The sequence below is a fragment of the Lepus europaeus genome, chromosome 8, assembly GCF_033115175.1.
Source record: "Lepus europaeus isolate LE1 chromosome 8, mLepTim1.pri, whole genome shotgun sequence".
Lineage (NCBI taxonomy): Eukaryota > Metazoa > Chordata > Mammalia > Lagomorpha > Leporidae > Lepus > Lepus europaeus.
Window position 1 is genome coordinate 81,049,160 of NC_084834.1, and position 144,179 is coordinate 81,193,338.

Genomic DNA, 144,179 nt, shown 5'->3' on the forward strand with positions numbered 1-144,179 from the left:
TTAAGAAAGTAGAGTATATGGAAAATAAATCAGTCTGAATTCTAATAAGCGAAGATTGAAGAAGGCAAATGAATGTTCTGAACACAAATATTTCAGTTACTTTTCAAGATGCACTAATGAAATTTTGTTACATGAAGAGTAATACTAGCTTCCTGCTTATTCAACATGTAGAGTTGTCAATAGCTCATCATAGCAGCTCTTTCTTGACTGCTGAGGTATTTCACAGCTTTTTCCTTGTATAGGTAGATTATGAGGATCTATTCTTGACAATATATGTCAACTACTATTAAGGAAAGTAAAAAATTATTTTATAACCAAAAACAACGTTCATAGTGTGTTTACCTTGGACTCACTTTACAAAGCAAAATTCATATGAAATATCTTTTTACTGACATAAGAACATTAGATGGCTTAAAATTTAAACAAAAAGAATGGATTTGCAAACAAACCTACGTGAGGTAGAAGAGTGTGAAGTCATGTTATAACAATCTTTAACTGAATCATTTACAACCATTTTTTATTAATGTAAATTCAAACCAAGGGAAACTATTATTCAGGGTATTAATTTTGCCCTTGTGGGAAACTAATACCATTTCCATTAGAGTGAATGATTCTCATATGTTCACAATGTTAATTTTTGGACACAGCTGAGAAGAATAGCAAATATTTTCAAAACCTTTAAAATACTTTGTTTAGTGTTTTTTTTTTTTTAAAGATTTATTTTATTTATTTGAAAGACAGAGTTACAGAGAGAGGTAGAGAAAGAGAGAGAGGTCTTCCATCTGCCTGTTCACTCCCCAGATGGCTGCAAAGGCCAGAGCTGCACGGATCCAAAGCCAGGAGCCAGGAGCTTCCTCTGGGTCTCCCATGTGGGTGCAGGGGCCCAAGGACTTGGGCCATCTTCTACTGCTTACCCAGGCCACAGCAGAGAGCTATATTGGAAGAGGAACAGCCAGGACTAAAACTGGCACCCACATAGGATGCTGGCACCTCAGGCCAGGGCTTTCACCAGCTGCACCACAGAGCCGGCCACTTGTTTAGTGCTTTCTAATAAAGCTCCTATAACTACTAAAATTCTGCTTCTTCATGTTATCTAAACCACCAACTATTCCACGTTTTGAAATACTTGATAAATTATACTGAAATATTGAACTAAAGAACAGGAGTATAATGTGCTTATGGGGCCAGTGCTCTTCAGAAATTTGACTTCTGTAATATACAGGTGTAGGAAAGTAGGAGTTTTGTTAAAATAATTGGACTTCATTCGTTTTTAAAACTCAAATCCATGACTAGAAGCAACAGACCATTTATCTGAATATAGTCCAAGGAGGTAATCTATTTATAATTTATCGACATAACAACAGCTGTTCAAGATATTCAGGTTCTTTGTTTTCCTTGTCCCATCTTATCTTTACCATATCATATCAGCTCACCCCATGTTGTAGGGACTGTAAACAAATACTGCTCAATTTATGTTAGGATTACATCTTAATAAACCCATCTTAAGAATAGCAAAAGTCAAAAAAATATATTTAGTATATCTAACCTTTGAACAACTTAGCAACAGAGTGCACTGCAGCATTGGTGATTTACCTCCCTGATCCTGTGGTTCACTATAGGCAAAAAGATGTTGCTTCTGCCCAGTATCAATAGAGCATATCCTGCTATGAGAGTGTCCTACCACATAACACCAGCCCAGGAAAGATCAAAATTAAAACTAAGAGTCCTACTGAATATGTACTATTTTCTCTCCATCGTGAAATCAAACAATCCTAAGTCAGATCATTATAAATTGGGGACTGTGTGTATCATCCTTTTGCCCCTCTACCATTACCCATTGCCATGTGGAAGTGTTACTGCCAGCCCAGTATTTAATCTTTTTGTAACGTGACTGTGAATGCTAATAACCTTTGAAATATGTCAACAGTTTAACCTCAAATCAAAATCCAATAACTGTAATAGTTCACAGATGTTTGGGCTACCTGATACTGATGATTTAATATCATGAATACTTTCTGTGAATGACAAATACTTGTATAATAGAAAAATGCTTCTGAGTCTACATATTATCAGTGGGAAATGTACATATTTCTTCCTATCATAGTTCATTAGTAAAGAAAGATGCTAATTGCAGAAGTTAACCTGTTTTTGTTGGTTTGTAGTTCAATCCCAATCTCTGGAACAAATGCCACTCTGATGATTACTAAAGGCATGTTGTTAGAAAAATTAGTTCACCTGTATTGCTATCATTTTATAAAATAGGAGTAAAGTGACACCAGATATATAATTTATTTCTTAGTACATCTTAGATGAGTAAAAAAGTTGAATAGCTGAAATGCGATATAACTGAACACAAATGAAAAAACTCCTTAATGTAGATAAATAAATGTAGATAAAGGCATGTTGTAAGAAAAATTAGTTCACCTGTATTGCTTTCATTTTATAAAATAGGAGTAAAGTGACATCAGATAAATAATTTGTTTCTTAGTACATCTTAAATGAGTAAAAAAGTTGAATAACTGAAATGTGATGTAACTGAACACAAATAAAACTCCTTAATGTAGATAAATAAAATCTTGCTTGAGAATATTAATAATAAAAAATAGAAAATATTTGAAAAAGATTTGCACTGCTTTATCAGTAATGAAGCACTATTTAATAGGTTACTTTTCAAAGAATTATTTATTTATTTGAAAGACAAGGTATCACAGAGAAAAAGACAGAGACAGACAGAGACAGAGACAGAGACAGAGAGATCATTTATCCATTTGCTTACTCCCCAACTGCCTGCAACAGGCATGACTAGGAGCTAGGAGCCAGGAACTGCATCCAGGTCTCCCATGTGGGTGGCAGGAATCCAAGCACGCATGACATCACCCACTGCCTCTCAGGTGCATTAGCAGGAACCTGGATGGGAAGCACAGAGTAGCCGGGTCAGAATCCAGGCATCTTGAAAGGGAGATAGGTTCCCAAGTGGCTACTTAACCTGCTGCACCATAATGTCCATCCCTACTTCAAATTTTGCAACTCACTATCCATATTTGAAAAATGTAGAGTTCTGCTTGCAGTATTATTAATGAACAATCTTTCTCTGGACAGCAACTACATACTCTGTGGAATAAAAAATATGCAACTACTAACGGGCTCTGAAGAAATGAATAAAAGCAGGAAGATTATACAGGAATGTTGAAAGTTGGGAGAATTGACCAACATGGATTAGAGAATCATTTTAGGGATAGTATATAATAGCAGTTTAGTGTTGTCTATTGATAAAAGTGTACTGATGATTTGCTTGTGATCTTCACTGAGATCCCCCAGAAACTCTGTCATTGAAACCGGATTCCTGAAGGCGGGATGGTTTATATAACATAATAGACCCCAACTGAGACTATACATAGTACTCCTGTGTTCTGAAGTGTACTATGTACCTTGCTGGTTCTTTATCCAAGAAAGTGTGCCCTGCCACACCCCCTACAGATGCAGGAGAACTTAAGTCTATACTGGTTCTTCTGGTCCTCTTTGGTGTAAGACTGCATTTGGTTGTGATCTGTAGTCTTATTTTAATGCTATGTCTATATTGCATTATTTTTCTTTAATAGATGTACCATGATTTGGGGTGTTATTAGAAGATTTTAACAATTGAACCTGGTGTATCTGCCACTGTTGGTATGTATGCTATGTTTGCTGAAACATATATATGCAAACATAAGGCAATAAAGGTAATTATGATGCCAATTACTTTATCATAGAACTACACTCACTTGATGAGGATTGTCAATCATTTTCTAGAAGAAGCATTTCATGAATTCAAATGTAGATAGGATAATTGTATTTTTTTAGTTATTTTCTTCTCAGTTTAGCTGCTTTAGTGATCTTTGGCTTGTTCATTTTCATCCATAAGAAGATAGAATGAGTGATAAAGATCTCCTCTATGCATTATTTGCAAAATTGTACTAGGTACCTCAATGACACAATATTGAAATTGTATACAATGGTATCTATGAAACATATATGAACCTCTACTTTAGAATAGTAGATAGTGATTTCATTTATTAAAATAAAATATTATATTTTCATCAAGAATCAACATATTATATTAACTATAGAAAAACATTAATATATTGATCTTTAATATATATTTATAATAGATCATTCATTTTGATGATATGAGCAAACATTAAAACATGATCAACATATAGAATTTTGATCACTTTTATTTCCTATTTCATTGTTCTAGAATAAAGCTAAGCTTATTATACTGTATCAGATTAGATTACTTTTACTTTCTGATTGTCCTTGTAACAGGCGCCTTGCTTTTATACAATAATATGTGGAAGTGGCCAGAATGACATAGCGTTCATCTGAGAGTTCATTTTGAGCTCCCTGATTCGGAAGTGTTTTGTATCAGGTGCCAAACACATAATGGTGGTTCTTTATCTTATAGAGAATTTTGCCTAACAGAGTATGTGTAACTGGAACTCCCACCAAACCTCTTCCAAGTTTGTACCATTTCCTGTTGAGGCAGGCTTTAGCTATGATGCATATCCTTGATTTAATACAGTTGCTGTATTGCATATTTTTCCTGCAATGAACTGTGTTTTTGTCAGCAGTATATTGGGTTATATAAATACTATTTAGACATTGAATCTTGCTGAGCTGCAACCATTAGTAAAAAAAAATCCACATTTTTAAACTTAGATGACAGTATGAAGGATCCTTGTTCTCTGGAAATTGAGGGAAAAATACAATTGTGTATTGAGTTTGCCTGTATCCCAGTGTATCCTAAACTACAGCTATGGGGAGAAGAGGGCAAGGAGAACAGCATAAGAAAATAATTGAACTGAGCTTTAAACTGTGACCCAATATAAAGCTTACAGTTTTAACCCAACAAAGGTAAGCACTTGCTAAACAAATATGATCACAAAACTCAGTGCTATTCACAGGACAATAACAAGATCCAGAGTCATCACAGTATAAGATCATGATGATAATTAAAAAAAATATATAATATTGTTACTTCTAAAATGAAGAACTGTGAAATTATAGTCTATTTTTTTTTTAACAGGCAGAGTGGATAGTGAGAGAGAGACAGACAGAAAGGTCTTCCTTTGCCGTTGGTTCACCCTTCAATGGCCGCCGCGGCTGGTGCGCTGCGGCCGGCACACCGCGCTGATCCGATGGCAGGAGCCAGGTGCTTCTCCTGGTCTCCCATGGGGTGCAGGGCCCAAGTACTTGGGCCATCCTCCACTGCCCTCCCTGGCCACAGCAGAGAGCTGGCCTGGAAGAAGTGCAACCAGGACAGAATCCGGCGCCCCGACCGGGACTAGAACCCGGTGTGCCGGCGCCGCAAGGCGGAGGATTAGCCTAGTGAACCGAAGCACCGGCTTATAGTCTACTTTTTAAAGGAGGACATTCCATGTGGGCCTACCTTTAGATGACTCAGATGTTGGATTTAACAAAAAAGGGATTTTTAAGCAACTGCCTTAAGAATGCTCATGAAGTAAAGAAAAAGGTGCTTACAAACGGGTAAGTGGAAAGATAGGAAGTGTCAGAAGAAAATTAAACATTACACATAAGGGAGCAAACATTGTGATGCAGTGGGTTAATCCTCTGCTTGGAGCAGCCACATCCCATATCAGAGTTCTGGCTACTCTGCCTCCAATCTAGCCCTCTGCTAATGTTCCTAGGAAGCAACAAGATGTTGGATGCAGTTTTTATTTCCTGCAACCCACATGGAAGACCAGTATAAAATTTCTGGCTTATGGCTTTGCCTGGTCCAAACTTGGCTGTTACAGCCGTTTGTTGAGTAGGGTGTATATTAATGAAAGAAAGATGTCTCTCTCTCTCTCTCTCTCTCTCTCTCTCTCTCTCCCTCTTTCTCACATATTAATAAATATATATGTGCATATGTACAAATATATCTCCCATTTCAAATAAATGAATAAATCTTAAAAAAATTACACAGAAGAAAAAAACTCAGTGAAAATGACAAAAAAAAAAAAACACAAAAATTTGAAATCATTTGAACATGTTTGTTTAAAAAAAAGTCTTATTTATTTGAAAGATAGAATTACAGAGTGAGAGAAGGAAAGATATGTTTTCCATCTGCTGGTTCATACCCCTAATTGCCACAACAGCTATGCCAAAGCCAAGTTCCAAGATTTTATTTCAGGTCTCCCACGTAAGTGCAGGGGCCATAGCACTTGGGCCATCCTCTGCTGCTTTCTCAGGCATATTAGCAAGAAAGTTCAAGCAGCATCCAGGACTCAAAGTAGCACACAAATGTGATGTCAGGTGGCTTAACCTGTCACACTCTGGCCTCTTGAACATGGTTTTTACCCTTTAAACTGTTTTCTGTAAAGTGAACAACATTATAGAATTCCTACTTACTATCTTATTGTACATCATAAACTTTGTATTATTATATAAGAGGTAGGGAGGGTAGTAGTTGTAGTGTGGAGAAATAGTTGGCACTCACTGCTTCACTCCCCATAGGCTGCAATATCCAAGGTGAGAATGCAATTCATTCTCTCCAACACTACTGGTAGTGACCTAATTATGTAAGCCGTCATTTCTGCCTCCCACAATGATGTGACTTAAGGGTTTTTTTTTTTTTTTCCCCAAGCTCTTGTAATGCACAAAAACAAACATGCTAATTGCTGACATTTCTGAAGTACTCAGAGTGATCAGGATCATGGTCCCTGCCCATCCAAGGTTTGGAAAGCTCTTCCTATGTTTTCTAATGGCTCCTTTTCATAAGCTGGAAGAGTCTCACTAGTCACAGTCAATGATTATGGCCTCTGCATGGTCCCCATTACTTTGAGGAGCTGTAGAATTATGAAACAGATAAGTTTGGCAATCAGGATGAGCATAATTGGGATCTCTCTTAGGAAGGAAAATTATATCCTATTGTTTCCCAAATAGTTGGACTGATATAATATCTCTGCCCAGATTATAAAACCATCTGTCCTGGGTATAACGTCTTTTTCAGTGAACACAATGCTGTTAGGGTAAATATGACAGATTCCATTAATCACTGCACATACTTCTCCTTGTTCTGTCAGTACATATTCTAAGGCTAGTCAGTTGTCCATGACTACCTTAGACAGAGCATCCACAGATCTGAGTACTAGCTGTAAAAGCTGGCCTGAAGTGTAGGTTGCCCTAGGCAATAGAGAGATTTTTAAAAATGGCTTCATGAGGCATAGCAGGATCTCCTAATAATGTGATGGAAGATCTCTAAAGGGAATTTTTCCTGCCAGTAGCAGATTCCTGAGACAATCAGGAAAAGAAGTAGGCCAAACAAGTCTGCCATAAAGTACAATAGCTTTAATACAACAAAAACAAAACTGATTTTTTTTTCTTCCATTTAAGAGGTACTTGAGGTCTTCAATAGTTTCACAAGAGTAGGCAGACTTATCCTCTGTTTGCACTTGTGAAAATTCAAAATATAAAATTCTAAATCTTGACAAATGTACTCACATGGAATGCCCTGTTATTTGACGACAGTAAGAATGCTCAGGAATACTTGGCAAGGTACCCTCCATTGCAGTTAGTCAGAGGAAAAGCTTTGTCTCCAAGTCTAATAAAACCAGGTCTTCTGGGGAGGCAGGCTGTTTGTGACTGGCCCGTAGAAGAATTTTAGTACCATACTCCATCAGAGTCATTTGCACTTGACCTATGTCAATAATATGCTTTATCTGATCTTGGGTTTCTGAATCAAAATAGATTTCAGAGTTGAGGGAAGGCCTTTCATATAGCATTTCAAATAAGCTAACTTTTGAATCAGCCTTCAGTCCCATTCTCATCTTGTAGAGGATAATAGGCAATAATTAAAGTTGTTTCTGAGGCCTCTTGACAAGACTTAGCCAGAGTTTTCTTTTTTTATAACTTTTATTTAATGAATATAAATTTCCAATGTACAGCTTATGGATTACAATGGCTTCCCCCCCCATAACTGACCTCCCACCCGCAACCCTCCCCTTTCCCGCTCCCTCTCCCCTTCCATTCACATCAAGATTCATTTTCAACTCTCTTTATATACAGAAGATCAATTGAGTATATATTAAGTAAAGATTTCAACAGTTTGCACCCACACAGAAACACAAAGTGAAAAATACTGTTGGAGTACTAGTTATAGCGTTAAATCACAATGTATAGAGCATTAAGGACAGAGATCCCACATGAGGAGCAAGTGCACAGTGACTCCTGTTGTTGACCCAACAAATTGATACTCTAGTTTATGTCGCCAGTAACCACCCTAGGCTCTTGTCATGAGTTGCCAAGGCTATGGAAGCCTTCCGAGTTTGCCGACTCTGATCATATTTAGACAAGGTCATAGTCAAAGTGGAAGTTCTCTCCTCCCTTCAGAGAAAGGCACCTCCCTCTTTTTTTTTTTTTAAGGGAAAGTGTTTATTGGGGAACACCCAAGAGACTGGAAAGCTGATTCCAGCCAAGACTGGGAGAAAAGTCACTCATCTTTTGTAGGTAGAGGGTTTTGTCTGTAGAGAAGAATATGAAAAACGTTTTCAACTTCACCTGATGACTGAGGTCTCCAAATGGCATGAAGATGACAGGAGATCCCTAGAACGGTGGCTATCTACTGAGTTACATTAGACACAAAAGAGGATCCGTATCATTTTCGAGTGACTTTGGGAGGCCAAAGAGAGAAATTATTTCCTTTAGTAGGGCTTGAGACATTTCTAGTGCCTTTTCTTTTTGAGTTGGGAAAAATCTTCTATTCATCCTATGAATATCAATAAAGACCAGTAGATATTTGTAATCATTTAATGAGGGCATGTTAGTTAAGTCTACTTGCCAGTCTTCACCTGGATTTCTTCCTCTGCAATGTACAGGAATGAAAAAAATGGAGGTAATATGCTGTGACCATCAGTTATTTTGCAAATAGAGGGGACAGGAATAAGTTACTTCTCTTATCACAGTATGCAGTACTTTTCCTCCAAATACCAGAGAAGTCATTTGCATTTAAATTCCTCTTCCCAAATATTTCCACAATAATCTTCAACTGAGAAGTCATTGGGAGCATGGAGTTATGGTTTAAATTCTATCACCCCTTGACATCTTTAGAATAACATCAATGATGAGCTCATTCTATCTCAGGCACAGTATAGTGAGGATTTTTAGTTGCTTCTACAGGCTGAGGTATTAAAGTCATTCTGGTACCTCCTTGCAGCAGCCCTTTTTTCTGCCTAATCTGCTGGTGTTTTAACTTTGCTAACATGACTACCCTCTGGTGTACCCTGCAGTGAATCACAGCTACTTCCAGAGGATCCAGAGCTGCCTGAAGGAAAGCTACTATCTCTTTTCTATATTTAATGGAAGAGTCTTAATTTTTAAGTCAGTAGGCTTCATTTCAAATTGCTACATCTTCATGTAACACAAGGAAATCATATTTGGAGTTTGTGCAAATATTAATTCTTTGGCCTTTTCCTAATTATAAGGCTCTAGTCAAAACAGTAAGTTTAGCCTTTTGAGCTGAATGGCAATGTCTGACTTCTATCATCTGGTAAAATCCATTATGGCAAAACCTGCTTTATAAATCCTTCCTCCATAAAGCTACTGCAATCACTCAACAACTAGATTTCCCAGAGGTTCTTCTTGTAGGACAATTCTACAAGAATAACCTGCTTAATCATCTCTACACAATAGTGATTTAAAGCTTCAATATTTTCATTTGGTGAGGGAGTAGCCAGGTTGGGGACTTGGCAAACCTTGAGTGCTACCTCAGGTGAGTCTAACAAAGAACCTGATATTTTGTAAGGCATCCTCCTATTGGCCACTGATGTCTTATATTCTAGACCTCCTGGCACCTGGTGCAGAGCCTGAATTTCGTATAGCTGATCTAAAGTCAGCTTCATGCTTTCCCCCACAAAAAGTGCTATAGCAGCAATAGTTCTTAAGCACACAGATCATTCTGTAGCCACTGAATGTAGCTGTTTAGAAAAATAGGCCACTCGTCATGGAAGTAAACCCATTTTCTGAGTCAGTATTCCTACAGCTAACCCCTGTTTCTCTGCTACAAATTAAGTGAACAGTTTGTCCAAATAAGGGATTCCTAATATTAGGTCTTTGGTTAATTGCTATTTAATCCATTGGAATGCTTCCTACTCTATGCATGTCCAGTGAAATGGGTCTATTTCAGGACTCTTTAAAATTGCATAATAAAGATTTGGCTATCAATCTAAATCCTGGAATCTATATACCAAAAAAAAAAAATTCTGAAATTCCCAAGAATATCCTTACTTGTTTATTTATGGTGGTCCTATATGGAATATAACGTCCTTTCTCTGGAGTGAAATAGCACACTTTCTTAGAATCAAAATATTTCCCTTTTGTTGAAAAATATTATCTTTGGTTGAAGAAACTGTATCCTAGTTTCCTTAAAAAGTTTAGGAGCTGGATGATTTTTAACTGGAGTCCTCTTTGGAGGGACTGCAAATGAGAATATCATATCCATGTTGCAGAATTGTTCCATGTATGAATTAGAACACTTTAAATTCCTTTGCAAGAACAATTACCAAGCTAATTAGGGCACTCTGAAGCCTAGAGGGAGGACTGTCCAAATATGTTGTTGAGGTGTATTTAAGGATGGATCAGTCCTTTCAAAGGCAAACAAAAACTGAGATTCTGGATTTAATGGGATGCAGAAGAAAACATACTTTAGGTCTGGCACTACCTACCATGAAGTCCCCTTAGGTATCTCTGTTAAATAAGTGTAAAGTTTTGGCACAACATGATGAATTGGAATGACTATCCTATTAATAACTTTGAGGACCAGAACAATTCTATAATCCCCATTTGGCTTCAAAACATGCAAAATAGGAGTCTTACAGAAGACTGACATGGAACCAGGACTCCATGTTTGAGAAATGTATCAACAAAGTTGAAGTCCCCATGTAGCTTCTGGCTTTATGGGATACTGGTACCAATGAGGAAATATAATCATGTCCTTTAAAAAGACTCTGACAGGCACAACGTGGGTAGCTCACATAAGTATTCCCTGGTCCCCGACTTGAGCATCTAGTCTACCTGTTATTTCAGTAGGCAGTTAATCCAAACTGAGGTCAACCTCAATGCTTCCTAACATCATAACAAATTACTTAGAAGGAATTAATTTGAGGGAAGTACCTTGATGATACCTAATTTCTTACAAGCAACTGAGTAGGACATTCAGGAATCACCAAAAACTGGTGAGAGATAGAATATCCTCAATTTTACATATTAAAGGCAATGTAGATCTTTGAGAGTATTTTTTACCACCAAATTTCATACTACTTTTTTAGAATAGAGGTCCTGAAGTTAGAACAGAGTAGTGGCTCCTGTGTCCATTAGGAAATTAATACTCTTACCTGAAACCTACACAATCACTTGGAGCTCTTGACTTGACATATTTATCTCCTAATATTCCTCTTGAGTCCTCAGACCTCATCAGTCTTCAGAGAAGGCCACGAATGGAGTGGGAGTCCCTCACTCCCTTTGGAGAAGGGGACAATCCCTTTTCCTGTGACCAGTTTTCTCACACTGGAGACACATACTCGGGGAGTCTCTAACAGAGGAAATGACCTCATGTCCTGGCTTCCCACATTTGTAACATCTTCCTGTCATGGTAATATGTCCACACTGGAGTATCCTGTCCTATTCAACTCTGTCTCTATTGTTAAACACTTAAAATGCTATTAATTGTAGCATAGGTGTTTGGGGTCCCATAGCCAGTTTTTGAAGCTTTCTTCTAATGTCTGCCACTGACTGACTTTTTTTTATTTTTAAGGGAAAGAGTTTATTGGGGGAAACCCAGCAGACCGGAGGGAAGGGGCAAAGAGGGAAAAGGAGAGTAAAAGAAAGAGGAGAGGGGTGAGGAGAGAGGGGGGTGAGAGAGGAGAGAAGTTAGAGCAGAGAGAAGAGAGTTGAGAGGAGGAGAGGAGAGCAGATGAGAGGAGCCAAGAGAGGAGAGAAGAGCCAAGAGAGAGGAGCCAAGGGAGCCTTGTGTTCAGGAACAGGCCTCTTCAAAACTTTGCCTGAGGGTGGGCAGGGAAGCAGGAGCAGCGAATCCCATCAGGATGCGGATGGAGCTTGATAACAGCAGTTGGGCCATGTGGCCACCTGGCCTTCATCAATGGCGGCAGGGGCTAGAGCCTAGGATGTAAATCAGGGTGTAGGTCGCGCCATAGGTAAAACTGTGCCAGTTTCCTAACATTTCCCCCTTTTGTTTTTCATAAAGCAGGAGTTGTATGGGAGTACATTAGTCCCAAAAGTCCAGGAGGGGTAGAGGGATGATGATCTGTCTTTAAATCTTCCTGCTGACATGGGGCGACAATGCACTCTTCACTGGCATGGGGCGATGTCTCAAGCCACTGTCTCCTGGGTGGGCTGACTGACTTTTGAAATGAGTACCAAAGAAGACTTGTCCTTCAAGAGATTCAGGATCTATATTAGGATAGTTCCATAATCCTTCTAACAGCCTGATGATACAGGTTCTCCTTCTTATACCCCAAGGCGGCATTGCTTGTCCCAGGCCACTTTGAAAGCTCCCTGTAGCTTGATATAAATCTGGGTATTACCATTACACAGCATCCCATATTATTTCTAACAACCACAACTAGGGTATCTGGCCACTAAGGACACAACCATTGCTAAGGCCCCAGTACACCAGAGGAGAATACATCTGACTTGGAACCTTCCCTAGCACTCTAGATAAGCTTCTGTCAGCACTGATGAGGCACGAGCTTTCAACTCTAGGGGGCATTGATCCTCATGCTTGGAATCTATACTCCAGGGTGGTACCAGCATTGAGCTGAAAAACCACAGCCCGGTCAATGGTTATGTGGCACTGGAAATGGAGGAAACCATGATGTAGCACGGTCTGCCTTCCCATCATTTGGCAAAAGAGGAAGTCTTGTTGAAGACCACCAAATTTGGAGCTGGCGGTCTTAACTAGCTGTGCAACTTAATATGAAACTGGTCACGCCTGTGGAGTCTATTGGTGGGGGATCAATGCTAACAACCAAACTGTCTTGCAGTATAAACTAACTCCAAAATCCATTACAGCCAGTCTGCAAACACATATATTATCAATGGATGGCCTCAAACCAACTCTGTCCCTCCTTGCCTTTCCATCAGCATTGTCTTAAATCACCTGCCTATTGTTGCTCTCCTGGAACTATTGAAATTAAAAGAAAGACAAGCAAATTTATATTTTAACAGAAATATCCAAATTCCTAGTAGAGACAGTGAGAGCAAGGAGTGGGATTTAAAATCTCTTACAGCCTGATAGAATTCACAATCCAGCTTTCTCAAACACCTGGCTGATAATCATGATGTGAGTGATGGCATATTTTTTTTGTTACTTCAGGCTCTTGTTATGCACAAAGACAAACTTGCTAAGTGCTACCATGTTTAAGGTACACAAATAAAATTTTATTTAAAAGCTGAGAAAATGAGCACACACACACATACACATACACACACACACATGAGCATGGGTTGCACCACAAAGAGAAATTACTTACCTTGAGTGGGCAGGAGACCAGAAGATTTGCTGAAAAGGAAAAGGATTTCATAAGGGGAACAGAGAGGACACCTGGAAGTCCCCTCCAACTGTGGCCTATGGCAGAAAAGAAGGCTCCTCTCAGTTGTTGGTCTATTTTATGAATTAGGGAGTGATGCCTTTCCAGGATTAAGTCGCCTGGGGATGATTTAGCACCTCCACAAGTTCTACATGGACCTCAATATCCATAATTTTGTGACATTCTCCTTAAGTCCAGAAGCAACTGATGCATCCCTTGAAAAGGGATGTTTTGATTGACATGCAGGAGGATAGACTTGCACGGGGGCTTCTGACTTCCAGCTTAACAGACCTAGCTAGCTGTGCAGGTATCCCATATCAGCAGAAAACTGGAGTCAGGAGCTGGATCTGGGAATTCACGGCATTCACAATGAGGAAGGTGGCATCTTATATAGTAGACTAAGTGTAAACACCACTATATGTTGTCAACTCTTAAAGACTTACATAAATATGACAAAAGTGGCATGAAGAAAATACCACCTCTAGGAAACCCAAAAAATTATTAAAATTATGCTAAGGTTCTACCTTAAAGTGTGTAGACATTCATTTGCAAATCTACATCTTGTTAAAAAATTAGAAATTAAAAACTATGATATATATGCATATATATATATATATATATAGTACTGAATCATAACTTCACACACACATGTGTGCACACACAAAGAGTACTTTTAAAAGTTCATGGAAAGGTCAGCACCGCAGCTCACTTGGCTAATCCGCTGTGGTGCCGGCATACCGGGTTCTAGTCCCGGTTGGGGTGCCGGATTCTGTCCTAGTTGCTCCTCTTCCAGTCCAGCTCTCTGCTGAGGCCCAGGAAGGCAGTGGAGGATGGCCCAAGTGCTTGGGCCCAGCACCCACTGGTAAGAGGAGCGGGAGACCAGGAGGAAGCACCTGGCTCCTGGCTTCGGATCGGCACAGCGCACTGGCCACAATAGACTGGCTGTAGCGGCCACTTGAGGGGTGAACCAACAGAAAAAGGAAAACCTTTCTCTCTGTATCTCTCTCTCTCACTCTCTAACTCTGACTGTCAAAAAAAAAAAGGTTCATGGAAAATGAAGCTAAAGATTATCTTAGTGCAAAACTTTTGAAATTCATGCAAGCAACAGACCTTCAAAGAGTTCAAGAAAAATACTTAGTATGAAGAAAACTATGCAGGGATTTACATATTTTTCATATCAAAATAAACTTTATTAAATCCCTTTTTCTATGAAGTTTTTGAAGTGCCATCGTTACTAGAGAAATCTAAGTCTTAACTGATCGCTCGTTAGGTCATCAATACACCAGAGGTGAGAGCTGGTAAGAGGAGCGGGTTCATTTCAGCAAGCTGTCAAACTTGGGGAGAGATCTCTGGATCCAAAATGTGATCTTTCCACCAAATACACCAAAAAAAATTAACAAGAAATAGCTTCAGGGAAGCTTAGAAAAAATAATATGAGTGCAGTCAATTGATAATTAGACAGATCTTCAGGCTATGTTCTGATGATCACCCAGGATGTCAGTCCAGAGGCGGTTTTTGTGAAATGGAGCTTAGCGGTCTTCAGTTAATGCTGACTGATTCCCTTCTTAGCTGGATGTAAAGTTTGCCACTCCAGTTACCTGAAATCAGAAGTAGCCTCCTTGACTTCTTATGCAACACTATTATTCAGAAGACTAGAAATAGGTCATTCACAAGATTAGTAGTTGACTTTTTTAGTTAAAATATGAAAAAAGGAAGGGAATATGCCTGTATTAAGATTATAACTTCACGGGGCCGGCGCCATAGCTCACTTGGTTAATCCTCTGCCTGCGGCACCGGCATCCCATATGGACTCCAGGTTCAAGTCCCGGTTGCTCCTCTTTCAGTCCAGCTCTCTGCTGTGGCCCAGAAGGGCAGTGGAGGATGGCCCAAGTGCTTGGGTGCCTGCACCTGTGTCAGAGACCAGGAAGAAGTACCTTGCTCCTGCTTTTGGATCTGCATAGTTTGGGCCGTAGCGGCAATTTGTGGGGTGAACCAATGAAAGGAAGACCTTTCTCTCTGTCTCTCATTGTCTAACTCTGTCAAATAAAAAAAATTAATTAATTAAAAAGGATTATAACCTCACATGTACATGTGTGTGTTCATATGTGTAGATTTTGGTTAAGAAAATAGAAAATTACCAAGGTATAACATAATTTTATGCCCAATTGCATATTTCAAACACATTACTTATTGGTAATGAAATTCTTATCAGAATATTATACATGGAATCTAAAAATTTTACAAGAAAATCCTAGGGTCTTGCAATTTGATCACTTTTAATTTATGCAATGAGAAATTAGATAAATGCATTTGTAAGTACCATCTACCTGTGCAGTCTTTCTCATATTACTAATACGGATCCTGCCTTCCCTTGTGCATCAATCAACAGAGCCATTTGAAAAGAAGCTATTTGAAAATTGTGAGATTTCTACACTTTAGATGCTTGGGAGTTCTGATGGACCTTAATGAGATAGTGAAATGACAAGGGAGCACCCCAGGCACTACTTATCATTCAAAATAAACACTGAGAAAAATCATAGAATTGTTGCCTACTAAACAACCCAAGTGTCCAATATTTAGTATTACAATCTGATCATCTATTGTCATGGATATTATCTTCATTAAAAATAAATTAAAGCAAAGTTCACATACACACATTCTTATTTTACTGCCAACTGTTCTGAAAATCCTTTTGCAGAATTTATCTGTGTTGTAGTTATAATCCTGGGATGATCTTTTTCTCAAATTTAATTAAGAGTCAATTCAATCTTCATTTTTAGAAGTCAATTATTTCCAATTTTATAGCTTTAAAAATATGAAAATTAAATATAAGTTGTATAATTTACATAAACATCTTCAGGTAAATATTTGTTTTGCAAAAAAGGAAAAAATGTTTAAATGAATATTTGTGTATATCTATATACATTTAGCACAAATATTTAAAAATAATTAAAAATGTCAAGTTTTTACTTAACCGAGCAAATACATTTGGATAAGTGAACATGTGTTTTTAAAATTCTGGGTTAGAAACCATTTTAAATGAGGGGTCAGTTTGTGACAAGATAGAACACATGTTTAACACAGCGGTAGATGACCTCATGATGAGCTGGCTCCTTTGAAGCAATAAAACCTGGTGTATTTCTTTTGTACTTGCCTTCACTGGAGATCCCCATGTAGGCATAATTGGGACATTCAGAATGATGTAGCTTACTAGGACCTGTGGTGAAAATGGCTGTGCTTCCATTGAGGGTTTTCTGTTTGTTTGTTTTGTTGTTATTGCCAATCCATTTCTTATTTTCTTTTAAAGGATTTTCTGTTTCAACTGAACTATCAAGTCAGACTTCCTGCTTCAGCTAATCCAGCTCCCCATTTGTGTCTATACTTGTTTTATCTTTGCAGGACATCTTTTTCAGATGTGCCAAGGTTCATTCAACCTCATGCCCACAGACCTTTAATGGGTAGTATGCAGTTTCTTTTATCTTGCAAAAGAGTGAATAGTCACTTTCAGTCTCTCTGTAAAATGCATTGTCATTCAAGTCAATAAAGTGGTTTTGATTCTCTGTGCTTTTAAACTCTAGGGCACACATAGCCCGGGTTGAGGCCCAAAAGGATATTCCCAAGTATGGCACTTTGGCATACTGAGTACTTTGAACTACAGGAGATTGGACAGCCTTAGAAGTGGTTTCAGAAAAAAAGTCGCTCTCTTCGTCCCCTGCCCTCCTGCTTCCTGCCTTCTTTCTTCCTGGAAGCAAGTGACAGAAATCAGAATTCTTCTTCCCCAGGGTGGATCAGAGAAATTGGAGGTCCTGTATTCCAAAGGAAACCATAAACCCTACAAAGGCCATTCTTCCCTTGTTCTGGGAAGACCTGTATTCCAGAGGGACTCTACCCTATATCTGGCAGGAAGGAATATTATACAAAGAGGTCAGAAGAGTCTCCTGGCTTTCTCCTCCTGAGTCTATGGTCATTATCTCCTTCCCTATTTTACAATCACCACCACCAACACCAACACCCACTACCCCCCCACCAAAAAAAAAAACCCTCTTTTCCTTGAGGTTTTTGATCCTTTATGAAGTCTGCATGTCACTTAAAATTTCTAATAAAAAATGTGTGATGTTTTTGTCTTGCTAATAGCTTTTGCTCTAAGTGTAAGCTGTGACTCTTAGAATAGATAAAGACATGACCTCACTTCTCTACCCCTACCCCAGCTTTCACAGAACATGTAGAGCCCTATTGCTAAAACTGATCAGGGACAGTGGACTCAGAAGTTCTTGTCTTTCAGCAAGACAGAACTTCAGCTATGAGGCAGGAAGTAGTGGTAAGTGACTCAATTCCAACTGACTGCAAGAACCAGGTCTGGCACAGCCTGAAGCCAGGAGTCAGGAACTCTATTCTGATTTCTCATTTGGATGACAGGGGCCCAAGTTCTTTCACCATCATCTGCTGCCTTCTCAGGTGCATTAGCAGGAAGCTCGATTATAAGCAGAGTTGCTAGGATTTTAACTGACACTCTGATATGAGGAGCAGGAGGGACTTGAACCATCCTCTGATATGGGATGCTTGGCATTACAGGCTGTGACTAAATAACATGCTACCCTACCCCACCCCTGGCCTCCATGTCTGACCCTCAGCCTTTTATTTTTCTTTCTTTCCTCTTCTACCCTACCCTCCCTTTCCCTTCTCTTTCATTCTGCCTTCTCCTCTTTTTTTTCTTGATTTAGCCCAAAATCTTTTAATTAAGAAATAACTTGTTATTTTTACTTGTCGTTCATCCTCTAACCCTGGGACCAAAGTTATGATGTTTCATAATTCTTCCCTTCTCATTATTGAATTTCATCAATGTTGTTGTGCCTTGGATTAATCTGTCCTTTGGAGCACTCGCTTCCCATGTCAGAGTGTGTTGTTTACAACCCAGCTACACAACCTTAGATCCAAGTTTCGGCTAATGTGTCTGAGAGGCAGTATATGTTAACCTAAATTCTTGAGTCACTGCAAACCATATGGTAAACCATGGAGTTCCTGGCTTCTGTCTCTGAGCTGGCCTCTAATCTGTTGTTGGCATTTGAGGAGTGAACCAGTAGGTTGACTCAGTTGATCTCTATTTCTATTTCTCCCTCTCTCTCTGTTACTCTGCCTTTCAAATTCATAAATGAATCTTAAAAAAGAAGATGTGAAGAATATTTCTATTCTCATTTTGGGAATAGGTTTTGAATCTTGTAATTATGTAAAGGCTATAAATGTACTCTTTATTGTGTAAAGATAAGTTTAGAACAGTTAGAATAAAAATGTTTACCATGGAAAATTATGTATCCTATAGAATATACCTTTGCTGTTTATTTGATCCCATTAGAACTCTGCTTTTATTGTCATTGGAACTCTTTTGAAACTCTGTAAGTTGTAAATGACTGATAGCAATGCAAAAATATTATTGAGTATAGTTATGCCAACAAATTCTTTCAACTGGATGTTCACTTGGATTCCATCTTCAACTGAATAAGAAGTGAGTTTGCATGTTTGCAATTTTATTTTTGCATCCCAGATCAATAAATATGTCTAGTCTTTGAATTCTTTGAACTAGCTATAATTTGTTTCCATTTTACTGATTTAATTAATGTTTTAAATAAAATCTTTTCTGTATGTTTATTTTATGAACATAAGACTCATAATTCTTACTTGAAATTATTCTTTAACCTTAAGTAAGTTCCAAAATTATGTTTCCAAAAATTATCACAGATGTGATCTTTTCTTTGTTTGAAGATATCAGGTAAAAAATGTCTATAAATCTCAGTACAGAAGTGCCAATCACCAAAAATACTTTGAGTAAGAAAAGAAGCCAGAGGAGGAGTGCTTATGGATTTTCTCCTTCAGTTCATTCTGTTCTGTCTTGATGTTTCTTATCAGTAAACTAAAATGAGTGATTGCACTCAAGTAGAAACGTTTAGCCATCAGGACAACAACCACTTTACTGTTGACCACAGCAATAGAGAATTAGAAGTGGTAGGCAGTAGACAGGACAATAAATCAAAAACTGGAAGGAATGAAAGAATACAAATTTAAGAACATTGAATAAAAATAGCAAGAAGAGATGAGCCACAAAATGTCCCACTAAGCTTAAAGAGCAAGGGGGTATAAAATTTAGGAGAAGTGTTATTCATCATCTGAACTTTAATAGATGTGTTTCATATACTTTTACTTGTTTCCTTTCACTCTTCAGATGTAAATGAAAAATAAGCAGTACTACTGATAGTGATAGGGGATAAGGCAGGTAGCTGGATTTGGGCTATGTGCTAGAAGTCACCTTCCCCACCTCATGTAATCCTATCTTCTTGTCAGTGGAACAGCCCCCTTCCCAGAATGTATCTCCCCTCACCTGGGATGTGGGATGATAGATGCCTTGTAGCTATTCACCTTCTTCCTCATAACAGAGGCAAACAACTGGTAGGGATCCTCTTCTTGTTCATCAGAGACCAAGAGGAAAAGAGGGACTAATGGTGACCTGTCTTTATTCCCTCCCCCACTCTTTTTCCTGTCCTTGTCCACTGCACTTCTCAGTTGTGCCTAGGTGTGTATTTGTGTTTGCTTTCTCACCTTTAAAATAAACTGTCAGCTTATATACCTTATACTTGTCTATACTTAGAGTGCTTCTCTAAGTAGAAGGCAAGGACCTGCATTAAAATTGAACTCCACCTTGGCAGGCGCCATGGCTCAATAGGCTAATGCTCCACCTTGCAGCACTGGCAGACCGGGTTCTAGTCCTGGTCGGGGCAACGGATCCTGTCCTGGTTGCCCCTTTTCCAGTCCAGCTCTCTGCTATGGCCTGGGAGTGCAGTGGAGGATGGCCCAAGTGCTTGAGCCTTGAACCCACATGGGAGACCAGGAGAAGCACCTGGCTCCCGGCTTCAGATCAGTGCGGTGCGCTGGCCGCAGCGCGCCTACCGCGGCGGCCATTGGAGGGTGAACCAACGGCAAAGGAAGACCTTTCTCTCTGTCTCTCTCTCTCTCACTGTCCACTCTAGCTGTCAAAAAAAAAAAAAATTAACTCCACCTCTTCCACTTCAATATGAAGACATCAAACCATCCAAAGAAATATAAACACTATCCTGTTTAAAAGGAAAAATAAGTAATTTTTTTTCATTAGTAAGTTACCTATTTTTTTCAGGAAGTGACTACCAGGAAATGGACTAATGTTTATTTTCTATAACTGGCTCCCTAGCTGAAAGCAGCTTACTCACCTGGGAATAATTTCTCATGTGTACCATAAGATATAGTTTTAAAATAATTTATTTTATTTTTTTAACTTTTATTTAATAAATATAAATTTCCAAAACACAGCTTATGGATTACAGTGGCTTCCCCCCCCACCAATAACTTCCCTCCCACCTGCAACACTCCCATCTCCCGCTCCCTCTCTCATTCCATTCACACCAGGATTCATTTTAAATTATCTTTATATACAGAAGATCAATTTAGTATATATTAAATAAAGATTTCAACAGTTTGCACCCACACAGAAACACAAAGTGGAAAATACTGTTTGAGTACTAGTTATAGCATTAAATCACAATGTACAGCACATTAAGGACTCCAATCTTATTTAGACAAGGTCATAGTCAAAGTGGAAGTTCTCTCCTCCCTTCAAGGAAAGGTACCACCTTCTTTGATGTTCTTTGATGACCCGTTCTTTCCGCTGGGTTCTCTCACTCACAGAGATCTTTCATTTAGGGTTGGATTTTTTTTTTTTTTTTTTTTGCCAAAGTGTCTTGGAATTCCATGGCTAAAATCTGGGCTCTTCAGCCAGATCCAAATGCCTTAAGGGAAGATGCTAAGGCCAGAGTGTTATTTAGCACATCTGCCATTCTATGAGTCTGCTGTGTATTCCACTTTCCATGTTGGATCGTTCTCTCCCTTTTTTATTCTATCAGTTAGTATTAGCATACGCTAGTCTTGTTTGTGTGAACCCTTTGACTCTTAGACCTATCAGTGTGATCAATTGTGAACTGAAATTGATCACTTGGACTAGTGAGAGGGCATTGGGACAGGCCACCTTGATGGGATTGTATTGGAATCCCCTGGCACATTTCTATCTGCACCATTTGGGGAAAGTCAGGTTGAGCATGTCCCAAATTGTACATCTACTCACTCTCTTATTCCCACTCTTACATTTAACAGGGATCACTTTTCAGTTAAATTTCAACACCTAAGAATAAATTTGTGTTGATTACAGAGTTCAACCAATAGTATTAACCAGAACAAAAAAAATACCTAAAGGGATAAAGTATTAAATTGTACATCAACAGTCAGGTCAAGGGTTGATCAAGTCACTGTTTCTCACAGTGTCCATTTCACTTCAACAGGTTTTCCTTTTTGGTGCTCAGTTAGTTGTCACTGATAGGAAAAACATATGATATTTTTCCCTCTGGGACTGGCTTATTTCACTCTGCATGATGTATTCCAGATTCCTCCATTTTGTTGTGAATGACCAGATTTCATTGTTTTTGACTGCTGTATAGTATTCTATAGAGTACATGTTCCATAATTTCTTTATCCAGTCTACTGTTGATGGGCATTTAGGTTGATTCCAGGTCTTAGCTATTGTGAATTGAGCTGCAATAAACATTAATGTGCAGATGACTTTGTAGTTTGCCAATTTAATTTCCTTTGGGTAAATTCGAAGTAGTGGTATGGCTGGGTTGTATGGTAGGGTTATATTCAGGTTTCTGAGGAATCTCCAGACTGACTTCCATAGTGGCTTTACCAGTTTGCATTCCTACCAACAGTGGGTTAGTGTCCCTTTTTCCCCACATCCTCGCCAAGATCTGTTGTTGGTAGATTTCTGAATGTGAGCCATTCTCACCGGGGTGAGGTGAAACCTCATTGTGGTTTTGATTTGCATTTCCCTGATGGCTAGTAATCCTGAACATTTTTTCATGTGCCTGTTGGCCATTTGGATTTCTTCTTTTGAAAAATATCTATTGAGGTCCTTGGCCCATCTCTTAAGTGGGTTGTTTGTTTTGATGTTGTGGAGTTTCTTGATCTCTTTGTAGATTCTGGTTATTAAGCCTTTATCTGTTGCATAGTTTGCATGTATTTTTTCCCATTCTATTGGTTGCCTCTTCACCTTCCTGACTGTTTCTTTTGCAGTATAGAAACTTCTCAATTTGATGCAATCCCAATTGTTAATTTTGGCTTTGACTGCCTGTGCCTCTAGGATCTTTTCCAGGAAGTCTTTGCCGGTGCCTATATCTTGCAGGGTTTCTCCAATTCTCTCTAATAATTTGATGGTGTCAGGTCATAGATTTAAGTCTTTAATTCATGTTGAATGGGTTTATGTGTAAGATGTAATGTAGGGGTCATGCTTCACGCTTCTGCACGTGGAAATCCAGTTTTCCCAGCACCATTTATTGAATAGACTGTCCTTGCTCCAGGAATTGGTTTTAGATCCTTGATCAAATATAAGTTGACTGTAGATGTTTGGGTTGATTTCTGGTGTTTCTATTCTGTTCCATTGGTCTATCCATCTGTTTCTGTACCAGTACCATACTGTGTTGATTATAACTGCCCTGTAGTATGTTCTGAAATCTGGTATTGTGATGCCTCCAGCTTTGTTTTTGTTGTACAAGATTGCTTTAGCCATTTGAGGTCTCCTGTGCCACCTTATGAATTTCAGCATCATTTTTTCCAGATCTGAGAACAATGGATTTGGTATTTTGATTGGTATCACATTGAATCTATAAATTGCTTTTGGGAGAATGGACATTTTGATGATGTTGATTTTTCCAATTCATGAGCATGGAAGATTTTTTCCATTTTTTGGTATCCTCTTCTATTTCTTTCTATAAGATTTTGTAATTCCAAGGTATTTGATTGTTTTTGTGGCTATTGTGAATGGGATTGATCTTAGAAGTTCTTCCTCAGCCGTGGCATTGCCTGTGTATACAAAGGCTGTTGATTTTTGTGCATTGATTTTATATCCTGCTACTTTGCCAAACTCTTCTATGAGTTCCAATAGTCTCTTGGTAGAGTTCTTTGGGTCCCCTAAATAAAGAATCCTATCATCGGCAAGGAGGGATAGTTTGACTTCTTTCTTCCCAATTTGTATCCCTTTAGTTTCTTTTTCTTGCCTAATAGCTCTGGCTAAAACTTCCAGAATTATATTGAATAGCAGTGGTGAGAGTGGGCATCCCTATCTGGTGCCAGATTTGTCATTTGATCTATTGAATTCTTCATTTCATTCTGATTTCTCCTCAGTATCACAATTTCATGTTCTACTAGTTTCTTCATTTCATTTTGATTCCTCCTTAAGATGTCATTTTCATGAGAGAGATTTTCTATCCTGTCCAATAAGGTTTTCTGTAGTTCGAGAATTTCTTTTTGACAACTTCTAAATGTTCTTACCATAATTTTTTTGAAATCTGTATCTTGTATTTCTTCTGTCTCATCATCTTCATAATCTTGTATTGGGTGTCTTGTTCATTTGGGGGCGTCATAATGTCTTTCTTGTTCTTGTTTCCTCGGTTTCTGCTTTTGTTGTTTGGCACTGTGGAGATATTCTTTAGTTTCTTCTTCTGTTTTTCCTCACTGTGGTGGTTTTTCTCATTACACTATGACTCTAGATGAAGTGGACTGTATGCTTTTGATGGATTCTTAGAGGCTTTTGATGGGTGTGGCCAGAGAGCTCTGTTTGGTTCTTTAGGGTTAAGGGTGTGCCAAATGTGACACACACAGGTTCAGCATGGTAAATCTTCTCTTTCTCTCTCTCTCTCTTTTTTTTAAATTCAGAAGGGAAGTAATTCCTCACAGCTGAGCATAATTGAAGGCAGTCAGTGTCTGAGCTGTGGCCCCTGTGGGTATAATAATCATCTGCTCTGTCCCAATGACCACACAAAGGATCTGTCCAGTCCTCAGTGTAAGCTCAAATTCCCATGCAATCTCCCACCAGGTTTCCAAGGTTACTGAGTTTTTGGCATGTCAGGCACTCCATGAGTTCTCTCACACACCCTCGGTTTCCTTTTTTTTTTTCTCACAGTCTCATTTCATTAGCTTCACACATTCACTAGGTCCAAACCTCCTGTTATTGCTCCCAACCAGAGTCAGATTTTTCTGCTTTGCTGAGGGCAGGTGCAGCCCTGAGGTGGTGCAGCTTTTACATATGTCCAAAATGGTGCCTGCTCTTCGTCTTGCTCACCTTTGTAAGGTGACTGGAGAGAGAGAATCGTGACCATACTGGTCCCATTTATTTATTTATTTATTTATTTTCTCTCCTCTAGTTAGCCTATGAACTTTCCACCACTGGCTTCAAGCCTCATTCCCTCTAGGCTATTCCTGCCACTTCCCTGCCAGTGTCTCAGGCTACTAAGGGTTTGCCTCACCTCCCTTTCCAGTGCTGGTGCGTAGACTTGGCAGCTGGGGTCCCGAGCTGTGGGCGCCCATGCCCTCCACATATATCCACCATGTCCCACTAGTTCTGGAAGAGTTTCCTCTGCTGTTTTTCCCCTAAATCTTCCCTGAATCTACAGTATCTCTACTTTTATTAAAGCATCTTTTCCCAGACTATCAATGTGCTCCCTCCTTATTCTGCCATTTTAACCCCTATCTATAAAAAGTGAGTTGCCTGCATTTGCTCACATGTTCTGGCAAGTTTTCTAGATCCAAACCTATTTCTATTTAAAAAAATTTTTAATTAAACATACTTTTCATTCAAATTATATTTTAGTGTGATATATGAACCCAGAAAGAATCGCTTCGTACATAAAAGAAAGGAATGGTTTAAATTGCACAAATCATCATCACACATATATTTCTGTTAAGAACGAAGAGTGGGGGCAAAATTGTTTTATTTAATGATTGAAGACATAGTGGGATCAGTGTTGTAACAGGTTAAGCCTGTTACCTGTGATGCCTGCATCCTATGTGAGCACCAGTTCAATTTCTGGCTGCTCCTTTTCCAATTTGGTTCCCTGTTAATGTACCTGGAAAGGCAGCAGAGGATGAAAGACATTTCTCTCCATCTCTCCCTTTATGTAATTTTGCCTTAAGACATACTACAGGGCAGTTGTAATGAAAACAGCATGGTACTGGCAAAAAATAGACATGTAGAACGATGGAATAGGATGGAAACCCCAGAAATCAATCCACATATCTACAACCAATTAATAGCCTACCAAGGCAGAAACTGGGGAGGAGAGGCAGTGAATGATTCTTACAGTGGAATTCAGAGTAACTAGAGACAATATTACCCAGGAATAAAAGAAATAAAGTTAAGGGCCGGTGGAGAATGAGTTTACTATACATGATGTACCAAGAGGAATAATCATTTTGAACCCAACAATAGTGGCAATCATCGGTGGTCACTATTAAAAGCTGAATGGTAGAAAAATAGACAAAGAAAAGTAGCAGATAAGGTGAACAGCTAATTGTTACTGTGATTTTTGAAAATTTTCTTTAAAATGTGTTTGGTATATTAAATATTCTATGAGCAAAGTCACACATTCATTTGAGAACTGATTTTAGTTTCAGATACATATTTTACAAAGGATTGAATTATTTGATATACACGACATTGGTTTTATTATAATGTAATTATCAAACCAAAGTGCCCCAACATTTGAACACAGATGATCTGTTCACAATTTCCTAGAAATTTATCAGTTTTTGAGTAGAATTTAATTGAATTATAATTTTACAAAAATTGTGATTATTAAATATAGTAATTATTTCATTGAAAAGGCTTAATTATATCTTTAATGCTCTGCTCCTATAAAATTAATCAACTGTTTTGATTTATTTTTCTTTTCAAGTAATGACAATATGAGGTTTTCATTTCTCAAGCTAAAATATTGAGACTTTTACATTATTTCTATTATTGGCTGCCCTCATTTCAACATTTCAATAAATTACTCTGATCCTGCCTCCTAAACATTTTTCAAATTATTTTCAGTTGCAATGACTTATTTTCTTGGCCTATATAAAAAAATCTGTATCCTGGTGCCAGCTCTGTGGCATAGCAGGTTAAAAATGCCACCATTTGGGGTGTGAATCAGCAGATGGAAGAACTCTCTCTCTCTCTCTCTCTCTCTCTCTCTCTGCCTCTGCCTCTGCCTCTCTGTAATTCTGCCTTTCAAACAAGTAAATATTTTTAAAATAAATCTGTATCCTTATTAGTATCTCAGAGTTCATTATCTCCTCCTACTCTCTGGTTTGTTCTATCAGCTTTAACCTCACAGTGAACAAAATTAACTGTGCTGTCTCACTAGGAATATGTGCCTTTTTAAATTTTTAAAAAATTTATTTATTTACTTATTTATTAAAAAGAGCTACAGAGAGAGGGACAGAAATGCATACACACACACACACAGAGTGAGAGAGAGAAAAAGAGAGAGAAATGATCTTTCATCTACGGGTTCACTCCAAAATGGCCACAATGGCCAGGGTTGGGCTAGGCTGAAGCCAGGAGCGAGGAGCCAGGAGTTCCAATCAGGTCTCCCATGTGAGTACAGGGGCCTAAGAACCAGGGACATCTTCTGTGGCTTTCCCAGGCACATTAACAGGGAGCTGGATCCAACATGGAGCAGCCAGATGCCCATATGAGATGACAGTTTGAGGATGGCATCTTAACAGGCTGCACCACAAATTCCAGCCCCAAATTTCATGTCTTCTAATGAATGTGCATTTAAAAAAGCACAGGACCCAAGGCTGGCACTGTGGCATAGTGGGTAAAGCCTCTGCCTGCAGTGCTGGCAACTCATATGGGCGCCAGTTCAATACTGGCTATTCCACTTCCAAGCCAGTTCTCTGCTATGGCCTGGGAAATCAGTAGAACATGGCCCAAGTGCTTGGGCCCCTGCACCTACATGGGGGCCCTGGAAAAAGCTCCTGTCTCCTGGCTTCAGAAAGGTGCAGGTCCAGCCATTGTGCCTATATGGGGAATGAACCAGCAGATGGAAGACCTTTCTCTCTCTCTCTCTCTCTCTCTCTCTCTCTCTCTCTCTCAGCCTCTCTGCCTCTCTGCCTCTCTGCCTCTCTGTAACTCTGCCTTTCAAAAAATATTTAAAAATTAAAATTAAAATAAAAAAGCACAGTACCAATATCCATGCTTGTGATTTTCCCTGTGATATTTATTACTCATAGTTTCTGTGTCAAAATCGTAGACTACTTTTCACTTTTGTTTCTCTAGTCTTGGGGTATATTTCTCTTACCAACTTTCAAAGCTCTTCTTTGTTCCTTTTCTATGAGATCTCTAAAGTTTTTGGTTTTATTTAGCCTGGAGGAGCTGCAGAGAATGAGCTGACATTATCTGGACCAGATTTTCATATATTTATTTCAGCAAGATGTCTGTCCTTGTCCAGAATTGGATATATGCTTGATGGTTCAGAATAATTTAATAGAAAGGATGGGAGTTGTTGCACAATAACATAAGCAACTGAATGGGACGCCTGCCTCCCATATTGGAGTAGTAGTTTGAGGCCCCTGCACTCCCCCTCTGATACAGCTTTTGGCTGATGTGCCTGGAATACATCACACATGGCCCAAGTACTTAGGTTGTGCATCCATTTGGGAGACCCAGATGGAGTTCCTGACTATTGGCTTCAGCTTGCCTGACCTCTGCTACTGTGACCATTTAGGAAGCGAATTAGCAGATGGAAGAGCTAGCTTTATTTCTCCTTCTTTCTGTCATTCTGCCTTTCAAATAAATAAAGAAATCTTTAAAAATAAATTTATAGAAATTCTACACCAAAATATCAGTGCTTATTTTATAGACTTAATAATGTGCATGTCTTGTATATTTCAACATGGAAAGAGAAATACAAGGTTTAGGCTTTCATTATTTTATAATAACCTCTATTAGTGTTAGGAACTAAACCCTAAAGATGTGAGTAGGACCTTGCATTGGTGTCCAAACAGCAGTTAGTTCTGAAGTTCAGGAAATCAAAAACAGGTAGAATAGTACTTGAAGATCGGTTGTAAACAAAGAGCCCAATAGAAGGAGGTATAATTAGGAAGGCATACATAAAAGCAATAGGTAAGACTGAATCCATTTGTAAATGTTATAAACAGTGAAATGGTTGTTTTTTCTTTTACTGTTAGTTCCCAAAATATATTCATTTGACTGACTTAATTTTTCGTACTTTGTGGTAGCTAAACCTCATTTGTGCTCATTGTTTTAGGAGACAAGTTCTTCAGTAACAATTTAGAGAAAAAAGTATATGATCAGGATTTGAGAAATCATTTTATTCATAGAAATGGATATGGAAAGTACAGTTTGCAGAATTAAAAAATCTTTACCATCAGATATAAATTTCAAAATTGAGACCATCAACATAGCTCATGATCTACATTATCTATGTTATCGTGATACTATTCTTCTACTTGTTTTGTCCAAGTCAGTTTACTATTATTCCAAGGAGGATGACAGTTGAAAAAACTGTATTCCTAGGACTTCCCAAAATGTTATCTTCAATAGAAGTCAGCAAACAACATTTAATACCCTGAGACTTTGAAACCCTCAAATCAACATTCTCAACTTACCCGAGCCCCTAATACATAATATTATTGTGTCATAAATCTTACCCATACTCAATCTAGTCATTTTTAATAGAATAACTTATTTTGAAATATATTCAAATATATTAATTAATATATTAATATATATTAATTAATGTCCCAACTTTAACTCTCCTCTCTGTGATAGTACAGAGGATAGTTTTCTCTGTTTGCAGAGTAGGTGATAAACTCACTTTTGTCTTTATGTTGGTGATATTTGGTGAAGCAAGCATTTGACAATATTTAAGAGTGGCTATAAACATCCCTATAAAAAGATTGGTAATTGCATTTCCCTTGTAAAAATATTTCTTGAATGCAGACTGTGTCTTAGAACCTGCCCTGGGTATTCATAATAGAATTTATTCAGTGCTCACCATTCTCATCATCATGCTAAGTGCTTTCTAGGCACCATCTCAATTATCCAAGGAGATATGGATTATTATTTTGATCATCATCTTTTTTTTTCAATTATGAGACAAAAACACAGAGGGGTTAAACAAAGATCTGAAGTTCCTGATTTAAGTGGCTAAAGTAGGATGCGGTCTGTGGGTGTCAGGTCTAGAGCCTGGCTTGTTTCTAACTTCTTTCTTACAGATATTCTTCTCTGCCGTATGTTATACAGTCAGTGATTGCTTAACGATGTGTGTTGTTATGAGAAATGTACTTCTTGGTGAATTCGAGTTAGTAGTTATGCAAATGTCATAGAGTGCACTTGGAGAAACCTCAATGATGCAGGTCAATCTCTTTACATGGCCTCTTTTTTTTGTTTGTTTATTTGTTTGTTTAATTTTTTAATTTACTTCCTCTCCCAAAGAATCGTTTTATTTAAGGAATACAGATTTCATGCATTTCATAAGTACAACTTTAGGAATATAATCATTCTTCCCAACATACCCGCCCTCTTACCCACTCTCCCACACTTCCTCCTCCTCCCGCTCCCATTCCCAGTCTCATTCTGCACTGAGATCCATTTTCGATGAACATTATTCACAGAAGACCAACTCTATACAAATTGTTCAACAATTTGCACAGGAAAAAACATAAAATTAAAAACAAAGTAAAGCAACAAAAAATTGTTCCTCAACAGTCGAGACGAGGGCTGTTCAAAGTCATTCCATCTTCAAAGGAATTACATCTTGAAGTTAATTTCACTTCTTCTTTTTTTTTTTTTTTTAGAAACTTAATTAACTTTAAAGAAGCACCCAAGAATGAGTCATCTTTTGGGAACACTTAGACTTAATTATAATACAACTCTTTGAGGGCTGAGGTCCTGCATGGGAAGTTAGTGCACAGTATCTCTTGTTGTTAACAATTAACACTCTCATGGATGACTTCAGAGATCACCTGAGGCTCTTGACATGAGCTGTCTAGGCTATGGAAGCATTTTGAATCCAGACTCTGTCACTATTTTGACAAGGCCATAAGCAAAGTGGAAGTTTTCTTCTCCCTTCAGGGAAACATATCTCGTTCTTTGATGATCACTATTTTCCACTGGGGTTTCTCCCAAGGAGGTCTTTCACATGGGGGATTTTCATGCCTAAAATTTACATGTCCTCTTGGTACAGCAGATGATGCAGTAAATATGAAATGTGTGCTGCTGGCAAAATGTGGCATACTGTTTTACAGTAAACCTTCATTTTAGAATAATAATGTACTCTAAATGTAAACTTTCATTTTAGAATAAGAATGTACTCTAAAATAATGATAGAAAGTATAGATTAACAAATATATAAACCAAAAACATAGTAAATTATAATAAGGTATCATGTACTGTGCATAATGTTTATAGAGATACTTAAAAATAGTTCATGGAAAATATAATGAAAAATGTTTCTTTTGGTGCAAACATTTTTGATGTATTTATTCATGTGTGTGCTATATATTTTTATATGATTGACAAAGCAGTAGGTTTGTTTATACCAGCATCAGCACATATGTGACTAATGTGTTGCTCTGTGATGTTACAACTAGTCATCACAATGTAGTAGGACTTTTTCGCCTCTATTTTAATCTTACAGGAGCACCATTGTACCTGTGGTCAATCATTGAGCACGATGACACTGATTAGTCTATATCTGACACCTGGATCTACTTCTGAATGCTTGATTTCATGGAATCCTCATAACTATTTCCATTTTTAGATAAGATTAACTAAGTCTGGAAAGATTAATTATGTGCCAAAGTTACAGTTTGAAAAAAAAAGTTTCTGATTAGAAAAATTCACATAAAGGGCTAAGATTTGAAGCCAAGATTTTAAATTCTAAATCCAGGATTTTGACTTAAAAAGTTCTGAAATAACTAGCTATTAAAAAGGCATGTTCCTGCTTTAGGAAACCAAGTCAAAGCAATGCTTTTCTAGTTGAAAACAGGAAGCTGACACTTTTCACTCTGTCCCTTACAAAGGCACTATCATAAATATTCTGAAGTCTTCTTAATTCTTCTCTTGTTATTGCTTTGTGTTCATAAACAAATGCATACCAAACACTGTTCTACCTTTTCCTGAATTCTTAAACTTCAGAACAAAGAAACATTAAATGGTATTTAGTCACTCACAGAAGCAGTACCCCATTCATCAGCCTGTTAGGTGCAGCTAATAATGCCAATGGGGGTTGTTTTAGAATAACAAAAGCCCGGAGCTGGTATTTTTCTCTTGACACAGAAAGAGGGAGCTTAGTAATTCCTTGCATGCCTCATTTAGCAGACTGGCCAGAGGACAGGGAAAGGTTTATTCATGATATTTCTCATGGTGAGGGTGGAGGCACCTAAGCCAAGAACTTTCCTTCCAGTTCTTATATTTTATATGCTATATCAGTCCCACTTTTGCCATTCCAAATTATCACAATAATTCATATGTATTAAGATAGACAAGTTCTTTTCTACAGTTATTCTTCAAAACATAACCCCATGCTATCAAATTCCTCTCATAAGCTCTTTTCTTTGAACTTGTCTTGAGGCCGAGTAACATCTTTTAATCCACTGCTGCACATAGAGAACGCCAAAAAAAAAAAAAAGAAAAGAAAAAAGAAAAGAAAAAAAATTAGCACAATTTGAGAGGCAATCTTCAAAATTTAGATACATTCAAATGTGTCCAAGATGATGATCACTTCTTTTTGTTCAGGTTCATAGTAAAGTTGCACAGAGTGTGATCATTGACTTTGAGAATCTTAAACAGATACTCACACACTTGACATACAGAAATTTCATAGTAAGAAAAACTAGAATACATCACTATGATTCTTTTATTTTATGATTTATTTTTACTTATTTGAAAGGCAGAGTTAAAGAGAGAGAGGGAGAGACAGAGAGAGATCTTTCATCCGCAGGCTCACTCCCCAAATGGCCATAATGGCCAGGATTAGGTCAGACCAAATCCAGGAGCCAGGAGTTTCTTCCAGGTCTCCCACATAGGGGCAGGGGTTCAGGCACTTGGGCCATCCTCTGTTGCTTTCCCAGGCCATTAGTAGGGAGCAGGATTGGAAGTGGAGCAGCCTGATCTCAAACTGGTGCCCACAGGGGATGTCAGTGTCACAGGCAGTGGTTTTATCTGCTATGCCACAATGCCAGCTTCCACGGTTATTCTTAACTTCTTATTTGTTCTTACTAATTATGTTTATGACTAGGGATTATCAGATTTGAAATACAATATTGATTTTGACAAGAAAATAAAGAGAAAGCTTAAGTTTTTTTTTCTTTTTAGCAAAGTGGACTGTTACTTTCTTTTTTAACAAATTAAGTGACACACTCCACAGGCAGCATAGAAAATAATGAACCAACTGTAATTACTTCAAAAAGCAAGTTATACTAAAATAGGTACACAAGTGTCCTATGGTCACATGAAAATGTGTGACTTTGCCGGCGCCATGGCTCAACAGGCTAATCCTCCGCCTTGCGGCGCCGGCACACCGGGTTCTAGTCCCGGTTGGGGCACCGATCCTGTCCCGGTTGCCCCTCTTCCAGGCCAGCTCTCTGCTGTGGCCAGGGAGTGCAGTGGAGGATGGCCCAAGTGTTTGGGCTCTGCACCCCATGGGAGACCAGGAGAAGCACCTGGCTCCTGCCATCGGAACAGCGCGGTGCGCCGGCCGCAGCGCGCTACCGCGGCGGCCATTGGAGGGTGAACCAACGGCAAAAGGAAGACCTTTCTCTCTGTGTCTCTCTCACTGTCCACTCTGCCTGTCAAAAATTAAAAAAAAAAAAAAAAAGAAAGAAAAAAAAGAAAATGTGTGACTTTTAGAAGCTATGGGCAAAGTCCTGCAAGGGACTCTGAGCAACATTTGGCTTCACTCAGTGGAAATCCATGTACGTGATGTGATTTTTCTTTTTCTTGAAAAAAAAAAAAAAAGGACCTCTAAGGTGCATACTTTTCATTTTTTCCCATATATATCTAGATTCAAAGCAGAACAAAAATAGTGACTTCTGAATCAGAATAAATGTATTTATTTGGTGAACCTGTTTTATACTATCAGCAGCTATAGATAAAGGAATTGTATTTATTTATTTATTTATTTATTTATTTTGACAGGCTGAGTTAGACAGTGAGAGAGAGGCAGAGAGATTATATACTTGATATGTACTTGATTATACTTCAATATATACTTTATATTTGATTATAAGGAGATATAAGGAGATTATATTGATTATAAGGAGATATATAAGGAAATGAAGGACTTGTGTTACCAGAGCCTAACCTGCTGAAAAACAAGGAAGTTTCAAGAAAGGTCAGTTAGAAAGTTTCAAGAAAGGTCAGTTTCTGGGAAACTGCAACTTAGCAGATAACAGGGAATACCAGTTTGGAAACCCCCCTTGTGCAATGGTTAAGATAAGTAAAACTGATGTGTACTGAGAGAAGTATACTAAAATAAGTGAAATTACTGTAAACAAAAACCCCCTTCCTCTTTGTATTCACTTGCTTAAGATAATTTTGTGGTTTTTGCCTTTAAATACTGCCTGTAACCCTCGTCCAGTACCTCACTCTCTCAGGAGGGAGGGGTCCGTTTTGCGCAAAACGTAAATAAACCGCCTCTTGTGCTTGCATCGCCGAATTTCTGGGTCCCCAGGGTGCTACCAAGGACACACCAGCTTTGGGTCCTTCAGAAATATAAGGAGATATATATATATATAGATAGATAGATAGATATATGATTATAAGGAGATATATAAATATAAGATATATATAAGATATGGAAATATGTATTTTTTAACTTTTATTTATTAAATATAAATTACCAAAGTACAGTTTATGAATTACAATGGCTTCGCCACCAAAATTTCCCTCCCACTCGTACCCCTTCCATCTCCTGCTCCCTCTCCCATTCACATCAAGATTCATGCTCAATCAGACTTGCCCCAAATAGTGGAGTTAGAAACACTGATAGGTCTAAGAGTCAAAGGGATCACACAGACAAGACTAGTGTCTGCTAATACTAACTGATAAAATCAAAAAGGGAGAGAATGATCCAACACGGGAAGCAGGATACACAGCAGACTCATAGAATGGCAGATGTCCTAAATAGCACTCTGGCCTCAGAATCAGACCTTAAGGCATTCAGATCTGGCTGAAGAGCCCATGAGAGTATTTTAGGCATGGATAGCCAGGACACTCTGTCAAACAAACAAAAAAATGACCTAAATGAAGGATCTCCATGTGTGAGATCCCAGTGGAAAGAACGGGGCCATCAAAGAAGGAGCTACCTTTCTCTGAAGGGAGGAGAGAACTTCCACTTTGACTATGACCCTCTCGGAATAAGATCAAAGTCAGCAAACCCTAAAGGCTTCCATAGCCTTGGAAACTCATGACTAGAGCCTAAGAAGATTGCTGACACCATAAACAAGAGTGTCAACTTGTTAAGTCAACAACAGGAGTCACTGTGTACTTACTTCTCATGTGGGATCTGTCCTTAATGTGTTGTCCAATGTGAAGTAATGCTATAACTAGTGCTGAAACATTATTTTACACTTTGTGTTTCTGTGTGGGTGCAAACTGATGAAATCTTTACTTAGTATATACAGAATCGATCTTCTGTATATATATATGGATATATATATATGGATATATATACATATATATCCATACAGGTATGTGTATATATATACCTGTATAAAGGGATCTTTATGAAAGTGAAGATGACAGGCTCAGGGAAAAACTGTGTGGAACAGGTGGCAAAGTGCAAGGCAGATGAGATTAACTGGCCAACTGAAGAGGAGAAGTCTGGCAGCAGAACTGATAATTTGAAGTCCAGGGCATGGACTCATAGTGTTTAGACTCATAACTAAGGACTCAAAGGGGCACTGTAAATCCATTCAGATAGACAATGCAGCAGGACTGGATTTTGAAGAAACCAATGTAAGTTTTCTTTTCTATCCCGGTCACAAGCTCAGTAATGGGAAGAAATCCTTTAGTGAATATTTATTTATTTGAATTTGCTGCATAGAGGAGACATAAAGATTTAAGCCCCTTTGATGATTCTAGGTTCTAGAAATGAGAATGGGATACATGAGGCTCTTTCTCAAAGGTTCTAATTGCAACAAATAAATGTAAGAAAAGCATAGAAAAAAAGGATCATTGAGGAAATCTTGGATTCTTAGGAATATCGTACACATGGCAAATAGTCACAATATATTTATTGATCAAATAAGTAAGAGGTAGGACTACTTAACAGGGTAACTGCACCTGCTATTGCTGTTAGCCTCTTGCTAACTCTACTGCTACTTTATTTTAGTACTATCATGTCTAAGTCAAATTTTCAGTGTTTTTTCTCTATGGTTTTCCTATTCCTTCTTCTCTTTTCTTGCCCCTCCACCCCCATTTATAAGAGAAAGACCATTCCACCAATCCCTCACTCCCAATTCCTTGAGTCTGTGTCATTGTAGAAGAAAAAAATTAATCTCAGAGCAGTTCAAAGCAACATAAGATAATTCTCCTGGTATGCTGTATTCTTTTCCTGTCCCCAAAACTAGGTAAAATGAAGACTAGGATAAAGGATTAGGATCTATAACCCCAATTGAACTTTAGTCAGATGAATATGAGCAGAATATATTCAAAGTATTTACCTTTGCTATAAGATAAAATTATTATAGCCTCGCATAGGATGACTTGAAAAGGAATACGAACACATGAGAGAACCTCTGTTCATAATCAACATAGAATTGAGCTAATGCAAAAACAAGGTGGTATGACTTAGTGTGTCAGGCTATGGACTATGGAATTGTGTCCTTGCCTTTGAAAGCCAGTGTTATTGAATCAAAGATCTGTAGCCTTGGAAAATTTCTTTAGCCTTGCTATGTCTAAAGTTTCTCATCTTTAAAATGTGGATAATGCAATAAATAATAAATGAATGTAATAATAAAATGTATTAATTCATGGAGGTATGTTAAGAATAGATGAGTTAGGCTGGCACCGTGGCTCAATAGGCTAATCCTCCGCCTTGTGGCGCCGGCACACGGGCTTCTAGTCCCGGTCGGGGCACCGGATCCTGTCCCGGTTGTCCCTCTTCCAGTCCAGCTCTATGCTGTGGCCAGGGAGTGCAGTGGAGGATGGCCCAAGTGCTTGGGCCCTGCACCCCATGGGAGACCAGGAGAAGCACCTGGCTCCTGCCATCGGATCAGCGCGGTGTGCTGGCCTCCGCGCGCCAGTCGTGGCGGCCATTGGAGGGTGAACCAACGGCAAAGGAAGACCTTTCTCTCTGTCTCTCTCTCACTATCCACTCTGCCTGTCAAAAAAAAAAAAATGAATAGATGAGTTAATATACTTGGAAACTTGCTACGTGGCGTTCTGTGTACATTACATCATTTACCTTCAGAAAAACACTGTGAGTCTTCTGGTTGCTTATTAAGACATAGGCTTTGCAGGCACTGCAGCTCAATATGCTAATCCTCCACCTGACACGCTGGCACACGGGGTTCTAGTCCCAGTCCAGGTGCTGGATTCTGTCCTGGTTGCCCCTCTTCCAGGCCAGCTCTCTGCTGTGGCCCAGGCGTGCAGTGGAGGATGGTCCAAGTTCTTGGGCCCTGCACCCACATGGGAGACCAGGAGAAGCACCTAGCTCCTTGCTTCGGATCAGCTCAGTGTGCTGGCTGTGGCGGCCATTGGAGGTTGAACCAATGGTAAAGGAAGACCTTTCTCTCTGTCTCTCTCTCTCACTGTCCACTCTGCCTATCAAAAAAAAAAAAAAAAAAAAAGAACATAGGCTTAGAGATCTAGTATAAGTTGTTCAATCTCATTTAATAAAATATAAATAAATAATTAAATAACAAGCAAGGATTGTATTTGAAACAATTGGCACAGGTAAACAGCAAAAACAAATAAATAATACCAATTAGCATTGAATATATATCTCCCAAAAGACCATCAGAAAAAGCTTGTTGATCAAATAATGCTAAGCTTAGTATTTTGGGTAGAAAGATAAAAGTCTACATTGACAGAGCCTTACAGTTCAGGTACTTTGTTTAAAGGGTCTTGGAGCCCAGACTCTGGTATCTTAAGAATTAGAGAACTATTTGGGATTGGGCATTTTATGGCCCAACAACTTTGGGTTGGTGGTCACAGTGAGAAAGTATCTTCAAAGTATTGATGAGTAAGTTATTAATCATAATCTATGTGCTGTTAGGTGGCTCACCGTCTTATCTTCTATAGACAGGTGTTTCTTGAAACAAGCATTTAGGATATTTTGCTTGATCTCAGGATTCTTTGATGCAGAGACAAGGGATTATGTTAGCTTCAGTTCTCAGAAGGAAGAAGTAAAGTATCGGAGGTTGACCTACTGAAAGAGTGTCGTTAAAAGTCATCTGGAGACACCTGTGTTGATTTATAAATGTCCAGCAAGAAAATAATCAGGCAAGTTTGGACATAAAAATAAAAGCCTTGTAGCAGAGTTTCATTTTTTATTGTAAGGTCTTTTTTCTGGAGGCACAAGATATAAAAATGATGTGAGATTTGCTTTAATGCAAGAAACCAACTGAAATCGGAACATATAAAATGAATGAGTTACAGAAACTTTCAAAGCAGAATTCTGAAAGCTAGTTTAACACTAACTTCTAAACTACTAATATATGCATTTCTACCTTTTAATCCTATCTCTTTTAATCTTATTCTTTGACTTCTCATTATTGTCACTTCTTACTCTATTTCACATAAAATTCACTTAACATTGTTAGAGGTATTTAATCTTATATTTGAAATGCTTATGAAACACTGTTTGAAATCATTTCCCTTTTGAAGAACTTAGACAAATGAACACACTTAGGGACTGTGGGAGAAACATGCACTAATTTCTTATGTCAGTGAAGCACAATGATTTATCCTCTTCCATGCACAAATAGATTAGGTCTATACTCACGTGCACAACAGATAGGGAAGAAGAGAATGGAGTAGAAGTCAGGGCACATGCTGCACCCTCCTGTGTTCCTAACAATTCTTCAAAGACATTTGTAATCAATGAAACAGACTTGATAAGTACAAATTAATCCAGCGGTTTTAATTTATATATAGTGAGCTGTGTCTGTATATATCATGTTAAAATAATGTGCATTAAATTCTACGTTGAACATAGAGATGAAGATCTATAACAGGCAATCTCTGCTCTGTAGGGATTTACCATTTAGTGGACATCAAATTATTACTTTGGAATTTGCTATGAAGGGATGCACACAGTTCTGGGAAATATTGATCACTGATTTCATTTGAAAAGGAAAGACATCACAAAGCAAGGACTGAAGATGGTATTTGAAAAAAAAAAAGAAATTGATTTCTCATAGATGGGACAGGGTAGAGAAGAAAAGCTAATACCAAGAAGAGGAAGGGTTATGGTGACTCTTACAAACTTAAGAGATTCCACATGGCCAGGGGAAAGATAGCAAAAAAGAAGGTAGGACAACCAGAGAGGAAGTGACTATGTATGGGCAGAACCCCGGGCTTTTAGTGTTATTTTAAGAGTAAGTATTTTAAGTAGGGAATAGTGATTGGATTTAATGACATGTTACATGACTGGCTTTACTTTGGACATTCATAGTCCAGACAGAAGTAATCTGGATTAAGTATTGGAATGGGAATGGAGGAAAGTGAACTACTTTCAGAAATATTTAGAATAGATTTCTATTTGATATGCAGGGTCAAGTGGGGAAAAAAAAACACATTATGAACCTTATATTTCTGATTTGCTTAGTAAGATGTTGGTACTAACATTCATTGCAGTGGGTGACCAGCTTTTCAGGGAGCTCATAAATTTGACTAATATTGATTTTTTTTTGTACTTTTGAGACATTAGTTGGTTATTTAACACAGACACAGATTCCTTGCTTATCAAATTTGAAGAAGGAAAGGCTTAAAAGAGCTTGGAATAAAATCTTTAGAAATTAATATGGGTAACAGATATAAGGTTAGAGTACTAGTTTGCTCTTCATCACTATAATAAACATCTGGGAAGAGCTTCTTAGAAAAAAAAAACTTTGTTTTGGCTCACAGTTGTGGATGGCCACCATCCTTGATGGGTGACCTCACTGGTTTGGTGTCTGATAAACATGTTCCATCCATGGTGAAACTTGTGCAGAAGGAGCATTACATGGTAGGTTATGAAGGAAAGTGAGACTACCTGGAATAAATTCAGCTCATATAACCAATCTTGTTGCAGGAACCATCTTCCAAGGGCAAGACCTCAGTAACCTAAGGACCTCCCACCAACCAATTCCCAGATACCACAACTGGATCAAGCATCAATGATTAAAATAAATCCATTAACCATTAACACAAGATATTGGAGACCAATTCCCCAGTATATGGACCTTTGGGGGACACCCAAACTATTATCCAAACCATAATAATTATTTTTATGAGAGGGACATTAGTAACATTGTATTGAAAGCTTTTTTTTTTCCATTAAAGTAAGTTAATGACAACAAATAATAAGCTAACATAAAATACACAAAAATATGAGATTTGAGTGAGGAAATAAATATCTACTGCTTCAAAGTAAAACACTTGTAGCTATTCATTTATGTTAATTATTTTAAGTTGTGAATTTTGCTTGTGTGATTTTTGTGGTATATGCACATTTTACTAACAGCTAAATGATTACCTATGACACAATAATCTGTTTTAAAATAAAAAATTTGTTAAATATATAAGATGCTGAAAAACATTAAAAATCTACACAGGTAGTATTTGGTATATTTCCTTTATCTCTAAAATCAAACAGATGACTCTTTTGGAGTTATTTGAAGAGTATTGAATCATCATTACCCACACATAGTCCATCTCACAGTAGATTCCTCAGCTATGTCCAGATGATATAGTAGCACCCCCTTATCTGTGATTTCACTTTCCATAATTTCAGTGAATAGAGGTCAATGAGAGTTCAAAAATATTGAATGGAGGCCGGCGCTGCGGCTCAACAGGCTAATCCTCCGCCTTGCGGCGCCGGCACACCGGGTTCTAGTCCCGGTCGGGGCACCGATCTTGTCCCGGTTGCCCCTCTTCCAGGCCAGCTCTCTGCTGTGGCCTGGGAGTGCAGTGGAGGATGGCCCAAGTGCTTGGGCCCTGCACCCCATGGGAGACCAGGATAAGCACCTGGCTCCTGCCATCGGATCAGCGTGGTGCGCCAGCCGCAACGCGCCTACCGCGGCGGCCATTGGAGGGTGAACCAACGGCAAAGGAAGACCTTTCTCTCTGTCTCTCTCTCACTATCCACTCTGCCTGTCAAAAATTAAAAAAAAAAATATTGAATGGAAAATTAGCGAAACAAATAACACATACATACTTTTAGAAGTCATTAATTTGAGAGGCAAAAAGGCACAGGCAGACAGAGGGAGACAGAGACAGCCCCTATCCATTTATTCATTCCTCACATCCCCACAACATACCTGGGCCAGGTGGAAGGTATAAGCTAGGAATGGGGAACGCAGCACAAGTCTCCCATGTGGCAAGAAGGAACTCAATCTCTTGAACCATCACCACTGTCTTTGGGAGTTTACGCTGACTGGCAGTGGGCATCCAGAGGTGGAGACTGGGATCAAACCTAGATCTTTTGATATGGGACACAGGTGTCTTAAGCATTTTAACCACTAGACCAAATGCCTCTTCAGTTTTAAACTACTTACTACTTTGAGTAGTGTGATGTAACCTTCTGCCTTCCCACCCTGTTCTTCCCCAGATGTGAGTCACTCCTTTGTCCAATGCATCCATGTTGGATGCTCTACCCCAGGAGATCACTAAGTAGTCCTCTCAGTTACCAGATTCACTCCCATAGTATTGCAGTGCTTGTGTTCAAGTAGCATTTATTTTACTTAATAATGGACCCAAAACTCCAGAGCAGTGGTGCTGGCCATTTGGTTATGTCAAAGAAGGGCCATAAAGTGTTTTCTTTAAGTGAAAGGAAGCATACTATGACATTTTGACAGAAAAAGAGAAAGAGAACACCAAAGAAGAAGAGAATAAACTCATTCATATAACTTTTAAAACATACATTGTTATAATTGCTCTATTTTATTATTAATTATGATTAATCTCATAGTCTCTGCTTCATCAATTGAAGTTATTATATGTATTTATATATGGAAAAAAACACAGTATAGCTGGCTGTCCGTACCCATGGTTCCACAAGTCTACGAATTAAACAAACTGTGGGCAGAAAATATTTTTTTAAATAAATTGCATCTGTATTAGACAAACTGAGTTATTTTCTTGTCATAATTCTCTAAACAATGCCAACTATTGACATAGCATTTACATTGTATTAGGCATGGTAACTAATACAGAGATGATTTAAAGCACACGGGTGGATAAGCATGCAATATATGCAAATACTGTGTCACTGTGTTTGAGGGATTTCAGCATCCTTGGATGTGCATATTCTCTGGGAGTCTAGGACCAATTTGTTATGGATCTTGAGGGATTATTGTAAATATGGGATTGGCTACTATCTGTGGTTTCAGACCTCTCCTGGAAGTTAATATGTATTCCCTGAGGATAAGAGAGGAGTACTATGAAACTTTGCAATTCTGTTTAAAGACCAGCCTCCAGCATGCTACTAGCATTCATTATTCCCAGAGTAAAATGTGACATATAAACGGCTTTACTAGGAAAGACTGGTTGACCCTGCTTTCCACATTGGCTCAAATATTTATAGATGAGCTGTTCCTTTCAACTAATATTATGTGTAGATATAATATATTTTTTCATTTTCTAGCTCATAACTCATGCAATTATCTCTATGAAATTTAGATTCTACTTAAAAGCAGCAGCAGTTCAGAAGAAAGTATGGTTTGTTCCATATGCAGATAGAATGGGCATTTACCTGATTTTAGATGAAAAGTTTAGGAGATGCTCCAAGAGTAAGCCTCCCTAGGCAGGATAGGAAATCTGAGAATTCAGACAAGCAATACCACAGAAGAGAACTGAAAACAAAACAAACAAGACATGGAGCATTGACATTTCAGAAAGAGCAAAGACTGTGACAAGGCCTTTTGTGAACATCTGAGGTCAATTGCGGACAGAGACTTTGTGAGACACTATTGAATTGAAGCACGGGAACAATAAACTGAGCATAGGCGTTGGGAAGCTGAATTTGGCATAAAAATACGTGAATCACGTTTTTGTCTATTGATGGACAAACAAAAATCAGCCAGTTTTTGTTTGCTTTGTCAGAACAAAGCAGAGTGAGAGTAAGTTCATTTGAATCAACAATGATTCCAAATGTGCAGTCATAGATGATTTGCACATTCATACACTCTGAATATGAGAGACCCATTTAGTGTTTGTATTTGCTTTTATCAGTATGGGTATGTGTCACTAATATTTGATTGTGTTGTTGGAGATCAACAAATAGTCAACTTTCAAAACTAATTTTTGTTTTTATTATCTGTGATAAATATATTCAGGAGTCCCTGAGCCTTTCCTTCTAGTTTTGATGCCTGTATGTGTACTAGTACATCAAGTGATTATCCAAGTGCAATATTAAACTTAAATTTTGAGTGACCATGTCAGTTTGCCATAGGTTAATTCAGCCAAATTTCAAAATGACAGAAATTCTCCTACATTCCCTGGTAGCCTCAAATTATGTCATCAGTTATGAAGGCCAAAATTATATGGGCATGTGAAAGCTATCTTTATAAAAAAAGATTTTGATTTTTGAAATTCGTAGATAAGTTGAGGCTTTTATTTTACATTACAACAAAAATAGGCAGTGAAATACACTACTTTGTTTCGAGTACTGTCAAGAAAACTGAGGCACATGGAAATCTGGACATGCAAATATGCATGAAGGGAGGATTATATGTGGTCAGGATGCTCTGCATAAATGACAGTTTTACAGTAGTTGAACTTGATAATAGCCATGGGCCGCTTGAATTATAACATGACACACCATAGTCTGAGGCATTAAAGCAGTGATGGCTAAGAAAATACTGCTTCAAATTAGGTTTCTCTCCTTGATTGTTTGGACAAGTGACTTCTTTTTGTTTCAGTTGCCTCATTGATAAATTGGGGAATATAATAATAATACATTCTGCATAAAATTGTTATACATACTAAATGAGTTTTGAATGTGCTTAACTAATGTCTGGAAAATTGCACACATTCAACAAAAGCTAGATATTACTATTATTTTTACTAAAACAGGCACATTCAAAAGAATATGCACTAACAATTTTGCCGCAGAATCCATGTTGTATGTTTTAATTTAATTTCAGTGAATTGATATTATTTGCAACATGATGCTAAACTGCAGATATGAATGTAATGTAATTGGATTAGTAATTGGTTTTAAATATTTGCAAATAGTATTGAAATCTTAGAATGCTGATTGATTTAAGTAATAATGGCAACATTTACATTAATAAAATGTAAAATTCTATTTTTAAATTGATTAGTTTCTGAATCAGGCAGCAGATATGTAAGCACTTCAAAAAGCTCAGGAAAAATGAAATTAAAAGGTAAGGTCCAACATTTTTTGAAATCCATGGCGATTTTTAAAACTTTTATTAACATTTGTTTTTATTAGTATAAGGAAATATTCATAGGCACAGTTCTAGGAAGCTAACCATACTTTCCTTCCTTTCCCTCTTCCTGTCCCTTCCCAAATCCTCTTCCTTCCATCCCTTCTTTTTATTAATTTTTGCAAAGACATAATTTTAATTCATTCTATAATGATAGGCTTAATTCACCACTAACCATACTATTCAATAATTCCACAGGAATATAAACAAGGGCTAAAAATGACAATCGCATTATAGGATATCAATTTCACCCCTATGTATTATTTTGTATTCTATGTTGTACTATGCATTTTTCATGATTTTTGAAGGCCCTGTGGGACAAACTTAATTTGAAATTAATTTTAACTTTATAAATTTTTTAAACTGTCTTATTTGAGAATTTTTTTAGTATTCCCCATTTAAAACAGTCTGCACATTAGTAAAATTTTAGAAAAATTTCACACTGTTTATTTGGAGACTGATTTCAAAATAGCAGTGGCTAGGGTTAGGAAACGTTACTTTGAGGTGCAAGTGAGTAACTAACTAACTTTTTGGCTCACATCAAGCTCACTTAACCAATTTATTCCTCATTTGAAAATTAAAATTTGAACTGAGTACTCTTTGAGGCAGTGGATCAGATGTAGTTCCTTGACCATCTGCATCAGCATGAGTTATGCAGTAAACATTCAACATACTTTAAAACATTCTGAATTGAATGATAGGTAAAATGGTACTGGAAACTGTTCTTTTAACTAGTTGCCTTTTATGCTGACTGATGTTTATGAATTGCTGCTTTGAGAACTATTATAGCTACAAATGACGTTTCTCATTCAATTGTTTCTGTTGTACTCAAGTTCAAAGCTTTCAATGATGAGCATTTTACTACCTCAGGAGGACACTCATTGCATTTGGAGACATTTCTAACTGTTTGATTTATTGGTCAAAAAGTGTATTTCTATAATTTATCCCCACTCAGAGTATTTGAAAAGGAAAATTACAATAATTCTGGCAAATAGAACTCTGACATAAGGACAATGCTGACATTTTGTGCTCAAATGTTTATCTTAGACATTAATGCTAGACAATCGTTGTGGATGATAAACATATGAGGGCACTTTATAATGTTGATGGAAATTTAAATTAATAGAAGACATGTATATTCCACAAACTTTGTACAGTACCCTTGTAAATATTTTCATATATAATTCAAATTCCATGGTGTATTTATGTGAGTGTACATGTATACACCATGGAATTAGAATAAAAAGAACACAAATCCTTTGTAAAATTTAAATAGGAAGCACTCATTTGGCATAGGCCTGATGGTTAATATGCTGCTTATTATGCCCAAATCCCAAGTCAAAGTGCTTGGATTCCAGTCCTAACACCTTTCTCCATTACAGCATCCTGCCAATGCACACCCTGGGAGACATCAGGTGATGGCTTTGGTAGTTGGAAGACTTGGCTATCCACTCATTTAAGAGATCTGGATTGAGGCTGGCACTGTGGTATCACGGGTTAAGCTACCATCTGCAGTGCTGGCAGTCCATATGGGCACCAGTTTGAGTCTCTGCTGCTCCAATTCCGATCCAACTCCCTATTAATGCACCTGGGGAAGTAGCAGAAGATGGTCCCAGCCCTTGGGCCCCCACACCCACGCTGAAGACTCAGAAGAAGCTCCTGGCCTTGCTTCAGCCTGGTGCAGCTCCAGCTGTTGTGGCCATTTGGGGAATAAACAAGTGGATGGAAAATATCTCTTTCTGTCTCTATTCTTTGTTTCTGTAACTCTGCCTTTCAAATAAATAAATAAATCTGAGAGAGAAAAAGTGGGAGAGAGAATGAAAGAGAGAAAGAATCTGGATTGAGTTCCGAGAACTCAACTTCAGCCTGGTTCCACCTTGAACTTTGCACCATTTGGAGAGTTGATGAGAATCTCTCTGTCTTTCTGTGTCTCTCTGATTTTCAAATAGCTAAAAACAAATTAAGTGAATAAATACATACGTTTTAAAAATAAAAACAATATGTATTTGGTGGAAATTACTGTCATCCATGGAGTATGGGAGAAAAGGAATCTGCTACTAATACAATAAAAGCAGCTAATGTTTAGTGAGTGTTTTCACTTTAAATTCAATTAGCAAGATAAGTTGCTTTTTAATCTATACTAAATATTATGCTAAACGAATTATCCAAAATAAATGTGTAATTCATAATACTTATATAAATAAGAAATTTCATGTATCTTAGAAGAATGCTGATTTATCCATGGGAAAAGCTCTTTTAGCCTCTAGAATGTGAAATCAAGAGGGTTATTAACATAATATCAATAATATATTTCAAATATCTCAGAGAAAATTTTTGATTTATCAAATAGCATCATAGGTGGAATACATTTAAACCAAAAATCCAAAATCTGCAACTTTCCAAAATTTGAAACATTTTGAGCATTGACATGACACTACAATTAGAAAATCCCATGCCTATCTCACTTGATGAGTTGCAGTCAGACTGTGAGTGCACTGAAAACATTGTATAAAGTTACCTTCAGACTGTGTAAGGTGCATATGAAAGATAAATGAATTGTGTTTATTATTTGGGTGTCATCTCCAAGAAATATCATTATGCATATGCAACTATTCTGAAATCAGAAATGTGAAACACTTCTGTTTCCAAACATTTTGGAAAAAGGCTATTCAACCTATATATGACTCAGTATCACTGTTGGTGGCTTATTTTCAGAAATATTTAAATTCTTCTTTATGTTAAAAATGTAAAATTAAAAATTTATAGTATACTGAATGTTTTTGTTGTAAGGGAAAATGAATTCTTGGGAATACACTATGTTTAGTATTTATAATAATGACATATGTGTTATTTACTTATCTATATCAATTTAGTATTTTGTTCTGTCTCATCTTAATAAGTACTGTTTGTGTCTCTTAAAGGTTCTTAGTTAGTACTCCACTGATAATCTTACATTTGAATGAGCCTAAATGCAATATTATGTCTATGTTTTTGTATCATTCAAAGTATGTATTTATAAAATTGTATGTTAATTGAATCAGAAAAATGCTAATCAATGATATTTAGTTTAATGAGCAATTTATCTATACAGAACTTGCTATCATGTTCCCTTAATATGAGTAGTATATTTCATCCCAAGGGAGAATAACCTGAAAGAATAGCCTCTATTATCTGAAATATCAATCACTCCAATAGCCATGTGCTTCCCAACTTTTTTAACTGTGGAACACTTGACCCATGGCATCTGTTGGAGACCTGTTGACTATTTTGTAAAATCAGATTTTATGTTTTATAAACTAGATGCTAAACAAAAACATTCTATGACATCATAATCTTAGGAACTATGATAGAATGCAACATCAATCTTAAAAGAGGGCTTTCTGTTTATCCTTTCACCAAAAACTTATTTGAATTATATCATTGTTGTGTTAGTAAGGTTATTTATTTATTTATTCATTTTTCATGGACACTTATATTAGATGATTAAAATGTTAGCAAATCAAACTCATAAAAATAGCCCAACATTTTGTGACCTTAGTCCAAGAATACAATCATTGCTAAACACTTGAAAATACATGGTATAATTCAGTGCATCAAGATAATTCAGGGGAACGAAACAAACCTTAACAGTAGTAGAGAATTTCTTTAGCCAGATATAGAGTATACACAAACTTCCAGTAGAAAGTATAATACTTGATGGTGAATTATTGAAATTTTTGCCATAGATGATAAAATGATCTTTGCAATAATAATCTCTGTCAACATTGTAGTAACGTTTCCAGCAGATGCAATAAAATTTGTTTTTTACCATTAAAAATAGATAAAATGTTAGGAATTATAAATCAGTTTTGGGGGTTTAGTCTTCTTCATTGAAAAACAGATTATACAATTTGGTTCACAATTCAGGTTATGGATGATGACAAAATGTTCCATTTGCTCTAACAAAGGAAACTTGACTTGTGATACAACAATTGAAGGAGATGATTGTAAAAGATAATCAAAGTAAGGCATTATAATGCATTTCCAAAGGAGTATAGGCTTTTAAGACTTTGTTATGGTCATGAAACTGGTAAGGATTGAAACCAAGTCTAAAGTGTTGTAGAACTCTTTGCATTGCTTTTTCTCAAATATATGAAATATAATTCTTCTTGATACTTTTCCTCAATCATATATACTAACCTTCTTGCATGATATGAATATTACTACTATTTTTACTTTCTAAAATTATAACTATTTGAGAGCCAAATAAAGCAATATTGCATTATTGAATACATGCAATATTTATAATGTTGACAGATTTTCCTAGCAAAATATGAAGCAATATCCTGTAATCATGCACATTAGCATTTTTCAGAAAAAATGTATAACTTAGGCTATATGGGCTAGATAAAAGCTAAAAATAATACTCTTTCTCATTAGTATAAAGAGATGGATTTGTCACGGTCCTACATAAATGCTCCAGGGCTTTTAGAAATTTGGGGTAATTCTAAAGTTTCAAATAATACTGGAGTTATCATTTTGGATCTTGAGTTTCCTAAATAATGAATTTGCCTCAAGAAAAGGGCATTGATATTGGGAAAAGTTTGGGACACTTCTTAAAACTCTATAAATAGTTGCATTTATTGAGCTGCACCTAAGCACAAGAGAATTATCTTTACTCAATGTCTTCCATCTGTCTCACCACTGGGATTCTGGCTCCTTCTTTCAAAATAAAAAGTTATTTTTAACACAAGAGACATTTGATTCACTCCTGCGTCTCTAGTGACTCTGACACAAAGAAAGCAAAGTTCCTTATTACAGTTCAGAGTGAAATGAAGTCTAGAAAGTTCAAGTAAGTTAGACATGTTCCTATTGATTACAACACAGCAGAGAGTAGGACAAGAGAGATAAAAGCCAGAAAGTTAGAATTAATATGAAATTATCTCCCTAAGGACCAAGGCCTTTGGAGAAAACAGTGGGTAAATTATAAGTTGCATTTTAATAAACTTCAAGCACACAGCTTTGAATGACTACCAATATTCTCTCTCTCACTCTCTTTTTCTCTCGTGTTTGTGTGCTTGCGTGCATGTGGGTGTACACATTCTATACATAAAAAGGTAAACATTTCAAGATTTAATGTAATTATAGTTTTCTTTAAATACTTCTATTCTTTAGAAATATTTAGTAGATGTTCTAAGAGAGATGGGAAGAAACAGTTTACAGTTGCCATAGTAGCAGAGTCAATATGTTTTGCATTCAGTCACTTGAACCTTGTTTTGAAAAAGAAATAAAATGTGAATCCCTCATAAATTTATATGTAGTAGAATGTTCTGTGATAGTGCAGATATTGTAGCCACTATTTTTACTTTGGTATTGGGCTTTACAAATGTGGCTCCTGTAACTGAAGAACTGAGTTATTAATTTCAATTAATTTAAGGGTAAGTGTAAATAAATACATGTGGCTAGGGACTATTTATCTATATTTCTTTTTTTAATTTATTTTTATTTAGTAAATATAAATTTCCAAAGTACAGTTTATGGATTACAATGGCTTCCCCCCCATAATTTCCCTCCCACTCGCACCCCTCCCATCTCCCACTCTCTCTCCCATTCCATTCACATCAAGATTCATTTTCAATTCTCTTTATATACAGAAGATCGATTCTGTATATACTAAGTAAAGATTTCATTAGTTTGCACCCACACAGAAACACAAAGTGTAAAATACTGTTTCAGTACTAGTTATAGCATTACTTCACATTGGACAACACATTAAGGACAGATCCCACATGAGAAGTAAGTACAGAGTGACTCCTGTTGTTGAATTAACAAATTGACACTCTTGTTTATAGCATCAGTAATCACCCTAGGCTCTTGTCATAAGTTGCCAAGGCTATGGAAGCCTTTTGAGTTCACCAACTCTGATCATATTTAGACAAGGTCATAGTCAAAGTGGAAGTTATCTCCTCCCCTCAGAGAAAAGTACCTCCTTCTTTGATGGCCCCATTCTTTCCACTGGGATCTCACTCACAGAGATCTTTCATTTAGGGTTTGTTTTTTTTGTTGGTTTTTTTTTTTTTTTTTTTTTTTTTTTTTTTTTGCCAGAGTTTCTTGGCTTTCCATGCCTAAAATACTCTCATGGGCTCTTCAGCCAGATCCGAATGCCTTAAGGGCTGATTCTGAGGCCAGAGTGCTATTTAGGTATTTTTTCTCTGTTTTGTTCTAGTACTATTGGTTGAACTCTGTAATTAACACACAATTATTCTTAGGCGTTTAAATTTTAATTAAAAAATGATCCTTGTTAAATATAACAGTGGGAATAAGAGAGGGAGGAGAAGAACAGTTTGGGACATGCTCAATCGGACTTGCCCCAAATGGTGGAGTTAGAATCATGCCAGGGGATTCCAATACAATCCCATCAGGGTGGCATGTACCAATGCCATCTCACTAGTCCAAGTAATCAATTTCAGTTCACAATTGATCACACTGATAGGTCTAAGAGTCAAAGGGGTCACACAAACAAGACTAGTTTCTGCTAATGCTAACTGATAGAATCAAAAAGGGAGAGAATGATCCATCATGGGAAGCGGGATACACAGCAGACTCATAGAATGGCAGATGATCTATCTATATTTCTAGTTCAATTTTATGAAAGGAAAATTTATTCACAAAGTCATACAATGAATACTTGTGACTTAATAATAATAAAAACATACGCACTCTGTCATGATGTTATCTAGAATTTCAGAATTTAGAAACTTACTCTATTCTATTTCACTTATAAATCCATGCATTTTATCTTTCAATTTTATAAATTTAGTTCCTTTATTAAGTTGGAAAGAAGTCCTATGGTAAATGTTTTTGTATGTCATATGAAAATATCAACAATTGAATCATAATTATTTGACAAGTATTTCCATTACTTATTTTAAAATACACAATATTGTATATTTTTATTTGTACCAAGTAATATCAATACAATGGTTAAATTATCATTCAATTTTAATATTTACAGATAATATTCATGTGGATATAAAATGAAAGAACATAATAAATTTAGTTTTTGATAGTCTGTGTAAGAAAACCAAAGCTTATAAATAACTATAATTATGCACACACATTTTACCACACACACAGACTTTGCCACCACACATACACATACACACACACACACATATACATGTAGGACTTCAGAAAATTCATAGATAATGTCCAGAGGACACAAAAGTTCATGGAAAAAAACTTGCATGAACTTCAAAATTTTGGGGCTGGTGCTGTAGCACAGTGGGCTAAAGCCCTCCCCTGAAGCACCAGCATCCCTCATGGGTGCGGGTTCAAGTCCCATATGCTCCACTTCTGATGCAGCTCTCTGCTAATGTGCCTGGGAAAGCAGTGGAGGATGGCTCAAGTCCTTCGGCCCCTACACCGACGTGGGAGACTGGAAGAAGCTCCTGGCTCCTGGCTTCCTATGGACTCAGCTCCAGCCATTGTGGCCATTTGGAGAGTGAACCAGCAGATGGAAGACCTATCTCTGTCTCTGCTTCTCTCTGTAACTCTATCTTTCAGAATGAATAAAATAAATCTTTACAAAAAATCTTCAATTTTTTTTTGCTCCCTAATAAACACAAACTAACTTCTTATTACACTTTTGAACAAAATCTAATGTGAGGCACAAAGAAGGAACATAGCGTGAAAAGGGCCCTATCAGAGCAATACAAATTCTGCTATTATTGAAGGGAGAAAAAACATGGAATTTATGTTGAAGTTCATGTAGAAAGAATGCTGAAAACAAAGATGTTTTATGAAAAATTTATAGGGATAATGCCCAAAAGAAATGATCAGTTTATAAATGGGTAATTTTTTTTAAGCAGAGGTAAGATAATGTTGAAGATGAAACCTGCAGTGGCAGTCCACCCAAGTCCATTCGTGAGAAAAAAAATATTAATCTTGTTCATGCTAATTGGAATGAACCCATGAAAACCATAAAAGCAATAACTACCACCATGAACATCTCAATTTGTTCAGTTTTTTGAGTGAAAAGTTGAAGGGGAGTAAACAATCTGTTCATTGCAGACAAGGACAGAACTTTCAAGGAAAATTTTAAAATAGTGAGTTCAAGATCTGAAGCATTTCTTCATAGAATTATAGCCAAAGATGAAACTTGTCACCACTGTGGTCCTAAAGACAAAGCACAATCAAAGTGATGGGTACTAAGCTATGGACATGGTCCAGTTAATGCAAATGTGAACCTGTCAAGAGCACAAGTCAATTCAACAGTTTTTGGATATGTCAAAGGCATTTTGCTTGTTGACATTCTGGAGGACTGAAAATTGATAGCACATACTTAAAATGACAGTGAAAAGAGATTTCTCCAAAGCCTAAGCAGAAAATTGCCCTGGAAAGCAACACATAAAGTCCTTCTCTGTCAGGAAAACTCTCCTACTCATTCCTCTCATGAAACAAAGGTAATTTTGTTAGAATTTTTGGAGGAAAAGTAATTAGTAATCCACTTTCAAGTTCTGATTGGGCTTCTTGTGACTTTTTGTTTTCTAATCTAAAAAAAAAAATGTAAAGGGCACCCATTTTCTCTGCTGATAATGCAAAAAAGACTTAATAACTTAGTTAATTTTTATTAACCCTCAGTTCTTTGGGTACACACAAGATTGGTGCAATCATTGTTTACAAAAGTATCTGGAACTTGACCAAGTTTACGCTCAGAAGTAAAGTTTCTGCTTTTTTCAAATTTAGATTTTAATTATGTTTTTCCCCAACATATTGAAGTCCTCATATATACTAACATCAAAATCTATACCTCATCCTTTATACTTATACATGGACAGACTTCAGTACATTATTGGAAAATGAGAATTAAAGAATGTTTATTTTGGTGCAATTTTGAAACTCATGCATGCAAAGGATCTTCAAAAAGTTCAAGAAATTTTTATTAAAAAATCTAGCAGAGGGCCAGCGCTGCAGCTCAATAGGCTAATCCTCCGCCTGCCACGTTGGCACACAGGGTTCTAGTCCCAGTCGGGGCACCAGATTCTGTCCCGGTTGCCCCTCTTCCAGGCCAGCTCTCTGCTGTGGCCTGGGAGTGCAGTGGAGGATGGCCCAAGTCCTTGGGCCCTGCACCTGCATGGAAGACCAGGAGAAGCACCTGGCTCCTGGCTTCAGATCAGCGCGGTGCACCGGCCGCAGCTGCCATTGGAGGGTGAACTAACAGTAAAGGAAGACCTTTCTCTCTCTCTCTCTCTCTCTCTCTCACTGTCCACTCTGCCTGTAAAAAAATAAATCTAGCAGAGATGATTCAATGCACCAAAATAAATTTGTCCTTTATCTTTTTAAACCATTTTCCATGATTGTTTGAAGTACTCGTGTGTGTGTCTGTGTGTGTGTGTGTGTTTGTATGTTGTGGGTGTGTATATACAAAACGATCCCAGAAGTATTCACATGTCTGCAACATATAAAGCAGCTATTTCTGAAAAGCTCGAACACAGTACCATGGTATCATCAAGATGTAGGTTTACTTTAGAAAATAATATGTAGCTGTACTACCATCCATACAATTACTCTTATATAATCTTTGGTAAATTTTCTCCACTTCCTGTCTACATAATGAAAAAATGCACTTTAATTTAATTCCTAATATTAGGTATTTTTATCTTTGTAAAATGCCTTCAAAAAATTTTTGGCATTTTTAAGACAAGGCTGTTCATTTAAAAAATAATTACTATAAGAAAACCCATGTCAGGATATCAGTTACTCCTAAAAAAAAAAAGCACATTACTATTAAATTTCCTTTCTACCACATGTAGTCAGAATTCCCCAATGTCCTATCACTTAATCAATTAGAGTGGCCTGGTGTATTTATCCCAAAGCATCATGCGCTAAATGTGCACAAAGTCTTGTTAAAATTAGGAATAGAGAGATGAATGTATAAGATCCTCTATTTCTTTCAAAAATTTTGTTCTTTACATTTTAGATATAATGAAATAATAAAATATTGAACTACACCTGAGATTAATAATGTCATAGTAATATGGGGATTCTTTGCAATAATTGTTCGAATTAACTATTATGATCACTCATATGTGTCAGCTTGGCAAGTCTATTACCCTCAGTTTTTTCCGAGCAAATACAAATCTAATTATTGGCATGAAACTATTTTCTAGTTGTAGTTAATATCCAGAGTTAGTTAACTTTACATAAATGTTATCACTGGTAATCTGAATGAGACTGATCAAATCAGTAGAAATGCTTTGGAGCAGAACTGAGGTTTTTCTGTAAAGAAGAAATCACAACAGTGGGCTTTAGTGTTAGGTCCTGCCTGAGAATTTCCACGCAGTCTTTCCTAAATTTGTGCCAGTGGCTGTGGAATTGGATAATGGTAAGGAAATGAGGAAGCATGTATTCTTGGCAGAAGTGTGGTCATTAAAATAGCATGGGGATGTCAAAAAAAGTGAGCAAAATGATATAAAATGTTATATATATTTTTCAAGAATGCATATGTTGTTATGAACAGAATTTTGGTAGACATGAGACTTGAAAGTACTTCTGGTATGATCTCAAGGTAATAAACATCATTCTACGGGAAAACTGTGAAAAGGTGATCATTGTTATATAGTAGTGGCACAGTATAATATTAAATTGCATTCAAGGGTTGTATGGAGGGCCGGCGCTGCGGCTCAATAGGCTAATCCTCCGCCTGCTGTGCCAGCACATAGGGTTCTAGTCCTGGTTGGGGTGCCGGATTCTGTCCCGGTTGCCCCTCCTTCAGTCCAGCTCTATGCTGTGCCCGGGAGTGCAGTGGAGGATGGACCAAGTGCTTGGGCCCTGCACCCGCATGGGAGACCAGGAGAAGCACCTGGCTCCTGGCTTCGGATCAGCGCAGTGTGCTGGCCGCAGCATGCTGGCCGTGGCGGCCATTGGAGGGCCATTGGAGGAAGATCTTTCTCTCTGTCTCTCTCTTCCTGTCCACTCTGCCTGTCCAAAAAAAAAGGGGGGTTGTATGGAAAGCACAAATTGTAAATGATGCATTTGAATATACAGCTGGGGAGACTTCAGCAAAGGGTTTTAAGTGACCTATAGATCTGTTGTTGTTGTTTTTGTTTTGTTTTGTATTTTGCTATATACAGTGAAATGTGAGAGGAAAAAGAACAAACTGAGGGAAAAGAGCTTGTGCATAAAAATAAAGATATTTGGCATAGAGCTCTAAAAAGCCTTGCGATCTCCTGAATAATAAAGGTGAAACATGCATATTTCCTTCTAACAAGGTAAGTGTTGGTTGGTCCCTATGCAGCTTTAATACAGGGTTGGTTACTAGGGAGAAATTAGCCTCCTTTTCCTCCTTGGAAAGTTCAGCCCCTTGTCACCTCATAACTCTGGAGAGAGTAAAGGAGATGGAGAATGAGTTACTCACAGATGTTCACAATCATGTGTACAAAACAAAAACCTTGATTTAAAGAAATCTCTTATGAGCAGAGTTTGGGGTCCTTCTGAGTTATTGAACACATACATATACAGGGAGGGTAGTGTATCCCAGCTCCACAGGGACAGAAGATCTTGAGCTTGGGAACTTTCCAGAACTTACACTACGTATCTTTTCCTCTGGCTGATCATACTTGCAAAAATAACTGTCATGATTTCTAAAAAGTAAAAGTGCAATTCTTTCTCTTTGATTCATAGATTTTATTATATTCTTTATCAAAACATAGTATTTTCCTTACTTCTATGAGTCATTTTAGCAAATTGCTAGCCATGAGCAGGTTATGGGAATCTTCAACTTTGAAGTCAAGCTGGATAGAAGTATCGGTAACCTGGGAGGAACTGATACTTAACGACTGGTGTCAAAAGTTGTGAGACTGAACCTTTGCATGTATGGAGTCTGATTCTAATTCTGGGTAGTTTGTAACAGAATGGAATTGAGTTGGGTGGACACATTGGTGGTGTTGGACAATCAGAGAATTAAGTGTTGTAAAAAAACAAATAAAGATGCTCCAGAGCTTTTAAACAGAAATTAACCCTTGATGATTTAATAAATTGTCAGGTTATTTATATTATCAAAAAAAGTAGGAGATTCACTGTTAGAAAATTATACTCTGGAGACAACACCAATAGTGTGACCAAACTTTTTTTTTTTCCCCTAAAGAAATAAGACATATGACTCATGGATCTATTAATCATCTCAGCGCAAGCCAGGACTAAATATGAGAGGAGGAATTGGAGAGTCCTTTTTACTGATGGTATGAATCACTATGACATAAACAGGAGATCCATGTGGTTGTTGCAAATGTTGTAGCTTTAGAAACATGATCAGTTTGGACTGAAAGAGAAAGAACAAAATGAAGAAGTGCTACCAGACTTCATGAATACAGTATTCATGAAACAGGTGGATGAAAGTCACCTGCATGGGAAGTATGTCTAAATTTATCATGGAAGAGGTCAGATTCTAGTGTGCTTGATGGTGCACCCCTCAAAAAAGATCTGTTCACATTCTAAGTCTGGAACTTAAGATTATTAGCTTGTTTGGCAAATGACGTTTACAGTTATGGTTAAATTGAGCAACTTGAAATGTTAAGGTAAGTTTACCCTGGTTTATATAGTTGGATCCTAAATGAAATAAATGTGCATCGTTATGAGACAGAGGGTGATTAGAATGAGATACAGAGCATAATAGACAATAGACTCTGGATGCAGAGATTGGAGTGATGTGATCACAAGCCAAGGAATGACTACAACTAACAGAAACTGGAGAAGGCAAAAAATGGTTCATCTCCCAGGACTTTCACAGAGAATGTAGTAGTGCCTTATTTTTATTTCAAGCTCCTTATATCTGGACCTGTGAGGGAATAAATTTGTTTCAAGCAACTCAGTTTATGGTAATTTGTTACAGCAGCCACAAAAAACTAATACATTAACTAAATCTAATTTTACCTCCAGAGAATGTGGCACTTAGAGAAATAAAATCAAACAGAATATTTAAATAAATGCCCTTTCTTCTGTCTTTATTATTACTATTTATACTTTATTTGCAGCTCCTTAGGTGCCAATAGGGTAAGAGACGGCATGGAAGTGTCGAGAATCTATGTGCATTATAGTCCTCTAAGTGGAGAACAAAAGAGAAATACTGATGAGATAATAGATATGAGCTAATGTTTTCATGATGGCATTCTGGAAATCAAAACCTCTCATACTAGCAAAAATAACTTCATGATTTTTAAAAAGTAAAAGTGCAATCTTTTATCTTGGACTCAAAGATTTCATTATGTTTTTTACCATACTCATCAGACTAATCTTAATATTAGTATAATAACAAATAGATTCTAGAATTCAATTGGTGACTGATATTTAGACAACAAAGCTCATACAATGGCACATTTTTAAAAGCAGAACACATATAAAACATTAAATTTGTTATGCTAAGACTAATTCTCAGATGGATTTACAGTGATGGAGGAAATAACAGAATTACTAGGCTTTTTAAGATTGCTCATGCCCTCAGGAGATGAAGACAAACACATACATACACTAGCACACACGTGAACAACACATTCATGCAATACTTGCCATCTGTGCCTAGATTTTACAAAACCAGAACTTAAGACTGTTTATTTCCTATTGGGCAGTTTGCTTGCAGAAATAATGCAGGACCATGACTAATTGTTTTGACAATTAAAGGTGATATGTTTGAGAATTTTTTTTTTAAGCCAGTAGTTCACAACTTCACAGAATCCTTAGTTTCACAAGATGATAGTAAGTATTCTGGGAGAAATCCGGACCGACAGGAAATTTTTTTTTAAATTTGCATGACACATAATGATTGAATTCAGAGTCATAGGTGGCATTTAGTAGTTCCATTAGCATCCTTCAGGCCCATATGGCACTGCACTATAGAAGGCCATGCTCATTTCTTGGAACCTTATGAGTATGTTCTCCACTTTTTACATACTACACTTGATCTTAGCCAAAAGGCCGAGAAGCGATCAACTTTTTACATGAGACGGGGGTAGGAACGGGTTTGGGAGCATTGTAAGTTGGCGAGGTCTATCGAGAAAGCAGACAGCAGGGCGATAATGTCAGCCTGTCATACTGAATTGCTCCTCCGAACCTTCTCTTAAGCACCATTGATGAAAGCAGGAGCAAAAAGTCCTATTTACATTAAAGGAAATATTTCACTCTGAAGACAAAATTTTTCTATAAAACAGGGTGGTCTGGCAATCTTGCTATTACCGTGTGACAAAATGTGGATAGTGTGAATTGCAAGAATTCAAAATGTGAATTCAAAATGTTGTGTGATCTTGATTTTTTCAATTACTTATCATCTATTTTGTATAAGTAATACTTCTGATTATAAACACTTTTGAAGATCTGTTCTGGTGTTTTCTGGACACGAAGTATAAGATGAAAGAGAATGAATCTAGTTGTGAATCAATGAATAGTACAATAAGGTTGTTAACACATATTTGCAATGTCCTTTTAAAGTAATCATATCAGTGAAACTAAGGACAAAACAAAACTATACCACCACCACCACCAACAAAACATAACCTTTTAATGAAAGCTGATTATTATTTTTTACATCAAATAAGCAAACTGTCATACCCCAGTGTCTTATATCATAATTGGTTGCAAATAAAATGAAACATAGCCTTGAACAATTTTGAAAAGAACTTTAAATACAAACCATATGCACTCAACAAGTAAAAATACTAGAAATAGTTATTGGAATCTTCAAACAACCTCAGTAAAGCTTTGGTATAAAGAAAGAGTAACATTCTATAAAAAAGGTATTTAAAAGGTATTTTAAAAAGGTGTTATTTAATTGCAAGGATTATTCTCCACAAAAGTAAAAGTCACAATTCTGGTGAGAACATAATGGTAATACATACAAATTATAAGTAGTAAAATGATAGGTCAAGGTACAGCCAGAAAATTGAAGATTTTACTCTCTGACTGTCTGGTGAATTAAAGTACTGAAGATTCATTACCTAAAGTTGAGGAGATTTGAGTGTAGTCAATGGACAAACAATACTTCTTCCTTTAACTCTGATGAATAAATAGTTTTTACCATTAAACCTCAAACTCTAGCATTTGTAGAAGTTGTAAATGTGAAGCACATGAATAATGTTTTCCACTTCCAAATTACTGTCTAAAATTTAGAAAATGCCAAACAAATGTCATACTGAATTTTGTCTCTAAAGTTCTTTGCAGGTGGAAATGTTCTGGCTTCTTTATTGGTGTTATTCTATCAATAGTTGGCTCCATGAGAGTGTTTACCTATTGTTATAAAATAAAATGCTGACTTTGTGATAATATATTGGTTTCTTCACATACAAATGTTGATGTCAAAAACACAGGGAAAGGTAATGAAAACTAAAGTCTAGAGGATGCTACAAAGTGATTTGCTTTGTTAAATAACATCCAGTTTAGCTGCAAATGTTTTATACAAAACTATGAAAACCAGAACATAGAATACCAGCATGTTTTAATCTATACCAAAATGTGGATTCATGATAGTATGGGAGTTAACAGTAAATTGGTTTATGCTAAAACGCGAATCTACTTAATACATTTAAGGAATTAGTACAGAAATATTGTTGAACATTTTGGAAATAATCAGGGCATTCCAAGATGGTGGAATAGTGACAGGACAGTCTATCTTATGTGGGACAAAATTAACTTTAAAAAAAAAAGGAGAGTAAGTTCTCAGGATAAAATTGCAGGACAGCTGCAGTGGGAGCGCTACCCTCCTACCAGAGTAGTGGAGGTGGGCTGGACCCATGCTGACATAGCAAAAACAAAACAGAAAAGATGCTAATTTGGATCTGGGGAGGACATCCACCCCAGCAAGCCAGGTTAGAGGGGACTCCATTGGCACATAGTGCTGCTGATACATCAGGATGTAATGCTGAGTGAACTGCTACTGGAGTTCCACGTGGATCTCCTATGGGCAGGAAAAAAAGGGGGAGGGGTTGTGCATCTCTTTCCCTTTCCCCATCACCATTGACTGAGGAGACCTGTGGCCAGCAGGGTAAAAGCTGACACTGTTATTGGACACAGGCAAGGAGCAGCTGCTCCAGTTGTGGTATCAGTTGCACTGCAGCAGTTGTCCAGCGACAGGAAGGGAAGGAAAAACCCACGTAAAGGAACCTACTACCTGCCCAGCACAGTCAAGAAGTCAGCGGGGCTGAAGTGGGTAATTCGTGTGCCTAAAAAACACAGATATATCCAGAGAGAAAAGAAGTCTACAAATGCTGAGAAACAAAGGCAAAAGTCAAAAGTAAAGAAGACACTATGAACCCTCACAAGCACACTACAATGTTGCAGTATAAGAATATGAAGAGATTGATGAAATGTCAAAAACAGAATTCAAAAAGCTAATCCTACAGATTCCTTCATAATAGAATTAGTTTCCTACCTTGAGGAGAATAGAGAAATGAAAGAACAAGTTGGGCTTAGAATAGAGAAATGAGGGAGCAAGTCCTAGATCGCTTGCTGACAATAGCAAAATAACATGAATACTTAGCAGTTTCAACCATTAGATGACAACTTAAGAAAACATTTACCAGAAGGTCCAATGCCTTCTATAAATTTTAAGAATCATGTATTTGAATTCTCCTCAAGGTAGGAAACTAATTCTATTATGAAGGAATCTGTAGGACCCACAATTTAATCTTTAGACCTTATAAAAGAGATGGCTAACATTTTTCTGTAATAGCATAGCCAAAATAAGAGCTTAAATTATAATCTCATAGCTAGATTTACTTCACCATCAGCTAAGTAAGCAGTAAGTAGAAAAAACCTCCCTTTCAGACCAAAGGGAAAGAAAGTTTTTAAGTGAGAATATAATTTTCCTCATGGGCATTGTCTACCTTAGAAAAACTACTACAGAACATGCCTGTGACTATAGACTTGTAGTTCAGGCCACCGAAGATTAGAGATGGGACACGGGCACTCCCTTGACTTGCATCCTCTGGTCTGCTTTAACACAAACCAGGAGGAAAAGAAAGTTAGGCATCAGAAGCAATGGGTGGCAGGCCTATTAATGGCTGATCTGTACAGTGATCTGCCCTCAAGGAGACCCAACAGGCCAGTCTTGTTAGAGATGCCACCTACCTTTACCTGGCCAGCTCTCCTCCCAGGCCAGCTAAGTAATGAAAGTCAACAGGGTGCCTTCCCCTAGGAGGTTCACAGCTCCCTTAGGATGTACCCCATGTGAAGAGATAGATAGGTCTGGGCCTCTTAACTTACAAGGCCTAAAGCCCACCAGATTAGTATCAAACCCCTTCTGTCAGGTTCTATTTGCCTCTCAATCAGAAAACTTAATTGTAGCTTAGACAGCACCTTTCTTAGCTCCTCTAATAATGATTCTGTCCTTTGTTCTAGACCCTGTCTAGTGCACTTGGGCCTCATTCCTTTGTAATCATAACCTCTACTCTACCTCCAATGGCTCTACTCCGAACCTGTGTGTACTGATGGTCCTCTTCCCCACTTAATGCTGTATAATTGTTCAAACCTTGTAAATGCCACTCTTAGGATCATTGGTTACTATCCTCACTCTGTCTTTTATGACCTTGTCTAAATATGATCAGAGTCAACGAACTTGGAAGGCTTCCTTAGCCTTGGCAACTCATGATGACAGCATGGGTAGTTACTGGCGCCATAAACTAGAGTGTCAATTTGTTGGGTCAACAACAGGAGCCACTGTGCACTTGCTCCTCATGTAGGATCTCTGTCCTCAATGTGCTGTACATTTTGATTTAATGCTATAACTAGTACTCCAACAGTATGTTTCACTTTGTGTTTCCATGTGGGTGCAAACTGTTGAAATCTTTACTTAGTATATACTAAATTGATCTTCTGTATATAAAGAGAATTGAAAATGAATCTTGATGTGAATGGAAGGGGAGAGGGAGCAGGAGAGGGGAGGGTTGTGGGTGGGAGGGAAGTTATGAGGGGGAAGCCATTGTAATCCATAAGCTGTACTTTGGAAATTTATATTCATTAAATAAAAGTTAAAAAAAAAGCTAATCATCAGTTTACCCAGAAGGAACTTTGTGAACTAAAAACTATATATGCTATGAATGAAAATTTTTCAGATGAAATTGAGATTTTTAAAGAGAAATCAAAATGAAATACCAGTAATGAAGAATTCAGTAGATGGAATAAAATGCAGTGGAAAGCGTTAACAACAGAGTAGGTGAGGGAGAAAAAAGAATATCTGAGCTAAAAGACAAATGCCTAGAATTTTACAGTCAGACCTAAAACAAGAATAAGAAATCAGAAAACTAAAAAATATTGTTGGAGTTTGAATGACTTAATATACAGGTCTTAGGAATTACTGAAGTCATGGAGAAGGAGAAAGGAGTAGAAGGCATTTTTAGTGAAAAAATAATAGAAAAATTCCCTAATTTGGAGAAAGGTACATCCAAAATGCAGGAGTACAGAGAACTCCCAATAGACATGATCAGAAGAGATCTTCACCATGACATAATGTAGTCAAACTCTCCATGATAAAACACAAAGAAAAAATTTCAAAATGTGCACAAGACAAATGCCAGATTATCTTTTTTTTAAACTTTTATTTAATGAATATAAATTTCCAGTGTATAGCTTATGGATTACAATGGCTTCCCCCTCCCATAACTTCCCTCCCACCCGCAACCCTCCCCTCTCACGCTCCCTCTCCCCTTCCATTTGCATCAAGATTCATTTTCAATTCTCTTTATATACAGAAGATCAATTTAGTATAAAGATTTCAACAGTTTGCACCCACATAGAAACACAAAGTGAAACATACTGTTGGAGTACTAGTTATAGCATTAAATCAAAATGTACAGCACATTAAGGACAGAGATCCCACATGAGGAGCAAGTGCACAGTGGCTCCTGTTGTTGACCCAACAAATTGACACTCTAGTTTATGGCGCCAGTAACCATCCTAGGCTGTCGTCATGAGTTGCCAAGGCTATGGAAGCCTTCCAAGTAGGCCGACTCTGATCATATTTAGACAAGGTCATAAAAGACAGAGTGAGGATAGTAACCAATGATCCTAAGAGTGGCATTTACAAGGTTTGAACAATTATACAGCATTAAGTGGGGAAGAGGACCATCAGTACACACAGGTTCGGAGTAGAGCCATTGGTGGTAGAGTAGAGGTTATGATTACAAAGGAATGAGGCCCAAGTGCACTAGACAGGGTCTAGAACAAAGGACAGAGTCATTATTAGAGGAGCTAAGAAAGGTGCTGTCTAAGCTACAATTAAGTTTTCTGATTGAGAGGCAAATAGAACCTGATAGAAGGGGTTTGATACTAATCTGGTGGGCTTTAGGCCTTGTAAGTTAAGAGGCCCAGACCTATCTATCTCTTCACATGGGGTATATCCTAAGGGAGGTGTGAACCTCCTAGGGGAAGGCACTCTGTTGACTTTCATTACTTGGCTGGCCTGGGAGGAGAGCTGGCCAGGTAAAGGCAGGGGGCATCTCTCACAAGAAATTTACAGTTCTGCCTGCAATGTTGCTGACCCTACTCGACCATACCCTCAGCTGCAGTGGTCACTTTGGAAGTTGGGCTGAGTGAAGGGCTTTTCAGCTTAGAGGCAATAAGATCTGTGGCTCTGACCTGGGCTTCCTTTGACTCCAGGGCAGGTCCATGTCCAGTGATCCAACTCTTGGCAGAGCTGCCAGGGCTCTTCACAAGCTGACTTCTGCTGAAGCCCAGCCTTACCACATTGAAAGCCACTGCAGTGGACTGGCCTGTTGGGTCTCCTTGAGGGCAGATCACTGTACAGATCAGCCATTAATAGGCCTGCCACCCATTGCTTCTGATGCCTAACTTTCTTTTCCTCCTGGTTTGTGTTAAAGCAGACCAGAGGATGCAAGTCAAGGGAGTGCCCAAGTCCCATCTCTAATCTTCGGTGGCCTGAACTACAAGTCTATAGTCACAGGCATGTTCTGTAGTAGTTTTTCTAAGGTAGACAATGCCCATGAGGAAAATTATATTCTCACTTAAAAACTTTCTTTCCCTTTGGTCTGAAAGGGAGGTTTTTTCTACTTACTGCTTACTTCGCTGATGGCGAAGTGAATCTAGCTATGAGATTATTATTTAAGTTCTTATTTTGGCTATGCTATTACAGAAAAATGTTAGCCATCTCTTTTATAAGGTCTAAAGATTAAATTGTGCATCCTACAGATTCCTTTATAATAGAATTAGTTTCCTACCTTGAAGAGAATAGAGAAATGAAAGAACAAGTTGGGCTTAGAATAGAGAAATGAGGGAGCAAGTCCTAGATCGCTTGCTGACAATAGCAATATCACATGAATACTTAGCAAACCGTTTCAACCATTAGATAACAACTTAAGAAAACATTTACCAGAAGGTCCAATGCCTTCTATAAATTTTAAGAATCATGTATTTGAAAACACCTCTTAAATATCTAACATGGTGTAGTTTGTTTAACCAGTAAACTTAAGCACAACCATCTAAAATGTTTTTAGTTTCTTTCTACCAACAAGTTTAAAACATATGATACACAGATTCAGGTTACACAAATTAAAATGTATCTTTGACTGATTTTAGCAGCTTAAATTTATGGACAATCTTATCTATAAGCCATTTAACATAAAACTCTTAATAAAATTTCCCCATGTGGACATACAATATGTACACACATATAACATAGCATAATAGACCAATATAGCAATTTTAATAATAGCTTTTAAAATCTTTAACTCTTTTTGTCGATTGCCAATTGATTTTAATTGCTTTTTGTTTTTAGTAACCTCAGTTAACCATACTTTCTCTCAGTTGGTACTGTTAATACATTATTGGCTTCATCTGTTTACAGAGCCATCCCAAAGTACTGAATACAATAGAAGTGGCTGGAAAAAGTCCATAGGAACCTATAGGAGGACAGCTAAACACAGAACCAACAACGCTTTAGTTTTATGAGCAGCACATCATATATAACTATGGATGACAAAAGACTTTAAGTCACCCTGTTTAAAATTATAAACTCATCAACCAACAAGAGGCACTTGCTTACTTCACAGTATTTTTGAAAGCACCTGTAGGATTTTACAAGTATTTAACCCTTTAGGCCTCTGGGGCTTTCTCATTAAGATAACTATCATGTCTAGTAACATAAGATCATTAGACTTTTTAATTCTCAAACATTTGTATTAATAGCATTTTCCATTATAGAAACTTAAAGTCTGGTACCACATCACATCTTGACAGTCCTTCTAATATTATCCAAATAGACTCTTTTTTGGTGTCTCTATAAGATGAGAGACATAGGTCCAGATTATCTTCAGAGGATCTCTAATTAGACTAACAGAAGACTTTTCACTGTAAACCACACAGGCTAGGAGAGTGTGGCGAGATATATTCCAAGTCTTAAGGAAGAAAAAACTGTCAATCCAGAATACTGTACCATACAAAGCTCTCATTTATGAATGGAGGTGAAATAAAGACTCTCCATAACAGATTGAAAGAATTTTTCACCAACCGTCCAGCCCTTCAAAAGGTACTTAAGAGTCAGCTACACACAGAAACATAGTCATCACTATGAAGGCAAAGGCAGAAAATTCCTAAGTAAAAGTACAAAGAAAATCCAAAGTTAAAAAAAATAGGAATATTCATGGAAAAATGGCAGGGCAAAATTGTTATTTGTGAATAGCTACCTTGAATGTAAATGGTCACCTTGAATGCCTCAACTCTCCAGTAAAAAGACAAAAATTGGCTGAATGGATTATAAAACAAAACCTATCTATTTTCTGTCTATAAGAAACATATCTCACCAAGAAAGATATTTGCAGATGGAAAATAAAAGGATACAAAAAGATATTCCATGCTAACAAAAACAAAAAGAGCTGATGTAGCCATCCTGATATCAGAAAAAATAAACTTTAACACAAAACCTGTAAAAAGAGACAAAGAAAGGTACTATGTGTTGGTTAAGGGATCAATTCAACAGGAAAATGTGACTGTAATAAATATATAAGAACCTAAATACAGGACATCTGACTATTTAAAAGAAATGTTAATGGATCTAAAGGGAGACATATACTCCAATATGATAGTAATGGGGGACTTCAACACCCCAATTTCAACAATGGATAGATCATTGAGACATAAAACCAGCAAGGAAACAATAAAGTTAATTGACACTATAGATCAAATGAGTTTAACAGATATCTACAGAACATTCCACCCCACAGCCACAGAATACACATTCTTCTCACCAGTATATGGTACTTTCTCTATGATTGGCCACATACTAGGCCACAAAGCAACTCTCAGCAAATGTTTAAAAATTGAAATAATTCCTTGCACCTTCTCTGACCACAATGAAATGAAGTTGGAAATCAACAACTTAGGAATTTCATGAACATATACAAACACATGGAGATTGAACAAAATGCTCCTGGATGAACAGTGGGCCATAGGAGAAATCAAAAAATTTCTGTAAACAAATGAAAATTACAACAACATATCATAACCTATGGGATACAGAAAAAGCAGTGTTAAGAGGGAAGTCTATAGCAATTGGTGCCTATATAACAAATTTAGAAAGGCACCAAATAAATGAGCTATCAATGCAATTCAAGGATCTGAAAAAACTGCAGCAAACCAGACCCAAAACTAGTAGGAGAAAATCAATAATTAAAATTAGAGAAGAAATCTATAAAATTAAAACCAAAAGAACAATAAAAAACATCAGCAAAACAAAGAGTTTGTTTTTTAAAAAAAATAAACAAAATAGACTCACCATTGTCCCAACTAACAAAATAAAGGAGAGTGAAAACACAAATAAATAAAATTAGAGAGGAAAGAGGAAATAGTAATAACAGATCCCACAGAAATAAGAATAATCATCTGAAATTACTACAAAGAGCTATATGCCAACACACCAAGAAGCCTAGAAGGAATGGTTAGATTCTTGGACACATGCAACCTACCCAAATTGAGCCATGATGACACAGAAAACCTAAACAGACCAATAACCAAGACAAAAATTGAATCAGTAATAAAGACACTCCCAACAAAGAAAAACTCAGGACCAGATGGCTTCACTGCTGAATTTGACCAGATATTTAAAGAACTAACTCCAATTTCTCTCAAACTATTCAAAACAATTGAAAGGGAGTGAATCCTCCCAAATTCTTTCTATGAAGCCGGCATCACCTTGGTTTTTAAACTTAAAAAAAAAGATACACCAGAGAAAGAAAACTATGGTCCAATTTCCCTAATGAATATAGAGGCAGAAATCCTCAACAAAATAATAGCCAATTGAATCAACAACACATCAGAATGATCTTTCACCCAGACCAAGTGGAATTTATCCCTGGTATGCAGGGATGTTTCAACATTCTCAAATCAATCAATGTGATACATCACATTAATAAATTGAAGAACAAAAACCATATAGTTATCTCAATAGCTGCAGAGAAAGCATTGATAAAATACAACACCTTTTCATGATAAAAACTCTAAGCAAATTGGGTATAGAAGGAACATTCCTCAACACAAACAAGGCAAGTTATGGCAAACCTATGGCTAGCATCCTACTAATGGGGAAATGTGGAAAGCATTCCCTCTGATACCCAGAATCAGACAAGGATGCCTACTCTCACCATTGCTACTCAATTTAGTACTGTAAGTTTTAGCCATAGCCATTAGACAAGAAAAAAATTAAAGGTATACAAATTGGGAAGGAGTAAATCAAACTATCACTATTCGCAGATGACTAACATTATTCACAGGTGATTCTATATATAAGGGATCCAAAAGACTCCACATGGAGACTACGTTAACTCATAGAAGAGTTTGGTCAAGTAGCAGGTTATAAAATCAATACAAAAAATTCAACAGCCTTTGTATGCTCAGACAATGCCACAGCTGAGAAAGAACTCCTAAGATCAATCCCATTCACAATATCTACCAAAAAATTCAAATACTTTGCAAAAAATTTAACCAAGGTGTCAAATATCTCTATGATGAGAGCTACAAAACATTAAAGAATAAAATAGAAGATACAAAAAATGGGAAAATCTTACATGTTCATGGATTATTAGAATCAATATCACCAAAATATCCATACTACTGAGCAATTTACAGACTAAATGAGATACCAATCAATATACTCAAAATATTTCTCAGATATAGAAAAAATGATACTGAAATTCATGTGGAAACACAGAAGACCCAAATAGGTAAGACATTCTTATTCATCATAAACAAAGCCAAAGGCATTACAATACCAGATTTCAAGACATACTGTAGGGCAGTCATAATCAAAACAGCCTGGTAATGGTACAAAAACAGATGGACTTTTTTTGTTCATTCTACTTAATACTATTGGTTGAATTCTGTAATTAATACACAGTTATTCTTAAGTGTTGAAACTTAACTGAAAAGTGATCCCTGTTAAATATAAGAGTGGGAATAAGAGAGGGAAGAGATGTACAATTTGGGACATGCTCAAGCTGACTTGACCCAAATGGTAGAGTTAGAAACATACCAGGGTCAACAACAGGAGCCACTGTGCACTTGCTCCTTATCATGTAGGATCTCTGTCCTTAAAGTGCTGTACATTTTGATTTAATGCTATAACTAGTACTCCAACAGTATGTTTCACTTTGTGTTTCTATGTGGGTGCAAACTGTTGAAATCTTTATACTAAATTGATCTTCTGTATATAAAGAGAATTGAAAATGAATCTTGATGCAAATGGAAGGGGAGAGGGAGCGTGAGAGGGGAGGGTTGCGGGTGGGAGGGAAGTTATGGGAGGGAGAAGCCATTGTAATCCATAAGGTGTACACTGGAAATTTATATTCATTAAATAAAAGTTTAAAAAAAAAAACATACCAGGGGATTCTAATTCAATCCCATCAAGGTGGCATGTACCAATGCCATCTCACTAGTCCAAGTGATCAATTTCAGTTCACAATTGATCATAATGATAGGACTAAGAGTCAAAGGGATCACATAAACAAGACTAGTGTCTGCTAATACTAACTGATAGAATCAAAAAGGGAGAGAACGATCCAACATGGAAAGCGGGATGCACAGCAGACTCATAGAATGGCGGATGTCCTAAACAGCACTCTGGTCTCAGAATCACCCCTTAAGGCATTCAGATCCAGCTGAAAAGCCCATGAGAGTATTTTAGGCATGGATAGCCAGGACACTCTGTCAAACAAACAAAAAAATGACCTAAATGAAGGATCTCCGCGTGTGAGATCCCAGTGGAAGGAACGGGTCATCAAAGAAGGAGGTACCTTTCTCTGAAGGGAGGAGAGAACATCCACTTTGACTATGACCTTGTCTAAATATGATCGGAGTTGGTGAACTCAAAAGGCTTCCATAGCCTTGGTATCTCGTGACAAGAGCCTAGGGTGATTACTGATGCCATAAACAAGAGTGTCAATTTGTTAATTCAACAACAGGAGTCACTGTGCACTTACTCCTCATGTAGGATCTCTATCCTTAATGTGCTGTACATTGTGATTTAATGCTATAACTAGTACTCAAACAGTATTTCACTTTGTGTTTCCATGTGGGTGCAAACTCTTGAAATCTTTACTCAATATATTCTAAACTGATCTTCTGTATATAAAGAGAATTGAAAATGAATCTTGATGTGAATGGAAGGGGAGAGGGAGCGGGAAAGGGGAGGGTTGCAGGTGGGAGGAAATGGTGGTATCAGCTGTGTGTTTCTCTGCAAAAACAAAAACAAAAAATAAAAATAAAAAAACTATATACACACATAAACACAAACAAAAAGGAAGCCTCAGTTGCAGCTTTTTGTTAAAATTAATATACATTTTTAAGATTTATTTTATTTATTTGAAAGACAGAGTTAGAGAGGGAGTAGAGACAGACAGACAGGTTTCCATCCTCTGCTTCACTCCTCAAATGGCCACAATGGCCAGAGCTGGGCCAATCCAAAGCCAAGCACCAGGAGCTTCTTCCAGGTCTTCTATATGGGTGCAAGGGCACAGTGATTTAAGCCATCCTCTGCTGCCTTCTCAGGCACATTAGCAGTGAGGTGGATTGGAAGTGGAGCAGCCAGGACTAGAATTAGTGGGGTGACAACACTGCAGGCCAGGATTTTTTTTTTTTATTTAATGAATATAAATTTCCAAAGTATAGCTTATGGATTGCAAAGACTTCCCCCCCCCCACAACTTCCCCCCCACCCGCAACCCTCCCCTTTCCCACTCGCTCTCCCCTTCCATTCCCATCAAGATTCATTTTCAATTCTCTTTATATACAGAAAATCAGTTTAGTATATATAAGGGTTTCAACAGTTTACCCTCACATAGCAACACAAAGTGAAAAAATACTGTTGGAGTACTAGTTATAGCATTAAATAACAGTGTACATCACATTAATGACAGAGATCCTGCATGATATTTTTTAAAAAAAGATTGATTACTTTTCTATGTAATTTTCAATTTAACACCAAGGTTTTTTTGTTTTGTTTTGTTTTGTTTTTGTTGTTGTTGTTTTCATTTTCAATTACCTTTATATACAGAAGATCGTTTCAGTATATACTAAGTAAAGATTTCATCAGTTTGCACCCACACATAACCACAAAGTGTAAAAATACTGTTTCAGTACTAGCTATATCATTACTTCACCTTGGACAACCTATTAAGGACAGATCCCACTTGGAACATAAGTACACAGTGACTCTTGATGTTGATTTAACAATTTGACACTTTTGTTTATGGCCAGGATTTTAATCTGCTGAGCAACAGTGCCGGCCCCCTATCCAAGGCTTTTTATATCTGGTAAATATTACACCATTATATTGATGTGGGAGAGGCAGAATTTAATTTTAATCCAAGTCTTTGCCTTCTACTTAGTAAAGCATTCTAAGTGCAGGAACATATATGCTACACAAGTGATAAAGTTTATTTAAAAGGTAAGAAAACAAACACATACACACACATGGGCATAGCTGAGGAGTGGAGGGGACATAAGGGGAAGATGGGGAAGATGGGGAAGATGGGTGGGGGAGAGAAGTAGAGAGAGCACGTCTGCCACATCTTCTTTCATCCTGGTCTCTGATGAAAGAAGACCCCTCCTGGATCCTGGCTTCAGATTGACCCAGCTGCAGCCATTTCAGCCATTTGGCGAGTAAACCAGTGGATAGAACACTTTTCTCTCTGTCCCTCTCTCTGTCTAACCTTACCTCTCAAATACATAAATAAATAAAATCTTTAAAAAATACGCCGGCGCTGTGGCTCACTAGGCTAATCCTCCGCCTTGCAGCGCCGGCACACCGGGTTCTAGTCCCGGTCGGGGCACCGATCCTGTCCCGGTTGCCCCTCTTCCAGGCCAGCTCTCTGCTGTGGCTAGGGAGTGCAGTGGAGGATGGCCCAAGTGCTTGGGTCCTGCACCCCATGGGAGACCAGGAGAAGCACCTGTCTCCTGCCATCGGATCAGCGCGGTGCGCCGGCCGCAGCGCGCCAACCGCGGCGGCCATTGGAGGGTGAACCAATGGCAAAAGGAAGACCTTTCTCTCTGTCTCTCTCTCACTGTCCACTCTGCCTGTCAAAAAAAAAAAAAAATCTTTAAAAAATACAACCATTTAGCCTGCACATAAAGTTTGTCAATGCCATTTTCAGTGAACATTCTATTGTTAGGGGACAAATTCAGTTAATCATCGCACAGGTTCTTCCTTTATCAGTGTATATTCTAAGACTTGTCAGTTGTCCTCAATGATTATCTTAGAGCATCCACAGATTGGAATACTTGTGAAAGTTGGCCTGAAACGTAGGCTAAGTTGCCCAAAGCAGTAAATAGATTTTTAAAATTAGCTTCATGTGGCATATCAGGATTTTGTATTATTACATTAAGAGAACTCACTAAGGAATTTTTTTTTTTTTGCCAATAGCAACTTCCTGATAAAATCAAAAGAAGTAGGCAAGACATGTGTTGATTTGACAAAAGCAGACTCTATTCATGTTTTTGTCTCTTGAAGAGGTATTTGAGATCTTTGATTGGTTCACAAAAGTAGGCGGACTTATCTTCTGTGTGTTCTTCTGAAGACTCCAGAGGTAGAAGTTTAACCTTGACAAGTATACCATGCTTGGGATGCCTGTAACTGTAGTAGGAGAACTCAGTTGCACCTGATAAGGTCCCTTCAATTTAGGATGCATGTGCTCAGAGGGAAAGCCTTCTTTCCAAGTTTATAATAAAACTAGGTCTCCTGGGGAAGACAGATTTTCATGACTTTTAGGATCTAGCATGGAGAGAATTTCATAATACCATACTGTACCAGAGCATCTGGTATCTGACCTAAGTTTATAATGTACCTATTCTGGTGCTGACTCTCTGAATCCAAGAGGATGTCAGACATGAGAAAGGGTCTTCAAAGTTGGTGGCAGGGACCCAAACACTTGAGCTATATCCCACTGCTTTTCTCAGGCCATTAGTACAGAGCTGGATCAGAAGTGGAGCGGTCAGGGTGAGAATCAGTACCCATATTGGATGTATGCATTGCAGCTGGTGCCTTTACTCACTGTGCCACTTCACCAGCCCCCTGAACATGAGATTCCTAGGCCCTGGAAGCTTTCTGAATCCAAAACTCCATCAGTTTTTACACAAGGCCATGAGCAAATTGGAAGATCTTTCTTCCCTTTTAATCCAGGTTTTTGCTTTCTACTTAGAGAAGCAAAAACAGGCACATATATGGTGCACAAAGTAGTAAAGTTTATTTAAAAGGTGAGAAAGCAAACACACACATAGACACATTAGAACTGGTGAGGAATAGAGATGGCCAGAGCATGAAAGAAGGGCAGAAAGGGAAGTAATGAGAAGGCACCTATAGCACCTCCTCTCATCTTGATCTCCAACAAAAGCAGATTATATTCTTCTACATACATGTGCAACCCATGTATTTGATGCATTACAAAAAGTTAATTCCAAGTGCAATTTGATCTATTTGAATGCTAATGAAGTAATGTTTTTAGAATAAAATGTAATATCTTTATGACTTTGGGATTGCAAAGAATTTTTAAATTACCTGCAAGAAGTCATAATAATGAAGCAAAAGATTGATAATTGAACTCCATTAAAATTAGAATATTTGTTTCATCAAAAAGTCTAGTCATAGAATAAGAATACATATACTTACATACAATAAGTGTATACTTTTAAGTGGAATAAAAACACATAAAAAAGTAAGTAGCAAAACTCTAGACAATGTTTGTTGAAAACCTTTAAATTTATCGTTTCCAAAATTTGTTCAAAAGGGTAAATATTTGGCATAACAGTTGAGATGTCACATGGGATGCCAGCATTATATGAGTGCTCCAAGTTCCAGCTTCCTGGAAGGCAGCGGGTGATGGCTCATGTACTTAGGTCCTTGCAATGCATGTGGGAGACCTGCACTGAGTTCCTGGTTCCCAGCTTAGAACTGGCCCATACCCAAGTGGAGCATCTGGAGAATGAACCAGCAGATGGGAGACCTCTTTCAGTCTGTTTGTCTTTCTGTCTCTCTGCCTTTCTCAAATAAAATAAAACAAATGAACATTTTTAAAAAGATAATAATCAAATGACCATTAAACATATTTTTTAACTTTTTATTTTATGTTATTTTTTTCAAAAGGATGTTAACATCAGTAGTTATAGGGAGAGTGAACAATAAAGCCACAATTCATTCAGCACAATAAAGGTAAAATACAAAGATTCAGCTGGCAGCGCCGCGGCTCAATAGGCTAATCCTCCGCCTGTGGCACCAGCACACCGGGTTCTAGTCCCGGTCGGGGCACCGGATTCTGTCCCGGTTGCCCCTCTTTCAGGCCAGCTCTCTGCTGTGGCCCGGGAGTGCAGTGGAGGATGGCCCAAGTCTTTGGGCCCTGCACCTGCATGGGAGACCAGGAGAAGCACCTGGCTCCTGGCTTCAGATCAGCGCAATGCGCCGGCCGCAGTGGCCATTGGAGGGTGAACCAATGGTAAAGGAAGACCTTTCTCTCTGTCTCTCTCTCTCACTGTCCACTCTGCCTGTCAAAAACAAACAAACAAACAAAATAGATAATTCAAAGAGTTGGGGGAATGTGCAGCCAATGGAAAGCTCATCCACTTCTGGTTATAGTGTGTTTTGGTCCAACTGCTTTACAAAATATTTTCACAAATGTTACTAAAGCTGAGCTTATGAAGACTGTACGAACCATTAAATGCGGACCAAAACTTCTCATGATGATTTCTTTGAAGACTCCAAACAATGTAAATATCCTTCAACAATAGAATAATAAACCTTGGCTATATGAAACAATATGATTAATCTCACAGACATAGCCATAAGTAAAAGAATCTAGACACAAAATAATATGTACTATTAGATTTCCTTTATATAAAGCTAAACTACTGAGGAAACAAATTTGTGATGATAGAATTTACTTTGATTCTGTTTATGATGAGTTAATATTAAGGAGAGAATCAAATAGCAGTTTCTGGGATGTTGATAGTATTCTATATCTTCATCTGGATTGCAGCTACAAAAATGTGTTATCATTGAGCAGTACAGCTTATGAAAATGATCTTAAATAGGAAATTAGCATTCAAATAAATTGTAAAACCATTTTGCCCAACACAAGCATGTTTATCTTTGGAATGCCTTTTCCCTTGATTTCTGAGACTATGAATGTACAGATGTAAAATGATGTTATTCATCTTATTTTTAGAATAAATTTACAGGGGTCGGTGCCGTGGCTCACTTGCTTAATCCCCTACCTGCAGTGCCGGCATCCCATATGGGCACCAGGTTCTAGTCCGGGTTCCTCCTCTTCTAGTCCAGCTCTCTTCTGTGGTCCCGGAGGGCAGTGGAGGATGGTCCAAGTGCTTGGGCCCTGAACCCCATGGGAGACCAGGAGAAGCACCTGGCTCCTGCCATCGGATCAGCGCGGTGCGCCGGCAGCAGCGCGCCTACCGCGGTGGCCATTGGAGGGTGAACCAATGGCAAAGGAAGACCTTTCTCTCTATCTCTCTCTCTCACTGTCCACTCTGCCTGTCAAAATAAATAAATAAATAAATAAATAAATAAAAACAAATAGAATTATATTTTTACTATCTCTCTCTCTCTCTCTCTCTATATATATATATATATATACACACACACGCGAGATTTATTGGAGAAATACATCAAAACTCTCACTCTGTTTCTGTAACTCTACCTCTCAAATAGATAAATAAATAAATCTTTAAAAATAAAAAGGTACAAGTGTGCACATCTTTGTATCCTTGTTTGATAAGCTAGTCCATCACTGGACAAGAGTTAGTGCAAAAGACTACATTTAGTTGGGGTATTATTTAATCATAAAAAGAAACAAGAGACCTGAATACTAGTGTGCAAAGAAAAGAAATGCAGATTGACAACTAGCTCATTACTCAGTGATGAAATAACTCAAGGGTGTCTTCTGGAGCTTTCAAATATTTCCTGAGAAGAGGTTCTGACAGCAAATACAGTCAACATATGACAGCAAAAGAATGATTGGGTTATGGAATCTCAAGGGGGTTGTATATATTCCTTTAAGAGTGTCTTTTCTTTTAAATGAACTTAGAGTTTTTTTTTCATACTTGCTTATATTTAAGCACATTATCAATAGCACTGGAAATGATTAGAGGATGGATAGAAGCCTTCAAATTTGGAAAGGAAAGTTAATTGCTTTCTTTTAAATATTCCAACTAGTTAAGACAACTAGCTCCCAACTTACAAAAAATATTCACCAGGACAGTTGAAACCCCAAGACATATTTCCTATTTCACATCCATTCTCTCTCCCTACAAAGCTGTCACTGACATCCCAGGTAGTACCCGATGCCTCAAATGTCTTAATACTTTGCTACATACCCATGTATCTTTAAACAATCACTTTATTTTGCATGTTAAAACTGTATATAAAGTATATGTATATGTATATCTACAATGTATATAAAGTTAGTATACGTACCATATGTAATTAATAAGCACATTCACACACCTTTTAATGATAGGGATACATTTTGAAAAATGTATCCTCAGGTAACTTCACCATTGTGTGACCATCACAGAGTGTGTTTACATAGCCTGGAAGATGCGGTCAATCACAACACAGCCTCTTCATGCAATCAAGAAATGTGGTAAATGCAAGAGGCAGGAACTCTTTTACCATAAACTTTTAAATATAAATAGAGTACAATAATAAAAAATAAAAAATAGGAAATATATAAACCAGTAGCACATTGTTTATTATCATTATCAAATGCCTTGCACTATACATAATTGTATATTTTTTTTATTTTATGAGCATGAAGCACAACTGTCTTGTTCGCACCAGCATCACCACAAACATGTGAGTAATGCATTGTGTTATAACTCTACTATGAATATGATATAACCAGGCAATAGGAATTTTTCAGCTCCATCCTAATCTCATGGGGCCATCATCACATATGTGGTCCATTGTTAATCAAAATATTATTATGCATACATGACTATACTGCTGGAGTTGATTGTCCCTCTTGTATGGTATGTCATGGATAGAGCTAGCTGGATGGTTGGCTTGGATGGATATATCACCATTTATCCATGGATAAACAGGTATGAAGTTGTCCTCATTCCCATTCTTTTAACATTAGAAAGAAAAAGCATGATGTTAACTTGGGTATTTCTACTAAGGAACCGGGGACAGATATCAAAGGGGAGGACCATGTGTAGTCTCCACAACGGGAAAAGTCAATTTCACAATTCTTAGTCCCTCACTTATTTTGAGAATATAAAAGCAATGGGCCGGCGCTGTGGCTCAGTAGGCTAATCCTCCGCCTTGCGGCGCCGGCACAACGGGTTCTAGTCCCGGTCGGGGCACCGATCCTGTCCTGGTTGCCCCTCTTCCAGGCCAGCTCTCTGCTGTGGCCAGGGAGTGCAGTGGAGGATGGCCCAAGTGCTTGGGCCCTGAACCCCATGGGAGACCAGGAGAAGCACCTGGCTCCTGCCATCGGAACAGCACGGTGCGCCAGCCGCAGTGTGCCTACCGCGGTGGCCATTGGAGGGTGAACCAACGGCAAAAAGGAAGACCTTTCTCTCTGTCTCCCTCTACTGTCCACTCTGCCTGTCAAAAAAAAAATAAATTAATTTTAAAAAAAAAAGCAATGGATATGTTTGATTTCCTAACACACACACACACACACACAAATTACTTTCCCAAAGAGATGTGCCAGTTTATTTTATAGCTGTCATGAAGAGAGGCCTGTCACTGGAGAAGTACCTAATGTGTATGTTTGATGGCAAAATTCCAAAATCCTGGTCTATTCATGTGGCTGAGGCCACTAAAAGACAAATAATACCATTAACATTTTCTAGCTGATATCTACAATTCTGTCTTCTTTTTAAAGTTCTAAAGAGAGTGGTGACATCAAAAATACTTTATTGCCAGCACTACTCTGTGACTAAATAAATGAAGTATGTTTTTATTTCCCACATTGTCATATTTGTTAGAGTTGGTGGTGGCATATATGACAGAATTACCACATATAAATAAATAACAAAATTATATATTTTTTAAGTTCTTGAACACTACACAGGAAGCAAGGAGAAATAAATATGGGGGATATTGGCTTAAAAAACAAACTCTAGTAACTCTTTCAAAAGGCTAGCAATCTTACTTTTTATTTATTTCTCTCCCCTTAGCGATTCTGAATTATTTAAATGGTATATATTTATACTGCACAGAAATCATGTATGTGTTTAACCAAGGGTGAATTATAGAACAAGGCATTTCATACAGAAGTCAATTTTTGATGTTCTATTTTTCAGACTAAAAATCTTGAAGCAGCATCGGTCAATCGGCTGAAACTTATACCAGTCCTTTTTATTGTAGCATAAAAGTTGGAATCTTTCTCTGGAGAAAGCAGAAAATGACTAATGTATGAGGGCATGCACAAAAGATTTTGCTTTCTCCTATGTCACTTATACTCTTGTTTCCTACACATATCATTATCTTAGGCTATGAGAAAATAACTTGTAATTATGTGTGTGCATTTTGTATGATATAACTTCTTAGATTAAGAGATCTCAAATTGCATATAATAGCTGTTATGAATAATAGTTCTGGAAATATAGTTGGTAGCTTAAATCCTAATGTTTACCACCTGCATGACGTCAAAGATTTTATCTAACCTCTTCAAGCTTTAATGACTTATCTGCGAAGTGATAAAATAAAAATTTCTATTCCACAAGGTTGCTGTCAAAAATAATGCAGGTTATCCATGAGAAATTCTGTGACTTTGGACTTGCGAACTCCAATAACCCTAATCACAAGTCAACATAAATTTGAATATGTATGATTAGCTTTATTAAGCCATTAAATTATAATCTTATAGTTAATCCTCAGCTGTGGAATTTACTATTGAGTCAAGAAAGTTATTTAACCACTTTGAGTGTCAATTCATTTGTAAAATAGTGATAATAATATTGACTATCTCCTTCTGGTGTTTCAGGAAAAATGAAATGGAACATGCCAAGTGTTTTAGAACTGGATTGTAGTGTGTGCATTTGGTGTAGTGGTTCAGATATGGCTTGGAATTCCTACATCCCATATTGGAGTGGCTGAGTTTGAGTCCTGGTTCTACTCTGAATTCCAACTTTCTCCTAATGCACACCCTGGGAGGCAGCAGTTGATGGTTCAACTATTGAGTCCCTGCTATCCATGTAAAAGACCCAGGTTAAGTTCCTGGCTTCTAGCTCCCTCCTGGCCCAAACCCAACTGTTATGGGCGTTTGAGGAGTGAAAAAGTAGATAAGAGATTCTCTCTCTCTCTCTCTCTCCTCCCCTCTCCTTGTTCCTGCTTTATATATGTATATATATATACACACTATATATAGAAAAAGTGAAAGGCACATGATAAATGCTCAGTGAATACTTACTGTTATAATTTTGGGTTTCCCACTAAACTTCAGATTTTAATTCAATAGTTTAAGGCTGAATATGTTACTTAATTTCTTTTGTTCTATATTCCATATTCCTTTTCAGCTTCAAAAAATTATCTTATATAAAACATAATTTCATTGGAGTCATATATGCATCTTAATTGTTTTTCCTTAAATCAGAGACTAAATGTTATTTGCACCCTGATAGGTACAAAATATACACTTGTCTTTGTTTTATATCTTAAGGGTAAAATCATCTTTGTTTCATTCCTATCATGGCAAAAGACAGGCTGTTGCTTTTCCCTGGTACTCTTCACCGATGCCATATAGCACAGTAGAGGCATTTGTGTCAAAATATACGGATTATAGCAAGGGCTAATAAAACATAAATCACAAAGCAGACCATTTAATAGTTATTACACTTGTCAAACCAAACAGGCAGTTGCTTGAGTGGTATGGCTTAGTGGAAAGCATTAGAAATATGCCCCATCACTTATCTGATGCTGCTGGACCCATGGACCCTCTAATGGCAGTGGTATTCCATTGCTGGACAAAGTCCCTGCATAGCAATCACAAGCACACCCAATAGGCTCTAAGGACAACCTGGGCAAGTGTCCAAGGAAATGAGTCCGTGTCTAGTGATACAGAGGAAGCTCTTAGTTCATGGAAAATCTACTCAGAACTACCTACCTTAATATAAAAGAAATCGATCTCCAAGTGATAGAAATGATAGTACCAAAGCCCATTTGGTAGTGTTGCTACAGTCCTCCCAATGTTTTATTGTGCTTTATGTTTCTTTTATACACTGGTGTATCTTCCATAAATAAGAATATATGATATTTGAGACTTCTATGGAAAGTAAACAATTAATATCATGGAATATTTATGATCCTTCAAACCATGTGCAAGAGCTTTGCATACAGCCAGAATTGATGTTTTCCTCTAACTCTTTATTAAGGGGGAGATGAGTGAAATAGATGTACAAATTTTGAACTTAAAACTAAATAGTCATGTTTTGCTTCCTCTATCCTTTTATTATTTCTCTAAACCACAACTTCCTAGTGTATACTTTTTGCATTGCTATTGCATATTTCCCCAACAAGGACTTAAAAGGAACCATCTCCATTTTTACAATATACTCTTTAAGTCACACTGATTCAGGTTTGTTTTTTTTTTTTCCGAATTAAGATTGTCTGCAGGATATATCTGACTACATTGACACAGTTTGGGATTTTAGTTATTTTTAATTACATCTTTTCATGTTATAAACTCTTGATGTGATTGTGTTATCATTTATACCATATGTTTTTCAGAAAAGTACATAAACAATTAGTAAACAAGTACTCAGGAAAATAAATTGATTAGGGCAGCATTTTCCTTCTATTTTCTTTGTAATATGGTTTTACATGAAACAGTCATAAATTACCTGTACAAATACTGAAAAAATATTAACTGACTGTGCATATGTAAGTGAATGGGCGAAGCAGATGACTGACAGCTTGTCAATCATCCTTACTGAGGTGTCCTAGTTCCTTGGCAGAGGTAAAATGGTGTTTTTGTGGTCTCCATCCTTCATATTACTCCATGCATTTAAGATAATTACTTAATACGTGTAAGTTGTACTTTCTTCATGTGTGGAAAGAAAAAAAAAGTCCTTTCTTCTTCTCAGGTCTTCCCTTAGTCTAAGATGACATGATGCTTATAAAGTGCATGGCACAGAATAGATGCTGGACAGATTTAATTCTTAGATGCTGGACAGATTTAATTCTTCTCCTCCTTTCTTGTTTGTTGAACTCGGTAATTAACAATCAGACATGGATCTCAACTATAAATTTAATTGGAGATGCAATTATAAGGATATGTTGGCTTCTGAGAGAGAAATTGGTGCTTGTTGAAGATGATTTTTACTGCAGTGAACAGAAACAACTGAAAGATTAGAGACTTCAAAGCTGTGAGTATAAAGTCAGCAAGTAGTTTCTTGCAGAGACAATCTGCATGGCTTTTAGGGATTGTGATGGACAAAACCTCATAGATTGAAAGAAGATTGTAGAAACACTTTGAAGTAAATCTGGTTACAGTTTTTAAATGATAGAGAAGAAGGAAAAAGAAGATTGCTTTTTGGTTGTAAATTTAACTAACTGAAAGAATAAAGTTTACAACAACATTGGCAAAAATTACAAGTCAGGGAATCTGACTTTAAAAAGTTACACTGGTTTTTTGGCCAGCGCCGTGGCTCAATAGGCTAATCCGCCTTGCGGCGTCGGCACAACGGGTTCTAGTCCCGGTCGGGGCGCCGGATTCTGTCCCGGTTGCCTCTCTTCCAGGCCAGCTCTCTGCTATGGCCCGGGAGTGCAGTGGAGGATGGTCCAAGTTCTTGGGCCCTGCACCCCATGGGAGACCAGGATAAGCACCTGGCTCCTGGCTTCGGATCAGCGCAGTGCAGGCCGCAGTGCACCGGCCGCGGCAGCCATTGGAGGGTGAACCAACGGCAAAAGGAAGACCTTTCTTTCTTTATCTCTCTCTCACTGTCCACTCCGTCTGTCAAAAAATAAATAAATAAATAAATAAAATAAAAAATAAAAAGTTACACTGGTTTTTAAAAGGAAGAACTGTAGTGGCCAGGGCTGTGGCGTAGTGGGTAAAGCTGCCAACTGTGATGTCTGCATCCTATTTCAACACCAGTTCATTTCCAGGCTGCTCCATTTCCAATAGTGGCTAATGCTAATGGCCTGGGAAAAGCAGTGGAAGAAGGCCCTAGAGTTTGGGCTCCTGCCTACTATGTGGGAGACCCAGATGCAGCTCCTGGCTCCTCTCTTTGACTTGGCCCCATTCCTGGATGTTGTGGTCATTTAGGGCTCTCTCTCTCCTTCTCCCTGTCTTTCTGTAATTGTGACTTTCTAATAAATAAATAAAAATCTTGAGAGAGAAAGAACTGTGGATTTGTATCATCTAGGAACTCATATTTAAGTGTGAGCAAACTAAAATAATGAACCATACACCTGTCTCAACCAGATACAGAAATGAGGCCCACGGTGCATTATAAAATTCTGCCAACCAACCAGGTAGTGGGGCAGTACCTGGAATCACGATGAGTGTTCCAATAGAAAGTACATTATTTAAAATTATTACATATAAGAAGAGAGAGTGAGAGAAATAAGTTAGGATGACAGGGAGATCATTTTTTAAGTTTATTTGTATTTATTTGAAAGGCAGAGTGACAGAATGATGGGGGAGAGAGAGCAAGAGAGAGAGAAGGAGAGGGAGACTTTTCCAATAGATAAAACAGTTGGACCTGGGCCAGGCCGCAGTCAGGAGCTGAGCCTCCATCTGGGTCTTTCACATAGGTGGCAGGAACCCAGGTACTTGTGTCTTCTCCTGCTTCCCCAGGAGCATTACAGGGAGCTGGATGGGAAGTGGAACAACTGGGAATCAAACCAGGATTCTGAGGTGAAACTCCAGCATAGCACACAGCAGTGTGCCACCATGCCAGCCTCAGCAGAGATAAAATTTTTAAAAAGGAAGATAATGCTGGATTTGGAATATAGTGAAAGTATTATATTACCTTTTATAGTATCTCACTTGGCTGTGTATAGAAGAAAAAGATATGTAGCATGAAATGGGAGAGACTCTTGCATGTAAGTGAATGAATTTGGAATTAAAAGAGTCAAATCTTAAAACAGACAGTCTCAAATCTGGAAAAAGAATTGTTTTCACCACTAGTTAGATACAAAATGCAGAGAATGCCAAACAGTGGCAAGCAGACTGATCTGCCCATCCTCCTCCCCCCAAAATGGAAAGTTTGCTCCAGAGTGACAGACCAGGGCCTATCCTGTGGATGGACCAAGAAGAAAGAGGTCCTCTGGAGGGGAACCATTCTGAGCCGGGCTAACCTGCCCTCTGCACTGCACAAATGGCATTTCTTTGTCATTGATAGCAAACTCACCAAGTTGGGAAATACAAGCATTTGAGAAATGGGGTGCAAGGAAGAGAAAGCTTTGTATTCACTGCACAAATGCTGCCTGTTCAGCGGCAGCAAGCCAGTGAAGGTGGAAGTTGCAAATGATGGAGGAGAATCACAGGGGTGCCTATTAAGCTCAGATTCTGCTCTTGATTCAGTTATACCACTTGCCAAACAAAGCTTGTATTTCAGTGGTTTATAGTTTGTGAGTCCAGACAAAATCTATTCTACTCAGTAGGCTAGGTCAGTTTGTGACCAGCCTAACTAAAATCCGTAAGTATGATTTCTTAATCTGCTATGTAGATGGAGAGATGCTATTGATTTTAAATGTTTAAATCTCCATTGCTTTTCATTCAAAAATCTTCTACTGTCTCCTGCATGAAAGGAGTCTGTACATTGAGAAGAGCTGGATGGTTTGCCTGTAAGATATAGTCAGTGTATTTCCGTTGCTACATTTATCATTTCACACTGCCCATGACTGAAACTAGACTTGCACAGCACTCTCTTGAGTTATCTCAGAGCTCCAAATAATAAGCTGTGTGTAGTCACAGTTTATTAACAAAGGCAGTAATACATAATGAAATACCATTAATTCACACGTGTAATATTGGTTTCTAATTTGAGACATCACATCTCATTATCACTAGATGAGTTACTGAGATTCCTAGTCTGGTGACTATGGGGAGAATGTGCCTACTTCTACTACCTGAGCTGTCAGAAAACAGAATGATGTCTATTTCTTATGAGGGCAACTAGGAAATCTCCGAAGCCTTCACATCGTTATGGATTTATAGCTCAGTCCATAAAGAGAGCTCAGGAAAATCAGTTCTGCCTCGTGTTATTTCTGCTCTGCTCTCATCCCAGACTTTGCTCACAAAGAGCTTCATCTTGGAAAGAGCATTTATTTCAGAGCCACAGTTAGAGGCCATTATCCTGCTAGATTTTGGGGTAAAGGGCATGAAAACGTGGTAGCCGTATTTCTAAAGCCCTGACTTCTGAAAAGTTTAAAGGAGCTCAACATTTGATCAGCCTTCTGGGAGGTGTGTTTCTCTTTAACGATGCGGGTTCCTAACCTCTGGCTCTGTGTTTGCTTAGCTAATGTGGAGTGCTTGTACCCCAGAGCAATCTTGCCTCCACTCACATCAAGCCTACAAGATTTGTTTCAGAAAGTGCTTTTCAATTCCAGGAAAGTACAGCCTAAGCTTATTGAAGTTTCCACTACATATTCTTCAAGACTGGCCATGTTACAAAGAAGTATAAATGTTTGTGGAAAACGTTGTCAGCAGGGAAGTGCGAGGGTGTCAGGTAGACACAATGAAGCACATTTGTAGGAAATAGGAGAAAGAGGAAGGGTAATGAGGCGTTCGTGTAGCTACTAGGTTCCTTCCCAGTCTATTTAGATAGATTGTCTTTGTTTAATTGTTTCTCTCCCTGGAGGTAAGAGAGATGAGAGAGAGGGAGGAAGAGAGTGAGAGAGGGAATTTAAACACTAAAAAGGTAAGTTTTATGACTGCTACTCTCAATGTTTCCACAAGCAAAAATGTGCAGTAGTACACTAGAAAACAATAGCAACACAAAAGCAATACTTAAGGATTTGTCATCGGTTCTAGTAGACACTTTGCTTGGAGATTTCTATTTCAAAAGTAAAATATTTACTTTAGGGTAAAATTGTCATAAATGTTCTCAACTCATGAGGTTTTTCTATGCTCACTATTTAAAAAAATGTCTTCAAAACAGAGATCATTGTCAGTTTTGTTCTGAAGAATTTCAATTATATCTTACATAAATGTTGATGTTGAAAAGACTAAATTAAGGTTCAGTTTATTAGTTATCAAAAATATAATTTACAAATAGTGGTGATCTTGTCAAAGTCAAAATGTTTGGATTTCTGGGGCTTAGAAAATGATATTCCAAAATATGTTGCTTTGTCATGCTGAGTACTGTTGATTTAAGGGGACTGGATGGCCTTGGAAACATCGGCAGAAGCAAAGCATCTCTGGGGCATTCTCCTTTCTTGCCTTGACCCCACGTCTCTCCCAAGTGTGTCATTAACACCAGAATTCCTCTTCCCTAAGGTGGGTGGTAGAAACGAGAAGACCTCTCCCACAAAACAAGTCACAGGATCTAAAGGCAACTCTCTCCTTCCTACTGTCTTCCTGGAAGACCCTTATTCCAGAGCGGGGCTGCCCCAGGCACCAGAGAACAGGATACTACACAGGCAAACCAAGAAGAATCTAGACAGACATTGCTGGGATCCTCTCCACCTCTACTCAGGCTGTAGACATTAGATCATTATAAATCACATTTCTACACAGCACTCCATTTTTTCATTCAACCTAAGAATAAAAAGATACAGCTTTTCTTGGGACTTTGGGTCTTCATTTCTAAAGTTGCCTGTATTACATAAAATTTGGATTTTAAAAATTGTTATGCTGGGGCTGGCGCTGTGGCATAGTGGGTAAAGGCGCCAACTGCAGTGCTGGCATCGCATATGGGCCCCGGTTCGAGTCCTGGCTGCTCCACTTCCAATCCAGCTCTTTGCTACTGCCTGGGAAAGCAGTAGAAGATGGCCCAAATCCTTAGGCCTTTGCACCCTCATAAGGAGACCCAGAAGAAGCTCCTGGCTCCTGGCTTCTGATTGGCTCAGCTTCAGCCATTGCAGACAACTGGGGAGTGAACCAGCAGATGGAAGACCTCTCTCTCTCTCTCTCTTCTCTCTCTCTCTCTCTCTTCTCTCTCTCTCTGCCTCTCCTTCTCTCTGTGTAACTCTTTATTTATTTATTTATTTTGACAGGCAGAGTGGACAGTGAGAGAGAGAGACAGAGAGAAAGGTCTTCCTTTTTCTGATGGTTCATCCCACAATGGCTGCTCCCATGGTGCGCTGTGGCCAGCACACCACACTAATCCGAAGTCAGGAGCCAGGTGCTTCTTCCTGGTCTCCCATGCGGGTGCAGGGCCCAAGGACTTGGGCCATCCTTCACTGCCCTCTCGGGCCACAGCAGAGAGCTGGCCTGGAAGAGTACAGAATCCAGCGCCCTGACCAGGACTAGAACCCGATGTGCCGGCGATGCAGGCAGAGTATTAGCCTATTGAGCCGTGGCACCGGCCTCTGTGTAATTCTTTCAAGTAAATAAATACATCTTTAAAAAAATTGTTGTTACGCTGTTCTCTTGTTAATTCCCACTTCTGTTATAACAGTTGGCAGTGACTGTTAAGATGGGTATGAAAAGATATTACCATGTTTATACCTGTACTGTCATGTGACTCTGAACGAAAAACATCTATGAAAATAAGAAATAAGGATGACATATGTTAATTAATCCACAATAAATTCCTAAATTTTATTAAAATTAATGCTTTGATGCTTCTTTCTTTTCTAACATCCCTCACCAACTACTAATCATAGCAATAAACAAACTTGAATAAAAATAGCACTATTTTTATCAATTTCAGGATGCATATACTTCTAAGCATGAGAATGGCCATGAAAAGCATTTAAGCATCAAACATATTTATGCATGCATACAAACAAAATAACCTGACTTTACGTGAAATGCATAAATTTTATTTATCTAATTTGTAAGGTACATTGCATCCCAACAATACTATAATCTAATTAGATTAATTTATTTAAATTGTTTTTATCATAAAATATTTTAAACACTTAGAGGAATTCAACATAATGAATACTTGTGTAACACTTGTCAAGTTGTATTAAACATACCTGTATGTGTCATATGTTTTTAACAAAATAAAAACTAAAGGTATAAGACCACATCATGATCCCATTCTAAGTATATTCCTCACCTTTTCCCTTAGAGATAACCGTCCTCGTAAATGTGCTATCACCATTTTCATGTATGTGTTTGTACTACATTCTTGTGAATTTATAAAGAATATTTGTCATAAAATTGTTGGTATTTCATCTTACAAGCATGATATCAGTTTAAGGTGTAACTACAACTCATTAACATTAACTCTTGGGTGGAACACTGACTTAATCACCCTTCGCACATTTATCCCTTGTCTTATTAATGGATATATAAAGTGTTTCCAAGTATTCCTAATTACTAGCAGGACTGTAATCAATACTCATACATTTCTTTATTCAAACACATGCCTGAAAGCTCTTTAGAAAACAATAGAGGTGGGATTGCTATTAGTGTGGGGCATTGTGCTGATTTGTCACTTCAGATATTCAGCAGAAATGCATGAGAGTTATCTGATTTCTACTCCCTCATTTGGTATTGCCAGTGTATGAATTTGTTTCAATTTTATGGTTATAAAGTTGTATCTTATTTTAAAGTGCATGTGCTTGTTTTTATTTGAAAAGAAGAGAAAGAAGAATGAATGAATCAGATCAATCATATCTTCCATTCTCTTGTTCACCCCCACCAAATTCCTGCAATAGACAGGGCTGAGCCAGGTTGAAGTCAGGAGCCAGGAACTCCATCCAGGTATCTCATGTGGCTGTCAGGGATACAAATACTTGAGCCAGAAGTATTATCTCATTTTAATAGACTATAATTCTAAGTTGCTCTGATGAAGCAAATCCCTTTTTCCAACAATTTAGATTTCTTGTTAAATGTTTCTTTGCCTTACATGTATTGAATTGAACATACTCTTTTATATTATATACTATCTTTTCCCATTGAATAGATCAATTTAATTTTATATATGGCCACCTTATTAATATAGAAAATTTAGAATTATCATAGTATATAAAATTATATAATAAAATATAAAATTAATTATATAATAAAATATACCCTTTATGTCTTTATGATTATTCCCATATATTTAAATTGAGAAATGTTGGGCTGGCATTGTGGCATAGCAGGTTAAAACACTGTCTGCATATGGATGCAGTTTGAGTCCTGGTTGCTCCACTTCCAACCCACCTCCCTGAAAATGCACCTAAGAAAACAGGAAGAAGCCCCAAGTACGTAAGCTCTTACCATCCATGTGTAAGACTCGGGTGGAGTTCCAGGATCCTGGCTTTCCTGGCCCAGCTCCCTCCCATTGTAACCCTTTGGGGAATGAACTAGCAGATGGAAGAACTCTTTCCTACTCTGCCTCTGCCTCTCTCTGTAACTCTGCCTTTCAGGTAAATGAATAATTAAATAAATACATATTTTAATTGAGAGACATTTTCCTACCCTGAAATCATAAAAATATTCTTTATTATCTTTTTAAATTTTTAATCTTATATTAACATTTATATATATATGTGTGTTATATGATGGATTTGTAAGTATGCAACACAACAGATTAATACGGAGTTTTTACAGATTGCAGCTACAATTTTTTTTAAAGATTTATTTTATTTATTTGAAAGTCAGAGTTACAGAGAGAGGTAGAGACACAGAGAGAGGTCTTCCATCCACTGGTTCACTCTCCAGTTGGCTGCAATGGCCAGAGCTGCGCCGATCCTAAACCAGGAGCCAGGAGCCAGGAGCTTCTTCCAGGTCTCCCTGGGTGCAGGGGCCCAAGGACTTGGGCCATCTTCCACTGCTATCCCAGGCCATAGTAGAGAGCTGGATAGGAAGATGAACAGCCAAGACTAGAACCGGTGCCTATATGGGGCACCAGCACTTTAGGTCAGGGCTTTAATCTGCTGCACTACAGCGCCAGCCCCAGATTGTAGGTACTATTATAAGTTCTTGCACAGATGAGGACATTTACTTCTTAAAATGGTATATAATGTGGAGGATGCTTCCATTTCTATGGTCCAGCTAAGGAAATGAAATAAAAGTCATTGAATCTGTCCAATATTAGAATTACTATGATCAAAATACACTGTATTTGAATCCAGACATTCTATCTCTTCCAAGTCAAGACACAATTTATATTTTCATTATTAACTAAGCCCCAAATAAATGCTGAGATGTAATGTAAAAGTTACTTTGGGGGCAGATATTGAGCCTAGCAGTTAAGACAGACATCAAGGTAGCTGCATTCCATATCAGAGTAGCTGGGTTTAAGACCTAGCTTGGGCTCCAGATGCCAGCTTCCTGCTAAAGCAGATCCTGGGAGGCAGCATTTGATGGCTTCAGGAATTGTATTCCTGCCATTTAAGTGGAAGACCTGGACTGAGTTCTCTGTTCATCTTCAGTCCTGGCAAAGTCCAGGTTGTTGAGGGTGTTTGGTATGTGAACCAGTAGAAGGGAGATCTCTCTGTCTGTCTCTCTGCCCCTCAAATAACTAAATAATTAAAACATTTAAAAATTACTTTTGACAGTCAAGGGCTACTTACATAAATTAATTAAATACAATGTTTACTACTTGGCCATATCTAATAGTTTTATCTACTGTTTTTTGTGCCAATCATTACTACAATTGTAATAAATAATTAAATGAATAAATTCACTTTATTACATGTCCTGAAACATAAATGAGCTATTTTGAAGTTCCCTGAGGATATTCCAAAATTACACATTAGACTTACATATTAAAATGAAATATATTTATTTTAAGGAGAAAAAGTACCTGGCTTGTTCATCTACTTATCCTCATGAGTTTTCTATCCCATCAAAAGAGAAAGAAATTGCTGTGTTGTTATTTAAGTCATGCTGAGATTTCTCATTGAAATTTAGATTTGTGGGTGATTATATATTTAGTTTTTCTTTCCACATTTTCCAAATCTTCTTTTGGAATTATAATATTATATTCCATAATAACAGATTAAAACAACTAGAAAATATAGTTTATCTTTCTCTACTGCTCTTGCTTTGGAATGATGCCTGTTTGTAAGCCTCCCTACCACATTGCCTTGGCCATTCTACCCTGGACATCTAACATTTCTCTTCAAGGGTGACCTTCCCAAGTTTGTTTCTAGCTATCAATTCCATGATCAAATGGAGATGGAGTTAGAAAGTATGGCTGTCTATATCAGATCTCAACTCAATTTGCTTAGTAGTAGGTTTCAATTTAATTATTAAATCATCAATATTGAAGATACAGCCAGGCTGTTTTTATGGTTTGAAAGCCAGAGTTTCAAATTTGCTATTTTCTTTATTAACAATTGCGTGATGATGCTGCCTGTAATAAAAGAGGATGCAGAACTCTAAGATGCTATAAAATTTGTTTTAAAAATCCAAATAAAACACTAAGCCAGGTGCATGCAGTATCTTTGATCCTTAATAGAACTGACAATTAATATTTGAAATATCATTATTAACATTTTCCTTCTAGGATTTAAGCATAAACCATAGACAGTAGACTCAATATGCTTACTGGAATGGGACGCTTACCCAAAAATCCATATTCCACGCTTTATCTAAATTGAACTGAGCAGTTATTATAGTCCTAGAGTAAATACATATAAACCTGAGCTGTAGGCTGTTTCTTTAAGTATATGTTAATTTTTTTCCTATGAAGAAGAAGTTATTGTTGATGAAATACCTGAAGCACTAAGTAAAGATGATTGGCTGGTTCAAATTTTAGTGCTAGAACAGGATATAAATTTAAGAAGAAAGTGTTACAAACTGGTTACATGATTCAGAAAACTCTCACCTTTGTTAAGGATATTTTAGGGTGAGAATTTAGAGAAGGGAGATTTCTCCAGAGACAATTAGACTCTAGTACAGAGCAAAGAGTGCTATTTTTCCTTGCAGGTTACAATTCGCAACAAAATTAGAGACAAGGAGTTGTGATGTGGGTTATAGTTTGACCTGAGGGTTCCAATTTGTCCATGCAAGGTCCAATTTGTCCCTATTCTCACTCATGTCCTAGTTTTCTTCCTGACTGCCAATCTGGTTGATTTATAGTGACTCTGGGTTCAGCATCAGATTCAGAACAATAGACAACTCCATCACTTTCTACAATTGTGCAATGCCTACAATAATTCACTTATTTTATCTTTCTCTTAGTAGTTTCACTTCCCTGATCAAACTGAGACCCATACAAACTCCATCACTCAAAATTGAATGAAAATCAGTGGTCAGGGGAGGGTAGAGGGAAAATGCCCAAGAAAGCATCAAAGTGCCCCACCCACAGGAATTACCTGCACTTGGCCAAGCCAGAGAGCAACACATTGATGGGTGCAGTTTCTAAACATGAGCACCAACAGAGCCTGCTGGGAAGAAGACACTTTGACATTTATGCATGGGAGTGGGCATCCATTGTACTGAAGTTAAGTCTGATTTGTGACTTAAAACAATGACAATTTGAATTGGCTGAGTGTGCAGACAAGCTAAACTCTGCCCAAGTTTTCATTCAACTACAGGTGAAAAATTAGACCTACCAACAAAGTTATATGGGCAGGGTGATAATGTAGTACATGGGATTCTAATTGCATCCCATTTGTTCTGTATGTTCAGTATATTCGTGGCACCGGTATTGGTATTTTTGGCTTCTTTCCTTCCCAGATGTGTGTTTATTTACCTGTTTACCTGTTCAGCTTCTGTTTTTTTTCCAGTTTTTTTTTTTTTAACTTCTCTGTCCTTTGCTTTGAACCAACATCATTACCTCTTTGAAAATATCTCTTTCTGCAACTCAGTTTCTAAATTCAGGATCTGTTTCTTTCCCATTCAATGACAAAACAAGTAAAGTTACAGCATCAAAGAAAAATTACTAGTCAAAAGGTTTGAAATTGTTTCCCTCAGAATGAGGTGGAAATAACCATGATCCATTTTGGCAAGCACCAGCATACAAGTCTGCTTTGAAAAGACACCTGTTTGCAATTTAGCTATCACAGGTCCATGAAAAGTGTGCTTATCTGGTATTGCTTGGAACTTTTAGAGAACACAGTCTGATGGAGTGTGAGGATTTATTTCCTAGAGATGTTAAAATCCTGAGACAAAGTAGGCTAAGAAAATAGCTCTGTATAAATGTTTTCTTATTCATGATAAATGTGTGTGATTCAAAGCATCAACTAAAAGATGAGAAATTAAATAATAATCATGACAAATCTCTAATAGAGGAAAATACTGAGAGCATGCAGAATGGCTACATCTTTAGCATGAATATCTACTATATAAATAAGCAATAATTTATAAATTATAATTTATTATATGTCACTCATCCCTACAGTGAATGGTTTATGGAAGCTAAATTTGCTCTTTCATTGAAATTATTGTAAAATAGAAGTTTAATTATAGAAGAAGGCATAAAAATGCTATATAAGATTGGAAAATGTCTTTGAAAGTAGATTTGTATTGACTCTGTGTTCTCTTACTGCCCACTCTGGGCTACCCAGCCCCAGACTGGCCAGTAGGAATGGCAGAGAAATAACTTAAGCCCTGGTTCCTTCAAATGTTTTAACAGAAGACCAATGTGAAATGTCACCATTAGAACCATTGTCTCTGACTCAGTAGGATTAGAAGAACTGCCAATCTAACTACAATATATTTGGGAAAATGTTGAATGTGCATTAATAAGCAGATGAGAAAATCTATTGGATAAACATGCCCATGTTAAATAAAGGAGCAAAAGGGTGAATTTGAGAGAAAAATCAAACGGACAGCTATAGTTAGTGTGGAAGTGTAGGATCCAAGAGGGAAAGAAACAGGCAGAAACCCAGAACTATTCCCACAAAACTGAATAGCTCTAATATTACAGTTTTACAGTGGAGGCTTACTCAGGAAGAGCTAAGTTTTCTGTAAAGGCAGCAATGCCAAACCTCCACTCTTGTTACCCTGGTAACACAACTCCTTTCTACAAAAACGTCATTATAATAAGAAAAGAATGAACAAAAATGATGTGAAAAGTGATTAGAGGGCAGATCTCAATCCACCTAGAAAATGCTCTGGGGAAGAATGTTGAAAGCCATTTGTTCCAAAGTGCAGTGAAATTATAAGGAAGTTGACTGAGTTAAGCAAAGGTAAGTAGAAGGCATCACCTTCAAATATTTTCCCTGATATGTATGCTGCACAGGTTTACCCTTGGACTGAGACAAACAGAAAGCCTACATGCCTTGCCTTGCACTTGAGAGGGTACCACTCTGGAGTCCTTCAGCTGCATGGTGCCACACATGGCGAGCGATTCCTAGGAAGGTTGAGAAGTGTGGACCCAGATAGCACACATCCCCTCCAACATTGTGGTCCTGGTTCCTATAACCTAGAATTCTGTACCCAAATCACTTTAGGTCTGTTTTTGAGGCCTGCATGCTTTCTCTGGAGTGGACGGCGTCACTCTGTGGGAACTCCTAGGCTCCACTTGTGGTTTAGGGGAAGTTAGTTGTAGAGACCTTGAACAGATTTGGAAGCACAGGCTGGGCTGTTTAGCCCTACAACGTGAATGAGTCATGGTACAAGAAGGGAAACCATATAACCACATATAGCACTGAATTCTGTCCTTCCAGGTACTTACAAAGAGTTCATTTTACAAAGTAAGAAATTTTCTAATTTGAATTAAATATGACATTTAAATGTTTTGACATATGGTACATGGACCTCCATTTCTACTCTTACCCTGATCTTGCAAAGTCTAAGGCCAGACTTGAAACTGCATGTCACAAGTCACTGCCCATAAGCTATAATGACTATTGTTTTTACTCTGTAATCGCTTTAAAGACAAGGATGAACAATGCCCTGTATACACTATGAATAATCTTGGAGTAAGATTTGGAAATCTGTAAATACATAATTAAGATGATTCATCCTATTATAATGCATACATAAAATTGCTTAAGGTCTTTTATGCATACTCTTATCAAAGGCCACAAGCTATGAGCAGAATATGAACCAAGGGAGATGATATTTGCAAAGTTAGGCACATGAGTTTCTAATTATGTTAAATAATAAAGAAAATGAGTTAGCATTATGAATGTATGTCAGCCAAAGTGCAGGTTTTAAAAATACATTACATATTCTCAAACAATAGACTTCTTTTGTGGGTGAGTTTTTGTAGTATTTCCCAAGAATAACCACTTGTATTTTAAAAATATTGTCCCCATCAGTATATTGAAAGACAAAATGTATGTGAAAGCATTTTGAAACTCTATTACTGTATATAAACACTGCTATATAAATAAAAACATGTATATAGTGAAACTTCACTAAAAAATACCAAGTTATTTATGAAAAATATTTATAATTATGTCTTTGAGACAAGTGTATCATTAGCATGGATTTTTGAACAGATTACAATAATAAATAATGGTAAGGCATCTTTAAGGAGTACAAACTAGAAGGTGAAATCCAATTCTCCTTCACATTTTATTTTACTGTTTAGTATGATCCCTTTTGGACAAATTATTTATATAGTTTGTATACAAATGCTTTCCTATAGTTTCTGACGTTTTTGATCAAGTTCCAAAGCATGGTGATGACCTCCAAAACACCTGTTGGGTAGGTAGGGACATACACGGTGCAGGATTGTGAGGATACATGAGGAGCAAGCATGGAAATGACCCCGTTGCTGCGGAACTTGAAGTCAGCTGCAGGAAGGTATGGAAGAAGCCTGATACATTAGAAACATGGACAAATTTCACTAACTCAGGTAACATTTGTATGAAAGGAAATTTATCTAGGAAAAAAATTCATCAAGCATTAATAGTAAGCCTTAGTGTGCATTCTATCAGCTGGAGGGCTTGCTAAACCCCGGCTCAGGTATTTTACATGTTTGACTACTTCCTAGATTTACCTGATGCTGCTGGGCCTCAAATTAAATTCTGAGACGCACTATCATAGAGGCAGTTGTTTGGCACGGTGGTTGAGATGTCACTTGAAATGTCTGCATTCCACATCAGAGATCCTGGATACCTGTCCAAACTCTGCTCCAGATTCCAGCTTCCTGCTAATGTGTGACTATGGAGGCACCAGGGGATGGCTCAGGGATTTGGGTCCCTATCTCTCATGTGGGAGACCTGGATGAAGTTCCTGTATCCTGGCTTCTGATTTATTCAAACCAAGATTTTTAAGGCAGTTGGGGGAGTGAAGCAGCAAATGAGAGAGTTCTCTCTCTTTCTCTATCTGTCCCTGCTTTCCAATTAAATAAGAAAAAAAGATTAAAATTCTTTTGAAAGATAAAGCCCTACCATAAGAAATATCTCACCTAATCTAGTAGAAGGTAGTTCTTATGTTTGCATCCAGCTTGCAAAGCAACTTGATACTAGTAAGTACTGGGTACATATCTGCTGATTGAAATTATGTGCTTTTTGTAACCTGTCCTATTTATCAGAGACTTTCTTCTTCTTATAAATATTTTTCAGTAGAGGTGCTCAATTTATTTTCAGGAACACAGTCACTCGTAGAGAAAAATAATCAATGAATCTAACTTTTTTAAAAAATAAAGGTTATTTGTTAATTTATATTTATTTGAAGGAGAGTGAGAGAGGGAGGGAGGGAGGGAGAGAAATCTTCCATTAGCTAGTTTACGCCTCAAATTCCTACAACAGCCAGGGATGGGCCAAGCAGAAGCCAGGGACCAGGGATTACATCTGGGTCTCCCGTGTGGCTGTCAGGGAACTTAGGACTTGAGTTATCATCTAAATGTGAAGCAGAGGTGAAACTTGAACACAGGTTATATGGGCATCGGGCATCCCAACAAGTGGCTTAAACCGCTGTGTCATAACACCTGCCCCACTAAGTGGTAGTTTAATGACTAGAAATAGAAACCCTATATCTTCTTCTTTCCTGTTTGATTATTGTCATTTATAAAATTTTATTTTAAGTAATAGGAAATTATATCGAGAGAAAATGAGGAATTATAATTACTGAAAGTAGAAGCAGTAAGAAACTAAAAAATATATATAATACAAAAAAGTAAGCTAAATAGAATGTCTAAAGAAGAAATTGATAAACACTCCATGGTTTAGTAAAATGTAGGAAATTATGCAAATGCAATCATTAGAAGCTACATGTATTTGAATGTAGTAGATCAAAATATTGTGAGGTATACTATAGTAGTTAAATATTGGATAATATATATGATTAACATTTTGCTCAGATATACCCTATTTTTATCTTAGCAGTAGGATGATATACGAAAACAAAACAAAACAAAGTTTTATAAATATAATACTGATTTCAGACCTTATGGCTATCCCTAATAGTATATAACTATGTAGATGAAAATATACAATATTGAATTAAAATTAAACTATCAATATAGGTTATAATAGTTTTTACTCTTTAGAAATGATAATAATAAAGTGAATGATTTTTAGACTTGGAAATTTTAGAGGTGAAGTTGGATATATGTCAATAAATTATTCACTATTTTCTCTCTAGGCTATAACTACACAATGCAAAAACACTGCAATATTGAAGTAATGGAAGAAATGACCTTTGTATGCCTATAAAAGAAAATTTTCCTAAGCTCTATGTTCAGGCTATAAAATGAAATCAAAATTTTTCAACTTTACATATTTGAAGATTCTGCCCTCATCTACAAAAATCAAGGCTTTTTGTTTGCTGGTTTTAATTATTATTATTATTTATTTATTTGAGAGGGGGGAAGAGAGGAAGAGTGAGTAGGAGGAAGATATAGAGACAGAAAGAAAAAGAAAGAGAAGGAGACAGAGAAGAGAGTGCTCCTGTCATTCCATAAACTCCTACAATTGCCAAGGCTCATCAAAGGTGGAAACTGGGAGCCAGGAATGCAATACAGGTCTCCTACATGGATGGCAGGAACTCAATTACTTGGGCCAGCACTGCTGCCTCCCAAGATCTGATTCCAGCTACCAAATTCAAATACTCCAATGTGGGATGCCAGCATTTAAACTTCCAGTTCTAGACTAAACTTCCAGTCCCCATTTGTTTTTCAGCACTAAAATACAACTTTGCAAAAATACAACATAATGCTTCCCAAGCATAATTTTGTTCAAATGATTTTGGCTTTAAAGATTAATTTAAAGTATTACATGTGTGATAGATGGTAATTAATGATAAATTCTCTTATCATGGTCAAACATCTCACTAAAAATAATAAGTGTACCAAAATGTAAAAATGTCAGTATGAAATTGATAATAATTGATGTATATCATGGAAAAGTAAATAAAACAAAGCTGGAAAGAATTTCTGTGCTTTTGGTACTATTTGTGCTTTCTATTGTCACACAAAGTTATAGAAAAAATGGCTGAACTAACAAATGCAGCCCTTCTGATTCTGATTTGATTAATTTGTCTTTTCTATACAACCATAACTCGTGTGGTTGAGGGTAATATATTATTAGAAATCAGTGAGTTAAATTGTAACATAAATGTCCCAAAAGAAGTAGCAAAATCTATTGCTTATTAATAGTACTACCAGAGTTTCCTAAAACGTCTTCTGCCGGAACTCCTTTCCTCACCAGATTTGTTGGGGCTAGAGTAGATTACATTTCCTTCATAGCTCCTTATCACCCAGTGCCTGACTCTGCTGTGGTCTAGCTTACCAAGTGCTGTTGATAATGCTCATTTACTTGCTTGTCAACACCTGTGTATTGCAAAACACCTTAGAGATACTGAGTGGGTATTCATCACTTTTACAACCCTTGTCCTTCACGGTGGCAAACTCAGAGAGGCTGGCATATTTATATTCAGTGAATCAATGCAGAATTTTGGGTATGATATTTTACATATTTACATCCTAATATTTCAAAAGGCAATTGATTAAAAAGCACACTAAGGTAAAGTACATGAAATGGTCCTTTAGATCCAAAAGTTATTAGAATAATGTGAACAAGCAGACAAAATAGGAATTCTAAGAAATTGTTAATTCTAGGTTAATATAGAATTATTTGCATCTTATTGGCTACTTTAAATAAAAACTAAATGTGATTTAACTTGGTACCCAGATAAAACAACAGAAACTTAAAACATTGTAAGCCATAGTTAAAACTGAGCTATATGATGATCAGAAATTAAATCAAAGACAGAAATATAATAAATCTTAATTTTCAAAGTAGTTATAAAATAAAAATAATTTTCTGATTTTGCAAAATTAAAATTCTGTTGAATTTCTCCTCATGCCTCTTGACGAGATAGTGTGGGATGTAGTACACATTACCCATTAAACTGGAAACCATTATGCAAAGTGTAATAAGCTTGTCCACAAAAGACAAATATCATATGTTTTTATGATATGTAAAGATTAAAATAGAATACAAAAAATACAAGAATGAAATGGACATCTTGAGATTTGATTGTTGTTTTTAGTCCTTGTTTATAATTATGTGGAACTGTGGTCTTTTATTTTCTTTATTTGTTAAATATTATGAATAGTGGTGTATTAAGTCTGTGATTACAGAGGAGATTAAAATCTTGTTTTTGCAAATATTAAAGAAAAAAAAGGAAGGAAGGAAGGAGCAGGATTGAGGAATGGAAAGTGGAAGAGAGGGAAGTATGATTATCTTCTTGGAATTGTATCTAAGAAATCTGTTCTCTTTATATTAATATTTTTTATAAAATCTAAGTAATTACTATAAAGGTAAATTTCATATAATTGCTCCTACAGATCCTCAATCCAAGCTGAACATATGATGTCATAGCATAGTCCAGTTAAAGCAACTGCTCAAGATGTGAAAGCAATGAGGCCCAAACCCAGCTCTCAGAGAGTCTGGCATGCTATAACAGTACTGTTCTCAATGTCAGGGATGGTATATGACTCAACACAGCTTTCAAGAGCAACACCATCAAAAGCAGCCACATTTTGAAAAAGGATTTTGTTGGCCGGCGCCGAGGCTCAATAGGCTAATCCTCTCCCTGCGGCACCGGCACCCCGGGTTCTTGTCCCGGTTGCTTCTCTTCCAGTCCAGCTCTCTGCTGTGGTCAGGGAAGACAGTGGAGGATGGCCCAAGTGCTTGGGCCCTGCACCCCATGGAAGACCAGGATAAGCACCTGGCTGCTGGCTTCGGATCAGCGCGGTGGCCGGCTGCAGCAGCCATTGGGGGGTGAACCAATGGAAAAGGAAGACCTTTCTCTCTGTCTCTCTCTCTCACTGTCCACTCTGCCTGTCCAAAAAAAAAAAAAGAAAGAAAGAAAGAAAGAAAGAAAAAGGATTTAGTTTATTTATTTGAAAGGCAGAGAGAGAGAGAGAGAGAGAGAGCGAGTGAGAGAGAGGAAATCTTTCATTCTCTGATTTACTCCTCAAATACCCACTACAGTCAGGTCCGTGCCAGGCCTAAGCCAAGGGCCTAGCAGTCCATCTGGCCCTCCTACATGAGTGACAGGAACCCCGATACCTGGACATTGTCAGTAACTTCCCCAGTGCATTAGCAGAAAGCTGGCTCAGAAACAGTGTAGCTGGGACTTGTCTTGGCACTTCAGTTTTCGTTTCTGATGTAAGAGTCCAAAGGGTGGCTTAACCCACCACACCATGTTGTCTGCCCCTAAACACAGTGTTGGTGTATTTATTTTTCTTAGTATGAAGGTCCAAAGAGGGTGAGATCATAATCTATGGGTAATCTAGAAACCCAAGAGCCATTCTTTTGATCTGAGGTAGGAGCATATACTTTAAATATCAGCTAAGAACTATTGATTATCATGGAAACTTAGATTTCAAGACAAGGAACTTCCCAGAATAAGTTGCCACCCTATCTCCCATGAAAACAGTAGGAGAGAGCATCCAGGACCTGACATCTCCTTGACCAACAAGAGTACATCTGATTCAACAGAAAAATAAATCAATCATCGAGCCTTTAAAGACTTACGCCACCCTGGAAGGCCTCAGTAATTACCATGAAATATTTTTAGAGCAAATATTGTCAATTACATACCAGGGTATATAAGACATTGAATTTTAAGCATTTAAGCATTTCAACTTTCTGGTAAATCATTAAAAGCTAAATTAGTTGTATAGTGACCTGGAGGTCACTAAACATGTGAGCCTCCTGGGTATAGTTTTTGGATATAAACCAATTAGACATTGGCTAATATACCCTAAAAACTGATTGGAGCTTTAGAATAGTTAATCCTAAATTATTTCATCTTAGAATAATTACTAGCTGCTAGACTATGGTAAAAGTGTCAACTGAACATGTTGAAGAATATGGATCCCATAGTGGCACGTAAAAGTAAGAACTATTTCTTCCTTTAGGCTCTGTTAAATCATTTAGCTAAAATTAAAGGAAAAGGAATGTCAAAAGTCACGATTTTGAGAAACTGGACTTTGGTGTATTTTTCAACTTCATGTAACTAACAGTTTCATGAATAATTAAATTATGTATCTCTATATATGTTTATATATGTGTATCTAATTGTGTATCTACATATAGTGCATTGTATGCAATATAATTAAACAATATTCAATGTACTACTAGAAAATGAAAGCTGCATATGCAAAGTTATAAGGCTATAAATCATTTGAAGTCCACAATGTGAGATGAAAATCAGCATAATTTATTTTTGCTATTTTTTCAACCATCCCTATAGGTAGTGAATGTTTATAGTTTGCCATGTCTCATCAGAAAATAAAAGCAAAAAAATTCTCTATGCTTGAATATAGAAAGTAATATATGAAGTGTAATGTTTAGATTTTACTTATATCCTTGTAAAAGAAAAGCACATATTCTTAACCATTGAATTTTTCAAACTTAGAGAACAGGACAGGTTTCATAGATAAAACACTTACTTTCTTATGGGTCTTTTTGATCATTTAGAGCACATGACACTCAGAATCAAAACAGTCTAGACTAAGGCCATCCTTTGCAATAAAATTAACATAGCAGAGCCATTTATTGAATATTATTACCCATAAAAGAATATTTGGATAGCCAAAGTTGAATAATATAGGCATATATTATTCATTTTGTGTTTAAGACTGAAAAAAACTTGAACTAGCTTAACATTTTCCAATACTTATTCATTAACCTGGCCATCTATACATAACTAATGAATTTAGCTTAGGGAGACTGGTAGCAAGACAGTCCATGCTAAACAATATCCTGACTGGACCACATTCCAGACTAGGAGGATGAGGGGAAGTAGGAAAATGGAAAACATCATCTGCTCTGTCTCCTAAATGAAGCTGGTGTAACAGAGGTTTCCATAAAGAATGATAACATCGCGGAAGCATTTAAACATAATTGGATTACTCTCAGTACAATTACCCCTATAAATGTGCTTTGAGTCTTCCTATGACCTTCAACATCTAATTGGCAAAATTTAGTAGGAGGATAGAAAAAAATAAATACAGGATGTTCACTTCAGTGTTTTACCAGCATAATTGCTTCTTATTAATAATAAGAATGACATTTATTAATCCTTTTGGGACCATGCTTTTGAAACTTAGAAATAGTTCTATTATCTGTAATGTTTATGCATGCATTATACATATATATGCATAATATGCACTCCATTACTATCATATCATTGAATAGTAAATTAAAATAATTAGCTTTTAAAGAAATAAATATTACTACTGCACTGTTTTTCTCTAAAACTTGTAGTGCTTTCTGTTAAATTGTTACAGAGATATACTAAGACCCTGGTATTAAGCTATTTGCGTAATATAGTATCATGGCCCAGCAGGAAATAAGTCAACAAGAATTTATACATGGTCAATCTACCTTACTTATATTTTATGGGAATTCTATTGATCACTGCCTCACCCATATTTTATACAAGTATTCAGATTAGAAGAGTTAAGAGTAGTACCAAATGTTAGAAATTCTTATACAAAGTGATAGTCAAATTACAATCTTTGTGATATGTAAATTAAAACTGAAAAGACAACTGATTTATCAAAATTTATCCTCATTTTTGACAGCTAAGTTTCCATAATTATTGTCTTTCCTTAAAATTAATGAACCAGTGAAAAATAATTGTCCTTGTCAAATGTCTGATGGTTACCATTTAAATGTTTGTTGTCCTCTACATATAACTATTCCTTTACTATCTTTATGCTTCCAAGAACTTTATTTAATTTCTATATTCAATGATTCTCTTCATAAAGATTTAAGAATTCTTATTAATCACAATTTCATACTTCCATATACACCTTTGGCAATTTTCACAGACCCAATGCTCATGCAAGAATGAATTTAATTTCATTACAGTCATTAGAAAGTATTAAATTCATGGGGCTGACACTATGGCGCAGCAGGTTAATGCCCTGGCCTGAAGCGCTAGCATCCCATATGGGCACTGGTTTGAGATCCAGCTGCTCACTTCCGATCCAGCTCTCTGCTATGGCCTGGGAAAGCAATGGAAGATGGCCCAAGTCCTTAAGCCCCTGCACCTGCATGGGAGACCCGGAAGAAGTTCCTGGCTCTAGGCTTCTGATCAGCTCAGCTCCAACTTTTGCAGCCAATTGGGGAATGAACCATTGGATGGAAGACCTCTCACTCTCTTTCTCTGCCTCTCCTCTCTCTATGTCACTCTGACTTTCAGATGAAGTAAATCTTTAAAAAAAAGTATTAAATTCAAACATGTTCACAAAGCCATATATAAGGATGATTAAAAATATAATAAGGATAGAAAACAGGATATGTATAAACAAATAGTCTTGCATTCTTTGTCTAATATTCTACCCACAAACACTAAGAGACTCTAAATGAAAGCTATCATGCTTATGTGTAACTCTATTTTTTTTATTTAGATGTTAAAAAAATCTACATGGTTTTCTATTATGAGCTTTAAAACAGTGACTACAGGTTATTGAAATATATAGCTACCAACCAATTAGCATAGAAGATCTTAATATATTGTCATGAAAAGAACAATATTGTTCATTGGGTAACTATGGCAGTAGCGTTATGCAGTACCATAAAATCCACATTTAGAAAATAGAAATACAGTGATTTTTCAGTTATGGTTAAGCAGCAATTGCTTCAATGCATTGGAATATGCACATTTGAATTCCACTTGAGTGAATGTCCACTTATAGTCACCTTTTCTGCCAAGAACAAAAAAGCATTTGTAATAAAACCATTACCCAAATGTTTAAAAGAATGACATGATACATGTTTTACAAAGTGAAAATTGAGTTTTCTTACTTGGTTCAGCCATGGACAGTTAAACTACTTTGAAGTTTGTCAATGATGGACTGTTACCTGATGAGTTAATGATTTTTCTGAGTTTTACTACTTCAACAAATGGTAGCAAAAATAACAGTAGACCACTGTTATTATAAAAGCAACTATCATTAATGTAGGATTAAGAAGAGCTTTGGACATGTTTTTCAAATATCTATTTTATCTTCAAATCTTTAGATAAAACAGAAGGTGTAATAAACTTAACCCATTCCAGGGAAAAATAACCCTGATGAGTAAAAAGGAATGTGAGAAGGAAGAAAATTTGAAGAGGAAAAATACTTTAAAGGCCAAAATATTTTGAAGAAATTTTCTGCATTATCTTAAAATAATTTCTAACAATTTTATTTGCTATTTGTTCCCTGCTTTATAGGCAAATAATGAGTTATGCTGTATGATTTTATTTTGTACATCATATTTCATAAATCTAAAAATACTTATTTTTAATGTATAGTAAGTTATTAAAATGACAAAATACATTCAAAAGCAGCGTGCTAGTATGAAAGTATTGTTGGAAATGTAACTATTTTCTTCAAAGAAACATATATGTATTTATTTTAGCAATAGAGTTTAGATATGATAGAGCAGTCTAGAGTCAATTCTGATAACAATTTAAAAATCTCAACAGATCTATTTCTTTTACATATTCCACATTTATTAGGATTGACTGGGTCTCTACTGTATGTTGTCCTCATTCTTGTACCAAAACTGTCATTGAGGTAAAGAAAAAGGGAAATTTTTGAATTATATTGGCTTGTAAAGCTGTGTGTGGGGAAGAGAAACACATTGGCAAAAGCAAATCATACAGCAACACGTTACTTCAAGACCACCTGGATTGCAACATATCATTACCTGGTAAGAGAGCTAGAAATACTTGGTTATAGCTTTGGTGGTTAAAATGGAGTAATAAGAAACATACTTGATCAGTAAAATCTGTTATGCAATTCTGATTATTTTATTTTATTTATTTATTTTTTTAACAGGCAAAGTTAGACAGTGAGAGAGAGAGACAAACAGAAAGATTGGTTCACCCCCCAAATGGCCGCTACAGCCAATGCTCTGCACCGATCCGAAGCCAGGAGCCAGGTGCTTTCTCCTGGTCTCCCATGCAGATGCAAGGCCCAAGGACTTGTGCCATCCTCCACTGCCTTCTTGGGCCACAGCAGAGAGCTGGACTGGAAGAGGAGCAACTTGGACAGAATCCGTCGTCCCAACTGGGATTAGAATCCGGGGTGCTGGCGCCGTAGGCGGAGGATTAGCCTCAAATCTGATTATTAGACTATAAACTTATATTACATTACATTACATTACATTACATTACATTACATTACATTGTAATATGGACTTAACCATAAACAAAGCAAAAATATATTGCTTGTTTCATACTATATATCATATACACCATTAAAAAAAGTAAGTACAGCAATATTTGAGTAGGATCAGAATTTATATCAAAATAAGAGAGAGAACAATATGAAGATTTCTGTTTCTTAAAAAAATGTTTTATTTTTTTTCATGAGTTATCAGGGTGTCTACCCCTTCACTCTCACACAGGTACCCAGACTGATAGAATCTCCATTACTAATTATGTCTGTCTCAATACAAATCTTCATTGATTACCTCTTTGAGGGGAGGGAAGATGGAGAGCTGCTTAACTCATAACAGTTTCTACCTCAAAGGCACAATTCTGATCCCTCAGAGAAATAAATTATTTTTGGTGGAGAGTCTTGGATTATCTCCATTATGATTATAAAACAATAATTATCATTGATAAAAATATATTCTTGAATACACCAGAAATTTAAGTTAGAGACAGGTAGAATCTCTCATTTAACATTACCACATAGTGTGATAGCCAGTCTAGTTTTTTTAATCTTCCTACTAATTTATTTTTGTGAGCTTGCCAATTTGTAATGAAGTTCAATATCTGGTTTAATTATTTTACTAATGCAGTGATAGGAATAAAGAATAACCTACAAAACACTCTATCCTGTATATGAATAAAAGTTGAGGAATATGTTAATAGATAAGGACATTTTTGGACCACAATAGGCCTTGGTGTGAAATTTCAAAACAATTGACATAGAAGAATGATTCTTAAAAAGATTCTTAGGGCTGGCGCCGCGGCTCAATAGGCTAATCCTCCACCTTGTGGCACCGGCACACCGGGTTCTAGTCCCTGTCGGGGCACCAGATTCTGTCCCGGTTGCCCTTTTTCCAGGCCAGCTCTCTGCTGTGGCCCAGGAGTGCAGTGGAGGATGGCCCAAGTGCTTGGGCCCTGCACCCCATGGGAGACCAGGAGAAGCACCTGGCTGCTGGCTTCGGATCAGCGCGGTACACCAGCTGCAGCAGCCATTTGGGGGTGAACCAACGGAAAAGGAAGACCTTTCTCTCTGTCTCTCTCTCTCACTGTCCACTCTGCCTTTCAAAAAAAAAGATTCTTAAAAAAGCAAAAATAAAATAAAATAAAAAATAGCCTTTGTTCTAAATTCAAGAATCTAAACATTTAAAAAAACTAAAACTGAATTTCACAAATGCCATTGCCTAAATCAATTTAGGGCAATCAATTACCAGTTCAGTTTTACAGATACTTGAAAAATTAATTCATAGCAGAAATGCATTTTATATAAAAATATGAAACCTATCTAGTAAGATTTTTAAAAGAATTTTTCTGTGACTATATATTCTGAATGGAATTCTAAATCACAAGAAAGGGAATAATTCTATGTTGTGTTTGCCATACTTCTCATCATACATAGACTTACTGTTTTCCCAAAAGATATAAAATATATCTTTATATGTAAAAACTAATAGCAAATATCTAATTATTTTAGCTTAATATTTGTATGAAGATACCATTTGAGGCTTCTAAATACCTGTGTCCTATCAGGTTTAATATATTCTCAAACTTAATTGAAAATCAATTGATAATAATTAAGTAATACTGAACATACTTAATGCAAAATAAGGAAGACAGAAAATGTTCATCCCCCACATATTAATTTGAAGGGATTAATGGACTAGGTCATGAGCCTTAAATGGCAGAGCTCAATCAAATTTTTTATTATTTAAAATTTTTATTATTTAAGTGCTTAAGATAATAAATATGAGTGTCAATATATTTTGTTATTTCTTACTTTGTTAAACATCTTACAAATGCTTAAAAATATATTTAGAATATTTAGTCCATATACCTTAAAGAATCTTATTTCTGGTACAGTCATAATTTGTCTAAAGAGTTGACATAGTTAATAGTTTTAATAAACCTGACCAAACCTGTTTATAGTCAAGGAACACAGTAAACTAGCTGTTTTAAACTATTTATTTTAAAGGAAAGTGTTGAGGGCCGGCGCTGTGGCTCAATAGGCTGATCCTCCGCCTTGTGGCGCCGGCACACCGGGTTCTAGTCCTGGTAGGGGCGCCAAATTCTGTCCCGGCCAGGCCAGCTCTCTGGCCAGCTCTTCCAGGCCAGCTCTCTGCTATGGCCCGGGAAGGCAGTGGAGGATGGCCCAAGTGCTTGGGCCCTGCACCCGCATGGGAGACCAGGAGAAGCACCTGGCTCCTGCCACTGGATCAGCGCGGTGCGCTGGCCATAGCATGCTGGCCGCGGCGGCCATTGGAGGGTGAACCAATGGCAAAGGAAGACCTTTCTCTCTGTCTCTCTCTCTCTCACTGTCCACTCTGCCTGTCAAAAAAAAAAAAAAAAAAAAAGCAGAGTAAAGTGTTGAGATTGACAAGGCAGGATTATGTTTTCATTCCATAGAAAGGCAATGCCTGATATAAGATAAATGTTAGTAAAGGAGCTCACTGTCAAGAATACTTAGAATACTTAGGGACTTAGCCATCTCCAGTCTAAAAGGAAATACAAAGCCACACAAAAGACAACACTCAGGAATAATAAAACCCCATTCTTCATCAGAGCTTTATTCCTCTTCTGTTATATTGGTCTCTGAGACCAATGAGTAGGTAAATTAATTTGGTCCAGGAAAGTAGTTGTGAAGATGTTACTTCCACTTAAGAACAATAAAAATCATAGTCTACAACCATTGTTACTCTAAAATATAGGGTAGAAGAAATAAAATATTATGGATCACTGATTTACCGTATTTTATTCATGTTTGTTTAGGACATTCTTTCTTTTTTTGTCACCTTTAAATCTTGATTTTAGTTAATTTTTAACAGATTAAATATGATTTGTAGATACATGTCTAGTAACATAATGATATTCCCCTCCTCTTTCCCTCCCTCACTCCCTTTCTCTCTTTCTCTCACCTTCCTGTCTTCTACCCTTCTTTCTTTTTTATTAGTCTTTGAGATATTTTATTTACATTATAGTAAAAAGGCTTAATACTTCACCAAATAAGAGGTTTAACAAGCAAAAAGCAAAATGATCCTAGTTTAGTAGGTATATAGAAAAGTGTTATAAACAATAATTGAATGTCTAGCTGACCATTTCACCCATATAGAGGTTCTTTTTTGGATAAATTAGTTATTCATAATTTCTTTCAATGAAATAAAACCAATGACAAAGTAAGATCTAAGTATTTCCTATGTGATTATAATAATTAAGTTCACTTAGGCTTTAAGCCATTTCCTTTCAACAGTTTATGCACAGGAATATTTTGTGCAGTTTGCAATGCAAACAATATACATTACTATTTTTGTACTCTATTAGTTACCATAGATCAGCGAAAACATGATATTTGTCTTTTGGGGTCTAGTTTAATTCTCAAAGTATAATAATTTCCAGTTGCATCCATTTTGTTGCAAAAGACAAAATTTCATATTTTTATGGCTACATAATATTCCATAGTGAATATGTACCACATTTTCTTAATCTAGTCATTGATTGATGGTCATGTAAGTTAATTCCATAACTTAGTTATTGCTGCAGTAAACATGGGGGTAGAAACAACTCTTTCATATGCTGATTCCATTTCCCTTGGTTAAATTCCCAGGAGTGGGATGACAGAGTCATTTGGTAGATCTATTTTCTGTTTTCTGAGGAATTGCCATATTGTTTTCCACAATGATTGTACTAGCTTGCATTCCCACCAACAGTGGATTAGGGAACCTTTCCTCACATCTTCATTAGCATTTTATATTACTTTTTTTTAAACTTTTATTTAATGAATATAAATTTCCAAAGTACAGCTTATGGATTACAATGGTTTCCCCCTCCCATAACTTCCCTCCCACCCGCAACCCTAACCTCTCCCGCTCCCTCTCCCCTTCCATTTGCATCAAGATTCATTTTCAATTCTCTTTATATACAGAAGATCAATTTAGTATAAAGATTTCAACAGTTTGCACCCACATAGAAACACAAAGTGAAACATACTGTTTGAGTACTAGTTATAGCATTAAATCAAAATGTACAGTACATTAAGGACAGAGATCCCACATGAGGAGCAAGTGCACAGTGACTCCTGTTGTTGACCCAACAAATTGACACTCTAGTTTATGGCGCCAGTAACCACCTTAGGCTGTCGTCATAAGTTGCCAAGGCTATGGAAGCCTTCCAAGTTTGCCAACTCTGATCATATTTAGACAAGGTCATAAAAGACAGGGTGAGGATAGTAACCAATGATCCTAAGAGTGGCATTTACCAGGTTTGAACAATTATACAGCATTAAGTGGGGAAGAGGACCACCAGTACACACAGGTTGGGAGTAGAGCCATTGGTGGTAGAGGTTATGATTACAAAGGAATGAGGCCCAAGTATGCTAGACAGGGTCTAGAACAAAGGACAGAGTCATTATTAGATGTGCTAAGAAAGGTGCTGTCTAAGCTACAATTAAGTTTTCTGATTGAGAGGCAAATAGAACCTGATAGAAGGGGCTTGATATTAATCTGGTGGGCTTTAGGCCTTGTAAGTTAAGAGGCCCAGACCTATCTATCTCTTCGCATGGGGTATATCCTAAGGGAGGTGTGAACCTCCTAGGGGAAGGCACTCTGTTGACTTTCATTACTTGGCTGGCCTGGGAGGAGAGCTGGCCAGGTAAAGGCAGGTGGCATCTCTAACAAGAAATTTACAGTTCTGCCTATAATGTTGCTGACCCTACCTGACCATACCCTCACCTGCAGTGGTCACTTTGGAAGTTGGGCTGAGTGAAGGGCTTTTCAGCTTAGAGCCAATAAAATCTGTGGCTCTGACCTGGGCATCCTTTTACTCCAGGGCAGGTCCATTTCCAGTGATCCAACTCTTGGCAGAGCTGCCAGGGCTCTTCACAAGCTGACTTCTGCTGAAGCCCAGGCTTACCACATTGAAAGCCACTGCAGTGGACTGGCCTGTTGGGTCTCCTTGAGGGCAGATCACTGTACAGATCAGCTATTTATATGCCTGCCACCCATTGCTTCTGATGCCTAGCTTTCTTTTCCTCCTGGTTTGTGTTAAAGCAGACCAGAGGATGCAAGTCAAGGGAGTGCCCAAGTCCCATCTCTAATCTTTGGTGGCCTGAACTACAAGTCTATAGTCACAGGCATGTTCTGTAGAAGTTTTTCTAAGGTAGACAATGCCCATGAGGAAAATTATATTCTCACTTAAAAACTTTCTTTCCCTTTGGTCTGAAAGGGAGGTTTTTTCTACTTACTGTATACTTGGCTGATGGCGAAGTGAATCTAGCTATGAGATTATTATTTAAGTTCTTATTTTGGCTATGCTATTACAGGAAAATGTTAGCCATCTCTTTTATAAGGTCTAAAGATTAAATTGTGCGTCCTACAGATTCCTTCATAATAGAATTAGTTTCCTACCTTGAAGAGAATAGAGAAATGAAAGAACAAGTTGGGCTTAGAGAAATGAGGGAGCAAGTCCTAGATCACTTTCTGACAATAGCAATATCACATGAATACTTAGCAGCTTCAACCATTAGATAACAACTTAAGAAAACATTTACCAGAAGGTCCAATGCCTTCTAGAAATTTTAAGAATCATGTATTTGAGAACACCTCTTAAATATCTAACATGGTGTAGTTTGTTTAACCAGTAAACTTAAGCACAACCATGTAAAATGTTTTTCATTTCTTTCCACCAACAAGTTTAAAACATATGATACACAGATTCAGGTCACACGAATTAAAATGTATCTTTGATTGATTTTAGCAGCTTAAATTTATGGACAATCTTATCTATAAGCCATTTAAAATAAAACTCTTAATAAAATTTCCCCATGTGGACATCCAATATGTACACACATATAACATAGCATAATAGACCAATATAGCAATGTTAATAATAGCTTTTAAAATCTTTAACTCTTTTTGTAGATTGCCAATTGATTTGAATTGCTTTTTGTTTTTAGTAACCTCAGTTAACCATATTTTCTCTCAGTTGGTACTGTTAATACATTATTGGCTTCATCTGTTTACAGAGCCATCCCAAAGTACTGAATACAATAGAAGTGGCTGGAAAAAGTCCATAGGAACCTATAGGAGGACAGCTAAACACAGAACCAACAATGCTTTAGTTTTATGAGCAGCACATCATATATAACTATGGATGACAAAATACTTTAAGTCGCCATGTTTAAAATTATAAACTCATCAACCAACAAGAGGCACTTGCTTACTTCACAGTATTTTTGAAAGCACCTGTAGGATTTTACAAGTATTTAACCCTTTAGGCCTCTGGGGCTTTCTCATTAAGATAACTATCATGTCTAGTAACCCAAGATCATTAGACTTTTTAATTCTCAAGCATTTGTATTAATAGCATTTTCCATTATAGAAACTTAAAGTTTGGTACCACATCACATCATACAGTACTTCTAATATAATCCAAATAGCCTGATTAGTTGGTGTCTCTATAAGATGAGACACATAGGTCCTTTGATTTTTTCAGTTGGGCCCAAACTGGAAAAAACAAAGTCCAAGATTTACTGGAAATTTTAGAGACCAGATTGTTTGAAACTTTGATTTTTTTGAATGCCAGTCAAGAATGCCAAGAAGGCTCAAAATCCAAAATATCTAGTTGAAATAAGATTCCTTAAAATCATGACATAACATAGACCAAATTTGATCATTGTTACAAGGTGATTATTCAAATCTTTGAAAATAAGCACATATTTAAATAACCCATAGCTCTTAATAAAAAGTCAGCTGTTTTTGAACAATTAGAATTTAACAGACATCAAGAGAACATAATAGATTACTTTAACACATTGCTTTAACAGAGCATCAGAGTTTAATTCTATGTCAAAGAGAAATTGAGCTTCCTGTGATCTTTTGCTGTGAGGTTTCCTTCCTTTACCTTCTTTCATATTGGTGACCATGTTTCTGTGTTTCTGTGTGTAACACATCTTTAAGCATCTTTTGCAGAGCAGGACGAGTGGCAACAAATTCTTTCAGTTTCTGTTTGCTATGAAAAGTCTTAATTTCACCTTCATTCACAAATGAGAGCTTTGCAGGATATAATATTCTGGGCTGGCAGTTTTTCTCTCTTACTACCTGTGCTATGTCTCGCCATTCCCTTCTAGCTTGTAGGGTTTCTGATGAGAAGTCTGCTGTGAGTCAAATTGGAGTTCCTCTAAGAGTAATCTGACGTTTCTCTCTTGCACCTTTTAGAATCTTTTCTTTATGTTTCACTGTGGTGAGTTTGATTACAACATGTCGTGATGAGGCTCTCTTTTGGTCATGTTTATTAGGGGTTCTATAAGCTTCCTGTACTAAGATGCCTCTGTCCTTCTCCAAACCTGGGAAATTTTCTGCTAGTATCTCACTAAAAATGCCTTCTAATCCTTTCTCCCTCTCCATGCCTTCAGGAACTCCTAGGACCCGAATGTTCGGTTTTTTAATAGTATCCTGTAGATTCCCGACAATATTTTTTAGATTTCTAATTTCTTCTTCTTTTCTTTGGTTTGCCTGTTTCCTTTCCTGTTCTCTGTCTTCTAAGTCTGATATTCTCTCTTCTGCTTCGCCCATTCTGTTTTTAAGGCTCTCTAATGTGTTTGTCATTTGATCTATTGAATTCTTCATTTCATTATGATTTCTAGTCACTATCAGAGTTTCTTGTTCCACTAGTTGTTTCATTTCATTTTGATTCCTCGTTAATATTTCACTTTCACGAGAGAGATTTTCTATCTTGTCCATTAAGGATTTCTGTAGTTCAAGAATTTGTTTTTGAGAACTTCTTGATGTTCTTATCAATTTTTTGAGATCCGCTTCTTGCATTTCTTTGATATCATCATCTTCATAATCTTGAATTGGGGTGTCTTTTTCATTTGGGGACGTCATAGTGTCTTCCTTGTTCTTGTTACCTCGGTTTTTGTGTTTGTTGTTTGGCATGTTGGAGATATTTGGTTTCTTCACTGTGGTGTTTTTTCTTGTTACACTATGGCTCTATATTAAGTGGACTGTCTGCTTTCGGTGGAGCCTTAGAGGCTTGAGATGAGTGTGGACTGAGAGCTGTGTTTGGTTCCTCAGGGTTGAGGGTGTGTCAAAGATGACACTCCCAGGTTAGGTGTGGTAAATCTCTCTGTCTTTCTTTCTTTTTTTGATTCAAAAGGGAAGTAATTCCGCACAGCTGAACATAATTGGAGGTAGTTAGCAAGCAAATGATATACCCACAGGAGCCAGAGATTGGAAGCTCTTTCCCAAGGACCACACAGGGAATCTCTGCTGCCCTCAGTGTGGGCTCCAATTCTCCTGCAGTCTCCCACTGGGTTGCCAAGTTAGATCCTAATCTCCTGTTATTTCACCCCTCCCCCCAGAGTCAGGTTTTTCTGCTAGGCTCAGGGCCAGTACAGACCTGAGGTTGCCCTGCTTATGACGTATGTCAAAATGGCGCCTGCTCTTTGTCTTGCTTGCCTTTGAGAGGTGAGCGGAGAGAGAGAAACTTGTGTCCGTATCGGTCACTTTTTTTTTTCCCTCTCTCTCTTCTAGTTAGCCTGGTGAACTTTTCCCCACGGAGTTTCAAGCCTCGTTCCCTCTAGTCTCCTCTTTCCGCTTGCCCGCTGGTGTCTTGGGCTACTGAAGTTCGTCTCACCTCGCATTCCAGCGCTGGTGTGTTGATTCTGCTGCTGGTGTCCCGAACTTGGGCTCCCACGCTCTCCACGCAGGTCCACTGTGAATCACTAGTTCCGGAAGAGTTTCCTTTGCTGTTTCTTCCCCTACACTTCCTTGACCCTGCAGTATCTCCACTTTTATTAAACTGTCTCTCCCCCAGACTAATAGTGTGCTCCCTTCCTATTGCGCCATCTTGCCGCTCTCCCATTTTTATTTCTATATGAGAGCCATTCTAACTGGGTGAGGTGAAACCTCATTGTGGTTTTCATTTCCATTTCCCTGATGGGTAGTGATCCTGAACATTTTTTCATGTGCCTGCCAAGCATTTTAATTTCTTCCTTTGAAAAATGCCTGTTCAAATCCTTTGCCCACTTCTTTACTGGATTGTTTCTTTTGTTAATGTTGATGAGTTTCTTGAACACTTGATAGATTCTAGATATTAATCATTTACCACTTTCATAGTTTGCAAATGTTTTCTCCCATTCTGTTGGTGATCTTTTTACTTTGCTGAGTATTCCCTTTGCAGTACAGAAGCTTGTCAGCTTGATTTTATCCCATTTGCCAATTTATGCTTTGATTGCCTATGCTTCTGGGGTCTTTTTCAAGAAGTCTTTGACTATGCCAATGTCTTGCAGAGTTTCCCCATTGTTCTCCTCTAATAATCTGATAGTATCAGGTCGTAGATTTAGATCTTGGTTCATTTTGAATGGATTTTTTATAAGGTGTGATGTAAGGGTCTTGTTTCATACTTCTGCATGTGGAGAACAAATTTTCCCAGGACCATTTGTTGCCTGTTTTTTTTTCCCTGCAGGGATTGATTTTAACTTGTCAAAGATTATTTAGTTGTGAATGCATTGATTGGTTTTTGAGGGTTCTGTTCTGTTCCATTGGTCTACATGTTTGTTTCTGTGCCAGTACCAGGGTGTTTTAATTATAACTGCCTTGTAGCATGTCTTAAAATCTGGTATTATGATGCCTACTTTTGTACTTGAGCTAGTCAACATCAATGATGAGGCCCAGCAATAGTCACCACCCAGCTGGAAGCCATGTTATGAGCAGATTTATGGAGAGTCACTGTATTAGCACGTGGTCAAATGAATGTGTATGAAAGCATATCCATAAATTCTCCTAACACTGTGATTCTGGCCAACAGCTACCATGTAAAATGTTGGTTTTCCATTTCTCCATTGTTATTGTATTTGATATGTTTATTTGAGAGGCAGAGACACAGAGAAAGACTGAGACAGAGACCAATGGAGAGAGCTTACATCTGCCTGTTTAGTCCTCAGATGCCCACAACTACCAGGGTTGAACCAGGCCAAACAAAAGCCAGGAACTCAATCTGTTCTCCCAGGGGGATTACAAGTAATCAAGTACTTGAAACATCCCCTGCTGCTTGTCAGAGTGAACATTAGGAGGAAGTTGGAATCAGGAGCCAAGTTGGGACTTGAACCAAGACTCTGTAATATGGGATGTGGGTGTTCCACAGGCCACTAGGACCAAGGCTCACTTCCTTTCTGAACTGCCAGATGACTGGGCACATGTCTACAAGTTCTAAATATAGGATACTTGAAAATTTGGCTTCGTTTTTGTCACTATTATCTGATACTTTTTAAATTTAGTTAGTGTTTATAATAAGCTAACTTTGGTCTTTCTTGATTCTCTCAGTTACTTTTTCTGTTCATAAATTTTATCATCTCTATTTTGTTTTTGTTTTTAACATCTTAATGTCATATCCTTTTCTAACTATGATTATTGAATTTATTGAGATAATTTAATTTCAGCTTTCATTATTACTAATGTATGTTTTTTTTCTAAATTTTCTCTGGCTAAATTCCTTAATTCTGCTTTATGATTATCATTCAATTCAAAAAGTGCTTAACTATATCATGATTTATCTTTCCTGTGGGTTAATTAGAAGTGTGTTCCTTAACTGCCAGGTTTATGGGCTTTTATACTTTTGTTGTTAATTTGCATCTAAATTGCATTGTGGTCAGAGTACACAATTTGTATGGCTTCAACATTCTGAAAAATTTTAGACTTCTTTTATATAATAGAATATAGACAACTTTTGTAAATATAAATATTCTTGAAAAAACTATTCTGCAGTTGCTAGGCATGTTGTCTGTACAGACTCTACCAAGCATTTTTAAAATTTTTCAAATCTCTAATAACATTAATATTTTTCCTTCGAATATTGCATTAAATATAATTTTCATTTTATTTCACTTTGTTGGTATTTTTGTGATATTTTAACAGGTGATACACCAATCCACAAAAATGATACATATTGAAGATGAATTTAAAAATTTGTCACAGTAAAATTACACTATTCATATTTTACCACAAAGTAAATTGGGTATGTTAATATAATACTCACATTAGCCAATTAATTTTGGTTCTTGTTTTTGTGGTATATCACTCTTGTCATTCTATTTTCTGATCATTTAGATAGAGCTCTTATAATTGCATGCATTTAATTTTATTTTATGCAATCTGATAAGTTTTCCTTTTAACTGTAGCATTCTACAAATTTAATTAACAGACTGAATTTTGCATTCAATATAATTGTTGTTAAATTTATTTCAATATTATTTTGAACTTTTTATTTTTCTTGTCCTTTCTTCTCCTTTCTCTCTGGCATCCTTATGGTTGAAAGCAATATTGTTTCAAATTTATTTACTCTGGGCTTACAACATGAAGAGTCAAGTCACAGCATTATGAGTTATTGAGCATACCTTGCCCCAGTCCCACAGGGTGAATTCAGGTTACGCTGAGGGTTGTGTGCATGCAGGTGTGGCTCTGGAACACTGGAATGCAAGTAGGCCCTTCTGAAGGTCCCACCGGGAAGGTTCTGATGATTTGGGGGAATAAAATATTAATAGAGTCTTGGAGCTGCAGGATACTGTAGATGTTTACACAGTTCTCACAAGATGAGTTCCAGTCATTCCAGGGACTGGGGACCTGAAAGCCGGGAATGCAGGCTGGGTCCACCTGATCCCAGACATGAATGCAGCTTATATCAGGGGTTATAGCATCGCATCAGCAGGGACAGTCTCCCAGAGTTGCAGGTTACAGTGAAGGCTGCACACAGTTGCCCCACAGTATGCAAGGTTAAGCTGGAGCTCCTTGTATCAAATAGATACCTAGTGCACTACGTTTCTAGCAGCAAAGTTCACAGTAGCCAAAATGTGGAAACAACCATGGTGGTCGTCATAAAGAAAATGTGGTATATCTGCACGATTGAACATTATGCAACTATAATAAAAAGGAATGAGAGCTCATCATTTGCAGCAAAATGGATGGAGCTGGAGGAAACCATGTTGAGGGAAATAAGCCAGATTCAGAAAGACAAAAGTTACATGTTCTATCCTTATATGTGGGAGCTAAGATTTAAAAAGAAAAACCCTCAATCTGAGTGCAAAATGTTGATTCATGAAGGTTGTGAGGGTTGGGAAGGATACAAGAGGTCTGGATTTAAAGAAATAGTGGAAGCTTGGTCTCTTTCATCAAATGTGACAAATATACTGACATGAGAATAAAATAAATGGGGTGAAGAACATATGGGAAATCTTTAACATGAATACCTCACAGTTCTTTTGTGGGAAAATTTAAAACTATTTGAAACAAAATTTCAAAAAAAATTAATTAAAAAAATTACAAAGAAACTTCAATTATTTCCAAAGGATAAAAATATATGAGGAAATTAAATATTTGAGTAAATACACACACATATATATATAAAATGAGAGAGATAAATTAAAACCTAGAAAATTAAATAATAATTGTGCCAATGTATAAAGTTTGAATCTGTGAGGATGAAGAATAATAAAATAATATGACCTAGACAGGGAGAAAAAATGAAGGTGCCTACTCAGAAGCAGAAACACCCGTAAATGAAAACTTTATATGTAGTAGACATCTTAGAGAAAGCCAAGTAAGGGATGAGACAGAAGCACCCTTGAACCAGTTTGCAGTGTTGCTCAGAGGCTGCAGACTTAGAATCCAGTTGTCCTCATGGTTTGTCTGGATGTAGAACTCTCTTGGTATTCTGGCCAAGGCAGATTCCTTACTACCTCTCCTTTACATTTTTAGCTCAATATTTATTTTTTTTTCTGTAAAAGCCTTTCCCTCAATAACACTAAATTTTTCCCATCACCCAATACCAACACCTCTGTTAAAATTTTCATAATAATTAACCTTTCATTATTGTAAATCCGCTTAATAGATTGGCTCTGCCAATCATAAACTGTCCCTTTCCATCATAATTTAATGTATCGACGGCTTATTCCTTATAAGCGCAACAAAAGTAAAAACTGGATATTACCTTGTATCTTTCAAAATATATTTATTTATAAATTGTATATTTATATTTATAAATTACATTTATAAATATATTACTATGTAAATATTTAGAGAGGGAATAAAAACAAAGCAGGTAAATACAGACTGTGAATGAATAATATTCAATATGTTATCACTGTCACAGAAGATGTGTAAGACTATCCACAATTCTAAAATGTTTTACTCTTCCACATTTTTAATTATTTATCTGTTGTAGACACAATTCTAAGAATATAACAATATTCACTTCCCCTTCCTCCTTCACTCCCACCCTCCCTCTTACTTTCTGTTTTTCTTTCTTTCTCCCCCTCTTCTTTCTTCATTTCTTTATTTTCTATATGTTGATTAACTACATCAACATAATAACAATTCACACTTGAACTTGTTGTTTTCTGAAAATCCCAGCTCAATCAAGTAGATTTAATGATGGCTAAATAAATTTCCTCAAAAATGGCAGATTAGAGGATTAATGTCAATTTAGATTAGCTTCTCTAGCACAATAATGTAGGCTCCCATCAAGCCTTTTGATGTTTCATTTCTTTTCATTGAAGAGATGGGAAAGCATGCTCATAAAATTTTTACCATAGTACAAAATTGCTATTTGTTGCCTCCTCACTTCTATGTGTGCCATTAATCCTGTCTAGAATGTCATTCTTTTCTTTCTGTGTCTGATAAATACTTACTCATTATTCAAATCTAATGCCAAAATCAGTTCTTTAGAAAGGCCATTCCCATATGCCTTTCCTTCATCAATCTTAAAAAAGAAAGAAGAAAATCTCATTTTCTTATTTGATTTACCACCGCACCCCTATTGACTTCCAGGATCATGCACTCCCACCTGTTCCCTTCATTCACTGTGACCCAGCCCAGTTGGTCTTTTTAGGGTCCCACAAACTACAGAGCAGATTCCCAGCTCAGTGTTTTAGTTCAGCCATTTACATACCTGGAATAAGCACCCTGCCTTCTATTCCCAAAGTAATTCATATTTTGGTTTCAGTTTAGATGCCACTTCTTTAATGAAAATTTTATAACCATTCAAACTATTTCAGATCCCTTCATGTTATGCACTTTCTTGTCCCTCTGTGTTTCCTTCATGTAAACATTTGTAATTATTTTTTGTTTGTTTAATATTGATCTCTTTGATGAATGATAAAATCCAAGAAGGTAGACACTGTGTTTTTCTGCAGCCATAGGCAACAAACATTTATCATACAGTCTTCTTATGCTACTAAAACAATTTACCCTGATGTAGCTGCATCCACTACAAGTCTAAGCTGAATTGCTGATTACGAAAGTCCAGAAAGTTACCTAACTAGCCTACATATCTTCAAATTATTAATCAGGAATTACATTATGTGCCCTAATGATTTCCTACAGATATATACCCATGTTATAATCCTTAGAACCTCTGAATACATCATAATACATAGGAAAAAAGGTTACAGGTAGGACCTTAAGGTGTGGGAGATTACATGGTTTCTCCAAGCAGATTCATTTTAGCCACTTGAATCCTTAACAACAAAGCCCTTCCAGTGTGTTCTCAGAGATGTCACCCTAGAAGAATCAGAGGGATGCAATGTTGATGGCTTTGAAAATGGAAGAAGGCATGAATTAAGGAACTGTGGACCCCCAGAAGCTGAAAAATGCTAGGTAATGAGTTTACCCATAGTATCTTTACAAAGGAACACATCACTGCAGATAACTTTGATTTTATCCATATGAGTTACCATCTCTTACTCCTGACCCATAGAATTGTGAGATGATACAGTCTGTTGTTATTGCAAGTCATCACATGCATAAGAATTTGTTACAGCAGCCATAGAAAGCCAGGATGAGAATATGTGACACATATGTGATATAGTAGAATCCATATACCAAAAAAAAATAAATTATTCAGAAAAGGGGATTGAAACAATGTCAACTAGCTGTGGAACAATACAAAGGTTTATATTTAAGACAAAAATCTTTAACTGGATTAGGGATACCTGACTTAACAGTGGTTGATATACAGAAAACCTGGTGTTTCTGACTTGACTATGACCACACAAGGAATACAAATTGCAAAACTGCCCCAAAGACAGCTCATGGGACTACAAAGATTATATTCATAGAAATCTGGTAAGAGGCAATTTGGCTCCACTATTCAACACAGTTCATATGGCATAGCATGTGTTATATTTTGCTTTATGACATTGTATATTTTAAACACAATTTTACATAGGGATAGACGGGAAAAACTTACTACAAAAATATTTCATGATATTTTAAAATGAACTGAATTGGAACATGAAATGTTTAATTGTATCTCATTGGCAATTATCTACATATATTTAACACATATGTAACATGATATATATATAGGTCTATATCAGCAAATCACTAACAATATATTTAGTTTTATATTCTATAAAGGGAAAGACAGGTTCTGTATCAAAGCAAATGTGTTTCTTCTTCTATGCAGAACTCTTTTAAATATATGAAAATATACTAATGAACTACTTTTGACATGTGACTTATATAAAAGTACATTTTTTTCATAAATGAACATCATTATTTTTCTGTTCTTGATGCTAGGTGATAAATAACTCAAATTTTTTGTCCATAGATCAACCTGAAAGTTACATGGTTCAATGAAATACACATACTTGAATTGATTTATTTATATAAGCAACATTAGGCAAAATATATATAAACTAAAAATTTTATATGAACAATATTGTTTAAGGATAAATCGTAAGAGGCTGCCTATTATGAATACAAAAAAATATTTCATACCATAAATAAGAAGACAATACATAGATTCTCTTTATTCCACTCAAATCTATTTGTAATAAAAACAAGAATAGGTGGGGATAAAAAATTAGGTGGGAAACTTTTAGTTCATGTTAATGACAGGCTCAATTATTTGATGCTTTTACCAAATATAAGAATACTTCCAAAAATTTTCAAAATTTGAATTAAAAGTTGTTCATTTTGGTACAAAATTATTTTGAAATCCATGCATATGGGGGGAGTCTCCAAAAAGTTCATAAGAGTATATATTATGAAAACATAAATTTCAAAAATTTTACATGAAAATAAACTTATATTTTAACTTCTTTTTTCCCATAAACCTTTTAAAGGACTGTGCATAACAAACTACTGGATTTAAAAACAAACTTAGAATGCTTGGAAACAGTATAGATCTATAGGGCCAAACTCGGGATGAAAGCCTAGATCTAAAGATAAACTTGTGCTTCAAAAGCATCAAACTGGCTATGTTTTGAGGACATTCAACATTCATGCACACTGTGGCTCTGATTTGCAGATTCACCGAAGTAGGACACAAATTGGGACACTGGGTCATACAAGATAAATAATCAATTAAATGACCTTCCCTTATGCGACCCCAAAGTAAACGTATTTACTATAAGGAAGAAGATTTACATATGAGCATCTGCCTCCCTGCTCCAAAACCATATTAACAAAGAGAAAAATTGTCATTGTCTGTGTTCAAAACAAAGACATAAAAGGATGAAAATTTCCCTGAAAAGTGGGAGCCACAGATTGACTTGAGAGTGTTTGCATACAATGGTTTGCAATGCTTATATGAATGAAGGACTCTCTTTATTCACTGGACTCAAGATGGTTTTGAAAGGTAGTACTCTCAGAAACCTGTAGAATAGAATGCACTGCTTCTCTGCAAGCAGCCCTATCATTCTTGGCCTTAGAATCTAGTGAAATTTTCTATGACAATTACCAGAAAGGAATCAAAGAGAACTAGGAAGAAAAATAAAGGAAATGTAATAGAAAGAAAGAAGCAGGGCAGAGCCACAGATATAATGACAGTTACAGTGTTCAACACAGTCAGCTATACAATTTAAAAAAAAAATGGAAATCCATGAATAGGTTTTTCATAATACACATTTTCTATGAACTTTTTGAAGAATGCCTCATACTTCAGAGAGGGATTTGCTACTAGGTAAAAGTTATGAGAAGCAAAAAGAAATAAAGACAAAAGAGAATAGTTAAGAAATAGGCAAAATTTATATCAAAGGCATAAAACCCACAGGATAGAAAAATAAATAATATTTAGAAATTGCCACACAAGAATAATTTATAAGTTATGAGGAAGAAAAATGTAGTTGAAATTTCTGAAGCTTATCTATTATCTTGGTAAATATTTTTATTAATTTTAGACTTTAAAATGATAAATGAGTTTTCAACTTCTGGAATAAATTCTCTGTTAGTTTCTCAGAGCAATCTTAACAAAGTATCACAAATTGAATGTCTTAAAAACAGCAAAAAATCGCCTTACAGTTTTGGAAAACAATCTGGGGGGGAGCACTTTCCACTTTTCCCCATTCAGTGGTACTGTCTGTTGGTCTACTGTGGACAGCCTTTATAATTTTGAGGGATATTCATTCTATACCTAATTTGTTGATGGCTTTTATAATGAAGTGATGTTGAATTTTATTAAGTTGTTTCCCTGTATCAATGAAGATGGTCATATAACTTTTGTCCATTCTGTTCCTGATATTTATGATGTATCTACAGTATTAACACTTTCTTTTGGGTAGTAGTTTTGAATGAATAAAGCAGGTAATCTTTCCATTATGGGAATATTACATGTTTATTAAGTGTAAATAAACTTTTCGTAATAGGAGCAACACAATTTCATTGTTGTATTAAATAGAAACAGCTATTAAAATAGATTCCTCTCCATTAGTTATTCTATAGTTGATGCATTCTGTTAATGTAGATGCATGAATGTGCATAGACAAGTGTTTGAGTGTGTGTGTATGTTGAATGGCATCTTGAGATCTGACTCAACTCTGAATTTCTTTTGAACAAGAATCTCAGACTATCAGGGGATGAGAGGACCTTAAATATGAAAAAAAAAAATCTGAGCTATCATAAAATGTTGGATATTTATTGAGCCTTTTATAGACAGCAACAAGTTATATTTAATTTTAAATAATTCTTTTAAATGCATTATAACAGTATTAGTCAGGTGCTATTGTTCCCTCTTTCTACAGCTGAAAACACTGAGATGGTAGAGCTAACATGAATTGATCAAACTTAGTTACTTCATTGGGGACTAATGATTCTCTTAGTCTACACTCCTCATTTTTACTGGTGAATGATGAGAAAAATAAACTTGAAAATACCAAACTACCAACCAAATGGAAATGAATGAAGCAATAGGAAAGAGGATGGTGATGGACACCATTCTGTCTGATATAAAATCCAGGTTTAAGGTACTTGCCCTAATTGGTAAAGTTTTCAGTATTATAGGTGCTGTACATGATCTGCACCAGAAATAATTAGGTGTTTATGTAAGCACAAGGAAAGGATAAGTCATCGCTAAATTCTTGAGAGTAAAGCAATCCACAAAACATGTACTCAGTGACTCAAGTTATGTCACGTTTCAACTATAAAAGCTTTGGAATGAGGAGTTGTTTAAACACTGGAAAAGAAAGGATAAGGATACAAACTCCTCTAGCTTACCTTTTCTCTCTTAGAAGACATCACTCCACCAGAGATTCAATGAAGATTGTATTTTCCAAGAAGGAGCTTTATCTTCTCATGTTTCTTAAAAATTTGGGATTATAGTCACACTCATTTATGAAATAATCCTCAATATAATTATTTGTCTAAAGTCACCACTCCTTGAATGTCTTGTTCATTATTAAGTTTATGTCTGTAAACACTGCTTTAGTTTCATTTTACTGCTTAGTAACATGCAAAGTGATTATAATAAGAGGACTATTGGAGACACCAGCTATCTGTAGAACCCCTTTGTTGGAAAAATTTTGCCCACAATTCCTGCTGAATAGATAAGAAATGAATACCTTTAGCCATAGATGACTGGTCTATGAAGTTGACTGCAAACTGGAGAACATTCAACTCATAAGCTACCTTTTGTCTTAGGGCATAAAAGCATCTTAATAAAGATGTTGTAGATCCTATCTCAGGAAAATAGCATCTGGGGAACCAAGAAATCATGCTGTTTGGTGATGGAGATCAGTTACCAAAAAATATATTGTGAAAATCAAATATAGGGTTTATTGTATGGGTGCACAATAAAGTACCGGCCACATTATAAGAAAGGACATGCAGAAAGAAATTGTAATAATGGAGATGTGGCTCAGAGATGCAGGGAAGGGAGTTTAGGTTTCTCATCTACTGGAAATATTCCCATTCACTCAGATTGTCTATTCACAGTTAAAACATCTATAGTGAATGGTTGGTATTTTTGTGGTTTTTTTTTTTTTCACTCTATCTAGTTTTATTTCAGATAATTTGAATGTGTTAGTACGGAAGTAAACAAAATCCTTGAGTTGAACAATAAAATGTCAGTAGGATTGAGTGTTTGGACTATGGGTTAAGCTGCTTTTGGGATGTCCACATCATATGTTGGGTTTGAACCACAGCTCCACTTCCTATTCAGCTTCCTGCTAAAGCACACCTTATGAGAAAGGAGTATACTCATTACTTGGGTCCTTTCTATATATGTAGGAGACTGAAAGTCAAATCCAAGCTCCTTGTCCACCCAGTCTCACCATGCAGACATTTGGGGGATGAACTAGCATTGGGAGCTTTCACTCTCTTTCCTTCTGTCTCTCTGTCTTTCAAGTAAAAAAAAAAAATGTGAAAAAAAAAAAACCTTCATCTAATTGAATTTTCATTCTTTTCAAAATTTTATTGATGTTTTATTTGAAAGTGTTACACTTTGTAACAAAAGAAAGAATTCAAAGATGTACAAGTTAGTAACCTTCATGTATGTATTCAAAAATAACCAAGTTGTTAAAATGTATTCAAAAGGTGATCAATAGCAACAACTTTTTAGAAATCAACATTCTTTATACACAAAAAAATAAACACTTCTTTTCTTATTTCAAAATTCCTTTAGCTCAACAGTCATAGGTTTAATTCAGCATATTTAAAAATCCCCATAATATTCTCCATAATTAAAATTCAATTTCCTATTGAAATTAATGGAAAGAAAAACTGATAAATAAATATCAAAGGTTTTATTCAATTAAAACATAAAGTTTTAATTTTTTAGCACCTCTGATTAAGGTGAAAAGATAGGAAGACTAATTGCAAATGAGAAAAAGAATAGAATCAAATTTGAAAATGATTATAATGTTATTTTAAAAATTTCAAAATTATAATAAAATTGATATATAGAAACTACTGGATCAAAATTGACCAAAGGAGAAGTAGATGGGAGCTAAAATTAAAGAAATCAAAGAGAAATGCCTGTCTGTAACAGTATTGCTGTAAATACTTTTGTCAAACTTTGTTTTATACTTTTGTCAAGGAAATTGTTCAGAATGATATACTAATATAGCTTTTTAAAAAAGATTTATTTACTTGAAAGGGAGAGTTATAGAGAGGAAGACAGAGAGGGAGAGAGAGAGAGAGAGAGAGATAGATTCCATCCGCTGGTTCACCCCCCAGTCAGCCGCAATGATTAGAGCAGCGCCAATCCGAAGCCAGGAGCCAGGAGATTTCTCCGGGTCTCCCAAGTGGATGCAGGGGCTCAAGGGCTTGGGCCATATTCTACTGCTTTCCCAGGCCGTAGCAGAGAGCTGGATCAGAAGTGGAGCCGCCGAAACTCGAACCAGCGCCCATATGATATGCTGGCACTGCAGGCAGAAGCTTTACCTGCTACACCACAGCACTGCCCTACTAATATAGTTTTAATGATCTGTGATTATTTTAAAATTTATTGTGTGTGAGTAAAATTGACATATTTTCATTTGATTATTTTTTATAGCACTTGGAACTCTATTTAGTGGAGTATTAAGCCTTTGATTATAATGTAAATTAAAATTATCTCAAAAAGAAAATGGGAAAAAACAATAACTTATTATATAAATGAATCAATAAAAACCATAAAGATATTAAATTTTAGAGCTACTCTTCAAAATAACAAGAATCCTACATGGCTTTGAGTTGATGTCTGCCTATCGTTTAACAAAGTGATAATTTTCATTATCATTTAAATTAGTACAAAATATTAAATTTTAAAATGCATTTTATGGTGCCAGCAGAACTTAAATGTCATCATTTGATACAGCAGGAAAGACTACTGATGATATGTATTAAATATGGCAACATTCTAAGTAAACATTGGAGTTTTATATTTTGTGTTAACATTTAGAATCTTGTTATCCTAAATAGATATACAGCAAATGGAGAAAGCATACTTTCAAACATTGTGTCTTCAAAGATGCCATGGTTTTAATAATCTAATACAAATTTCAAAGGCAGTCATTTTTGAGAACTATAAAAGTTCATGGAAAATATGCATTATTATTCATCTGAAAGGCAAATGACAGAGACAGATAGACAGACAGATCTTCTATCCATTATTTCACTCTCCAAATAGCTTCAATAGCCAGACTGGTACAGGCTGAAACCAGGGGACAGTGACACCATCTTGGTCTGTCACATGGGTCACAGAGACTCAGGCTCCTGGGCCTTCCTCTTCCACCTTCCCAGCAGGAAGCTAGTGAGTACTCCAATATGGAATCCCAGCAGAGCAAGCAGAAGATTAACCTGCTGCACCAAAACACTGGCCCCATGCACAAATTTTAACATTTTTTGCACTAAGATAAAATATGTATTGAAGAGGTTTATTTGTTTCTTTGAAAGGCAAAATTGAGGAAGAGACAAGAGAAACGAAGATCGCCCATGCATTGTTTCATTTCCCTAAGGTCCACAACAGTCAAAGCTGGGCCAGGACAAAGCCAGAGGAAAGGAACTTCATCCAGGTTAACTACATGGGTAGCAGGAACCCAAGTACTTGGACCATCATATGCTGCTTCCCAGGCACATTAGTAGAAACTGAATCACAAGTGGAGGCAGGACTTAATTCCAGTACTCCAATAATGGATGATTGTGTGCCAAGCAGCAGTTAACCCAATGTGCCAACCATCCTGTACCCTGCCCTCAAATGAAATCTTTCAATTCCATTTTTCATGAACTTTTTGAAAAGCTATTATACATAGATATCAAAAATGCAAACTTCAGTTACTTCTGTACAATGTGATCTTTTCAGATCACAAAAAGTAAAAGATTTTCTCTTCTTCTTATTAATTTTTTCCAGGTTGTTAAACTTCTTAATGTCTGATAGAATTCCAAACTCAGAGAGTTAGTATTGTATGTCATATTTTATGTTAAAAATACATTTTCTCTTTTTTTAAAAAAAGATTTATTTTATTTATTTGAAAGACAGAGTTAGATAGAGGTAGAGATAGATAGAAAGGTCTGTCTTCCATCTGCTGGTTCACTTCCCAAATGACCGCAATGACCAGAACTAAGCTGATCTGAAGCCTGGGGCTTCTTCTGGGACTTGGACCATCCTCCACTGCTTTCTCAGGCACATTAGCAGGGAGCTGCATCAGAAGTGGAGCAGTGGGGCTTGAACCAGCAGCCATATGAGAGTCCAGAGCTGCAGGCCGAGGCTTTAACCTGCTGAGCCACAAGCGCTGGTCACCATAAAAAAAGAGTGGTTTTAAATTTGATAGAGTGAGACTCCGACTGAAATTGGCAAATGATAAGGAATTTTTTTTTATTTTTATTTTTTTTATTTTTTACAGGCAGAGTGGACAGTGAGAGAGAGAGACAGAGAGAAAGGTCTTCCTTTTGCCGTTGGTTCACCCTCCAATGGCCGCCGCGGTAGGCGCGCTGCGGCCGGCGCACCACGCTGATCCGATGGCAGGAGCCAGGTGCTTCTCCTGGTCTCCCATGCGGGTGCAGGGCCCAAGCATTTGGGCCATCCTCCACTGCACTCCCTGGCCACAGCAGAGAGCTGGCCTGGAAGAGGGGCAACCGGGACAGAATCCATTGCCCAGACCTGGACTAGAACCCGGTGTGCCGCCGCCGCAAGGCGGAGGATTAGCCTAGTGAGCCGCGGCACCGGCTAGCAAATGATAAGGAATTAACATGATGGCTGGCGCCTTGGATTAACAGGCTAATCCTCCGCCTTGCGGCACCGACACACCGGATTCTAGTCCGGGTTGGGGCACCGATCCTGTCCCGGTTGCCCCTCTTCCAGGCCAGCTCTCTGCTGTGGCCAGGGAGTGCAGTGGAGGATGGCCCAAGTCCTTGGGCCGTGCACCCGCATGGGAGACCAGGAGAAGCACCTGGCTCCTGGCTTTGGATCAGCGAGATGCACTGGCCGCAGCGGCCATTGGAGGGTGAACCAACGGCAAAAAGGAAGACCTTTCTGTCTGTCTCTCTCTCACTATCCATTCTGCCTGTCAAAAAATAAATAAACAAAAATTTAAAAAAAAAGGAATTAACATGATATTGTTTGAAACTACAGGGATATGGAGACAAATATTAAATTTTAACTTCGTCTCTTAGAGAAGAGCAACTTTAACACTGGAATCACACTGTGTATTATTCTTTTGTGTTAATTATGTTAGAGATAATTATGTTTTGGAAAGCTGTTTAGTAAATTATGTATCACTTATTCCTTATTATTAATTATTTTTTAATTAGGAGGTTAAATAACTGTGTAATTTTACTCTGTAATCTTATCTTAATGTAAAACCCTAACATCAGTCAAGTATTTCTAAATAGGTTTAATGAAGTTAATGAGTTTTAACTTTCTTGTCAGTTCAATTAAAATATTACATCAACAATTGTTTTGATTTTTCTTAGGGTTTTTATTTTTATGTCAGCATTTTTGTTTGCATTTTATTTCAATTAGTGTACTTAGTTGCTATTAGGAGTTTTGGTTGCTCTTATAACACTTTTTTTTTTAACTTTTATTTAATGAATATAAATTTCCAAAATACAGCTTATGGATGACAATGGCTTCCCCCCCCTCAAACTTCCCTCCCACCCGCAACCCTCCCCTTTCCCGCTCCCTCTCCCCTTCCATTCACATCAAGATTCATTTTCAATTCTCTATATACAGAAGATCAGTTTAGTATATATTAAGTAAAGATTTCAACAGTTTGCCTCCACACAGAAACACAAAGTGAAAAATACTGTTTGAGTACTAGTTATAGCATTAAATCACAATGAACAGCACATTAAGGACAGAGATCCTACATGATATTTTTTAAAAATTGATTAATTTTCTATGCAATTTCCAATTTAAAACCAAGGTTTTTTTTTTTTTCATTTTTAATTATCTTTATATACAGAAGATCGATTCAGTCTATACTAAGTAAGGATTTCATCAGTTTGCACCCACACAGAAACACAAAGTGTAAAAATACTGTTTCAGTACTAGTTATAGCATTACTTCACATTGGACAACACATTAAGGACAGATCCCACATGAGACGAAAGTACACAGTGACTCCTGTTGTTGATTTAACAATATTTAGAAGAGAAAAAGAGAAATTACTTTCATTATTCACTACTTCTTGTTGTTTTTGGCTTATTGGGTTTCATATAAGAAAATATCTTTTGGCCGGCGCCATGGCTCAACAGGCTAATCCTCCGCCTTGCGGCGCCGGCACACCGGGTTCTAGTCCCGGTCGGGGCACCGGATTCTGTCCCGGTTGCCCCTCTTCCAGGCCAGCTCTCTGCTGTGGCAGGGAGTGCAGTGGAGGATGGCCCAGGTCCTTGGGCCCTGCACCCCATGGGAGACCAGAATAGGCACCTGGCTCCTGCCATTGGATCGGCGCGCGGTGCACCGACCGTGGCGGCCATGGGAGGGTGAACCAACGGTAAAGGAAGACCTTTCTCTCTGTCTCTCTCTCACTGTCCACTCTGCCTGTCAAAAATTTAAAAAAAAAATATATATCTTTCAATTACACAACTAGATCATATTCATTTGCATAATATAATTTAATAAATATATTGTGAAATCTTTAAATGACTACTTAAAATCAGTGTTTACATTATGATAAACTATGTTATTCTACCAGTAAACATGATTTAAGTGGATTAATAAATTTGATTCTTCCAGAGACATTGACTATTAAGACCTCAGAGTTAGTGAAGGCACTAGTCATATTGACTGTGTCTCTAGAATCTCTTGAATTAACAGCTCCCCTGCTGGTCCAGGAGCCACTAAAGATTTCTAAGGAAGTAAAAATTAGTGGTTTAAATTGATTTATATATTCTGAAGTCAATGATGTAAACAATAATTTAATGTTTTCAGCCAAATAATATAACAAACCAAACATTCAAATTATGGATATTTCTACAATTACTGTATTGATATATCATCTAGTGCTTGGTGTTTGGGTTCATTAATAATTATTTCAGTAATACAAGCCTTATTTGTATCTTTTCATTTCAGTTTTACTTTATAATATACAAAGTGTTGCTATCTTTACATTTAAATGTAAAATAATCCAACTGACTTAAAAATTGTGCAAAACTAATCTCTTTGCATAAGTTTATTTATAATAACAATAACACCAACATCAATAAAAAAATACTTACAAAATTTCCTCATTTGTAGAATACCTACTCATTGAAAGTCACTATTCAATGCAGTTAAACAGAGTGGTGAACTACACAAACAGGTGGTGAGATAAGAAATAGAATTCAACAAATATGTAGACCAGATACTTTTGGATAGTCAGAAGTGCTATTGAAATTCCATATGGTTAAATATAAGCAGTTTTAAAGTAATTTTCATATACATTAACCTCATTGACATTTCCAATAGTTATGGGTGAGGCATATTATTACACACTTACACCTGTATTTAAGATGGCAGGGGCTAGGTGGCCGAAAAAATGGAGACAAAGAAAAAGAGAGATAAAGATTTAACCATGATTCTGAAGGGAAAAATTCAGATGAATTATTTTAATAACAAAATGATTTTATAAAAGCCATTTAAAACATTTATGATAGAAACAAAGTTTTCATATTACCTATATAAGTAATGTTTTCTTTGCCTTATACCTTGTATTCTAAACCCCAAAATTCTAGATTTTGCTCCTTTTCTTTTAAAGTACTTTTTCAAGCTTCAGTAACAATATATTAATGTTTTTCTATATTTATTTTAATGCATATGTGTAGAGTTTTATCTTAAGAGCTGACTTACTACTAGAAAGCATCATGATATTTCATAATTTCTATAACCTCAAGTTTAGGATCCCTGAAAAAAATCCATCATATATTAATGACCCAAATTTATACAAATATATACCAGAGTAAATGAAATCAATATATTATAGAGCAACTAATCATCTCTCAATGACTTATTTTAATTTTTAAAAAATTGTTATTGGTAACATGTAAAAACTGTCTACTAAGTACTAGCAAATATTCATTTTTATTTTATGAGTTCAAGTTACTACAGCATTCACAGTCTTCATTAAATCACAAGTCTATGTAAGGGGTCCCAAAATAATCTCTTCTGTAAGTATTTTGAATGAAAGTAATGTAGTAAGGAATATAAGGTGTACAGCAAATGTCTCATTCTACAGAATAAAGTTTCCAAAATAACTAAAGGTTGATTTTAAAAAAGTATGGCATAGTATACCAAATTTACAAATATATAGGGTTTCCTTTTGAATGTTTATGAATACCATATATTACATGATAATTGAACACTTAACCACTCAGTCTACAGCTCTTATATATTGTATATGTTAATTTGCAAATGGTGTAGTAACTAAGATTTCATGACCCCCTTCTACTTCTTCTCAGAATCCAGGGCTCAGAACTCCTGGTATGGTATAAAACCTTTGGGGCCAGACATTTCAAGCTTGAAAGCTTATTTCTATCATTTGTCTGACATTATTTTAATCCTCCTACCTTCCAAATATCCATTTGTGAAACTGGAGTTATTCAAAAAGATGCCAAGACAATTCAGTAGACAAAGAATAGTCCTTTCCATAAATGATCCGAGGACAAATGGATATCCACATGTAACAGAATGAAGTTCCACTTCTTCACACCATATTTAAAAAGTTAATTTAAAATTTCATATATTTAAATGTAAAAGCTAAAGAAATCAAGTCTTGGAAAAATAGATAAGGATGATTGTTAATGATTTGGATTTGGCAATGATTTCTTAGATAAAATAGCAAAAGCAACAACACAAGAAAGAGATCAACATAAAAATTCTGTGTCTGAAAGAGTAACATTTATAAAATGAAAAGATGACTTACATATATGGAGAAAATTTTTGCAAATCATCTAATAAAGAACTTGTATCCAGCATATATAAAAAACATTTACAATTCAACGGTACAAAGACTTCTAAATATTTTAAATGCCCAAATAATTCAAATAGACTTTACTACAAAGAGGATGTATAAATGGAGAACAAGTGCATAGAAAGGTACTCAACTGTGAAATGAAAACGAAAACAATGTGATATTGCTTCATACCTTCTAGGATGACTACACTACAAAAGACATACAATAACTGGTGACAAAGTTCTGGAGAAATTGGCATTCTCATATGCTATTGATGCCACTGCTATGGAGAAGAGATGAACAATTCATCAAAAATTTTATATCACTCAGCAAATCCACTCCAATTTATACACAAGGAAAATTTAGCCTTTATATTCATGCAAAATCTTGTCCATGAATGTTCAACTTAGCATTATTAATTAGAAACAAGTTGAATGTTTATCATTAATGAATAGTGTAATATAAAAGTGAATAGTGTTATATAACAAATAGTGTTATATCCATACATTGCAATTTTATTCAGCCATAAATGTGTTAGGAATGAAATGTTGATATATGCTATAACATGAATAACCTTAAAAAAACTAAGGTAAGGGGAAAAAAAAACAAACACAACAGAATAAATATTGAGTGAATTCATTTCTATGAACTATCCCAAAGAGGAAAGCATTCAGAATGAAAGAAAAAGTTATGATTGCCAGGAGCATAGAGAGGAACTGGGATGGGAAGTGACCGCGAGTGAAAATGGAATTTCTTTTGGGAATAATAGTAACGTTCTAAAACTTAACAGACATGATGACTGCACAATCCTGAAAATTTAATAAAAATGCTGTTTTGCACACACTACAGAGGAATTGTATGGTATATGAATTATGTCCCAACAAATCTGTTTTTTTAAGCAAATTTGGAATGTGATACATAAACCAAAGGATGTTTTATATACATTAAAGAAAATATGTGAAAATAATCTATTATATCATGCCTGGCAACTGAAAGTTATTTGATAAATTCAAGAAAAAAAAAATCATTGCATTAACAATGTTTGAGACTTGATGCAAACAAATACATCTGCCTCTTAGAAAACAGTACACTTACAGGTTTAAAGGAAAAATAATGCCTGTTTGTTTTCCTTGTCACTTTTTAAATTTATGGCTTAATAAAAAAGAATCAAACAGATGCTAATTAATATTCTGTGCCACATAATATAAGTTTGCTTTTCTACCAATCATTATAATTCTGAGATTCATGAAAGCATAGTAACTACAACTTTACAAATAATGACTTCAGATAGTGCTATAAAAAACTTGTTCTAAATATATTCTTTTATGGAAGCGTACTCCCCTTTGTAACCTATAAAAATATTAAAATGTGGTATGTGGTTGTCTATTAATGATATGGAACATTAATATCTTTTGTGAAATTGATTAGTAACCACAACTAAAGACTCTATTTAAAAAATTGCAGAATGAGTTATGAGATCTATTATTTTCTCAGTTCTAATATCATTAAATTCTATATAGCCAAGGTGACACTACTTTTAATGTTCTTCAAATGTCAGTTACTCAGTCTATCTATCCAGTAAGTATGTAGATTAAACACTCTGTTCTTGTCTGAGTTTTCTTTCCCCCTTTTACTTACCAAAAATCTCTTTTCATCCCATTTTAAAGGAAAATTAATGTATTTTTTTTTTGACAGGCAGAGTGGATAGTGAGAGACAGATACAGAGAGAAAGGTCTTCCTTTTGCCGTTGGTTCACCCTCCAATGGCCGCCACGGTAGGCGCGCTGCGGCCGGCGCACTGCTCTGTTCCGACGGCAGGAGCCAGGTGCTTCTCCTGGTCTCCCATGGGGTACAGGGCCCAAGCACTTGGGCCATCCTCCACTGCACTCCCTGGCCACAGCAGAGAGCTGGCCTGGAAGAGGGGCAACCGGGACAGGATCGGTGCCCCAACCGGGACTAGAACCCGGTGTGCCGGCGCCGCAAGGCGGAGGATTAGCCTACTGAGCCACGGCGCCGGCTGGAAAATTAATGTATTATAGTGGCAGATATTAGTTTGGTCTCTCTCTGTCGAGATAGATAGATAGATAGATAGATAATTCTAATTTTCATTTAGATGAAGGGATGGAGAATAGAATTACATATCCCTTACTGGAAGTTCATATTGCCCACACTACTTGCTTTGGAAAGTGAAATATTAGACCCAAGATCACGTGTAACTTCCAGGCAAATGTCATTAAGTGGCGTTTATGTTATCTCCCCTTCCCTTTGCCATGATGTCCAAGATTATTCCAGACAAAAGAAGCTCATCCATCTGGGTCCCCTTGTGTGGAAAACCTGAGATGAATTTATAGCACAAATGAGAAATATATTTGTTTTTTATTTTTAGTTTTATTAGTTTGTTTTATTTATTAGTTTGGGATCCATAGGGTGGTTAACAACAGGTTAACCTGATCTTCCCTGGCTAATACAAGGACTCACACTATTTTAAAAGTATAAGATAATAGAATTCCACTGAACATTTTAACACTAGACTAAAACAAACACTAACATATGTACTTTCACACATATCCTTAAAATACAGTCACATGCATTTTGCATTATTCAGAAAGTTTAGAGGTATTTTTATGTTAAAACTTTAACTTGAGGAAACACATGTATCAGTTTTACGGTGTGAAATGATGTTCATTGCACAATGTGTTTATGGTGAAATGTGCTATTCAATATGCAAACATATGTTCATAACTAGGTATATAGATTTCTTAACACATTTGTTTCATGACACTTAATGTATTTTATTAAACTGGGAAAAAATACCTACTTAAAATTAAATAAAGCTCACTACTTGTAAGTGCTATTTTCTCTAAAAGAAAAACTAAATGACATTAGTAGTTTTTCAATTTAGATAACAATGAGGATGTGTACTTCATTTCCCTTATACATATCTGTCCTCTTCTCTCTAGTTCTGTTGTTAATGTTTTTAGGACAGGCTCTGAAAATCTTCCTCTAGTTCTTAAAAGAGTTATTAAGCTGTTCTGTCTTTCTCTGAATCTAATCTTCCCTTCACATGGTTTTACAGGAACTTTTTAAAAATGAAAACCTCTTAAATAATGTCAGCAGCTTTCTTTTGTCCATAGAGTGGAATCCAACTCATGCACAATTTGCCAAACCTGGCTAGTATGAACAGTCAGTGTGTTCTTCAACAAGTTCATGGGAAAATATGCATTAAATAGAAGCTACACATGGATTTCAAAAAAAAATTTTATGACAAAATAAACTTGCTTTATAATTCCATTTATCCACAACCTTTTGAGGTTCACTTGCATTCCTGTGTTAACAATACCACCTTCAAGGAAAATGCATCAATGAGTATGGCAGCATCTCCTTGAACACAAGGTATCATCTCTAACTAGATTAATGTGTCTCTATTTCCCTTTCCTCTTTGAGACTAGTTTTCAGTTTCTCAGCCTAAAATTAGATTCTCATTATTCCAACCACAGCTCAATATAAACATAAATCTCTGTTGACAATGAGATCAATTGAAACTCTCATTCGAATGTCACTCCACACTACTCTTCAGTCTCCAATCTCTATTCTAAACATCTCTCACACTCTTCCATTCAATGTTCCCTCCAAATCTTTCAGTCGAGGATTTTATGATCTCTAAATGTGGCTGCCACTTTTACAACACTTGCTTTTCTTTAAAATTATCTTTGCTGCTATACAGCAAATTATCATATGCATGAGGTCTTAAAAATCATTTGGAAGTAGATACAATTTCTCCTCTTTAACTTCTGTACCCAACAATACCTCAAAAGAATACCAGTGTTAACTGTATACATTTTTAATCTTATAGTCACTATGAATACTATAACATTTTAAACAGAATATTAAGTATAATAGACTCATCCAATTGTACAGTTTAATGCAATACAAACTATTGTTTATCAGATTTTCTTTCATATTACAACAGCTTTATAATTCTTTTTTTTTCCACTCATTTTGGTTGAAGAGTGTGTATGTTCTAACAATACAAAAGTGGTGTCAAAGATAATTTCTTCTAACTGCCCTTCCCACCTCTGTAGTGTAATCAATCTTTAGCATATTGTAATACTTCTTTACCCATTTTTCTCCAGCCATACAATCTTAAAAAACATATGTGCACATCCACAAGAGTAGTAGAATTTTCATTTACAATCCAACATTTGCTTTTTTTCTTTTACCTTACTCTGAGAAGTAAACTTTTGGCTTATTTTATTTTATTTTATTTTTGACAAGCAGAGTGGACAGTGAGAGAGAGAGACAGAGAGAAAGGTCTTCCTTTGCCGTTGGTTCACCCTCCAATGGCCACTGCAGCCGGCACACCACGCTGATCCGAAGCCAGGAGCCAGGTGCTTCTCCTAGTCTCCCATGGGGTGCAGGGCCCAAGCACTTGGGCCATCCTCCACTGCATTCTTGGGCCACAGCAGAGAGCTGGCCTGGAAGAGGGGCAACCTACCAGGACTAGAACCCGGTGTGCCAGCGCCACAGGCAGAGGATTAGCCTATTGAGCCACGGCGCCAGCCCTGGTTCATTTTCAAACAAAGCTATTTTGCTGTAAGTAGACAACCAGCTAGCATAATAGCCTGCAGATGTGTGGAAAGTTACAAGTAGATAGATCAATAGTATCTATTTGAAAAAACTTAGGCTCCAATACAATAATAATGGGATACTTCAACACCCCAGTTTCTTAAATGGACAGATTAACTAGACAAAATGTCAACAAAGAAACAGTAGAGCTAATCTAAACTATGGATAAAAGGGACCTAATTGATAGCTATACAACATTTCATCCCACAGCTACTAAATGCACATTCTTTTCATGAGTGCATGGAACATCCTCTAGATTAGAATATATGCTAGGCTAGACAATAAAGCACATTACAACAACAAAGGAGCTAAAATAAATCCTGGGAGCCAAGACAGTCTTCAACAACCGGTGCTGGGAAAACTGGATTTCCATGTGCAGAATCATGAAACAAGACTACTACCTCACACATTCTAAAAAAAAATCTACTCAAAATCGATCAAAGACTTAAATCTATGACTTGATACCATCAAATTACTAGAGAACATTGGGGAAACTCTGCAAGTCATTGGCATGGGCAAAGGCTTCTGGAAAAAAATCCTAATAGCACAGGAAATCAAAGCTAAAATTGACAAAAGGGGCTCCAATTGAGAAGCTTCAGCATTGCAAAAGAAACAGCAAAGTGAAGAGTCAACAGACAAAATGGGAGACTACTTGGAAACTATGCAACTGATAAGGATTGATACCCAAAATCTATAAAGAACTCAAGAAATTCAGCAACAAAAACAACAAAATCCAGTAAAGAAATGGGAAGGAATTGAAGAGGCATTTTTCAAAATATGAAATTCAAATGGCCACCAGATACTTGAAAAAATGCTTAGGATAATTGGCCATCAGGGAAATGCAAACCAAAAACACAGTGAGGTTTCACTTCACCCCAGTTAGAACAACTCTCATATAGAAATCACCAAACAACACATGCTGGCAAAGATGTGGGTAAAAACGTACCCTAATCCACTGTTGATAGGAATGTAAACTGGTACTGCCATGGTGGAAGAGAATATGGAAATACATCAGAAATCTGAAAATAGATCTACCATATGAACTTGCCATGCCTATCCTGGGAATTTTCTCAAACAAAATGAAATAAGCATATAAAAGAGTTATTTGTACTCTCATGTTTATTGCAGTTCAATTCATAATAGCTAAGAAATGGAATCAAACCAGATGTCCATCAATTGATGTCTGAATAAAGACATAATCATATATATACACTATAGAATATGAAATCCTGTTGTTTGTAAAATAAGTCTATTCCCAAAAGACAGATATAGTATGTTTTCCCTGACCTGGGATAACTAATAGAGTACCAAGATGTATATATTGTAATAAAATGGACAGATTGCAATTCAGTGATTATTTATAGATCTTATCTCTTTAGAGGAACAGTGTTTTCTTCTTTATACTATTTGTTGAACTTTTACTTAGTGTAGGGTTGACCTTACAAGTATTAAGTAAACTGAAAATAGATCTTTGAAAAATTAAGAGAATAGAGCCGGCGCCGTGGCTCAACAGGCTAATCCTCCACCTAGTGGTGCCAGTACACCGGGTTCTAGTTCCAGTTGGGGCGCCGGATTCTATCCCAGTTGCCCCTCTTCCATGCCAGCTCTCTGCTATGACCCGGGAGTGCAGTGGAGGATTGCCCAAATCCTTGGGCCCTGCACCCGCATGGGATACCAGGAGAAGTACCTGGCTCCTGCCTTAGGATCAGCGCGGTGCGCCGGCCGCAGCGGCCATTGGAGGGTGAACCAACGGCAAAGGAAGGCCTTTCTCTCTGTCTCTCTCACTATCCACTCTGCCTGTCCAAAAAAAAAAAAAAAAAAAAAGAAAAGAAAAATTAAGAGAATAGGAGAGTGAGGAGGGAGAAGGATTTGGAGCATGGGTGGGAGGGAGGGTGGAGGAGAAGTATCACTGTGTTACTAAATCTGTATATATTGAACACATGAAACATGTATAACTTAAATACAATTCTAAAAAGAAAATGGAAAGAAGTCAATTCTAAGAATATCAACTTCAAATAGGACCTTTGAAATATGCAGTTTCTTGGGCTCATCCCAGAGTGATTGGATTAGATAATCTGGGAGTAGATATCTGCAGTTTCTGTTTTTACAGTGCTGTAAGTTGTTCTGATAGATGCTGAAGTGTAAGAAACACTCATCTACTCAATGTTCCTCTCTTCCCATTATGAATGTTAGTAATTCCTATTGAATTTCTTGGAATGTAACTGTTTCTCAGAACATATAACAACCTTGTTGTACCAGTGCCTACTTAAATCAAGATTCATAATATCAACCTGAAAATTAAATATGTAATAATTTTTTTAAATTTTTTTAACTTTTTTTTTATTTTTGACAGGCAGAGTGGACAGTGAGAGAGAGAGACAGAGAGAAAGGTCTTCCTTTGCCATTGGTTCACCCTCCAATGGCTGCCACGGCTGGTGCACCGCGCTAATCTCAAGGCAGGAGCCAAGTGCTTCTCCTGATCTCCCATGGGGTGCAGGGCCCAAGCACTTGGGCCATCCTCCACTGCACTCCCGGGCCATAGCAGAGAGCTGGCTTGGAAGAGGGGCAACCGGGACAGAATCCAGTGCCCGGACCGGGACTAGAACCCGGTGTGCCAGCTCCACAAGGCGGAGGATTAGCCTGTTGAGCCACGGCGCCGGCCCAAATATGTAATACTTTTAAGAGCTCATAAGTAAATAAATAAATAACATGGTTCTAAGTCTCTTTGTAATGTATCATATACAATAAACATCTATTGAGTCTAGGTGCTACATTTCAAAAATTTTAAAAAAAGGTATGCTTTTATGTCTTTCCAACCTACCTGAAGTGCTTTACGGCATTTTATTATTTTTACAATGTCAAGTTTCATATCATTTTCACAGGGCCCTCACCATAGCCATGTAGAGGTATGGTGCTGCCTAGAACAATGCAGAGTATGGTGGCTTTATAATTTTAATGTAACCATATATTTAATTATAAATAATGGATCATCATTTCAGTATTCTTAACACAAAGGGGAAAAATAAATAAAAGTTTTTCTACAGTGTAGATGAATTTTATTCTGTCTTTCCCCAGGGTCTTTCTCAGAAGATGCTCTGGGTAAGAAACCTGGAACCCATGTCCTTTTCATTCATATGCCCCAAAATTATATCTTGCTTTTTCCTTGCCTGTTGAGCTACCTCTTACTATAATAAAAGCTAGATCTAGTAATTGTATGTATTTGTGAAGCATAGGTTAGTGTTTTTATTGTGTATGTATGGATAAGATTAGGCCCAAGGACTTGGGCCATCTTCTACTGCTTTTTCAAGCCATAGCAGAGAGCTGGATTGGAAGAGGAGCAGCTGGGACTCGAACCAGCTCCCATAACTGATGCCAGCACTGCAAGCAGCGGCTTTACCCACTATGCCACAGTGCTGGCCCAAGTTCCTATAATTTAATAGCAGGACCCAACCTCTTGTCTGTCTTCCTTAGCCCAAAGTGTCCTTGTCTGTCCTTTAGCAAATGAAATTCAGTGAACTGAGGGAGTGATCTAGCTGGTCCTAAGAGGTCTAATCACTAGACTCATAGAGTCATTTGCTTCTCCAACAGATGAGAACTTGATGACCAGTATTGTCCAGGGGCCCAGATAGAATGTAACTGCCTCCTGTCCATAAACTCCAGACCAATTGGAGCCCCCCTGATCATCACAAATTCCCTAAAGAGCACGGCATCTCCGAACAATCAAAGGAAGGTCATGCACATCAGTAACCAACCAGGAACTTGGGCACCAGCAGATCACACACCTCTCAGCCCCAATTTCAATCTATAAAAAACTTCACTTTAACTCCTTAGGGAACTCAGAAATCAAGCAATAGTTGCCCAGCTCTTTGCTCAGCATTTGCAATAAATACTTGCTTTCTTCCACCATCTCAATTATCAGTAATTGCCTTTCTGTGTGTTAACCAAGCAGACCTAGTTTGGAGGTTCTGTAGAAACACTTTCAATTAGTTTGGAGTGTGGTTGGGCAACCCTGTGTTATATGAGAGTCAGCTTCAGAAGCTTCTTAGTATGTGAAGAGAAATAAGGACTATGAATACACCAAGACTGATTCTCAGTCTCTTTTTTTTATTATTATTATGTAAAGTTTAGGTATTTGAGTGTCAGAGTTGGGGGTGGGGGGAGACAGAGAGAGAAATCTTGCATCCTCTGATTCACTCCCAAAATACTGCAACAGTTAGGAATAAGCTAGACCAAAGCCAAGAGCCAGGAGTTTCCTCTGGGTCACCCACAGGGGTGCAGAGGCCCAAGGACTTGGGCCATCCTTTGCTGCTCTCCCAGGCTCATTAGCAGGGAGCTGCATTGGAAGTGGAGCAGCTGGGACTTGAACCAGTGCCCATATGGGATGCCGGTGGCACAGAAAGCTGTTGTACCCACCACACCACAGCGTCAGCCCCCACTCAATCTTTTTACAAACTATGCCTTTCATTTTTCATTGAAAGCTGTCTAGGACACAAATTGTCATGGATGTATTTTCTTGATGAATTTTCTAAAAGTTTATTAATAGTCAAGTATCATCAAAAAAGAAAAATATGAAAAGCCTTCTATTTTTAGAATGTGATCTTGAAAAATTTCAGATTTTAACCCCATCAAAATGTCTTAACAGTTGGCATAATTTGCCTTTATTCCTGTTTTTGCATGTCTTTCCACTAGAGGGCAGAGCTTTCTCAGTTTTGTTAATTGCTATAGCTTTATGGCAGTTAGTAGGTGCTCAAAAAATAATATAATATAAAGAATTTTGATCAAACAATGGATTCACTCACTGGATTTATACAATAAGACATTTTGGACCCTGTATCAAATGACATGTTTTAACAAGGCCACATAATCTCTCAAAGCTGTACTATCCATGACACACAATGGAAAACAGCTCACTGTGGGTTGGGAATATGTGTTCTGGACATGTATAGTTAACAGGCTGTTCTAAAACTAAAACATCAGACACGTGCAAGTCTCTTAGCAGATCCAGCACAAACAAAACCTATGTGATGCAACTTCTGGGCTTACAATCAACTAGGTCTTATCTATACCATGATGTGAGCAGCAGGTGTCTCAAAAAATCCATTCCTCAATCAGGCCCCATGGAGATGGCATTCAGTTGCCTGATTTCACAGAATGCCACATTGAGGATGGTGCTAAAAGAACAGTGAGTCTGTTGACAGAATTTCTTCTGTTTCCAATATGTTCTATAAAAATATATATTGCTATTTTAAAATTTTCTAGTAAACTGCATTTTCCTTTACAATTCCCCATAAGGATGCCGAAAGAATGCTAAGAAATTTTATGTGTAGTAGTGGACTATATGTATTGTCTGATGCAATTTTACTTACCAGAAAACAGATAAGAAAAGCAGCATACATGTTTCCCGCTTTTGCCCTTTATGTAGCCATTTATTTCAACAGTTCTCTGTATTTGTCTCCATGATATGTTTGGATCTGAGGAACTAGAAACAATCATTGCTAAAATGGGAAAAAGTCACACATTTATACACAAAGATACTGGAATATTTATTTTTTGAATATGAGAAAAAAAGTTGGTAGGTACTAAAAAACTACCAGAGGGTATATTGATATATAAATTTATAAACACTTGGTTTTAAAATAGATTTACCCATTTATTATGCTTCCACATGTTTGAGGGATTTGCTTTGAAATTTAAAATACGTGTTTTGAAATCATGTATATGTAAGCTAAATAAAATATGTATTTATATATAATATATATGATGTATAAATTATATTGTTCCTTCAAAAGAAAACTACATTATCTATTTCTCAGTGCAAGCAACTACATTAGTTATTTAGTTTTGATTTTAGGAGATTTGTTTATTTCCACATATCAAGGATGTTAGAAAATTGGAGACAATCAGTTTTATATGTAAATATCAAATATGTGACCAGTAATTGTTGAAGAAGACAACTTTGGGAAAATATGAGAAAGTTACTCAGGCTACCACTCAAAGGACCCTGGTATAATAAAAACTCTTTCAGTGCATTTGGTTTTGAGAAAAGACTTTTCACATTGAGAATAAGAAGTGCAAGGTCCTGCAATCAGGCCTGATGTATTTGTGGAGCAACCAGGAGACTAGTGAGCATATTGGCTAATTGCTACATTTTCATACTCTCTGATTTTTTAGGAATTTCATATTTTAAGGCTAGTTATTTTCTTTATAAAGTATGTTATAAATTCATTCTGTGGTTTAAAAACTTGATCTTTTGTGTCTTGCTTTGTAAATTGTAAGCTCACTGGAATTGTCATGAAATAATAAATTGTTCTTCACTGAAAATTAATGATCTCGTTATTTATTATATGCTTAATTTGTATTGTTTTTCTGTTTTCTGTGTTTGTCCAATGTTCATTTCATTTTTTTTCTTTCTATCATAACTGAAGCTATCCACAAGATTTATATCTACTGTTAAATTTTTGTAGAAACTAAATATTTTCCTCTGTCTCTATATTTTACTTTGGATAATTCCCACTGGACTATTTGCTTTTCAACAAGATAGTAAGGCTTTCTGCTGAATTCCTATTCTTTTTACAAATATCGTATTTATTTCTCTAACAGGCAAAGTGACAGAGAGAGAGGGACAGATAGATTTTCTATCCATTGTTTCACTCACCAAATGTCCTGCCAAGCCAAAGCCATGAGCCCACAGTTCCATGTGTGTCTCCTACGTGGGTGGTAGGAGCCCAAGAGCTTGGACCATCCTCTACTGCTTTCCTGGGCAAATTAGCAGGGAGTTGGTTTGGAATCAGAGAAGCTAGGACTTTAACAGGTGCTCCAATATGAGATGCTGGAACTATAAATAGCAGCTTAACCTGCTGTGTCAAAATGCTGGAGCATTATCTGAATCACCTCATAAGAGTGTTAATGTTAGTACCAAAGATTGGTTGCATTTTTCTTTGCAACTTTTTAGATTACTGAGAATCTAGCAATATTATTCAAAAAATGTTTGATTCCATAAGCTTTGGTTTTCAGTTCTAAACCAGGAAGCACTTTAGCAAATTGTCATAAACTACAGTGTTATGGTGCAGGCCATGGTGTAAAGGACATTGTAACTTTAATAAACAGATTGATGTGAACAAGCACTTTGGTAATAAAAGCACATAGAAAAAGATGTGGATGACTGTTGTTACAGACATCAACTATAAACTATTATTGTTCAGATACTGTCCTTTATGAGGCATGAATACACTTAATAAACTTTGTTTTTAGAGCAGTTTTAGGTTCACAGTAAAATGGAACAGAAAGTATAGTTTCCATATAGTCATTCTGTTCATGTACACACACATACACACCCACACACAGAGCTTCCTCCATTATCAAGAGCTTTAACCACTTTCATACATTTATTACAATGAATGAATCTACACTGAAACCTCATTTTCACTTACAGTCCATAGTTACACTTGGTATCACTCTTGGTATTGCACATTCTGTGGTCTTGATAAATGAATAATCACACAGCCACGATTATATTACCACACAGAGTATTTTCACTACCTAAAAATTCTCTGCAGCATTCCTGTTTATCCTTCCAGCTTCACTAACTCCTGGCAAACACTGATATTTTTTTACATTCTTCCCTGTTTTGCCTTTTTCAGAATGTCATATAGCTAGAATCATCCAGGATGTGGGGACTTCAATAAGTTCATGGAAAATGTCTATTATATAAAAACATCTATTTTTCGCAATAGATAAACTTGTCTTTAATTTCATTTTCCAAGAATTTTCCTACTTAGAAAGAATGGGGGTGGGGGTGGGGATTTAGGCATGGTTATCACTTGGAACACCCACATTCCAGGCCCAGGCGCTCCACTTTCAATGCAGCTTCCTGCTAATACATCAGAGAAGGCAGCACATGATGACAAAGTGTTTGGGTCCCTGTCACCCATGCGAGAGACCCGGATGGAGTTCTTTCTGGATCCTGGCTTTCTACTTGTACTGCCCCAGCCCTGGTTGGTGCTATTTAGGGAGTGAACAAGCAGGTAATTGATATTCCCTCTCTCTCTCTCTCTCTCTCTCTCTCTCTCTCTGCCTGCCACCGTATCCCTCTGCCTTTCAAATATGTATTTTTTTAAGAAAAAGACTAAAGGGTTAACTTTGTGGCTTAGCAGGTAAAGTCACTCCCTGCTTCACCAGCATCCTATATAGCTCTGGTTTGTGTTCCAACTGCTCCACTTCTGATC